This window comes from Nomascus leucogenys, chromosome 10 (assembly GCF_006542625.1).
Source record: "Nomascus leucogenys isolate Asia chromosome 10, Asia_NLE_v1, whole genome shotgun sequence".
In the NCBI taxonomy this organism is placed as follows: Eukaryota; Metazoa; Chordata; class Mammalia; order Primates; family Hylobatidae; genus Nomascus; species Nomascus leucogenys.
The window spans coordinates 64,196,117-64,337,514 of NC_044390.1; the positions used below are offsets into that span (position 1 = coordinate 64,196,117).

At 49.0% G+C, this 141,398-nt stretch overlaps 4 protein-coding genes across 14 annotated transcripts; 1 reads left to right on the forward strand and 3 right to left on the reverse strand.

The window, feature by feature from the left end:
* Positions 1–259: 259 nt before the first annotated feature.
* Positions 260–48,813, reverse strand: VRK3 (VRK serine/threonine kinase 3). Of its 9 annotated transcripts, XM_030821108.1 has the most exons (15): positions 48,568–48,664; positions 43,850–43,912; positions 39,600–39,739; positions 33,000–33,149; positions 31,313–31,591; positions 24,262–24,326; positions 20,964–21,030; positions 18,648–18,732; positions 18,271–18,376; positions 16,316–16,408; positions 13,060–13,192; positions 11,786–11,906; positions 4,419–4,477; positions 2,863–3,035; positions 260–575 (listed from the first exon to the last, which is right to left on the reverse strand). In XM_030821108.1, exons 3-14 carry the CDS (start codon positions 39,736–39,738, stop codon positions 2,887–2,889), a joined length of 1,446 nt encoding a protein of 481 aa, XP_030676968.1. In that variant the 5' UTR covers position 39,739; positions 43,850–43,912; positions 48,568–48,664; the 3' UTR covers positions 260–575; positions 2,863–2,886. The 9 variants fall into 9 exon arrangements, with proteins under 9 accessions (XP_030676968.1, XP_030676969.1, XP_030676967.1 ...); XM_030821109.1 differs by having other exon boundaries at positions 260–3,035; positions 48,647–48,813; XM_030821107.1 differs by having other exon boundaries at positions 260–3,035.
* A 220-nt stretch (positions 48,814–49,033) lies between these two features.
* On the forward strand, positions 49,034–70,318 carry ZNF473 (zinc finger protein 473). Of its 2 annotated transcripts, XM_030821116.1 has the most exons (5): positions 49,034–49,384; positions 52,339–52,538; positions 60,691–60,817; positions 63,260–63,349; positions 66,195–70,318. In XM_030821116.1, the coding sequence occupies exons 2-5, from the start codon at positions 52,530–52,532 to the stop codon at positions 68,582–68,584; spliced, it is 2,616 nt and encodes an 871-aa protein (XP_030676976.1). In that variant the 5' UTR covers positions 49,034–49,384; positions 52,339–52,529; the 3' UTR covers positions 68,585–70,318. The 2 variants fall into 2 exon arrangements, with proteins under 2 accessions (XP_030676976.1, XP_030676977.1); XM_030821117.1 differs by lacking the exons at positions 49,034–49,384; positions 52,339–52,538; positions 60,691–60,817 and having other exon boundaries at positions 61,929–63,349; positions 66,163–70,318.
* A 9,399-nt stretch (positions 70,319–79,717) lies between these two features.
* On the reverse strand, positions 79,718–98,606 carry LOC100588739 (zinc finger protein 883). The gene is made up of 5 exons (XM_030821118.1): positions 98,524–98,606; positions 94,137–94,225; positions 93,222–93,348; positions 87,156–87,257; positions 79,718–82,165 (listed from the first exon to the last, which is right to left on the reverse strand). Exons 2-5 carry the CDS (start codon positions 94,167–94,169, stop codon positions 80,331–80,333), a joined length of 2,097 nt encoding a protein of 698 aa, XP_030676978.1. The 5' UTR covers positions 94,170–94,225; positions 98,524–98,606; the 3' UTR covers positions 79,718–80,330.
* Positions 98,607–103,185: 4,579 nt separating this feature from the next.
* Positions 103,186–114,256, reverse strand: IZUMO2 (IZUMO family member 2). 2 transcript variants are annotated; one of them, XM_003269799.2, is made up of 7 exons: positions 113,941–114,256; positions 113,718–113,792; positions 110,475–110,561; positions 110,211–110,231; positions 109,248–109,328; positions 105,608–105,734; positions 103,186–103,687 (listed from the first exon to the last, which is right to left on the reverse strand). In XM_003269799.2, the coding sequence occupies exons 1-7, from the start codon at positions 114,170–114,172 to the stop codon at positions 103,645–103,647; spliced, it is 666 nt and encodes a 221-aa protein (XP_003269847.2). In that variant the 5' UTR covers positions 114,173–114,256; the 3' UTR covers positions 103,186–103,644. The 2 variants fall into 2 exon arrangements, with proteins under 2 accessions (XP_003269847.2, XP_030676979.1); XM_030821119.1 differs by lacking the exon at positions 103,186–103,687 and adding an exon at positions 104,792–104,843 and having other exon boundaries at positions 113,941–114,172.
* Between the last annotated feature and the right edge of the window lie 27,142 nt (positions 114,257–141,398).

Sequence of the window (141,398 nt, forward strand, 5' to 3'; positions counted from 1 at the left end):
TGCAGCCTCGACCTGCTGGGCTCAGGTAATCCTCCTGCTTCAGCCTCCCAAGTAGCTGGGACTACAGGCATCCACCACCACACCTAGCTGATTTTTGCATTTTTTGTAGAGATGGGTTTCACCCTGTTGCCCAGGCTGGTCTCAAACTTGAGCTTAGGTGATCCTCCTGTCTTGGCCTCTCAAAGTGCTGGGATTACAGGCATGAGCCACCGCACCTGGGCCCCAAAAGAACTTTTGCAGACACACTGGCTCCTCAAGCTCTGGTAAAACAATTTATTACCAAAGCACAGAGGTGTCAAGGGGAGGAGGGGTCCCCCCTGCGGGCCAGCCCAACCCCATCCAGCCTTGCTAGGACACTGGCTTAAGGGCAGGCCACCGAGATGGGGAACTTCACATTCACTGGAGAGAGACTGGGGCCCTCCAGGAGGCTAATCAGGACTGATGAGTATCCTGAAACCAGTGGCAGGAATGCACATTCCAGGGCTTGTTCTAGAAGCTTATCTGTGATTAAACAGCAGGCCTTGAGTCACATTATTTCATTTTTTTTTTCTGTTGCGCACTGCAAATGGAAAGTTCTGGGAGACAATAAAAATGCTGTTAGTGTCTCATTCATCCAACGAATACCCTCTGTGCCTTCACTTGATGCCAGGCACCTTCTAGGTTCTGGGGATGTCATCTTCTAGGTACTGGGGGATGTCATCATGACCATACGGGATGAGGAGCCCCTGCTGGGCTTAGGATGAGGAGGAGGGGGGTGGAGACTACACACTAAACACACGCTTCTCTCCAGATGGGAACAAGAGCTGTGTGGAAAACAGGTGACATGATGAGCAAGTGGGTGGGGAGGCAGTGAGGACGCCTCATGGAGGATGGGGAAGGCCTTGGGTTTTGAGAAGCAGCAGGTGCATAAAACCAGGATGAGGGGAGCTTTCCAGACCTTGGGATGGCGGGTGCAAAGGTTCCAGGGTGGAGTCCAGCTTGGCCTGGTCTAGAATTGGAGGGGCGGGGGTGTGGCTGGCGCATCGTGCACGGGGGAAGAAGGGAGCTCGGCCTCAGGCCAAGGCAAGGAGCTGCTGTGCAGCAGAGGCAAGACGACCTTCAAGGTGCTCAAAGATCACCGGGCTCCTTAAATGTCATCTCCTCGTTATGTTCTCAACCAAGGGGCTGAGCGAGTGGCCTCCAGGGAGCGCGTGGGTGTGAGACGGTGGAGACCTTAGGGGGCTGTCAGGTGTTGGGTTCTAAACGCCCTTTGCCCTGGGTGACAGGAAGGCACTGAGACAGGGCGGCACCGATGACGGCAAGCCTGGGCTCGCTCCATTGATAAACAGGACGAAGCCTCTGCCCTGTGCCATGCCAGAAAAGCAGAGATGACAGAGTCAGACGCGACCCTGCCCTGGAGGAACTGGCTGCCAGCAGGAGACTGTGACAAGTGACCCCGTGGTCAGTCTCACCCGGGACCGAAGGTTTGGAGGAGGCTGCTGAGGGAGCAAGGGTGTCGGGGAGGACCCCGAGCTGTCTGGCCTGGATAACTGGGTGCATGGAGGAGGAGCTGTGTATCGAGCTGGAGAGGTGGGGCAAAGAGTGAGACTGGCACAGGTCATGACTTTACTCTTGGCACCTCTGGTTGAAGCAGAGAGCCTGCTACTCCACCAGAGAAAAAAGAGCCCCCACCCCTCACCACTGGCCCACTCTGCGCAGGTGCTCCGCGAATCTCTTGACACACACGTGTCAGCTCATGCTTCAGCCTCAGATGTAAGGAAAGGTTGTGGGAATGTAGAAGCACTTGTAATCCAAGTGCCAAGAAGAACGTCACTGCACAGGGAGACAGGCCGCCAAAAGCAGACGCTGTTCAAGATGCCCCGTGACCAGGATCTCACAATCGCGGCGCTGCTGACCATTGGGGCCAGGGAATTCTTTGTTGGGGAGTAGAGGTAGGGACCATGCTGCGTGTCGCAGGATGTCAGGCAGCATCCTGGCCTCCACTGTCCCGCATCCTGACAACCAAGTGTCTCCAGACACTGCCAAATGCCCCCAGGTGGTGCCGAGTTAGACAAAGCACTAAGCTTTGGTTCCAGCCAACCCCAATGAGAGAAATGACTACTCCGGGGAGAGAAAAGGAGCCTGGAGAAGCTCCTCTTCAGCACACATCTCTGCACTCTTGCCAAAATTTACTGTGTAGTCTGTCTTCGACCTTGCAAAAATTCCTGCACATTTACACAAAGTGCTGATGGAAGTAAAGCCATCTAGTCAGCACTGTCAAGTTGATACCTCCATCCACAGACAGCGTGCGCCAGCAGCCGGGCTGTGCACACAGGAAGCACTGTTTGTAAAATAAAAATCTGGGAAACTAAGCAAACGCCCAGCTGCTGGCTGTGAGGAGTGTCCGTCATCCACAGGAAGGGGTAGTGTGCACTATGAACAAGACCCGAAGGCATGGAGCAGCTACCTTTTGGGTATGGGGGTGCCAAGGAGGACAGGCCAAAGGAAAGTAGAGACTACAGGTGGCCGAGTGGAAGGACACAGGGAGGCATGGATGCAAGAAGGGACAGAAGATGGCAAGAGACAGACAACGTCTTGATGCTATTTTTGAGGCCCTGAATCCCGTTGTGCCTGAAGCTCCCCCTTAGAATTTTCTAGCAACAACAGCCAATCAACCCCCCTTTTCTTAAAGCCAAGTTGAGCCGGGTTTCTCTTACTTGCCATTCCTGGAGGTTGGGAAGTTCAAGGACCCTGTGGAAAAACCCAGCATCTCCCTGGGAAGCTGGGCCCTGGGATGAACGTGGAACAGCCTCTGGGAAGCGTCTCTTGGAGGCTGGGGCAGGGCTGGGGCGAGGGCAAGGGGTGAGAGGGCTTAAGACTCACAAGCTCTTCCCACTTGGATTCCACCTAGGGCACCACTGGGAGGTCAATGGGGTCATATGGAGACACATGCAGATCCTGCAGCAGAGCTTCTAGGTTGTTTCTCAGCATGGCGTAGGGTGGCTTCTCCTCATACTTGAGGGTCATCACCACCTTCAGGTACTTCTGCAGGGTCTCTGTGGTCAAGACAACCCCCAGTAAGGGAGAGCCTGAGAGGGGTCCCCCAACCCCGATCCTGGGGGTCTGCGCCCAAGAGTGGCGGGGTGGGGGACTGAGGGGCATGAGGGTCTCAGCAAAAGTGCCCATTTTCTTGTTGCCTGGCATTGCCAGAGGACTTCAATTGTTTTTCGGTTTTGGAAAATGTCATACACAGGCACCAGTAGAAGGGCATGAACACCCAGGTACCCATCACTCAGTTTCAACAAGAATCACCTCACAGCCAATCTCGTTTCATCAAGACCCCTCCCCCAGCCTGCAGTGTTTTAAAGCAAATCCCAGCTAGCAATGCAGTCCACCTGCACATAAATATTTAGGATGTATCTTTAAAGAGGGCGGGCCCTGTCTCACCTCCACCTCCAACCTCTGGTTGACCGGCTTAAAATCCTCGAGGCCCAAGGTTCACAGAGGTAGAACTGGAGGGGAGTGTCACTTGGGCAGCTGAGCCATGATCTGAACCCAGGGATTTAAAGTAATTCAAAAATGAGCCTGAGAGAGCCAGAGGGGACAAGCTATCTGTTTCTGTCTGTCCACTTCTGCCTCCAGCTTGAAGAAAAGCATCAAAGCTCTTCAGGAGGGGCACAAAGACAACAGGAACAACAAACACCTCCCACACCCAAACAAGACCGTGCAAATACCCAGCAACAGGGATTGGCGTTACAAGTTATGGTGCGGCCAAACCATGACCATTGTGCAGCTGTCAATAAAAGCTGTGGTGCATCTATAAGGAAGGGCATGAAGGACAGCCCCAGGGTTAAGTGAAAAAAGCAAGAGATAGAATGAGATGTATGTAGGGTGAGCCTATTTTTTGTTCATAAAAATGGCCAGGCATGGTGGCTCTTGCCTGTAATCCCAGCACTTTGAGACGCCTAGGTGGGTAGATCAGTTGAAGCCAGGGGTTCGAGACCAGCCTGGGCAACATGATGAAACCCCGTCTCTACTAAAAATACAGAAAACTAGCCAGGTATGGTGACGCACGCCTGCAATCCCAGCTACTTGGGAGGCTGAGGCACGAGAATCGCTTGAACCTGGGAGGTGGAGATTGCAGTGAGCTGAGATCCTACCACTGCACTCCAGCCTGGGTGAGAGAGCTAGACCCTGTCTAAAAAAAAAAAAAAAAAATTACTCTGTCTTCAAAAAAACGTTGTTTTTGTTTTGCTGTTGTTCAGAGGCACCCGTGAATTTTTTGACAATTTTGTCTTTCTACAATGGGTACATATTACAAATGCAATTTGGAAAACTAAAAAAAATGAAGAGGTGTAAGGAGAAGCCACCCCTAGATGGATATGAGCCACCAGGTCCCGCCCAGGTCCCTGCCTATTCCTGCTCCCTTCAGGACGTACCTGAGGGCCTGATCCAGTGACCGCAGGGTCCCACGAAGGGCCCCGGCTTATCAACAAACCTGAAGGGACAGAAACACATGTGAAAGGTCTTTTAGGTAAAGGAGAGCAACCTTTTAAAACAATGCCTAAGATATATACACAGCCTAAGATATATGTACAGTCCCCTCTGCCATCCAGGGAAGTCATGTTCTCAAAGTTGCTGTGAACACTGAATCAACCAATCCACTACCATTGCTCCCAAGGGAAACAGCACTGGCTTCCTGCAAGCCTCTGGCCACATGATTTTCCCCGATCAATACACCTTGTTTTGGCCAGGCACAGTGGCTCACGCCTGTAATCCCAGCACTTTGGGAGGCAGAGGCAGGTGGATCACGAGGTCAGGAGATCGAGACCATCCTGGCTAACACGGTGAAATCCTGTCCCTACTAAAAATACAAAAAACTAGCTGGGCATGGTGGCAGGCGCCTGTGGTCCCAGCTACTCGGGAGGCTGAGGCAGGAGAATGGTGTGAATCTGGGAGGCGGAGCTTGCAGTGAGCCTAGATCGTGCCACTGCACTCCAGCCTGGGTGACAGAGCAAGACTCCATCTCAAAAACAAAACAAAATAAAACAATACACTTTGTTTTATGTATGTTTCCGTTGAAAGACGTCTTATGTAATAAGTATTGCTGATTCATTAGCATTGAACTCTTTCAATCTGGGATCCTTAAGAAGGAGAGGATCCCTTCGATGATGGGGAAAGATCCCAGATGGAAATAAAGATTTTATTACTTACAGGTCCTGGGGGCACATGGCACACCCAAAGGTGACCTCCCCACCTGCCCCCCCCCACACACAGACATACACACACATGCACACTGGTCAGGGAGCTCGTGGCTGTGAGGGGCCAATGGGCGGTATCCAAACATTTTGAGGGGATTTTAACTGGTGGGTTCAAAGCAAGCAGGCTCAACTTCCAGGAGGTCATGCTGTGCCTGAGAGGGGGTCACTGTGGCATCCGCACAGTTCAGTGGGATGTGGGGGCCAGCAGGGCCGTCAAGTAGGCTGTCTGTGGCTGACCCATAGGGAGGGAGGTGCTCCCCCGGAGGTGGCTGCATAAGGGAGATATCTGGGTCAACCACATGGAGGAACTGGGAGGAGGTGGAAAACTGGAAACCGTGTTGAGGGTGACCAAGCCTTGTTTCTGGCATGACAAAGTCCAACTTACATTCAAATGAATGCCAAGGCAACCTGAAATGATAAGAATTCCCCACAAACTCATGGCCAACAGCACCGTAGCTCATGCCTGAACAAAGCTGATAAAACACACGAATTATTAACCATCTCAGGCTTCAGGACATCAGACAGCACTTCAGCATTATGCTAAGTGGCTGTTTGATTTTTTGTGGAGATGGGGTCTCACTATGTTGCCCAGGCTGGTCTGATCCTCCTGTCTCGGCCTCCCAAAGTGCTGGGATTACAGATGTGAGCCACCACGCCTGGCTGAGGCCATTTTAAATGGCATAATCACTGACAAAAAGCATAAAAACAGGAAAAAAAGTAGCATTAACTAAACAGTGAAAAGGACACCGGCGTATATAGTGTGGGGGCTGAAATAGGGAGGCAGAATGCTGTCTGGCTCCAACCTAGGCTGGGAACATGTGTGTCAGATGATTAAAATTTTTCTCCACACTGTGTCTATTTTTTTTTTTTTTTGAGATGGAGTCTCGCTCTATTACCCAGGCTGGAATGCAGTGGCGCAATCTCGGCTCACTGCAAGCTCCGCCTCCCGGGTTCACGCCATTCTCCTGCCTCAGCCTCTCCGAGTAGCTGGGACTACAGGCGCCCGCCACCACGCCCGGCTAATTTTTTTGTATTTTTAGTAGAGACCGGGTTTCACCGTGGTCTCGATCTCCTGACCTCGTGATCCGCCTGCTTCGGCCTCCCAAAGTGCTGGGACTACAAGCGTGAGCCACCGCGCCCGGCCACACACTGTGTCTATTAAGTGGCCATGAAAGAACAGCAAGAACTGATTTGGGATTACAACTACTTCTAGTGAGTAAGAGAATTCACACATATAGACTCTGAATAATCAGGACTGTATATGTACATACACACACACACATATATGTATAACACACATGCGTGCATGCAGCGCACCCCTCTTTGGCTGTTCAGGAAAAATCCTGATTCGCCCACTGCCTCTGCTCCATCCTCCAGGCCCAGCCCCTCCACTTCTCTGTCTGGCCCATCGGGCCAGCTCCCACCACCTGCCCAGTCACTGTTCTCTGACCCTGCCTTCGCCATCCCCCAGCCCCACCCTCCTGCTTCTCAACTCTCTCTGCCCCATGTCCTCCTCTGCCCCATGGATCTGGGCCCAGCTCAGCCCTCATCCTTTCTCTCTGGACCTCAACTCCTCCCTGGCCTCCTGTGTATCCCCACGTGGCCCCAGAGGTTCTCTTTACACCTGTCCCTGACCCTCCCTGCTCGCAGTCCGCCCTCCCTCCCGTGGCTCCCCAGCACACACTGGCCACCTTCTGGCTCCGTCTCCCCACTCCTTCCTCCCATTGTATGTCCCAGCCACACCAAAGGACTCCTAGTCCCACCAGGCCACACATCCACGCACATCTGCCTCTGCGCGTATCACTCTTGCTGCCTGGGTGGTCTTCCCCACCCTGAGCTCTGGCAGGTGGCTGTTCTCCCTTTGAGATACAGCTCGAGGGCTTGGCCTCCTAGGAAGTCTTCCCCAGACCCCTCCAGGCAGAAGAACTCCGTCCCTCCTGGGCCTGTGCGTAGGTCTGCGGATGTCCCACGGCGGCCATCGACATACATGTGGAGGAAGGCCCGGTTGTGCCATCAACAGGAAATTATACGCTGCACAGCAATGCCAGTACCACTGCCTGCCATGGGCTCTCCCTGACCAGCTGGGCAGCCCTAACAGCGGGTCCAAAGCTGGCTCTTATTTGTGCTTTGCCCAGCAAGAGGCCTTGAATGCCAGAAAGCCTCAGGGACTTAAACTGCCTCTCCTCCTTCTTTTACTCATTCTGTCTGTCGTGAACTATAATGTGCAAAAAATGAGTATCTGTTGAATGAATGGAAAAACGCCATGTATACCAGTAAACCGTCCTAGCGCAGGGCACCTTAGGGTGCCAGGAAACGAGCATGTAGCAACATTGCCCCCTTGTGGTCCCCTTGGTTATTGTCTGGGCTAACAGACGATGGGCTGGGGGTGAGGAGGTGTGTCTGGGGGGGACAGTGTCAACATCGCCAGCTACTCTCCAGAGAGCATTTTTGTGTGCCTGGCCCTCTATGGTCGTGGTCTGGAGCTGGGACTGTGGAATTACTGTTATCCATGCTGCTATCATTGATATGAGATGATTACCATGACCTGTCTTACTCACCCTGCACCATGTCGGCGAGTGCAGACCCTCTCTGGGAACCAGTCGCATTCATCAAAAGTCTCTTTAGGTGGGGGGATGTGAAAAGGGCAATATGACTGCTCTCAGGAGTTAGGAAGTGAAGTGGGGAGAAGACTCAACCCAGGGGAGCCTTGGCGACCGGTTTCCCTGACAAGATCGGAGTGCAGAGGCACCATGGGCTGATTCTAACCTGGGTGTCCAGCACAGCCACTGGCCTTAGGAACCTGGCACTGAATGCATGAGTGGAGAGGGTTCAGAGCTGTGCTGTCCTGTCTGCCTAGGAATCTTGCCTCCCCCTTGCCCACCTGGGAGGCTCTTGTGTTCTCTACAGACCAGGTCAGGCATCTCCCAGGTGAGGGTTTCCAGGAGCCGGTGGCAGGGTCCTGTGCCTCCCCTCTGCTCCCACAGCGCCGGGCTACCTCCACCCTCACCTGAAGCTCCTGCTTCCTGTCCGTGTCTCCTCCCAGCCCTGGAATCCCCGACACTGGGGCTGCGTCTCCCCGACCTCTGTGTCGACACTGAAGCCTGGGTGGGATCAGCATACACTCCTTAGTTGTTCTTCATTCCACTACGATTTTTCTTTCCTTTTTTTTTTTGAGACAGGGTCTCACTCTGTTGCCCAGGCTGGAGTGCAGTGACACAATCACAGCTCACTGCAGCCTCCACCTCCTTGGACTCAAGTGATCCTTCCACCTCAGCCTCCTGAGTAGCTGGGACTACAGGCACGTGCCACCACACCCGGCTACTTTTTTTGTAGAGATGGGGTCTCACCATGTTGCCCAGGCTGGTCTCAAACTCCTGGGCTCAAGCAATCTGCCCACCTAAGCTTTCAAACTGCTGGGATTACAGGCATGAGCCACCACGCCAGATCTGCTCCTATTTCTTGGGCACCCACAATGTGTGCTCTCTGTTGTATCCAGAGAAGAATGTATGTGTGTGTCACAGGAAATTGAGGTCCCCCTACTGCCCTCAGTCTTCCGCGTTGGGACTGTTAGGGAGAGAAGTGAACCCTCCCTCATGGAAGCTGCAGTGTTTGGGGTCTCCTTGTGAGAGCAGCTCAGTCTTGTCCTGAACTAACCCATCAGAGTGTGTGAGGGGGCATTTCACTACCTTCACTCACACAGGGACTCCAGCGGACCGCTCATTCTGTGACTCATCGTTTTCACCTGGTTTCATTTCAAAAGAAACCTTTGTCTCACTACTGTGAGCAGAAAACTCCAGCACCATCTGTTAAAGCTAGAGAGTAAGTGTAAAAATAAGCTCCAAGAAAATGGGGCAATGGACTTGTGGTCTAGTGGGTTCTGAGGCTGGCTTCCCATACAGAGGTTGCCTGCGGAAGTCTGGCGGCTGAAGGCCTGTCTCTCCCTCTTTCTGCAGAGATGTTGGGGCAAATTAGCATCAAACTGTGACATCGTTCTTGCCACTGTTTAAAGCTTCATGGTCCTTCAGGGGGCATTTTACCTGTTACCATCGCTGTGAGACCTGCTCCTGACATTAGACCTACAAGTGTGCTGCAGTCCCACCAGTGGACACCCAGGACCTGGCCTCATGACCCCCATCAGTCTGACCTCTGACACACCGTGTGTTTCACCCTTTAGCTCCTGTCTCCCCCAATAGGATGTGAGCTCCCTGAGGGCAGGGATTTTTGTCTTACTCACTCTTGTATCCCCAGGGCCTAGAACAGAGTCTAGCATATGGCAGGGGTTCAGTATTTGTTGAGTGAAGGTAGGCTGGGTCCAGGCACCACCAGTTCACCTCCACTTGGGAAGCAGCACGTAGGTGACAGGGGCTGTCTCTGGGGTTGAATGGCCTGGGTTTGAGCCCAGGAGCCCCTGCTTAGTAGCTGTGTGGCCTGAGCTGATTACCTAAGCTCTCTGTGCCACAGATCATGAGAGCACGCAGCTCAGAGCAGTTGTGAGGATGCGGGGGAAGCACCAGGGGCAGTGCCTGGCACAGACAAATATATAATAAATGTTAGCTTTGAACACTCCGTGGAAGGAAGCCAAAATGACGACACACATCCCCTCGTCTGAAGGAGGATGAAATTCTGGGCATGGTGCCACTTATGGCAATTAAACACACACCCAAGAACGTCACAGAGTTTTTAAGGACACAGATGCATCTAAACTAACACATTTAGGAGTATTCAGAAGTAGTGAACTAAGTGTGTAGTTAAAGTTAAAAACATAACATTGAGTGAAAGAAGGCAAGAAACAGCGTGAGGTTTAGAGCATAGTACCATTTATACAAATTAAACACACAGCACCACCATATATAGTTTAAGGACACAGACATATCTATAGAAAATTGATTTAGAAGCAGGAGTCAGAAGCAGTGAACTCGGTCCACATGTAGGGATAGGGTTAAAGCTGAAGAGAGCCAGAGACAGATGAGATGCAGAGTGGAACATCACTTACGCAAATCACACACAGCACCACAGCCAGCATGCGATTTTGAGGGTACAAATACATCTAAGTGAACATATCAGCAGAACACACGTTAAATGTGCTTGAGCAGCTGTCCATGGTTGAGAGAAGGAAGTTGGGAGACACGAAGGGAGTAAAACGAGAAAGGCTTCATGTGGGGGAAGGACTGGGAAGGACTTCACGGCACACTAAGGACAGGGAAGTATGAGGGACTTAATGCCATTTACTGGAGGGTTCACCCTCTTCTCACTCTATATGCTTTCTCAGATAATCTCATCCTCTCCTGGGGCTTCAGCTGATGGCTCCGGAGATATTCCCGGGGTCTGAGTCTCCCTTTAGACTTCACTCCTGCATTTCAGATGTAGATGGCCAGCTGCCTCCCAGATGACTTGGGCAACAAGTTCGAGACAGAGTCTTGCTCTGTCGCCCAGGCTGGAATGCAGTGGCGTGAGCTCGGCTCACTGCCACCTCCACCTCCCGGGTTCAAGCAGTTCTCCTGCCTCAGTTGGGATTACAGGTGCCCGCCACGGCATCCGGCTAATTTTTGTTATTTTCAGTAGAGACAGGGTTTTACTATGTTGGCCAGGCTGGTCTCGAACTGCTGACCTCGCGATCCACCCGCCTTGGCCTCCCAAAGTGCTGGGATTAAGGCATGAACCACCGTGCCTGGCCTGAGCAACTGATATTTATGTCTGAAGTGCATGCCTAGCACGCCCGCTAGGATCAGCTGCCCACTGGCCTTGGTGCTGAACCCATACCCCCAGCGCTTCCATTTTGTGCCCCGCTGTCCCTGGTGCTGAACCCACACCCCTAGCACTCCCCTTTTGTGTCCCGCTGCCTGCTGTCCTTGGTGCTGAACACACACCTTAGTGCCTCCCTTCTGTGCCCAGCTGCCTGCTGTCCCTAGTGCTGAACCCATACCCCTAGTGCTCCCTCTGCGTCCAGCTGCTCAATGCCCTTAGTGTTCAATCTCACCCCAGAACTTCCCCATATGTTCGGCTGTCCACTGGCTTTGGTGCTGAATGTTTAAACCAGCACTGGTAAGACCTGGTGGTTTACACGCAGAGGTGAAGGCACTGATCTGGCAGTGTGGACCTTGGATGGGTGGTGCTACCAGTGATGAGGCAGGGCCTGGGCCTATCCTGCTCAGGTTGCCTGCATGTTTGTGATGAATAAGTCATAGTTTCCCACACACAACGAGCATTTTCTACGAGCCAGGCCCTGTGCTAAGTGCTGTGTGTACCTGACTTGCCTGAACTCTTTGCAGTCCCGTAAGGTGGAAGCTAGTAGGAGACCATCTCATGGAGCAGGACACTGAGGCTCGCAGACGTTAACACCCCAAAGTGGTGGGGCCAGAGTCCGAGCCCAGGCGGCATGGCTCCGGAACTCCTGCCTTGCCTGCTGTGTGGACACTGCAGCACATGCCTGTGCGGCTCAGGGGACTTGGGCTCTCTGCTGGATGCCACCTCCCCTTCCCTCCTGCTCCCAGTTGGGCTCTGGGCTTCTGCCCACCTGCAGGGGTTCTGCTGACCCCCAGACTCACTTCTGTTTTTGCTTCATGATGTCCTCAGTGTTGGGAAGGCAGTTTGTCCATGGCAGAAACCCGTAGAGCCACTTCAGCATGCAGTAGCCCAGGCTCTGGAGGTCGCTGCGGCGGGAGGGCCCTGGGGAGGGAAGAGTAGAGGTGGCAGCTCGTCTGGATGCTCCACTCACTGGTGGGTCCACCCCCCTTCCTTCCCCTCTCTGACTCAACCACACACTCACGCACTCAGCCTTCCAGCCATATGGGCTGTCTCCTCCGCTTATTCACTTTCATGAGTAGGCAGAAGCTGACTCAATTCTCTCACTTACTCTCACTCAACCATTCTCTCAGCCCCTTTTACCAGGTCACCCTCATCCACTCCTCTTTCATTCATACACTCATTCAATCAAGCCTCAGCACCTGTGTGCCAGGCCCAGCTCACTTCTGAAAACCCAGACCAGGATCTCGTCGGGTCCCAGCCTGTGACAGCCTAGTGGGGAGACAGCTATAGTGTGGGACTACCTGAGTGACAAAGGACACAGAACACACGGGAGCCCAGAAGGATGGGTACCAAACCCAGCCAAAGTGGGGGAGGGCGGGGGAGACTCTGACGGTTTATTTTTCTTATGCTTCCTGAGCATAAGACAACACTTAATTTAGACAACGCTTTGTGTAAGCACTTGACAAGCACTACTTGTTGTCCGTGCTGGCCTTCCACCACCTGATGCTGGAGGCAGGGGTGCCATCCCTGCCCTGGGGGAGCTCAGTCTCAGTCAGGTGGGAGGATGTGGCAGTCATGTGGACGACCATGATATAAAGGGATGTGAGAAAGAGGGGCTCAAGAAATCTGCCCTGGGCCCTTTTCCCAGTCTCTACACTTTCCCTGGATGATCCCATCCTCTCCCAGGGCTTCGGCAGATAACTTCTGAGATACTGCAGAGCCTCTGCCCAGATTTCCCTCCCACACTCCAGACATGGTGGCCAACCACCTCCTCAACAGCCCCTCCTGGATGACTCCCAGGCAACTCCCATCTTCCAAGTCTACACCAGATCCTGAATCCCAACCTCTGGAACTCAGGCTCCCCAGTGCCCAGCCTCCCACTATCCTTGGTGCTGAACCGCTACCCCACCCACCTCCCCTGCGGTCGGGACGCTGTCTGTGGTTCCAATCCTGTCCTGGTGCCCTTAGTGCCTCTCCTGTCTGGCCACCTGCTGTCTCTGGCTGTGAACTCCTAGAGCTACCCTTGTATAAGAAGCATGTCTCTGTGGTGCCAAACCCGTCCCTGGCCTCGTACCGCATCCTTTGTGCAGGTCCATGCTAATGAACTCAAGGTCCCCCTCGTGAGGGCTCCTGCTGCCTTCCACATAGGCCACGTGTTTGCCACTTGGGCAATAGCGGAAGGCGAAGCCATAGCCTGCCAAAGTCACCTGTGGACACAGGGAAAAGCCATACAGATTGGAGGTTAGGAGAGCAGAAGTCAGAGATTTCCATCATGGGTGCAAGTGAAAACAAACATTCCACCAAAGATGACATTTTTCACTTACAAAATTAAGCCATGCTGATAGTAAAAATAATGTGAAGTAAAAAGAACCCAAACCAGCATCCATATTTCCTCCCAGCCCCTAAAACCTACTGCCCAGAAATAACCACTAGTAACAGTTTCTTATGCATCATTCCAAATGGTTTTTTTTTTCCTTTTTAAATAACCAGGTAAACATATGTGGATGGGGGGGGGGCTCTGGTTTTCCACAGAGGCCTTACACCAGACCTCCTGTTGGGCACCAGCACTTTACACTTTAATAGTGGTTCTGGGCATTAACTCTCGGGCCAGATGGCCTGGGTTCAAATACCAGCTCAGCCCGCTGGTGGCAGTACAACCTCGGGCAAGCTATACCAGTTCTCTCTGCTATGATTTCTCCATTTGTAAAATGATGATGATAATAGTCCCCACCTCAAAGGGTTCTTATGAGGCTTAACTGAGTTTAAAACAAAAGTTAAATGCTTTCTGCCTGATACACAAAGTTAACCAAATCTCCTTTCAAAAATATTTACTTATTTATTATGAGATGGGGTTTCACTTTGTCACCCAGGCTGGAGTGCAGTGGTGTGATCACCGCTCACTGCAGCCTCCTAGGCTCCAGTGATCCTCCCACCTCAGCCTCCCAAGTAGCTGGGACTACAGGCATGCACCACCATGCCCAGATGATTTTTTGTATTTTTTGTAAAGATGGGGTTTTGCCCTGTTGCCCAGGCTGGTCTTGAACCCCTGGGCTCAAGTGATCCTCCTGCCTTGGCCTCCCAAAGCGCTGGGATTACAGGTGTGAGCCACTGTGCCCAGTCCACGTCTTCAATGGCTGCATCTTATTCCACCATATGGATAGTGGACAACTGTTGGTTTTGTCTATATAAGACCTATACACTTCCCCTGCTCCTTGTTTTTCTGTTCAGTTTGTGGTGTTCATTAAAAAAATAAAATTTTTTTTTAAAGTTTTGAGACAGGGTCTCACTCGGTCACACAGGTTGGAGTGCAGTGCCATGATTGTGGCTCACTGCACCCTCAATCTCCCGGGCTCAGGTGATCCTTCTACCTCAGCTTCCCGAGTAGCTGGAACCACATGTGTATGCCACTACACCTGGATAGGTTATTATTTTTTATTTTGTAGAGACGAGGTTTCCTGTGTTTCCCAGGCTGGTCTCGAACTCCTGGGCTCAAGCGATCCTTCCACTTTGGCCTCCCAAAGTGCTGGAATTATAGGCGTGAGCCGATGGGCCTGGCCATGATGGTCATTTTTATGTGGCAACTTGACTGGGCCATGGGGTGCCCAGACATTTGGCCAAACCCAATTCTGGGAGTGTCTATGAGGGTGTTCTGGATGAGATGAACACTGGGGTGTGTAGACTGAGTAAGGCAGATTATTCTCCTTAATGTGGGTGGGTCTCATTCAATCAACTCAAGATGTGAACAGAATAAAAAGCTAAGTAACCAGAAGCTCCTCCTCCCTGACTGCTTGAGCTAGAACATTGGTCTTTTCCTGCCTTTGGACTTGAACTGAAACAACCCCTCTTCTTGGGTCTCAGGCCTGCTGGGCTTTGGACTGGAACTGACATCATTGGCTCTCCTAGGTCTCCAGATTGCAAATTGAAGAATCTCAGGACTGCTTACCTTCCATTATCAATAAGCCAATTCCTTATAATAAATCTCTACACACACACACGCACACACACACACACACACCCTGCCAGTTCTGTTTCTCTGAAGATTCTTAATGCTTAGTTCCAGGATTTTCATCTGGGATTGCCTTTCCTCAGTTCTCAGTCCATGCAGTTCAGGTCTGTTTCTGCCAGGGCTGCTAAGCTTTGGGGATTTAAGCCTAATTTGCTGGTGGCAATTTTGTCACCATGAGGAACAAGTCTGCCTGACAACGAGCAGTGCAGAAGCATGAGGAGTCCAGAGATGGGAGAGCTGGTTTCCCAGTGACAGGGCTTGAGCTCCTGGATCCTGCCATGCCTGAGACAGTGCAGTCCTGGATTGCTCCATTCCGTGGACTAATAAATTGCACACACTCCCTTTTGGTTTTTGGCTTAAGGCATGTAAAGTTGGGTTTCTGTCATTTGTAATTGTAAGAGCAATTAGAAGTTACTTTAAAACACTATTTAATGAGTATCCTGCTTAAGGTGTTTCCCATTTCACTATTACAATCAATGTTGCCAGGAACATCTTGTACATTTATCTTTCAATCCTATGAATATATAGGTAGACACCTTCCTAAGACAGGAAGTTGTGGATCAAAAAACAGGTGCATTTTGGCCAGGTGTGGTGGCTCAGGCCTGTAATCCCAGCACTTTGGGAGGCAAAGGCGGGCAGATCACCTGAGGTCAGGAGTTCCAGGCCAGCCTGACCAACATGGAGAAACTCCATCTCTACTAAAAATACAAAATTAGCCAAGCCTGGTGGCGCATGCCTGTAATCCCAGCTACTAAGGAGGCTGACACAGGAGAATCGCTTGAACCCAGGAGATGGAGGTTGTGGTGAGCCGAGATCGTGCCATTGCACTCCAGCCTGGGCAACAAGAGTGAAACTCCATCTCAAAACAAAAACAAAAATAAAAAACAGGTGCATTTAAGATTCTGACTGTTACTGCCAAACTGCCTTCCAAAAGGGTTTCCCAATTCATGCTTCCAACAGTATATGAAGAATTCCTACTTCCTTATATCCTTATCAGCAATGAATATTATCATCATTCTTAATTTTGTTCAAAGGGTGAAAATAGCATCTTAAGTTACATCTCTATAGTTACTAAGGAGGTTGAATATCTTTTCATATTATTTAGCTAGCCTGTGGATTTCTTTTTTAAGAATTGCTTTTCTTATCCTTTGTCCATTTTCCTACTAAGTTGCTTATCTTTTCTTCTTTATTTGAAGGAGCTCTTTATATACGATGGACAGCAATCTTTTGTCTGTAATAAGCACTGTGAAATAAATAGAGATTTGGAGACAGATGGGAACCTGAGCCCAGAGATCTTCCAGAGTGGGCAGGAGCTGGCTCTTACCTGACTCCGGTCCTCTGGATCCACAAAGATATTTTCAGCTGTCACATTTCCATGAACATACTCATTCTCATGGAGGAACTCCAGGGCATCCAGCTGGGGGAAGAAGCAAGCCAGTGTCTGCATGAGCAGTACGACTAACACAGAGAGGCTCTGGTACAGACCAGGACAAGGAGCCCCACTATTAAGGCCTGGGGTCGTCCGACACTGTGACTGGGGTTAAACCTGACTAAATCCGGGGCAGCATGAGGAGCCCGCTGTGACAGCACATTGAGCATGCCTCTAATCAGGCTCTCAGGGAGCTCACCAGTTGAGCTAAAGCGTGGCTTCCCATCTACTCCTGTATTTCTCTCTTAGCTGATGACAAACTCAGGAGAGGGAAAAGGGGTTAATGTCTCTCTGCAAAAATGACTCAGCACCTGTGGATATCAAAGAGCTCTTCTCACCTGTCCTAGAGAGCAGAAATAAATCTTGTTAAGCAATTTATATCTTGATCTCCAGCTCCAGCTGTCCCTCTGAGCTCCAGACTCTTTTTTTGCTGTGTGTATATATGTATTTTTGAGACAGGGTCTCACTCCTGTTGCCCAGGCTGGAGTGCAGTGGTGCAATCACTGCACACTGTAGCCTTGATTTCCCAAGCTCAGGTGATCCTCCCACCTTAGCCTCACAAGTAGCAGGGACTACAGGTGCGTGCCACCACACCCGGCTAATTTTTTGTATTTTTATTAGAGAGGGCATTTCGCCATGTTGCCCAGGCTGGTCTTGAACTCCTGGGCTCAAGTGATCCACCTGCCTCGTCCTCCCAAAGTGCTGGGATTACCAGCGTGAGCTGCTGTGCCCAGCCAATTCTTCGACTGTGTCTGCTGCCCGAGTGTCAGCTACATTCCGATCATATCCCCAACCCTCTTTGACCCCAGGGCTCAACTGTCCACCAAGTTCTGCTTGTTCTCCTTCTATAGACTCTCCACCCCCAGGGCCTGGGACCCTCCTCAGCCTTGTCCTCTCCCACATGGACCCTCACTCAGATTCTTCTCCCCATTCCAGTCCCTCCCCATATGGCCCCTGAAGGCCTTTCTGTACCCAGAGCTGACCCTGCCCTCCCCTAATCCTAGCACTCTTGTGGCTCTCCAGTGCCCTCAAGACAGATCCCAGCCCCTCAGCCTGCTGTGCGAGGCCCTGTGTGATGTGGTCACCGCTGACCTCTCCAGACCAACTCCATCTCTCCCCACTGCAGTGCCATACTGCAGATACTGAACATAAAGACCTTAGGACTCAGCATGTTGCTCCCTCGGTACGTCCATCCCTCCAGCGATGCAAACTGGGCCCTCTTACTCTCCATCACAGCAGGGGCCGCTTCTACTCAGAGCACTTGTCATAGTTTGTGCAACTGTTTGATTTACTATTGGCCTCTCCCACTAGACTGTGCGCTCCAAGACACAGAAACCATGTTTGTGCTGCTCTCTGCTCTACACCCAGCCCCGGGGACAGCATCTGGCACCCAGCAAGTGCCTGATGAATATTTAATGGGGATGAATGAATGAATTAATGAACAAATGCCATATGCTCTCCCTTCCACACAAGACTTGCCCCAGCTGTATCCATGGCCAGATCATTCTCTCCTCATCTATCCGCAGCCTCTTCCACCCAGCACCTTGCTATTTCCATTCATCCTGAGAGTCTTGGCTTAGAAACACAATCCACCAGGAAGCCTAATCTAAGCCTTCAGTTTGAGGCTGGGGCTCCTTCCTCCAATGCTCATGGCCCCCCCAAGGGCCCTCCACAGGACTGACCACCCATCATCCCGGCTCTAACTGCCTGCCATGGCAGTCAGTGAGCCAACCCCCAGTGTGCAGCGGAGGGAGGTGGGGGCCGGATGTGTCAATGACTAAAGAGCCTGCTAAACTAGGATGTGATGTGCCCTCCCCGATGTAGCAGCTGAGCAACTTGTGGGTACGCACCAGCCGGCAGGCCACCTGCAGCACAGACCTCTCTGACAGCACATGCCTTGGGCTGACATCCAGGGCCGACTGAAGGCTCCTCCCCAGGCTGGGTAACACCAAGAACCTGGAAGACACAAGCACCCCAGGAGGTGGGGGACGAACAGGGGAGAGAGGAGTACCAGCCGCCAAGGATGGACTGTTGTGTGGGCTGCAAGGTCCTGGTCCCAGGTGAGATGAAAGGTTCTGACTGGCTGGGCAGCAAACTAGGTCAAAACTATGAGAAGGCAGGAAGCAAAGACCTGGTCCACAGCTTCGGGGTCCCAGCCATGCCTGGAACCATGACAGGAAGAGGAGGAAAGAGGCTGGTGAGGCAAGCAGTGAGCAGAGCAGCTCACCTGTATTTGTCCTGGTGAACACCGAAACCCATGCAGGTAGGGATGGCCAGTAGCGGGGTTGAGTACAGCTTCTTCCATTTGTTGACTGCAGAAAGCAGGGGCTTGAGGTTAGAACCCACCCAGTCCCAAGCCCATGGCAGTAACAGCTAGTTCTCAGAGCAGAAGCACAGAGTGCCCAGACCGCCTCTAAGTCTCCTCGTTGGAGGTGACAACATTGTGGGTGGGTGATGGTAGGAAGGGGCTGGTGGTGGGGCAGGCATAGGTGGCCCATGAATGTCTGTGATCCAGATCTGCAGGTGATGGGGTGACCATGGTGGCTCTGGGGGAAGCATATACAAGTGTGGAGTGCAGAGATGGGATAATGACAGGGTTACTTCCGAATTCACACATAGAGCTAAGATCAACACGTGTCTAACCTAGCCATGACATCACCAGAATGTGCCTCTGCCTGTCTTCCAGATCTCAGTGCGGTGGACCAGAACCAATGGCGAGCTGATGCTAGGTTAACAGCTGGCTGTCCAGGGAAGGCAGTCCTGATGGGCAGCATTTGCTAATTTCTTTTTTCTTTGAGACGAAGTTTTGCTCTGTTGCCCTGGCTGGAGTACAATGGCACGATCTTGGCTCACTGCCAACTTCTGCCTCCTGGTTTTAAGCGATTCTCCTGCCCCAGCCTCCTGAGTAGCTGGGATTGCAGGCGTCTGCCACCAGGCCCAGCTAATTTATTTTTATTTTTTATTTTTTTTGAGACGGAGTCTTGGTCGGTCACCAAGGCTGCAGTGCAGTAGTGTGATCTCGGCTCACTGCAACCTCCACCTAACGGGTTCAAGCGATTCTCCTGCCTCAGCCTCCCGAGTAGCTGGGATCACAGGCACATGCCACCACACCCAACTAATTTTTGTATTTTTAGTAGAGATGGAGTTTCATCATGTTGGCCAGGATGGTCTCGATCTCCTGGCCTCATGATCCGCCTGCCTTGGCCTCCCAAAGTGCTGGGATTACAGGTGTTAGCCACCACGGCCGGCCTTTTTTTTTTTTTTTTTTTTGTATTTTCAGTAGAGATGGGTTTTGCCATGTTGGCCAGGCTGGTCTCGAACTCCTGACCTCAGGTGATCCACCCACCTCCGCCTCCAAAAGTGTGGGAATTACAGGCATGAGCCACTGCGCCCGACTGCATTTGCTAATTTCTGCAGTGTAAATAAATACTCCTGCTATGGCCAACTCCAAGCTACCAACATGATATGACTGGAGGTGGGGTGGGAGAGATGTACAGGGGAGGCCATCATGCAGCATTCTCACCACACAGAGACAACAGTGCACACAACCTCACTGGCAGAGATCACAGGACATGTAGGAAATAATTAGGAAGTGATGAATTTCTGAAGGTTCATTACCTTTGTTTTGAATATAATTTATTTGTAAAATTATATAACTTACTTATTTTATATATTTTTTGAGACTGAGTCTCACTCTATTACCCAGACTGGAGCACAGTGGCATGATCTCAGCTCACTGCAACCTCCACCTCCCAGGTTCGAGTGATTCTCCTGCCTCAGCCTCCCGCGTAGCTAAGATTACAGGCACACGCCACCATGCCTGGCTAATTTTTGTATTTTTAGTAGAGACGGGGTTTCACCACGTTGGCCAGGCTGTTCTCGAACTCCTGACCTCAGGTGATCCACCCACCTTGGCCTCCCAAAGTGCTAGGATTACAGGCATGAGCCACCACGCCTGGTCTATATAATTTAATCGCTAATACTGGCTGTGTGTTAACAACCAGCTTGCCATCTTCCTGAAAATTTTTCTTTTTTTTTTTTGGAGACAGGGTCTGGCTCTGTTGCCCAGGCTGGAGTGCGGTGGCACAATCACAGCTCACTGCAACCTCTGCCTCCCGGACTCAAGCAATCCTTCCAGCTCAGCCTCTTGAGTAGCTGGGATCACAGGCGCATGCCATTACACCCGGCTAATTTTTGTATTTTCAGTAGAGATAAGGTTTTGCCACATTGCCCAGGCTGGTCTCAAACTCCTGGCCTCAAGTGATCTGCCTGCCTCAGCCTCCCAAAGTGCTGGGAGTATAGGCGTCAACCCACGCCCAACCTGAAAATTTAATACTTGGCTTCCAAGAGCTGGTGTGAGCCAGCCACAACACACACTGAGGCCTGAGGGGTGACAGGAGTCAGGTTATGGGCACAGATGGCAGCAAACCTGGGCCTTTAATCTAAACCCACCCTTCTCATGCCTGCAGGTAGAAGTCAGGTGCTGTGACCAAGTTGGCGCCCCCCTCACTCTCCCCTCCTTGCCCAGTTCCCTGTCAGGTACCTTGCAGAGGCTTGGCAGCCCGCTGGAAGAAGTTCTGCTCATTGAACAAGCGCCCATCCTTGGCATCCTGGTAGGGGACAGGAGGGGCAGAAGGCTGTCACACTGAAGTCTCAGATAAGGGCCCCCAGTCCCCACTGGCAATTTATTACTCCCTCGATGACCAGGTTCCTCATCAAGTCCCCACATCAGAGCCAAATTCCTCAGGTACTGCACACAAACACACATCAGAGACTGCGAGCTACCTCCCAGTATCCAGGTTCCTTTCCTTTCTTTTATGATAAGAGCCACAGTGTTCCCTAGAATGTGGCCTTCAGCTTAAAAACTATGTTTCCCAGTATTCTTTGCAGTGAGGAATGACCACATGACCAAGTTCTGGCCAACGACGATGTGAGCAGAAGAAATGTGGGCAACTTCCAGGTAATGACCTCAAAGGGCTGGGACAGGCTCTACCTTTCCTCTTCTGTTCCAGCTGGCTGCAATGCAGATGTGATGGTGGAAGCTGAAGCAGCCACTACAGCCCAAGAGATGCAGGTTATGTGTTGAAAATGTTGGTGCAAAAGGAGAGAAGGAAACAGGGCCCCCTGTTTATAAAACCATCATATCAGCTCTGGAAAACTGCCCCTGACTTTAAAATGAAAAAGCAATAAAATATCATCTTGCTTAAGCCACTATTAATATTGGGTATTTGTTAAAATAACACTAAATGGCCAGGTGTGGTGGCTCATGCCTGTAATCCCAGCACTTTGGGAGGCCGAGGCAGGTGGATCACTTGAGGTTAGGAGTTCTAGACTAGCCTCGCCAACATGGTGAAACCCTGCCTCTACTAAAAATACAAAAATTAGCCAGGCGTGGTGGTGCGTGCCTGTAATCCCAGCTACTCGGGAGGCTGAGGCAGGACAATTGCTTGAACCTGGGAGGCGGAGGTTGCAGTGAGCCAAGACTGCACCTACAGCCTGGGTGACAGAGCACGATTTTGTTGCAAAAAAAAAAAAAAAAAAAAAGCACCAAATATTTTAATTAAACACAACTCGTGCAGCTGAGTTTTTAAGAGTATAGAGTCTAACAGATCTAGGTTTAAACCCCAGCTCTGCCATTCATTCATTCATTCATTCATTCATTCTTCCTACAAAGCCTCCATTATATGCTGAGTATTATTCTGGGCACTGGGGATATAGCTGTGAACAAAGCAACCTGCATGCTGGGTGCACCTGAGCAAGTAACTGAGTCTCCATTTCCTCATCTGTTAAATACGAACTTGGAAGCCATCTCATAGGCTTGTTGAAAGAATTCAATGACATAGTAAACACATACACAAATGCACACACAAAACCCCAAAGAAAACCAAAAGGCTGGGTGCAGTGGCTCATGCCTATAATCCCAGCACTTTGGGAGGTGAAGGTGGGAGGATCGCTTGAGCCCAGGAGTTCCAGACCAACCTGGGCAACATAGGAAGACCCCATCTCTACCAGAAAAAAAAAAAAAATAGCTGGACGTGGTGGTGCATGCCTGTGGTCCCAGCTACTTGGGAGGCTGAAGTGGAAGGATCACTTGAACCTAGGAGGCCGAGGCTGCAGTGTGTCTTGATTGCACCGCTGCACTCCAGCCTGGGCGACAGAGACCGACCCTGTCTCAAAACAAACAAAAACCCAAAAGACTTAAATGACATAATGCTTGTGACACTCAGCCCAGGGACTGTCACATAATAGGTTCTCAATAAGCAGGTGCTGCTACTGGTCATTAGTGAGCCTGGATCCTTGCCCCAGCTTCTCTTCTTCTTGTCCTTCCTTTTCCCTTTTTGCGTCCTGGAGTCCTCCCCACGATGCTGGCGAAGCCCATAGTGACTGACGCGAGCAATGTGGGCACAGCCATGTAGGCCCTGAGCAATCTCATGTGGGGTATTCATGCCCGTCCCACTCCCCCAAGGGGGTAGCTCCTTCAGGGCAGGAATTGGGTCTGACCCATCTCTGCAGATGTCCCCAGCCCTCAGTTCACAGGAGGCTGCAGGAAAGGCTTGGGGAACGAATGAATAAATGGATGAACACCACCGGGCATTCAGCCCTGACCTTTCGAATGCTTCATAACAGAGCTGCCTTCCCAGTGGATGGGGAGGGTGAATGTCTTCTGGTTGGCCCGGTGCCCTTTGCTCCCCTCCCAGCCTGTCACTCTTCCTGATGGGACTGCGACATGGCATGGCCCCTGCCAGACTGGGAGCTTCTCCAGGGCTGGGCCTGGGGCCAACTCATCATCACTGAGTTTTGAGCCTCAGGAAATGTTGATGAGGTCAGATGCACGAACAGAGAGCAAGGCTGTATTTCTAGGATGGTGAGCATAATTACAGTAGTAATAACAGGAACAGCTCAGGTTGATGGGGTGCATACTGTGCCAGACACACCTGAACCACGCAGAGGAGCATTCAATGGGACACAGTAGCTGCCCCACTGGGAGGATTCAATGAAGCAGTGCTTGTGAAACACAGCCTGGCTCAGGCAATGCTAGGCTCTCAAAGCAGCTGCTATCCACCACTAGTGAGCCTGGCTCCACAGCCTACGCTCTGACCCACTCTCATGGCCTCCATCTAGTGTGGAGGGAGGGCAACCGACCCAGCTGTCCCTGGTTTTCTGGGGTGTGAGACAATTCTCGTAAAAAGAAAATAAGAGTCACCCACAATCCCCGCACCCAGGGATGATGGCGGGGCTACGAACCACGACGATGCCCTTTTGTTAGGCACCTCCTCCGTGTGGAAGGCGTGACTCACCCTCGTGGCCACTCTCCCTTTCTCTGTTTGTTTCCTTTTAGCCCTGACCTCGAGTGCACATGTCCTGTCTGCTGAAACTCATGCTCGGCACCCGATGTGTGATTTCACTGAATCCTCAGCACGGGGACCCCATCTGCTGGGTTCTCTGTTTGACCCCACACCCAGCACGGTGATACACAGTAGGTGCTCGATATGAGTACGCTGCGAGGCCAGTGGTAGGGGGCAGATGGGCCACACCCTGTGGGTATTAGTGGCTCCATTTCACAGATGAGGAAACTGAGCTCTGAGGGGGATGGGCTTGCCCAGGTCACACAGCAGGGAAGCATCAGAGCCAGACTTGGGTGGATCCAACTGTGGGTTTCCAACACCCTGGGATGATAGAGAACTGGGCGCCTGCCCCGCCCATGGTCTTACTACTCCTTGCAGGTGGGGACCCTGGCCCCCGGCCGAGCTCTCCCAGCTGACAGAGGGGCTCAGAAGTCAAGGATGTGTTTGTGAAAGTCCCTCCTCTCCGAGCTGTCCCCCACCTGCAGGGTCACTTACCAGTTTGAGCGAGAACTTTTGCTTCTGGGGTCCTGAGTCACAGGCGAGGGTGGAGGTAGGTGCAGCTGTCGGGGAATAAACAAGGGAGCGAGGTTATAACCACAGGGAAGGTCAGGGTCATCATCCCCAAACTTCCCAGCAATGAGAAGCGGCTCTGGTGCCCTGGTTCCGACAAGGTCAAGCACACTCTTGGCTCTCAAGACCTGCTGCTTCCTAGTTTTAAATAAGCTTCTTCTCCCTCTTTCTCTCTGTCACTATCCAGCCATGCAGGAAGGGCTAATGCAGCAGGCCTGAGATGGCTCTCCTGGCAAGGTCTGGGACCCTGGATTCCCGGAGGGCTCCCAGAATCCCCTAAGTGAGTGGGGCTCACTGAGCCTAAACTGCTTGTGCAATCACTGTGGTTTCTGTGCAACACCTGCTTTCCTCTGGGGAACCTGGGATGCGGACACATGTCAGACAGAGGGGGCCACATGACTGCTCCCCAATAACAGCCCCGGGCACTGAGCCTCTGAGGAGCTTCCTGGTGGACAGTTCCCATGTACTGTCACAGCCTGTGGCTGGGGAATTAGGTGCGTCCTAGGCAGAGTGACTTCATCCAAGGCCACATCCCAGGGTGACCCAGGTCCAATGACTGACTGAGGTGGACATAAAGGCCCAGCCTCTCCTGGCCCAACACAGACCCACGCTGAAGGACCACTTTTGCTCCAGAGCCCTGCAGGGTTGGCTGAGGCCATCACTGGGCTGCATCACAGCCCCACCTCCCGCTCCTTACCCCCTCCCTGGGTTCTCATCCCTGGGGCAGCTCCCCATAAGCACCCTGCATGCTTGTCCCCAGACAGAGCCTGCTCCAGGAGCCCTTACTGTTCATTTACAGACCTCACCACGTCTCTGGCCCTGTGCTAAGTGTGGGCTTCACATGCATCGTCCCATCTGACAGATGAGGAGAGAGGCCAAGAAATGCCAGGATGACCAGGGTTCAAATCCCAGCTCCTCCCTCCGCACGCTGTGTGACTTTGGGCCTCCATTTGCATGTCTATAAGATGGCAGCAATAAGGCCTACCCCGAGACTGGCTGCAAGGACTCAACAGCCTAGCAGGAGTAAGAGCAGCACCAGTGATGTGTGCAGCAGGAGTCTGCATCCCCCTTCACGCACACTGCTCAGTGAACCCACTCAGCCCAGAGCCCAGCACGGAGCCTGGTACATCAGGATTGCTCCGCAGGTGGCAGCCTTAAAATATCCCCATAACACCAGGGCTCCGCAGCCGGGGAGTGGCAGAGCTGGCTCAACCTGGGTCTAGCTAATCCCAAAGCCCATGAGTTGAGCTCTTGTTGCCTGCACACCCTGACTCACGCTGGTGTCCCTCCTTCTTCTGCTCTCATCGTTCCCACCCTCCCTTCATCATCGAGGCTGGTACTAAGACACTGAGCTGAGGGATAGGGGGTGACAAAGTTACCCAGAAGCCGTCTTTGCCCTCAAGAAGCTGCAGCTGGAGCAGGGTTGGGAGCCAGCTCTACACATTCAAGGCCAAGGGTGCTCTGAGCCCAGGGGAAGAGAGGGAGACATATGCAGGAGCCGCATCTCGGGGAAAGAAAGATCCTTTCCAGCTGTGGGGAGAGCACTGGGGGAATCATGCTGGAGCGGGCTGTGACATCATGACCAAGCATCTGCCCCTCTCTGGAACCCAGGCATAGTAACAGTGCCTGTCTCTCAGAGGCACCACGAAGTCAATGACAATGTGTACATGCCCGGTACTCAGAGGCAGGCAGGAAAAGCTGGCAATTTGATACAATTTTATAATCTGCTTTGCAGATTATAAAAAGCTTTTCTCTTTCACTTTTCTAACTGGCCCTGCAGCCAACAGCCTGGAAAGCTAGCTGGGCAGTTTTCATTGTAGAGGGAGCCAAGGGAGGCCAGAAGGGAAAAGGGGCTTGGCCAAGGGCCCCAGGAGAGACAGGCCACAAGCCCAGGGCTCTAGACTCTGTGATCTAGGGTGGCAGATCCAGGTTTCTGCTTGCCAGAAACCTGACACATGGAAAATCTCTACATGTGCCAGATGAAGACCAGGGCGTGGCAGGCAGGCAAGTGAGCGCCTCCCCTTGTCAAAGGTCAGCCGGTCCTGAACTTGGAGCAGGAGCACTGTTCTTTTTTTTTTTTTTTTTTGGAGACGGAGTCTCGCTCTGTCGCCCAGGCTGGAGTGCAGTGGCGCAATCTCGGCTCACTGCAAGCTCCGCCTCCCGGGTTCACGCCATTCTCCTGCCTCAGCCTCTCCGAGTAGCTGGGACTACAGGCGCCCGCCACCACGCCCGGCTAATTTTTTGTATTTTTAGTAGAGACTGGGTTTCACCATGGTCTCGATCTCCTGACCTCGTGATCCGCCCGCCTCGGCCTCCCAAAGTGCTGGGATTACAAGCGTGAGCCACCGCGCCCGGCCATGGAGCATTGTTCTGAGACCCATCCTGACCCTAACACCAGGAAGCATGTACACAGTGCTGGCTGTCCTCCCGGCATCACTCTACTCATTTCACTCTCCTGACTGCAGCCCTGTGAGGGCAGTAGCATTACCATCTCCCCTCTGCAGATGAGGAAACTGAGGCACAGGGTCATGCTGTCATTTGAAAGGTCAAACGACAAGCGGCCAGCAGAGGCAGCCCAGCCCACTGCTGAGCTCCAGGGTGCCCCGTGCCTTCCACCTCCCCAGGCCTTGCTGGGGACCCTGACTGACTTCTCCCTTCCAGCCTCCAAGAAGGAACCAGCAAAGCCAACACCTAAACTTTGTACCCAGTGATTTTGGACTTCTGGCCTCCAGAGCTGTAGAATAAGCATGTGCTGTGTTAAACCACTCACTGTGGTAACTTGTTACAGTGGCCACAGGAAACTAACACAAGTCCCACCTTCCATCCATGAAGGCAGAGGCTGCAGAGGGCAGCATGGGCCTGACCCTGAGCTACAGGCAGCTCTCCCAAGCGCACCACAGTGAGCAGCCACAGGGATTCATGTGACTGATGACGGATGGTGGCTCTCCCATATAGCTCAGGAAGGCCCGGGATATATGACATTATAGTTCAGTACTGGACAGAGAGACAAGAGTTAATAAAGTGCTTAGAGCATAGAGCAGAGAGTGGGATAAAAATGTCCACTGCTCGAATAACCGTAACGATTAAGCTTGCTCTTGTTGTTTTACTGTTATTGCTTTAAACTACGGGACATACAACTCCACCATCTCTTCTCAACTGGTGCAAACTGGCAGAAGAAAAGGGCGATTTGCTCTGGGGCGACGCCACCCGATGGTGGTGTGTCCCCAAATGCAAGCTCCGCATCAGCAGGGCCTTCACCAGCCCCACTCCCCCTGCACTGTGTCTGTGCTGGCACCGCAGCCAGACACATAGTAGGTGCTGCTTAAGGATCCACTGAGCAGCTGGGCGCAGTGCTCACGCCTACAATCCCAGCACTTTGGGAGGCCGAGGCAGGAGGATGGCTTGAGGCCAAGAGTTTGAGACCAGCCTGGCCAACACAGTGAGATCGTCTCTACTTTAAAAAATAAATAAAGGGACTGCTGAAGGAATGGATAGCTCAGGCAGGCTGGGCGCTGGGGTTTGCTATTTTTATCAAACAACCTGAGTCATAAAAGGCAAAACCAAAACCACACTGGCCCAGAGTAGCTCCTTCCTGTGCTTCCACTGTGGGTTTCTGGGGAGGGCAAGCGTGGTTTCTTCTCTCAGGAGCTCCTGGCCCTGTGTGTTTTCCTTTCCTTCTCCCTCTTCCTTCCCTGCCCTCCTGTCCTCTCCCCACCCTGCTCTCTCACCTCAATCTCTTACTCACTGTTGGTTTTCATCCCTCTCCCTTTCTCCTCCCTCTGTGCTCCTCGGCCCCTCATTCCTTCTCATCATGATTCCTTCTCACTCTTTCTCCCTGCCCTCTCCTCCTTTCTCTCCCTTTCTTGGGAGAAGCCAGAGTGCCTGCGTTCAAATCCCAGCTCCACTACTTCCAGGCTGTGTGCCCTTGGGCAAGTAGCTTCCCCTCTCTGTACCCCAGCTGCAGGATGGGGTAATATGGGTGCCTATCTCATGGTGTGGCTGGCAGCATTACGTGGGTAAGACACAGAGAGTTCCCAAAGTATCTGGCATGGGATCCTGCCTGTAATCCCAGCACTTTAGGAGGCTGAGGCGGGAGGATCGCTTGAGCCCAGGAGTTTGGGACCAGCCTAGGCAACACAGCGCAACTGTCTCTATTTAAAAAAATTTAAAAATTAGCCTGGCGTGGTGGCACATGCCTGTAGTCCAAGCTACTCAGGAGGCTGAGAGGGGAGAATCACTTGAGCCTGGGAGGTTGAGGCTGCAGTGAGCCGTGATTGCACAACCGCACTCCAGCCTGGGTGATGGAGCAAGACTCCATCTCTTAAAAATAAAAGTGCCGGCACAGGTGAGTGCTCCCTGGGTGTCAGCCACGGCCCTCTTTCCCTTGCCCCTGCTTGGTCTTGGTCACACTTTTTCCCCTCTCCCTCACCTTTCCTGGCCCTGCCTATCTGTTCCTCTATTATTAACACTGCCTACCTCTGCCTGGGAAGGACCTTGTACAGTTTTCCAAGCGCTTGGCCTCCCTCTCCTATCATCACTTGAGCCAACAGCCCCAGGAGACAGGGGGCAAGGCGTCATCTCACTTTTCCAGTGGAGGACATCAAGGCACAGAGTGCCTGGGCTGTTTGCTGGGGCTCCTTCAGCGTGTCAGAGCCAAGTCAGGACTCAGATTCGGGGCTGTCTGAAACACCAGCTGTCCTGCCCGCCTGCCCCGACTACAAGGCAGGGATGGCCAATGGAAGGCTCAAGATTGCCCACATGCTTGTCTGGCCAGCGGGCACTTCCAATTCAAAGATTTCCTATTGAAACCTAGGTTTCAAGCTCTTCCTGGAAAACCTGGAAGATTCTGGAGCCCAGAGCCTAATAATTCACACCTCTGGGATCCATGTTCCTCATGTATAAAATGGGGATAGGGATAGTACTGACACCCTAAGGCTGTGGTGAGAATTTAGCAATCCTCTGTCCATCAAATAACTTGTAAGCAAATATTCATGGCAGCGTTACTCATAACAGCCCAAAGCGGAAAACAACCCAAACGCCCATCAGCTGCTAAGTGGCTAAGCCATACGGGGTGTTCCCATACCGCGGAATATCACGCAGCCGTAAAAGGAGTGCGGCAGTGATGCACCACGGCACAGATGCACCTTGAGCACACGCTGCTGAGTGAGGGATGCCAGACACAAGAGGCCACACAGCGCAGGACTCCGCTTCTGTGAACACCCAGAAGTGGCAAATCCACGGAGGGAGAAAGGTGGTTAGTGGCTGCCAGTGGATTGGGGGAAGAATGGGAGTGATGGCTCAAAACTACTGGGTTTCTTTTTGGGGTGACAGAAACGTCCTGGAATTAGATAGTGATGATGGTTGCACAACACTGTGAATATCCTGAAGGCCGCTCAGTTGCACCCTTTAAAAGAATGAATTTTCGTGGTGGCTCACGCCTGTAATCCCAGCACTTTGGGAGGCTGAGGTAGGTGGATCACTTGAGGTCAGCAGTTCAAGACCAGCCTGGCCAACATGGTAACACCCTGTCTCTACTAAAAATACAAAAAAAAAAATAAAAAAAATAAAAAAAATTTAGCCGGGTGTGGTGGCACGTGCTTGTAATCTCAGCTACCTGAGAGGCTGAGGCAGGAGAATCACTTGAACCTAGGAGGTGGAGGTTGTAATAAGCCAAGGTCGTGCCACTGCACTCCAGCCTGGGTGACAGAGCAAGACTCCCTCTCAAAAAAATAAAAAATAAATAATAATAATAATAAAAGAATAACTTTTTTTTGAGATGGAGTCTCACTGAATAACTTTTTTTTTTTTTTGAGACGGAGTCTCGCTCTGTCACCCAGGATGGAGTGCAGTGGCGCAACCTCGGCTCACTGCAAGCTCCGCCTCCCTCATTCACGCCATTCTCCTGCCTCAGCCTCCTGAGTACCTGGGACTACAGGTGCCCGCCACCACGCCCAGCTAATTTTTTGTATTTTTAGTAGAGATGGGGTTTCACCGCGTTAGCCAGGATGGTCTCCTCCTCCTGACCTCGTGATCCGCCTGTCTCCGCCTCCCAAAATGCTGGGATTATAGGCGTGAGCCACCGCGCCTGGCCAATAAAAGAATAACTTTTATGTGAGTTTTATCTCAATTAAAAAGCTCCAAAAAGAAAAGAAAGGAAAAGAAAAACCCATGTAAAGTGCTTAGAACAGGACTGGCCTTGCAGAAGCACTCAATATTTATTACAGTTAATACTAATATTACTGCCATAATTATTTTCCTCATTGTAACAGAGTCTGAGCTTTTCAGCCTTGTGCCTCCCTCCTCCCCTTCCATCCCACACCTGGGTGAGTGGATGAGCAAGCCTGGGTGCTCCCTCCTTTGGAGTCTGCATCCACGAGACTCACACCATGGGTGGTGTTGGCCCGTGTGCAGAAACTGAGCCCAGCCCCACCCCCAACCATGATGAAACACCTGGTCTCCTTTCCTCACTCTCAAGGCATCTCAGATCTGTGTGGGAGGCCTAGTTGCTCTCTGCAGAGCCCCCCATTATGTAAGCAATAAACCTCTCACATCCTCTTGGTGTGCGTGTGACATCATCAGTCTCCATGTTTGAACCAAATTTTAGGTAGGGATCCATCCTCTCTTTGCACACTGGCCAGAACAATCAGCCTTAACGTGCAGCCCCTGGGCCTGCACTCCCACATGACAATAGCAGGTGGGGTGAGGAGGGGCACACTTCACACAGGGCACATGCCTTCCAGCTGGCTGCAGTCCCCACCACTCCTAACTGCCTTACTCCAGCCTGCTGCACTCATTCCCACTATTGCCCGGCCCTGCAGGTGGGTAGGCGTAGAGTCCTAGGTCTAAGAGAAAGTTGCCTAGCGACAGGTCTGCAGCTAGGGATGTGGTTTCCATTCCCATTATCAGAAAGGGGTCCCCTCCCACTGTCCTGGTGCTGAGATGACCCAGTCCCTGGCCGCCCATGGACAGAGTGTACCTTCATAGAGAATGCCCTGGTTGTCCCTGGTCTGGAGAGACTTCAGCTTCCACTGTTGCCCACTCTTGTCTGTCAGCACTGTCCCTGTGGGCAAAGCTTCAAGTGAGGTGGTCACTCGGCTCCGCTTCAGTGTCTGAGGGCTCTGCCTGGTCTTCTGAGGGCTCTGCCTGGTCTTCTGAGGGCTGCAGCTGGTCTTCTGAGGGCTGCCCCTAGTCACCTGAGGGCTCTTCCTGGTCTTCTGAGGGCTGCTTTTGGGGGTTGGGGGTCTGCTCCCGGAGCCTGCAGGAGGATGGTAAGAATAAAGCAAAAGCACCATCCAGGAGAGAAAAGTTAGATGGGGAGTGAAACAGCACGCAAAATACTGTTCCTTTATGAATTCGTTCATTCAACAAACATTTCCTGGGAACTTCTGTGAGTCAGGCCTTTGTGTGATGATGTTGGGGCACCAGATAGAAGTCGGACCTGCATACTTCCCTCAGGAGTGCCCAGTTTGGTGGGCAAGTCTGCTCTAGACACAGCTAGTCAGATGCAGGTCTCAGACAGGGCAGTACAGACAGATATTAGGGCCCAAAAGAGAAAGAGATCCTGCCTGGAGAAGTCAGGGTAGGCTTCCTGGAGGAAGGGATGTTAGAGTTGGGTCTTGTTGGATGAGTAGAAGTTTGTCAGGGAAAAAAGGACATTCTAGACATTTTCCCAAAAACATCCTGAAAAAGGACTCAGTCCTGAGATAGAAAAGGGCAAAAAAATTTGTTAGACTGAAGCCCTGCCCTAGAAGGGCTCCTAGCCTGGCAAGAGAATGTGGCGAGTGTGGTGGGAGACAGACTTGGACACAGGAAAAGACATCGCTTACTCTGTTCCTCCCACCCACCATCCCCTAAAGGCAAGTAATGGCAAGAGGCCTCTGGGCCCAGAGGATAACGAGGAGCAAAGGGGACGCCTCACACTGCCACTGTGGCTGTGGCTTCAGATCCAGGGGCTCAGTGAACAGGAGAAGGAACACAGTCCTCAGGCCTCCCATGTCCTGGGCACTGGCTGGGCACAGGGTATATACACAAGTTGTGCTGGGTCCCTACCCACAAAGGGACCCCAGCCCAGAAAGGGAGGCCGAAAGGCACGTGGAGCCTAGAGTGACATGCGCTCCAGTGAAGGCTGCAGCAGGCACGGGGGGGCGCCAAAGAGGCTGGAAAGAGGCTCTGGAGGACAATGAGGAGGTCTGGATGTGAGATTGTGGCACTCAAGAGAAGCTTCCTAGAGACCAGACTGGCTGAGCGGCAGTACACAAGGCCAAGAAGGAAGGTGAGAGTGCCCTGGGCTGAGGGAACAGGCTTAGCAAAGACCAAGGTTAATCCGCAAAAGTGTCTTCTGGGCAAAGACTGTGTTGAGGGCTAAAGCAGGAACCAGGCCACACAGATGCCAGACTGAAGAGCTTGGTCTGAGGGCGCCAGGAACAGTAGGGGTTTGTGTGCAGGGAGGGGCCGGGGCAGCTCTGGGTGCTGAAAAACCCATCTGGGGCCACATAGAGGCAGACTGGAGGGGGAGATGGGAGGCTGGGGAAGGTGCTGGAGTCAGAGTCCAGGCAGGGATGGATGATGTTTGAGCCGGGGCTGTGGCAGTTTTGTCCCAAAGATCATCAGATGACCCAAGTTTGCTCCACTCAGAGTCAGGCCAGATGGACCTTAACTCTTACCTTTGGATCTCTCAGAGGAACTCAGAGTATCTTCAGACTCAGAACTGTCACCATCTGAGAAGAGGGATAATCGGGGAGAGGTGACGGTGCTGGACCATTTCACTTTCTTAGGAGAAGTTTCAAAACTGGAGCTCAGCCCTCTCTTTGAGCCTAAAGAAAGGCAGACAAAATGCAGACTGGAGTTACAAAGGCCCCTTTGCAGGTACCATTGGACTGGGAGCCCTGAGGTTATACTCAGCTATGCTGTTCTCTTTGGTCCTCAACACCAATTCTTGCTTCCTCTATTATGTAAATATCTAAGCAAACTGTTCCTTTTAGTTGTTCTCTCCTTCTTAGGTCTTTGCCTCTCTTGTATCTTCCAGCACCTTGCCACTCTGTGTCCTTTCCACATAATTTCTTTATATGTACGTATATTTGAGATGGAGTCTCACTCTGTTGCCCAGGCTGGAGTGCAGTGGTGCGATCTTGGCTCACTGCAACCTCTGCCTCCTGGGTTCAAGCAATTCTCCTGCCTCAGCCTCCCAAGTAGCTGGGATTACAGGCATGCACCAACATGCCTGTAATGTTGCTAATTTTTATACTTTTAGCAGAGACGGGGTTTCACCATGTTGGCCAGAATGGTCTTGAACTCCTGACCTCAAGTGATCCGCCAGCCTCAGCCTTCCAAAGTGCTGGGATTACAGGCATGAGCCACCATGCCCGGCCTCTTCCATGTAACTTCTTAAAATCTATCTTCCAGTTAACTAATTCTCCCAGCTATGTCTAGTCTGCTGTTTAAACCACCCACTGAGTTTCTGATTACAATGATTATAATATATATATATACACACACACACACACACATACAACGATTGTGTGTATATATATATACACATACATATATATACATATATAGACACACACATATACATATATACACATACAATCATTAGAGTTTTTATTTGGTTCCTTCTCTTATTTGCCTGTGCAACTTTAACCTATTCCTTCGTTATACTTTCAATTTGTTATTTCATTTATTTAAACGTATTAAGCATGCTTTGTAAACATTCTCATCTATTAATTCTAAGGTCTGTGGTCTTGGCAGGTCTGATTCTGTAGTTTGTTGTTTTTGCTGACTCTCAGGCTAGCTTATTTCCTGGTGTCTTTGTAAATCAACAGAGACTGGTACTCATGATCCTTGGACGTTGACCTGTGGTAATTCCCTGAGGTTTGTCTTTAAAGGATGTTTTCCAAGAGAAGATTTGTTTATATCAGGCAGGGAGTGGTACCCACATCTCACCACTTTAAGTTAAATGTTCAGCTTGCATTTTGGGGGACCACACAGATCAGTGTGAATTCTGGCCCCAAACTGGTGAGAATGTGAATTCTTGGTTAGGAACTCTCAAAGAAGGCTGGGCGTGGTGGCTCATGCCTGTAATCCCAGCACTTTGGGAGGCCAGGGCGGGTGGATCGCCTGAGGTCAGGAGTTTGAGGCCAGCCTGTCCAACATGGTGAAACCCTGTCTCTACTAAAAATATAAAAATTAGGTGGGTATGGTGGCAGGTGCCTGTAAACCCAGCTACTCGAGAAGCTGAGGAAGGAGAATTGCTTGAACACGGGAGGTGGAGGTTGCAGTGAGCCAAGATTACACCACTGCACTCTAGCCTGGATGACAGAGCGAGACTATGTCTCAAAAAAAACAAAAAAACAAAAACAAACAAACAAAAAAACAAAAACAAAAGGGGAATTCTCAAAGAAGACATTCCTCCTTTATTTATCCACCACCAAGGCTGACAAATGTCTCCACCAATTTTCTCTGTGGAACAATTACTTTTGCTGTAGTTCACCCACTGAGGAGCCCCAGATTTAAGAGGAGGTTTCCAACTGCAACTCCTGTACTGCTAAGGCCCTAAGCTTTGTCTCCTGCACCCCAATAAAACACAGGCTCAAGGCCATCAGCAAACAGCCTCAGGACAAATAACACCTATGTAACACTTGCTTAGCCCTGTGGTCTCTGTTTTCCTGCTGTTTCTCATCTCCATGGACTCCCTTTACTTTCCTACCACTTAGCTCTATATTTTAAAAGGACATTTTAATGTTTTATTCCACATATTTGGGCACACTGAACTACAAAGAGTTTTTATTATCATCTGGTCTGCCATATTGCTAAAAACAAATGTCCTTTCTTTTTAGTTGACACTGACTAACTCAGCCAGCATGGTTGGTCCCTGGGCTACTGGAATGGCCTCCTAACTGGTTTCCATGTCTCGAATCCATTTTCCACACCAAGAAGCCACAGAAATCTTTCCAAAATGCAAAGCCTATTGTGTTGCCTACTTGGTAGAAGCTCTTCCGCAGCTCTCCACGTCACCAACAGTTAAAACCAAACTCCTTCCTGTGGCCCTGCCTGTCTTCCCCCAGGCGGAAATGTTCCTTACTCCTCCAGTGTGCCTGGCTCCCCTCACCTCACATCTGCTCCCCATACCATGTCCCAGCGCCTGGAACATATGTGCCAACTCCTACCTTGCTCATTCCTTTTTTTTTTTTTTTTTTTTGGAGACGGAGTTTTGCTCTTGTTGCCCAGGCTGGAGTGCAATGGCGCAATCTCGGCTCACTGCAACCTCCACCTCCCGGGTTCAAGCAATTCTCCTGCCTCAGCCTCCCGAGTAGCTGGGATTACAGGCGCCCGCCACCACACCTGGCTAATTTTGTATTTTTAGTAGAGACAGGGTTTCTCCATGTTGGTTAGGCTGGTCTCAAACTCCTGACCTCAGGTGATCAGGCTGCCTCAGCCTCACAAAGTGCTGGGAATACAGGCGTGAGCCACTGTGCCCGGCCCATTCTTCTTCATCCCTAGCTCAGCTCAAACTTTACCCACTTAGGGAGGTTTTCCCTGATTCCCCAAAAAACATGTTCCCTTATATGTGTTCCAGGGTCCATTCAGTTCCCCTCTGTTATCGTGCAACCTGCTGATAATCATTTATTCAATGTCTGTTGCCTTACTGAGCTGTAAAAACTCTGAGAGACCAGAAACCAGGGCTGTCTCATTTCTTACTATAATCCTCGGGACAAATACAGCACCTCAGCACATGGTAGGTTACCCATACATATTTGCCATCTGATGACTGAGGGAGTGAATAATGAACTGGGCTCTAGGTTAGCATTAGGAAAAGCAGGGGTTGGGTTAAGAACTGACTCTGGCCTGGCGCGGTGGCTCATGCCTATAATCCCAACACTTTGGGAGGCCAGGAGTTTAAGACCAGCCTGGCCAACATGGGGAAAGCCAGTCTCTAATAAAAATACAAAAATTAGCCAGGTGTGGTGGTGTGCGGCTGTAATACCAGCTACTAGGGAGGCTGAGGCAGGAGAATTCCTTGAACCTAGGAGGCAGAGGTTGCAGTGAGCCGAGATGGCGCCACTGCACTCCAGCCTGGGCGACAGAGCGAGACTCCGTCTCAAAAAAACAAAGACCGGGAGTGGTGGCTCACGCCTATAATCCCAGCACTTTGGGAGGCCGAGGCGGGCAGATCACGAGGTCAGAAGATCAAGACCACCCTGGCTAACACGGTGAAACCCCGTCTCTACTAAAAATACAAAAAAAATAGCCGGGCGTGGTGGTGGGTGCCTGTAGTCCCAGCTACTCGGGAGGCTGAGGCAGCAGAATGGAGAGAACCTGGGAGGTGGAGCTTGCAGTGAGCCGAGATGGCGCCACTGCACTCCAACCTGGGCGACAGAGCGAGACTCCGTCTCAAAAACAAAACAAAACAAACAAAACACTCTGACTCTCAAGTTGGGCCAAGGCAAACGCTGTTCACATTTGCCTGGAACTGTGGAGATGAAGTCAACTTGAGACCTCAAGGCAGTAGGCATGGGAACAAAAGCCATATGCTAAGGATGGCTCAGTGCAAAGACAGAGGAGCCTGGGTGCCTTAGGTCATCATGGGGACACCATCCCAATACTCACTGTCCCCTTTTTTTTAGTAAGAAAAATATTGCTCTACATACTTACCAGTGAAAGAAAAGAAAAATAAACCTAATCATTTGTTTAAACCCTTGTCATAGCGTTTTCTGTTATCTGCAGCTAAACACACTCCCAAATGATAAAATGAATGTCACTCAACTCCCCGCCATGTAAGCTGACTGCCTTCTGCACAACTGTCCGATGGATAAACCTTCTCTGATTTACCAATATAGTATCTGGGCTTGGGCCTTCCAGTGAGCAAGACCTACTACTGCTATTTAATTAATTCATTCAACCAGTCAGTAAGATTTCTCAGCACCCAATACCATGCCAGGCACAGACCCAGGTGCTGTGCAAACAGCAGGTTACAAAACCACAATCAACACAGGTTACAGAAACACAAAAAGTTTCTGTCCTTGTGGAGCTTACAGAAGAAGCAATATAAGCAAAATAATGTATTTAATAGGGTTGAGACAAGTACCAAAAAGAAATACACAGCAAGGAAGGGGGACAGGATCATTGCATAGAGGGAAGATGCAACTTTAATTAGTAGTGGCAGGGAAAGTGTCTCTGAGAAAGTAACAATTGAATAAATACCTGAAGGCATGGCTGGGCGCAGTGGCTCATGACTGTAATCCCAACACTTTGGGGGGCTGAGGCAGGTAGATTACTTGAGGCCAGGAGTTCAAGACCAGCCTGGCCAACGTGGTGAAACCCCATCTCTACTGAAAATATAAAAATCAGCTGGGCGTGGTGGTACATACTTGTAATCCCAACTACTCGGGAGACTGAGGCACAAGAATCACTTGAACTCAGGAGGCGGAGGTTGCAGTGAGCTGAGATTGTGGCCACTGCACTCCAGCCTGGGTGACAGAGTAAGACTCCATTTAAAAAAAAACAAGGCTGGCCATGGTGGCTCATGTCTGTAATCTCAGCACTTTGGGAGGCCGAGGCGGGTGGATCATTTGAGGTCAGGAATTTGAGACCAGCCGGCCAACATGGTGAAACCCTGTCTCTACTAAAAATACAAAAATTAACTGGGCGTGGTGCCAGGCACCTATAATCCCAGCTACTTGGGAGGCTGAGGCAGGATAATTGCTTGAACCTGGGAGACGGAGGTTGCAGTGAGCCGAGATGTTGCCAAGATCACGCCACTGCACCCCAGCCTGGGCGACAGAGCAAGACTCAGTCTCAAAAACAAAAACAACAAAAAACAAAACCTGAAGGCAGTGAAAGAGTGGGGCACGCAGGCCCATAAGGGAAGAGGCGTCCAGGAGCGAGCGGCAAGCGCACAGGCTGAGGCCCAGTCGTGCTGAGGTGTGGAGGGGCAGCCAGGAGGCCAGTGTGGCTGGAAGAGCAGAGGCAACAGCAGGAGGGTCGGGAGGTGGGGTCTGAGGGGAAATGGGGACCTGGTCCCGTCGCCTCATGTGGGAAAGTATCAGCAGAGGAATGATGGGCTCTGACTGTATTCACAGGATCTCTCTGGCGGCTGCGTGAAGACAACTGCAGGGACAAGAGAGGGGAGCAGAGGGCAAGAAGGCTTCTGCATAAGAGAGGTGAGGACCAGGGATGTGGGAGGTGCGGAGAAGGAAGTGGGCTGATACTGCACTGATTGTAAAGAGGGAGCCAACAAGATTTGCTGAAGGGGTGGGTGTGTCACAGGTTGCGAGACAAAGAGAACTCAAGGATGATACCCAGGGTCCAGCCTGGGAAACTGGATGAATGGAGTGCTATTCATGGCAATGGGGAAGTCTATGGCAGCGCAGGCGGCAGGAACACCAGGAGCTCAGGTGAAGGCATGTTCAGACTGAGATGTGACCAGGACATCCAACACAGGCTGAGCATCCCAAATCCAGAAATCTGAAATGCAAAATGCTCCAAAATCTGAAACTTTGAGTGCCAACAGGATGCTCAAGGGAAATTTCACTGGACTACTGTGAATTTCAGATTTTTTTTTTTTTTTGACATCGAGTCTTACTCTGTTGCCCAGGCTGCAGTGCAGTGGCGCAATCTCAGCTCACTGCGACCTCCGCCTCCTGGGTTCAAGCAATTCTCCTGCCTCAGACTCCCAAGTAGGTGGGATTACAGGCATGTGCCACTATGCCCAGCTAATTTTTGTATTTTTAGTAGACATGGGATTTCAGGATGTTGGCCAGGCTGGTCTTGAACTCCTGACCTCAAGTGCTCTGCCTGCCTCAGCCTCCCAAAGTGCTAGGGTTACAGGCATGAGCCACTGTGCCCAGCCAGATTTCAGATTTTTCAATCAGGATGCTCAACCAGTAAGTATAATGCAAATATTCCAAAATCTGAAAAAATCCAAAATCAGAACACTTCTGGTCCTCATCATTTCGGATAAGGGATACTCAACCTGCAGGTGCCAAGATGGCAGGCTGCACATATATCTCCTCCAAGCAGGGGAGTCCAGGCTGGCTGGAGATAGAAATGAAGGAGTTGTTAACATGGAGACAGTGTTCAAAGCCATGAGGCCAGTAAGAGGCCAAGGGACTGAGGGTAGACAGAGGGGTCCAGTCCTGAGACCTGGGCTTCTCCAGTGTCAGGACAGGGTCAGACAGGCTGCAAAGGCATCCTCCCTCCGCAGACACACATGTGCATGCACCTCATCCCCACTGCAGAAATAGGCTCAATGCTCTGGTTCTTACCTTGGAAGGATGACACATGTGGATTGACTAAGGTCTGGGACCCTACATGCTCCTCTATAGGCAAAGAATTTCCACAGTAGGGGCAGAATTTGAATGCCGCTTGGATACTTTTGCCACAGTCTGGACAGAAGGAGATCATGCTACAAAACAGAATGAACAAACACGAAGTGAAACGGGCCAGCTGAAGGTCAGTGGAAGTATTGTTGGAGAACTGCTCTTAATCACAGGGTGAGTGGCAGGAGGCACAACCAGGGTCTTCAACTATGTTTGTGATGTTCACTTCTTAAAACATGCAATTGGAATGGGAGTGACAGTCAATGTTCTCCAAGTATCGATATGCTCCCCTATACTTCCCAGGTTCCCTTGCAACAAGGTAGAGGCCACATGACTAATTCTGGCCAACGGGGTGTGAGTAGAGTCATCTCATGGCCGAGGCAGTTAGGAGTCAGAATACCTCCTCTGCCTTCCCCTCCACCTGCAGGGATGGCCCTGGAGGCCATGGCTCCCAACTGACATAGCAACAAGATGAAGGAGGGCTGCCTGGTCCACACTGGAACCTCATGATCAACAAATACACTTCTGCTGTATTGAGCCACCAAGGTTTCAGGGTTTATTTGTCACGGCAGCACAGCCTATTCTATCCTGACTGATTTAGTAGAATGATGAGTGTTCACTAAATCACCCTCTATGCTTTGCATCTCTCTGAGCTAATTCCTGATACTTTTTAAAAGTCCAAATTACATACTGAGCCTATAACAAATGAGGATATAGAAGAGTTTTAAGCCAGTTAAGTGAAGAAGGGAAATTAACAAGGATGAAGTACAATAGGCAGTTTGTATTGCCCTTCATTATGGCAGTGCTATTTGTAATGAGCATCTAACAAAGAGCAGCAATAGGCCGGGCGCAGTGGCTCAAGCCTGTAATCCCAGCACTTTGGGAGGCCATCACAGGCAGATCACCTGAGGTCGGGAGTTTGAGACCAGTCTGTCCAACATGGTGAAACTCTGTCTGTACTAAAAATACAAAAAAAATTAGCCAGGTGTGGTGGCGTGCACCTGTAATCCCAGCTAGGTGTGGTGGCGTGCACCTGTAATCCCAGCTACTCAGGAGGCTGAGGCAGGAAAGTCACTTGAACCTGGGAGGTGGAGGTTGCAGTGAACCAAGATCATGCCATTGCACTCCAGCCTGGACAACAAGAGTGAAAACTCCGTCTCAACCAAACAAAACAAACAGCAGCAACAAAAAAGGGCCATTTATTTGTTCTTATAGTCTCAGGCTTAGTGTACATTAGCAATTAAAAGTGAAACTATTGGCCGGGTACGGTGGCTCATGCTTGTAATCCCAGCACTTTGGAAGGTCGAGGTGGACGGATCACCTGAGGTCAGGAGTCCAAGACCAGCCTGACCAACAAGGAGAAACCCTGTCTCTACTAAAAATACAAAATCAGCCAGGCGTGGTGGTACATGCCTGTAATCCTAGCTACTTGGGAGGCTGAGGCAGGAGAATCACTTGAACCCGGGAGGCGGAGGTTGCGGTGAGCCGAGATCTCGCCATCGCACTCCAGCCTGTGTAACGAGAGTGAAACTCTGCCTCAAAAAAAAAAAAAAAAAGTGAAACTATTGAAATAGAAGTTAATATAAACATGTGCTTGTGATTTAATTTCACCTTGAAAGAGAATATTCATTTTTAAATTATTTTAGAGATAGGGTCTCACTCTGTCACCAGGGAGGAATGCAGTGGCATAATCATGGCTTACTGCAGCCTCAAACTCCTGGGCTCAAGCACTCTTCCCAGGTAGCTGGAACTATAGGTGTGTGCCACCACAATTGACTAATTTTTAAAGTTTTTTTTGTAGAGACGGGGTCTCACTATGTTGCCCAGACTGGTCTGGAACTCCTGGCCTCCAGCAATCCTCCGGCCTCAGCCTCCCAAAGTGCTGGGATTACAGGCATGAGCTACTATCCTGGCTGCAAGAGACCATTCTGATCAAACCCTTTTTTTTTATTCACTGCAAAGGCTGGCTTCTGTTGCAAATGCAAACAGTGGAGTCCTTAAAATCACAGGTTTGGCCCCAAGCTGCCAGATTTCAATCCCAGATGTGCTACATGCTGGACAAGCTACTTAACCTCTCTGTGTCACAGTCCACCCCACTGTAAAATGGGGCTTCTCCCAGCTCCTATCTTATAGAATGGTCGATGAGGTCTGAATGAATACATTTATATGAGGTGCTGAGAACAGGGCCTGGCCCATAGAAAGCCTTTTATGTTAGTGCTTGCTGTGACCATATCATGCCTTGTACCCAAGTTACTATATTCCAGTCATTAATATTTCTATTCTTCCCTTTCTTCTTTGATAGGAAGTTCTGAGCTCCTCAGGCCTGTCTATTTCCTCTAGGTACTGACTTTTGAAATTCTAGAGCTTGTCAACCACAGGCCATCCCATTAGCTGGTGAAAGAAATGTCAGCCACATGAGGAGAGAAGGGGTCCTGGATTCCTCTTCCTTAGGCTGCTGAAGAGCAGAAACACTTTATGGCATAAATCTGCTCTTCTGTTTTTTCAAACAAAGGAGTCATGTAAGACATCTGGACTGCAAAGGCTGTCGGTCAAGTATCTTTTACTCTCTAGAAAGCCAGTCATTTTGACTGGTTGTCTAACTTAGTGATTTGTTGTCCTGCTAATAATATGTAAAAGAACATCTCTCTCTTCTCAAAGGCATAAATACTGGTGAGCATTTTTGTTAAGCTAGAGGTCTCACTGCCTCTTCCCTCTCCGCCAGGCAAACCTGGGTGTTGACACTGGCGTCACAAGACCAAACTGCCTAGATTTACCCAATAAATATATACACCTACTATGTACCCAGGTAAATTAAAAATTAAAAAAAATTTTTTTTTTTTTGAGATGGAGTCCCGCTCTGTCACCCAGGCTGGGGTGCAGTCACGCAAGCTCGGCTCACTGCAACCTCCGCCTCTTGGGTTCAAGCGATTCTCCTACCTCAGTCTCCTGAATAGCTGGGATTACAGGCGTGAGCCACCATGCCTGGCTAATTAAAAAAATATATATATTTTTAAACTGCATAGAGGCTGATGCTTGGAGAGTTGTATTAGTGAGAAATAATGTGCGATTGTGTTAAACCACTAAGATTTAGAAGTTGCTTGCTACTGAAGCCTAGCCTAGCCAGACTCTATACTTCTTTTTTATTTTTTAGCAACAGGGTCCCACCCTGTCACTCAGGCTGGAGTGCAATGGCATGATCATGGCTCACTGCAGCCTCAAGCTCTTGGGCTCAAGCCATCCTCTCACCTCAGTCTCCCAAGTATCTGGGACTACAGGCATGTACCACCATGCCTGGCTTTTTTATTTTTTTTTTTTTACTTTTTGTAGAGACGGGGTCTTGCTATGTTGCCCTGGTCTCGAACTCCTGAGCTCAAGCAATCTTCTTGCCTTGGCCTCCCAAAGCGCTGGGATTACAGGTGTGGCCACCATGCCCAGTCTAGATTTCTCATGTGAACAAAGGGGTTGTTTAGAAATCTGTGATAGTTTTATTTATCTATTTTGAAACAGAGTTTCACCCTGTCACCCAGGCTGAAGTGCAGTGGCAAGATCTTGGCTCACTGCAACCTCTGTCTCCTAGGTTCAAGCGATTTTCCTGTCAGTGTCCCATGTAGCTGGGTATGCACTACAGGTATGCACTACTACACCCAGCTAATTTTTTTTTTTTTTTTTGAGATGGAGTTTTGCTCTTATTGCCCAGGCTGGAGTGCAGTGGTGCGATCTCAGCTCGCTTCAACCTCTGCCTCCCAGGTTCAAGCAATTCTCCTACCTCAGCATCCTGAGTAGCTGGGACCACAGGTAGGCACCACCACACCTAGCTAATTTTTATATTTTTAGTAGAGATAGGGTTTCACCATGTTGGCCAGGCTGGTCTCGAACTCCTGACCTCAAGTGATCCATCTGCCTCAGCCTCCCAAAATGCTGGAATTATAGGCATGAGCCTCCACACCTGGCAGAAATCTGTGATGGTTTTACATGGCTTCACGTTAAGTAGAATTTTCCTAGATGCTGGCTGCCCTCCAATAAAGATGCCTCCAGGATGCAGCAAGTGCCTAACCAGGTGAGCCCTGCCATACCCACGACAACGTTCCTTCTGGGAGTAAAGCCGGCTGGCAGCAACCCAGAGGAGACAAGCAGGAGCCAGCTGCTGGTGGGAAAAAGGAAAAAGGCCTTGAGAGGCTGTGCCCAAGGGATAATACCTTTATGAGGTCATGGTCTGGCCCTTGGATTTACTGGGCTGGAAACTCCATCTTGACAGCAACCTGTAAGTGAACAAAAGTGGAGAGGCTGACTCATGCTTTCACATAGAAATGAAAGATAATGGCTAATGTTTACTGAGCACGGGCCATGTCACCAGCATGTGCCAAATCCATTCATTCATTCATTCACTCTATAATTATTCACCGAGTTTCCTGTTTATGCCAGCCACAGGGGAAACAGCAGCAAAGGAAACAACACAGCCCCTGCCTTCAGGATGCTCACGTTCTGGTGGGGGAAGAGAAACTAACAAACAAATGAGCAAGGAACTGCTGAACAGGTCACATGGAGAAAGTTCTATGGAGGACAATAAAGTACTACAGAAGAAAACAGGATGCCACAGAGGTTGGTGGGTCACTATTCACACACGGTGGCCAAGGAAGGCCTCGCCCAGAGGGAGGCATCTGAGCAGAGACCCAGAAGAAACCAGGGAGCGAGCCATCAATATCTGGGAAGGAGTCCTCCAGGCAGACAGCTTTCTATGCATTATCCTGTTTAGTTTATACAACAGCCCAGGACGCAGGTTCCAGAATTATCACCACTTCATTGGAGAGTGTGGCATTTGTATTTTCCAAAGCAGGTCACGTGAATATTTCTGGTCCTGGGTGCTCTTTGGAACCTCGTAACCCCTCCTCCCAGGAGTCAGGGTCTCTGTTCCTCCCGCTTTGGATCTGGGCAGAGCTGTGACTGCTCCTACCAAGAGGACCGGCAGCAGTAAGGCCATGAGACTTCCCAGGCTGGGTCATAAAAAACAACTTGCACCTGGCTGGCTCACTCAGGATGCTCACCCATGGAAGCCAGTTTCCACGGCATGAGGCAGCCTAAAGTAGCCCAGGCAGAGAAACCAGATGGAGGGGCTCAGGTGGAGAGGAGCTGAGGCCCCTGGCCAACAGCCAGCATCAGCTGCCGGGTGAGTGGGCAAGTCCTCAGACCACTTAAACCCCAGCCTTCAAGTCTTCCTGCTAAGGCACAGGCACTGGGGAGCAGAAACAGGCCACCCTACTGTGCTCACTCTGAATTCCTGGCCCATAAGATCCATGGGCACAAGAAATGGCTGTTCTACACCAGTGAATTATGGGACAATTTGTTCTCTAGACATAGTAACCTGAACAGGGAGTTCCTGCTGCACAGAGAGGTCAAGTCAGTCACTCAAGACGGTTTTCATTTCATGACAGTTCAGTATGTGCAGACCACTGTACTAAGTTCTCGGCAGGTATTATCTACAGAACCTTCCCAATCACCCTTTTCAAGGTAAGAATGATTTCCCCTTTGGGGAGATGAGAAGCAGAGGCTCAGAGAGAAAATGATCTGCCCAGGGCCACACAGCTCTTAAGCGGCAAGCCAGACACATGATTTTGTTTAATCTTTCCCTCCACTCTGTAAGGTAGGGATGATCATCCCATCTTTGAAACCTACAAAATGATGCTCAAAGGGTGACAATTCTCCTTCCCTCAGACCTGACTCCACTCACCTAGAAAACAGTGGGGACGCAGCTGAAATCCAGAACCCAAAAGCCCATGTTCTTCACCTGGTGCCGATTTATACAACGAAAATGCAAAACCGGACTGGGTTCTCAGGGCAGCAGGTCAGAACATTCTTGTAGATTTAAATCTGGAAGCTGATGTTGGGTGTGGAACCAGGGCAAGAGAGTCTTTTAACCATGTGCCACCCCCGGTTCTGACACCGTCACCAGCCTGGTCTAGGCCACCATCTCTCCCTTGTGCTACTGCAGCAGCCTCCTAACTAGACTTTTGGTTTCTACGCTTGTCCCTACAATCTATTTTCAACCCAGTAGCTAGAGGGATCCGTTTAAAATCTAAGTCAGACCCTGTCCCTGTCCCTGCCCTGGCCCACATGGTGGGTCGGACACAGTGGCTCACGCCTGTGATCCCAGCACTTTGGGAGGCCGAGGTGGGCGGATCATGTGAGGTCAAGAGTTCCAGACCAGCCTGGACAACATAGTGAAACCCCGTCTCTACTAAAAAAGTACAAAAAAAAAAAAAAAAAATCAGCCGGGCGTGGTGGTGGGCGCCTGTAATCCCAGCTACTTGGGAGGCTGAGGCACAAGAGTCACTTGAACCTGGGAGGCAGAGGTTGCAATGAGCCAAGATTGCACTGCTGCACTCCAGCCTGGGTGACAGAGCGAGACTCAGTCCTATAAATAAATAAATAAAATGTAAGTCAGACCCTGTCCCTCCTCTACTCAAAACTGTATGGTGGATTTCATTTTAGACAGAATAAATGCCAAAATTCCTACCATGACCCAGGAGCCCCTGTATGATCTGCCACTTCCCTGTTCCCTCTCTGACCTCTCCCACCATCTCCCTTTGCTCACGCTGAGTCAGCCACGCCGGCTTCGGTGCTTTTCCCCAATCGTGACAAGGACGTTTCTTCCCCAAGCCCTTTGCACCTGCTCTCCCATCTGCCTGGAACGCTGTCCCCCCAAGAGTGCACACAGTTCACTTCCTCATCACATTCTTTAGCTCTCAGTTCAAATGTTCAAATGTCACCTTCTCAGAGACCTTCTTGGACACAATTTTACTGTGTTTTTTCTTTTCTTTTTTTTGAGATGGAGTTTCGCTCTTTTCACCCAGGCTGGAGTGCAATGGCACAATCTCGGCTTACTGCAACCTCTGCCTCCCGAGTTCAAGTGATTCTCCTGCCTCAGCCTCCCATGTAGCTGGGATTACAGGTGCGTGTCACCACACCTGGCTAATTTTATATTTTTAGTAGAGATGGGGTTTCACCATGTTGGCCAGGCTGGTCTTGAACTCCTGACCTCAGGTGATACCCCTCAGACTCCCAAAGTCCTGGGAGCCACTGTGCCTGGCCCTGGACACCATTTTACTAATAGCATGTTTTATCCTCCTTACCTTGCTTTATTTTTCTTTACAGTGCTTGTCACTACCTGACATACTCTGACTTACTAGAATGTAAGCTTCATGATGGCGGGGACTTTTCCCTGCCTTGTTTGCCACAGTATGCCCAGAGCCTCAAACAGGCCTGGCACAGAGCAAACGCTGGGTCTACGTTTGCTGAGTGAATAAATCATTGTCTCCTTTGCAAAAGAAAACGTGCCAAGAAGGCGGGTGGGGGGGTGTCCCCAGCTGTGTCAGCACACATTCATCGCTCACACAAGTCTAGACATCCAGCCAGAGACTCAAAGCTCAGGGCCGGAATTATCTAGCTGGATGGTCCTTAAAAAAGACCTGCCACTTAGAAGCAGATCAGTACAGGGGTTAAGAGGATAAACTTGGGACATAATCTGCCTGGGTTTGGATCTTGCTTTTGCCATGTATTGCACGATGGTGGGCAAAAAAAAAAAAAAAAAAATTTTTTCCCTTTGGGACAGAGTTTTGCTACGTTACCCAGGTTGGAGTGCAGTGGCACGATCTCAGCTCACTTGCAACCTCCGCTTCCTGGGTTCAAGCGATTCTCCCTGCCTCAGCCTCCCAAGTAGCTGGGATTACAGGCGCATGCCACCATGCCCAGCTAATTTTTTTATTTTTAGTAGAGACGGGGTTTCACCATGTTGGCCAGGCTGGTCTTGAACTCCTGACCCCAGGTGATCCGCCTGCCTCGGTCTCCTAAAGTGCTGGGACCACAGGCTGGAGCCACTGTGCCCAGCCAAATTTTTTGGATTTTAGAACTTATTACATATTACAACACCGGCGAGATCCAGGGGCAACTCTCCATAAGCAAGTATATGATTTGCACAACAAAATCTTAAAAAATTCTAAATAGTCACACATCAGTTCAGAGTGGGTATTGCGAGCAAACAAGTTCAAAGCCAGGTGAGGTTGGCCTACCAAGTAAGTTGCAAAACAGAGAAAAAGACCTTTCAGTTTTTACAACGTTTTGGATTTTAAAGTTATAGATAAGGGATTGTAGACCTGTAAATACTCTTTAACATTTCTTTTTTAGTGTCTGGCATCCCCAACCACCCTGAGAATGTGAATTAGCTGGGCAGGATTTTTGTTTTAGACACTGCTATAATAACCTGGGCTTGAACAGTGCCTATTAGACTAGCACCGTTCAAGTCCAGGTTATAGTAGTGTAATATCGGTTGCACGGAGCCTTCCATATAGTAAACGCTCAATAAAAGTGGACGTGCTGAAGTCACCTATGCAATGGCCAGGTCAGGACTTGAAACCCTAAGACTCCAACCCTCAGGCCAGTCTTTATCTTAATTTATTTGACTTATTCAACAAATGTTTACGGAACAGCTGCTATGTGTCAACTACTGTATAGGGTTCCCCCTAGAAAGTTCAGGAAACAGCACAGCAAAAAAGCTAAAAGTCAGACCCCGCCCCAGCGCAGGTGGGCCGATTGCCTAGGCGACAGAGCCTCCCTTCCGCCGCACCTCCATCGAAACCACGGGATGACTTAGACGCCAAGTTTCACAGAGGAGGAGCTGTCAAACTTCCCACAAGTTCCGCCCATCTCCGCCTTAGCCATGCCCAACACGGAACCCAAGGTGGCTTGGGAAGCTCAAGAGGAGGCCAGTGAACCCCGCGACCCGGAGCCGCTCTCATTCCAAACCCCGACCGCAGGGGCCTCCGCCTCCCAAAAGGGGTCGTGCTGACGTCACGGACACCCCGGCCGAGCTGCGGCTAGGGGGTCGGGGGACGTCCCCTCGTTCCGCCTCGCTTCCCCTCACCTCTGTACTTGGGGACTGGGGTGGGATTCTGGGCTTCTGCAGCCTGACCTTCGGATCCTCCGCAGTTACCTGGACTCACCTTCTCAGTTGCGCTGCGCGCGCATCCTGAGTCTGAGGCGCCCGCGCAAGCGCCGCTGACTTCCCGACGGCCCCGGGGCTTCGCCTACTGGGAACTCCGTTTCCCAGATACCTCCGCGGCAGGCCCGCCCTCTGATTCCAGACGCAATGGGGATTATTCCCTCATCGCTCATCCCCCTCCCCTCCCTTCTAGCCTCTTTGGAACGCCTTCTGATTCTACTGCGCATGTGTCAGTGTGAAACCAATCGGAATGCACTGTGAGGCATCTCTTCACCAATCAGGTCATATTACCACTTCTCCCTCCTCAACTCCGCCCCTTATTTCCGCGCGTTTTCTCAGAAAGCCCGTCTCAACGCGTTTCCATGGCAACCTACCGCTTGATCTTCGGAAAAAGGGAAGACTCCTAGTCTTCTAGTAAAGGCAAGAAGCTAATTAGATGATTCTTTAACAAGGTAAAAATCTGGACTACAAACCCTGATGCCGCCTGGTCCTGATTCTGTTTCTACTCTACTCTGAGTGCTAAAGCTGAAAAAGCGGGAGGAGATGGGAAGGCGAACGAAGTCGCCCGCACAGCCCTCTGGGAAATAGAGTCCTGGAGCTGGCGCGGAGGATCCTGGGTGTAGCCGCTCAGAGAAGCTTCTCGCGCACAGGAAGTCGCTGCGAGGAGGCGCGTGTACGGGGAGTTGAATCTCCCGGTCCCTCGAGGTTGGGGTTGCGTCCGGCCGACTGCAATCCCGAGGTACGGAGACGCTGGGGCTGAGGGACTTACGGGCTCGGTCCTTCCTGAGAGGTGACGGAATGCAAGTGGGGGCGACTTCGGCAAAGGGTGCGTCGCCTTGGGCGGCGGTTGTCAGGGTGAAGGTGTGAAACGTCTTTCACAGTCTGTTATGAAAACCGCTCAAGGTCTGGGCGATTTTGAAAAACGCTCAAGGTCTTTCAGCCCGATAATTGTTTGGCTTAAGTCACTCTGGGCTGCATGACCTTGGGCTCCACCTCTGGGCCCTCGTTTCTTTCCTCCCAGAGCTGAGAGTATATGAGATGTGGGCAGAATGTGATTTGGTAACTGCAGACAGGGATCTCAAGCTCAGCTGTCTGTGAGGGCCAGGCAGATAACATACAGGAAAGAAGAGAACTGCTCCAGGTGAGGCTGCGGGGCCTTGGGGAGCACGTGCCTCTCTGTCGTCCAGGTTGGAGTACAGTGACACAATAATAGCTCACTGCAGCCTTGAACTCCTGGGCTCAAGCGATCCTCCTACTTCAGCCTCCCAAACGATCCTCCTACCTCAGCCTCCCAAGTAGTTGGGACTACTGGCACGCGCCGCCACAACTTGCTTATTTTTAATTTTTTTTTTTTTTTTTTTTTTTAGAAACAAGGTCTTGTTACGTTGCCCAGGCTGGTCTGGAACCCCTTTCACCCTCCCAAAGTGCTGGGATTATAAGCATCCCCCACTTGCCTAGCACTGGTCGGGGAGTTTTAAATGGGCTCCAGTGAACTAACTTCGTGGGATGTAGACCCAATGTTGCCAAATCCTAGGATGTTTCAGAAGTTGGAAACATAATTTTTAGGTGCAATTTCCCAATTTTCAAGTTTGAGACTAGTGAGCCATGCTTGAATTTTCTTTCAAAACATGCTGTCTGCCAACAAACATTATGGGCCAAATATCTGTCAACCGAGTTATACTCATAGGTTGAGGCTTAACCTCTGACATGTAGAAAAACTCATTGTTCAGTAGAATTAGCATTTATTGTAGGTCTACTATATTCCCATATTTGTAGTCTCAAAAATCTGGAAAACTCAGAAGAACAAATATTTTTTTCATAAATTTAGTGTCTGTGCCTTACCTGAACTACTACAGGGTATTTTTTTAAATATAACTTTAAATTATTCTACCTAGAATGAATGATGATACCTTTCTCTAGAAATGGTAAAGTGTTCAATTATGAAATGCAACCTGATCCACACTGCGCTGGGACTTTGTTTTGTTTTGTTTTTGTTTTTGTTTTTGAGACGGAGTCTCGCTCTGTCACCCAGACTGGAGTGCAGTGGCGTGATCTCGGCTCACTGCAAGCTCCACCTCTCGGGTTTACACCATTCTCTCACCTCAGCCTCCCGAGTAACTGGGACTGCAGGCACCCACCACCACGCCTGGCTAATTTTGTTGTTGTATTTTTAGTAGAGACGGGGTTTCACTGTGTTAGCCAGGATGATCTCGATCTCCTGACCTCGCGATCCGCCTGCCTTGGCCTCCCAAAGTGCTGGGATTACAGGCGTGAGCCGCTGCGGCCGGCCCTGCACTGGGACTTTAATGAAATATGCCATATATATGCCATATCACCTTTTTAAAATAAAAGTTGAATTTCAAAGCACATCTGGCCTTGGAGTTTGAAGAATTTGTGGGCCTGTGTCATTGTTAAGTGATCCGTGCTGCCTTGTGATATGAAATGCTTTCAGCACTCCGCAGATATGTGCTACTTGGTCCACGCAATGGATACAAATGGGTAAAAATGTCTGTGGTACAGTTTTGCATATTATGGGTCATGAAAATAACTAGGTGGGCAGTGACTATGATTTTTTTTTTTAATGAAGTAGAATAAAAGAGACTAGAATAGAAAACATCCCAGTACATCTTACATTGCAGGGTAAGTATTGCTTCGTGAAGCTTTTGTTTAGTTACACTGTGTGTTTGAGTAGTCATGATACTTTTTTTCTTTTTTGAGATGGAGTCCCACTGTGTTGCCCAGGCTGGAGTGCAGTGGCACCATCTCAGTTCACTGCAGCCTCCGCCTCCTGGGTTCAAGTGATTCTTTACCTCAGCCTTTCGAGTAGCTGGGATCACAGGCACGCGCCACCAAGCCCAGCTAATTTTTGTATTCTTAGTACAGACGGGGTTTCAGCATATTGGCCAGGCTGGGCTTGAACTCCTGACCTCAAGTAATCTGCCCACCTCGGCCTCCCAAAGTACTGAGATTACAGGCGTGAGCCACTGTGCCTGGCCTATACTACATATTGGTGTTGTTACTGTGGGTCATGGTTAAAACAAAAGTTGAAATATTTCTGTTGTAGAGATAGCGGCCAGGTGCAGTGGCTCACAACTGTAATCTCAGCACTTTGGGTGGCCCACGAGGGCGGCTTACTTGAGGTCAGGAGTTTGAGAACAACCTGGGCAACAAGTGAGATCCTGTCCCTACAAAAAGTGAAAAAGATTAGCCGGATGTGGTGGCATATGCTTGTAGTCCCAGTTACTTGAGAGGCTGAGGTTGGAGGATTGCCTAAGCCCAGTAGTACTCCAGCCTGGCAACAGAGCAAGACCTTGTCTCAAAAAAAAAAGTAAGAGTTTCGGAGGCCAATTTACCTGAACTCAAATTCCAGAGATGATAATCAGAAATCCCAGAAGCATTGTTCCATTGGTTCTTTAGACACCTTCGTTCTGTCAACAACTGTAGGTGCTTTTACACCTACTGTTAAAGCACCTACTGTGTACTAGGCACCATGCTGGTGCTAAGACAGCAGTGAGCAACACAGAAGCTCCCACTGTGGCCGTAGACTTTCATCACCAAATCTCCGAAACATGTGTTGACTGACTGTGTTAGGGGCTGACAATGGTGGCGGAGCTGTTCTGTAGGTTCTGAAGCACAGCGGAAATGTGGGGCTGGGGTGGCTTCAGTAAATACAGTTGTTGTTGTCCCCTGCAGGGAGACTCACATTGGGACTTGTCCTCCTCCTCCTGGACATTTTGGGGGCTCGTCAGCATGGACAGCGAGTCAGCCATGGGCGGAAGGGAGGCTTTCTCACAGCTCCCTTGTGCTTCCCACAGCCCTGCCAGCCGGGAACACGGAGGGGAAGGAGGAGGAGCTTAAAAGAGGCTACTGAACCCCAGTTGGCCATGGCTGAGGTGAGTTGAAGGTCGCTCTGTCTTAATCGGTCACACCCAAAGGCAGAAAAGTTGGCCTTCCTTTGTGGCCGAGGTGAGTCGAAGGTCGCTCTGTGTTGATTGGTCACCCCCATGGCAGGAAAGCTGACCTTCCTTTGTTTTGGCCTCCCTGTCCCATGGTGGCTCCCAGGCGATCTTTGTTAAAGGAAAGCTCGCATGCTGTTCTTTTCTGCTTGTACTCTTCTGGGAACGCCTATTGCTTATAGGATAAATTCCAGGTTTTTCAGCCTTCCTGTGTGTTCTGGGTTCTACCCTCTTTGCACCATCTTCTGTCATTTCTCTAGATAACCAATACTCCCTTTGGCCTAGTAGTAAAAGTTGATTCTGTACTTTCCAGCAGCTTCCCTGCCTTTGCTCAGGTTGGGCCCTCTACTGGAATTCCCTGCCCCTTTTCCATCTGGTAATGTCTCACACAGCTTTTAAGACCCGGCTTAGTTCCTCCACCCTTCCCTAGGCAGTCAGCACTTTCCCGCTCTAGCCTTCCATAGCACCCCCTGCTGCCTCCGCTGTAGCACAGATCCTCCTAGATATGGATGTTCCTGCCCGTATCTTTCAGCCCCACCAGACGAGATGCTCCTTGGGGACAGGAACTGATGAGGAGTCATCTCTGGGTCCCCAGGGCCCAGCACAGGCCAGGCACACAGGAAGCCTCATGAGGTGTTAGTTGAATGAATGAATGAATCAATGAATGATGCATGAAACCATCTCTCTATCTGGTAAACATCTGTTCATCCTTAGTGATCCAGCTTGAATGACCTCCCCTCCAGGAAGCTTTCCCTGACCTCAAGGCAATGGCCTCCCTCTCTCCCCTGGCCCACACAGCCCCCGATACCTCCCTGTGCCACAGTCCTACCTCCCTCATGTCTCTCCATCAGACCATGAGCTCCATGAGGCCAGGAAACAGGTCTGACACACGTCCATGTCCCCAGTGCCCACAATGTGGTCTAGCACACAGGGTAAATGATTGCCAAATATGTGCTTTGACCTTGTCACTTTCCTGTGGCTCCCCAGTGCCTCAAGGATCAAGTCTGCCCCTGTCTTCCCACCTCCTCCATCACTGTGACTAGGGGCCTTGTCCAGCACAGTCTGGGAGTGTGAGGAAAGGAAGCCCCTCAAAGGTCCTGTTTGATCTGGCTCCTGCTTGGCTGGTACTCTTGACAGGATATAGACAGCAACAGTTTCTGTTATAAGTATCAGAAATTGACTTACGCAGTCAGGAGACTATTAATTATATAACCAAAAGTCCAGAGGTAGGGCTTTCATGATCTGCAAGTGTGATTGGGACTCAGTTTATTGTCCCCATCTTGAACCTCACTTAGTATGGGTTCCATCCTTTGTGAGCTCCTTCCCTTGTCCCAAAACAGCTATCAGGACCATGTGCTGTTTTGCCTCATTCAACAAGTATTTACTCTGGGCCTGCCATGTGTGGGCTTTGTTCTAAGTCTGGACTAGGGAAACGGTTTAGGTGGTTCCTGCCCTCATGAAGCTTACATTATTGTGGGTGACAGCGTATGAGCTTGCTAGGGCTGCTGTAACAAAGTGCCACACACTGGGTGGCTGAAAACAACAGAAATTGTTGGTCTCGCAGTCTTGGAGGCCAGAAGTCTGAGATCAGGGTGTTGGCAGGGCTGGATCCTTCTGAGGCTGTGAGCCAGGCCTCTTCCCTGTCTTCTGGCAGATGGTGGCCAGCTTTGGTGTTCCTTGGCCCGGAGAGGCATCACCTCAATCTCTGCCTTCATCTTCACAGGACGTTCTCCCCGTATCTTCACATTGTCTTCCCTCAGCCTGTGTTCGTCTTTGTGTCCCCATTTCTCCTTTTTATAACAACTTCAGTCGTGTTGGATTAGGACCCACCCTGATGACCTCATCTCAGGTTGATCACCTCTGTAAAGACCCCATTTCCGAATAAGGGCAAATTCTGAGGTACTGGTGGTTATAACTTCATTGTATCTTTTTGGAGGGTTACAGTTCAACCCATACCACACAGTAAAATGCATTAAGTAAATCACATAGAATGCAGGCAGTATTAAGGATTATGGAAGAAAGGGGTAGGGAGGCCCCGGGTAGATTTGCTGTTTTATACAGAGGGGTGGGAGAAGGCCTTATGGAGAAGAGGCATTTCAGTAGAGACCTGAGGGACACAATCTTGGCTCTAAGATGGGGGCTGGCAGGTGTATTCAGAGAGCTGCAAGGAAGCCGGTGTGGCTGGAGCAGAGTGGATGAGCAGGAAAGGGGGAGAAGGTGAGCCCTGAGTGGTAGCTGGGGCCAGATCTTTAGGGCCCTGGAGATCACTGTATGGTCTCTGTCTTTAAATATGGTGAATCCAGAGGCCATTGGAGGGTTTGGAGCAGAGGAGGGACAGGATTTGCTGTAAGCGGAAACAGGATCCCCCTGGCTCGTCCACCCAATTCCTGCTTAGCATCACCATTGGGACGACTGTTTCAGGGTCTTACTGCTGCTGTAACAAATAATACAAACTTGGGGGCTTAAAAACAACACAAATTTATTCTTTTACAGTTCTTCAGATCTGAATCCCAAAATGATCTTACGGGGCTCAAACCAAGGTGTTAGCAGGGTGCGTTCCTTCTGGAATCCCTAGGGAAGAATTCAGTCCTTGCCTCTCCCAGTTTCTGGAGGCTGCTTATATTCATCAGCTCCTGGCTGATGAATATCTCTAATCTCTGCTTCTGTCATGGCATCACCTCGTTTCTCCTGTGATTCCTTGTCTCCCTCTTATTAGATCCTTGTGATGACATTTAGGACCAACCCAGATAATCTAGGATAATCTCCCCTTTTCCAGATTCTTAATCACAGCTGCAAAGTCCCTTTCGCCATGTAAGATAACATTCATGGGTTCTGGGAATTAAGACAGGGACATCTTTGTGTATGGGGTAGGGGCATTATTCGGCCATGACAATCTACAGGATATCTCAAACTTTACATGTCACAAACCAAACTCAGACTCTGCCCTGAAAGCTGCTTCTGCGTCTCAGTAAGTGGCAACTTTGTCCTTCCAGCTGCTCAGGCTAAAAACGTAGAGCCATCCCAGGGTCTTCTGTCTTTCACACCCTCCATGTTATTCGTCAGGAAATCTTGTCAGCACCGTTATCTGAATATCTGGAATCTCAACACTTCTCACCCCCTCCATTTCTGCCACCATTTCTCACCTGGATTATCAAACTGGCCTTTTTCCGTGACTCCCTGCTTCTGCCCTTCCCACCTTCTGTCTTTTCCCACGAAGCAGCAAGAGGAGGATGCTGTTTAGTATATGTGTAATTTTTAAAATATTTTTTATTGTAAAATCACAGGTGCAGAAATGCACACACATCAAATGCATGACTTAATGAAGGTGAACGCCACCTAGATCAAGAGTGAGAATTTTTTTTGCCATCCACCCCAGAAGTCCTTCGTGGACTCTGTCATAGCCCTCTCGCATCCCCAATAAGTAACCTGATTTTTATGATTACCACTTGCTTTATTAGCCAAATACACAATCCCTTGCCCCTTCTTGTTTTTTAATGTCTCCTGTGTCTCTTAATCTTTGGATTCCTCCTTCACCCCTTTCTGTTCTCAACTGTTAGTTAGAGAACAGTTAGTCCTTTGAAGAGCTGGCATGGTTCGATCTGTAGAATTCCTCAGTCTATTTTCTCTGGTTCCATCCTTGTGGTGCAGTTCAGTTTATTCCCAGTTGGCAGCTAGGTCCAGAGGCTTGATTAGACTCATGGTTAATCCTTTTACCAAGAATCTCTTGTCCTCCCTGTTTGTGATCCTGGCAGATATTGATGCTTCCTGCCTTATTACCTGTTGATTCATCAGGGCTTGCAAAATGGTGCTGTCATTTCTTTTCATTTATTAGTTGGAATACTTTACAAGACATCCTTCGGCTGGGCATGGTGGCTCACGCCTGTAATCCCAGAACTTTGGAAGGCTGAGGTGGGCAAATTGCTTGAGCTCAGGAGTTCAAGATCAGCCTGGGCAACGTGGTGAAACCCCATCTTTACAAAAAATTTAAAAATTAGCAGGCCGGGCGCGGTGGCTCACGCTTGTAATCCCAGCACTTTGGGAGGCCGAGGCAGGCGGATCACGAGGTCAGGAGATCGAGACCACGGTGAAACCCCGTCTCTACTAAAAATACAAAAAATTAGCTGGGCGTGGTGGCGGGCGCCTGTAGTCCCAGCTACTCGGAGGCTGAGGTGGGAGAATGGCGTGAACCCGGGAGGAGGAGCTTGCAGTGAGCCGAGATTGCGCCACTGCACTCCAGCCTGGGCGACAGAGCAAGACTCCGTCTCAAAAAAAAAAAAAAAAAAAAAATTAGCCAGGTGTGGTGGTGTGCACCTGTAGTCCCAGCTACTCAGGAGGCTGAAGTGAGAGTATCACAGGAGCCCAAGAAGGTTGAGGCTACAGTGAGCTGTGATAGTACCACTGCACTCCAGCCTGGGTGACATGAGACCCTGTCTCAAAAAAAAAAAACATTATCTACTATTTGTCTAGTCGACGGTAGAGTTCATATAGGACAGGTAGGGTAAATGCTTGACTCTTCTTTTATTTGCTAGTTTTCACTATAAGGAATTGGTTTCCTTCTGTCATGTCATCCTTCAAAGGTGACCAGTTCTTTTGTACAGGAACTGGCTGCCCCCTTTTTTCCTGTACCTAGCACAGGGGCTGGCTCATAGGAGGTGCTTAGTCATCATTGGACAGATAAGTAGACAACAAGCACCACTTATTCAGCAGCTTCTTAGTGAGTTGGGTCTCTGCTGAGCCCTGTGTAGGCATCAGCTCACTTCATCCTATAGCAGCCTTATTTTAGAGAAGAGGCAGTGTGAGCATTAGAGAGGTGGACTAACAAGGTCCCACAGTTAATAGATAGTAGAACTAGAATTTGAACTGGGACCTGTCTGACTCTAAAGCTGAGCCTCTAACAGGTCAGCCTCCTGGGGATTGCATAGCAGATTAGAGCTCGTGCCACCCCACCACCTACTCACTGTGTGCTGTGGTTGGAATGTTTGTCCCCTTTGAAACTCTTTTTTTTTTTTTTGAGAGGGAGACTCTGTTGTCCAGGCTGGAGTGCAGTGGTGTGATCTTGGCTCATGGAACCTGCATCTCCTGGGCTCAAGTGATCCTCTTACTTCAGCCTCCCGAGTAGCTGGGACTACAGGCGTGCGCTACCACGCCCAGCTAATTTTTGTGTGTTTTTGGTAGAGATGGGGGTTTTACCACGTTGCCCAGGCTCATCTCGAACTCCTGAGCTCAAGCAATCTGCCTGCCTCAGCCTCCCAAAGTGCTGGAATTACAGGCGTGAGCCACCATGCCCCACCAATCGAAACTCCTTGAAATTTAATCCCTAATATGTAGCTGTATTAAGAGGTAGGACTTTTTTTTTTTTTTTTTTTTTTTTTGAGATGGAGTCTCACTCAGTCGCCCAGGCTGAAGTGCAGTGGCGCGATCTCGGCTCACTGCAAGCTCCGCTTCCCAGGTTCACGCCATTCTCCTACCTCAGCCTCCTGAGTAGCTGGGACTACAGGCGCCCACCACCACACCTGGCTAATTTTTTTTTTTTTTTTTTTTTTTGGATTTTTAGTAGAGGCAGGGTTTCACTGTGTTAGCCAGGATGGTGTCGATCTCCTGACCTCGTGATCTGCCTGCCTCGGCCTCCCAAAGTGCTGGGATTACAGGTGTGAGCCACCGTGCCCGGCCAAGGTGGGGACTTTAAGAGATGATTGGGTCATGAAGGCTCTGCCTGTGTGAATGAATTCATTTATTCATGGAATAATGGGTTATCATGAGAGTGGGTCTGTTGTAAAAGCCAGCTTGACATTGCTTCAGTTCCCTCACCATGTTATGCCTTGTGCCATCTTAGGGCTCTGCAGAGTCTCCACCAGCAAGAGGACCCTCACCAGAGGCAGTCTGTTGGCCTTGGACTTCCCAGCCTTGAGAACTATAGGAAACAAATTTCTTTTCTTTATAAATTACCCAGTTATAGCAACAGAAGATGGACTAATATACTGTGTAACTTGGAGAAAGTTACTGTTTGGGCCTTGATTTTGTTTTCTATAAATTGGGGATAATCCTGCCTCAAAGAGGAGTTGGGCAGTTCAGTGACTCACTGCACCTGAAGCATTAAACCATTGCCGGCATGCAGAAAGCTCTTTGCCAAAGAAGGGCTTTTGCAGTCAGATGCCTGGAGGGTTGGGCTGGGCAGTGTAAGCCAGGGTGGAATTGCCCCTTTGTCGAGCTCTTCCTGTGTGCTAAGTACTGTGCAGTCACCTCCCAGCAATATTTCAGTTGCTTCTTGTAGCAGCCCTGATGAGATGGGACTCGTTGGTCCCATTTCACTAGGGGAGCAGGAAGTGGGGTCACAAGAGACAGCAGCTTACTTGCCAATAGTCACTCATAAAGTGAAGGTAGTAGGGCCATACCTCAAACCCAAACTAAAGAGAGGTGGTTTTCATTCTTAAAATGTGCCTGTGTGCACACATGCACATGTGTGCCTGTGCCCACATTGATGGAGATTTGGAAGAGACATACCAGTCATGGTTTCACCTAGAGATGGGGTGTGTGGGGGCAGGCTTTCACGTTTTATTGTTGGTACTTCTCAAGTATTTGAATTTTTATCCTAAATATCCATTAACTGGCCAGGTACAGTGGCTCATGCCGGTAATCCCAACACTTTGGGAGGCAGGGGCGGGAGGATCACTTGAGGCCAAGAGTTCAAGACCAGCCTGGGCAACATGGCAAGACTCCTACTCTACCAAAAAAAAAAAAAAATTAGCCGAGTCTGGTGGCACAGGCCTGTAGTCCTAGCTACTTGGAGGCTGAGGCAGGAGGATTGCTTGAGCCCAGGAGGTGGAGGCTATGATCGTGGCACTGCACTCCAGCCTGGGCAACAGAGTGAGACCCTCTCTATCTCTCTCACTCACTCCCTGTCTCTCTCTCTCTATATATATAATATATATGTGATATATATAATTTATAAATTACCAGATTTATAAATTACCATAACTTACAAACGACAGAAGGAAAGTAATTCCTTATAGTGAAAACTGGCAAATAAAAGGAGAGTCAAGCATTTACCCTACCTGTCCTATACGAACTCTACCGCTGACTAGCCAAATAGTAGAAATTTTTTTTTTTTTTTTTCGAGACAGGGTCTCACTGTTACCCAGGCTGGAGTGCAGTGGTGCGATCACAGCTCACTGTAGCCTCCACCTCCTTGGGCTCCTGTGATACTCTCACGTCAGCCTCCTGAGTAGCTGGGACTACAGGTGCATATATAAATTATATAAATATACATAATTATAAAATAAAATTTTATATAATATATACATGTATACATACACACACATAAATAATAATAAACACTTATTAACTAGGAAAGTTTTAAAATGAAAGATGGCATCACTAAAAGTTGGACAACCAGATAGGAGCCTTAGGTAATCATGGGGCCTAAAGCGGACCTGGTACCACCTGTGAGTGGGTCTTTCCCCCAGAAGCTATACTGACTCCAGTATAGATATAGATTTAAATATAGATGTAGATTTAAAAACCTCAGAGCCACATCAGTTACACACAGGGTATGGGCCCCCTGGATTCTGATTGAGACAAGCTAGCTATAAAGACACACCACTGAGAAGTCAGACTAATCTGTATACAGATTTTGAATGTGGTCTAGGTGTTCAGTGATTGAGGAGTTACTGTTCATACTGAAGTATTCACAGGTGAAATCAGATGACCCCTGGGTGATGGGTTCATGGGTGTTAATTATATACATCTCTCTACTTGTATGTATGTTTGAAAATTTACAAAATAAGTCTTGAATGAACACTTAAAAGCAAAAGCGTGAAATAGATTTTTAGGATCAGGCAGACCTGGGTTCGGTCCCACCTGTGTTAACTTCGGTTGACCTCCTGTCCCCTGGTCAAGGTCAAGGTCCTTTTCTTTGCCTACAAAATACAGGGGTTTCCAATCTCTTGGGTCTCAAGATTCTTGTGAGGCTGAGGATGGGATGGTTTTTGCCCAAGGCCTGGCAGATTGAGGGCTGGGAGTGCCCTGAGTGAGCTGTTGGGCTCCTCCCTGACCCCAGCCTCTGAGTGACCAATAGTGTGTTGTGTTTCAGGAATTTGTGACCCTCAGGGATGTCGGCTTGGACTTCCCCTTGGAAGACTGGGAGCAGCTCGGGCTGGAACAGGGGGACATGTTCTGGGACACAGCGTTGGACAATTGCCAGGACCTCTTCCTGCTGGGTGAGTGTTGCCTGTCCCCAGGGGCCTACTCACTGCTCTGCTTGGTGATCACCCATGCTTTCCACCACCCACAGGGTGAAATCCTGGCTCCTGGGCTCCTCAGAATCAGCATGACCTAGCCCAGCAGTTCTCAGCTGGCCAAGGAGACATTAGCAATGTGTGGAGACATTTTTGATTGTTACTCCTTGGGCCAGCAGCGTGCTGCTAGCATCTAGCTGGTAGAACCAAGGGAGGCCGCCACACATCCTACAGTGCACAGGACAGCCCCACAACCAAGGATTGGCCCACGCCAGTGTCAGTAGTGCTAAGCCTGGGAAGCCCTGCTCTGGCCCCTATCTGCCTCCCCAGCCTCGTCTTCACCACTTTCCTACTTGTAGTCAGTCATTCTTCAAGCTGATACTTCAGGGTCTTCCAGTTGTCCTCCCCTCTGCCTAAGCAGCTCTCAGGGCTTACCTTTTTAAAGTTTAACCTGGGACCCTGTTAGAACTCCATACCTCCTCTCCTACTTATCTTGTCTGTCGCTCCTTCATGTTCTAACTACCATTGTATCATCCAGAGTGGGAGCTGTGTGAGGACAGGGCATGTCCCCAGTGTTTGGAACAAACAGTACCTGCTCTAGGGCCCAGCAGACAGCTCTAAATTGATGAATGATTGAGTAGCAGCTCTTAGGACTTGCTTCTTCAATCCTCCAGTCACCCCATGAGGAAGTTGGGTTGTCCCTCTTTTGCCGATTGGTCTGAAACTGAGGTTAAAAGAGTGGCAGTCACCTACCCAGCTGTGTCAGTGTCCCCAGGAGCACCCACAGATTCAGTGATTGACTAGGATTCCCAGGACTCATCCTGTAGTCAGACTCATGGCTATGACTTACTACAGTAAAAAGATTCAGAGCACAGTCAGCAAAGGGAGGAGGTACATGGGGCAAAGTCCAAGGAAGCCAGGCACAAGCTTCCAGAATTCTCTCTCAGGGGAGTCACATGGGACATGCTTAATTCCCCCAGCAATATTGTAGAATGTGATATCGCTTGTGAAATGCTGTCCACCAGGGAAGCTCATCAGAGACTCAGTGCCAGGGTTTTTACTGGGGGCTGGTCACGTGGGCCCCTCTGCCTGGCACATTCCAAAATTCCAGATCCCCAGAAGGAAAGCAGGTGTAAGCCACTGTGTTTGCACAGTTTCGATCCAGGGAGCGTGTCTCTTCAGTTCTGGAGACAACGGGGTACCCCCCTGAAATCCAGCCTTGCCAGCAGGCTTTTCCCAGGAGAGTAGCCAGCCTGCTGTGTCGCCCTCTTCTGCACACCAGTGTCACACAGTGAGACAGCAGCAGGGCCCAGACTCCAGCTAAGGTCTGTGCAGCTCCAAGGCCACATCACCCCAGCTGCCCATCAGTGTCACCTGATTAACTCATTTTCCCTCTCTGTTGCCTCAGTTCTTTCTTTTTGAAGAACCAGAAAAATAATTTACTCCAAAAGATGAAAGAAGTAAAAGATAACACACTGTGGAAACTATCATTTGATAGAATCTCATCACATTGGGGCAGACTTTCTCCAGACTGGCCAATGTGCTAAGAAGCATCTAATGGGAGGTCCTACCTCAGTGTCTTTTTGAATTTTTAAACTACAGCCCACAGTAAGAAGTGTGTTTACCTCGACTGCCCCTTCACCCATTTGTGTGTATGTATGAGTAGTGTATCCGTGTCCTATTGCTGCTGTTACACATACCACAAACATAGCGACTTCCACCAGCACACTTTTATTATGTTACAGTCCTGGAGGCCAGGAGTTCCAAATGTATGTGGCTGGGCTGGAGGCAAGGTGTTGGCAGGGCCACCATGTTCCTTCTGGAGGCTCCAGCACACAGATAGTCTTTCCTGGCCCGTTGCCAGCTTCTGGAGGTCACCTGTATTGCTTGACTCATGGCTTCTCAGTCTTCAAAGACAGCAGTGGCGTTTTCTCCACTGTGGCCTGTATCCCTCCTGGATGATGACTCTGTTCCCTTCCTTGGGGAAGCTTGTGGAGGGGTAGGGTTCAGGGCTGCTTGGGCTCTGGGACCCTGACATCTGCTGTCCCTGGCCCATGGAGGCCTCAGGCAATGTGTGGCCCATTGGTCAGTGAATGAATCATGAATGGCTAAGGAAGTACGTGCCTCTCCACCTGGCAGATCCTGCCCGTTAAAGAGCTGTCACAAGTCCTTTGTGTCCTCAGCCCCAGCTGTCACAGCTTTGATCACCCTGGATTGTGATTGTTTGGCTCCCTCTCCATTTCTGGACTGGGAACCCTACAGGACAGGCATCCCCAGAGTCGCCCAGTGCAGCACCTGGCCCACACACAGGAGCTGTGTGCAGGATAAAGCATAGAAAAGTCAGGAGAGCCAGGAGGTTCTCACTGAGTGTCTGGATGGTCCTCCATGTCCTGGTTGGATGACAATGCTGTTCTCTCCCTGCAGACCCCCCAAGACCCAACCTGACCTCCCACGCAGATGGCGGTGAAGATCTGGAGCCTCTGGCAGGAGGAAGCCCAGAAGCAACAGGCCCTGGTGAGTGGATGGAGAGGGGCCCCTTGTGTACCTTCTGTCTTCCAGACTTCCATCCTGAGGCTGCAGCCAGCTCTCCCACAGGTCTACCCAGACATTACAATGCTCAGCTTCAGGACTTCACTCTGCCTCTCTCTGGCTTCCATCCCCTCGTCCTGGGAGCTGGGGGGATCAGGACATTTTTATAGACCCTCACTCTGGTGTCTCTCTACCTTGCCCTTCAGCACAGGGTTATCCTGGTGCCTCTCCACAGCTCCTCCTCTTTCCTTCCAGACTCAACAAGGGTACGCCCTCCACTCTCTCATTTGGTCTCTCTACTTTCCTGCCTTGTGCTCCCTGAGTGTGTTGACCCTCATTCTACTTCTTTTACCTCCTTTCCTTCAGGCCCATTTTTCCTTCCTATCCCTGGGGCATAGCAGATGGCCACATCAGGGAGTAACTTAAGCCCAGGCCTGAATGCTGCCAAGAGCATCTGCCCTGCCATCTCCCAAGTCGGGGTTCCTCCAGGTGGATCAGGTTAGGTGGTGAGGATTCCTGGGGTATTACCCATGGTAGAGACGTCCCCAGCATGAGAAGCAGGGCCCTGAACCAGAGACCACAGGAGTCTCAGGCTGTACCCTACCCAGTCAGTCTGCAGCTCCCTTCTTGGCTCACCATGCTCAGGCTCCTGTACATGAGGCCTCTGCAGCCTCTTCAGCACATCAGTGTCCCTCATAGGTGACTAACTCATGCACAGGCTCTCACAACCTCTGCTTTCTGTTTCTGTCACCTCAGCATATTGGCTGTTTCCAAGCATAGGTAGCCATGCCTTTACTAACAAATATACCTCCATATCCTCTAGTAGTGACACTTGAGTTGCATAGTTAACCACATAGCGTCTTTCCCCTTTAACGGCATGCCTCTCTTGGAAGCAGGGCTTAGCTGATTCACCCTGTATTCCCAGCTCCTGACATCATGCTTGGCACATAAGGGGTGCTTATTACATGTCTGTCGGTGCATTTGAGGCAGAGGGAACAACATGAGCACAGGTGTGGTGAGGAGAGTGAGCTGGATATCTGTGGCAGAGATGAGCAGAGGCAAAGGTGACAATTCAGAACAAGATGCGGTTTCAGAAGGCTTTCATTTGCAAGTTTTACTTCCAGGCAGAGAGACTTTAAGCAGTCTCATAGATACTCAGATGGTGAGCCAAGAACTGCAGAAGGGACAGGCTGGAAAAGGTATGATGATGGAGGAGAGGAGAGATGGGGAGACTGGAGGCATACAGCAGAGCAGTGACATTCATGTTTTGTGAAGGATCCCAGAGAGCATAAGTACAGCTTGGTAGTTAAGAATATGGGGGCCAGGCGTGGTGGCTCATACCTGTAATCCCAGCACTTTGGGAGGGCGAGGCAGGCCAGTCACTTGAGGTCAGGAGTTTGAGACCAGCCTGGCCAACATGCTGAAACTCCGTCTCTACTAAAAATACAAAAATCAGCTGGGCGTGGTGGAGGGCACCTGCAGTCCCAGCTACTCAGGAGGCTGAGGCAGGAGAATCACTTGAACCCAGGAGGCAGAGGTTGCATTGAGCTGAGATCACGCAGCACTTCAGCCTGCGCAACAGGGCAAGACTCAGTCTCCAAAAAAAAAAAAAAAAAAAAAAAACATATATATGGGGTCAGAGGGTTCAAATCCTCACTCTGCTGCTCACTTAGCTATAAGAAAGCAGAAACGTGCCTACCTTACAGGAGGTTGTCGGGTGTAACAGAGTGCCTGAGGCACTCCTGCCTGTGAGCAAGCATGCCATGAATGGGAATTACTCTGTCCTGTGAATCTTTCCCATGGCCGCCTCTGTGGCAGTGGATGGATGAGCAGTGGAAGGTCCCCATTAAAGAGCTTACCTTCTGGTGAGGGTCAGGGGTCAGACCCTTTCATAACCTGTTACGGTAGAGGATGGTAAGTGCTCAGCTGGTTTTCAGAGAATACAGGGCAGGGGACTTAAAGCAGAATGGGGATGGAGTTGTCAGGGAAGCCTTTCGGAGGAGGGTGATACTCAAGCTGGGTATTAAAAGACTTAGAGGAGTTAGTCCAGGAAGTGCCATCCAGCATGAGGAACCATTAAAGGCACAGGAGAAAGTCTGGTGGATTTAGGGAACCGCAAGAGTTCTGTGAGGTCAGCACAAAGAACACTGGGCTAATACACTCATTTCTCTTCTCCAGGCAGGAAGCCATGGAAGGGTTTAATCACAGTGATATAGTCAGATCCATTTATTACAAAGCCCTTTAGGGCTAGTATGGAAGACTAGAGAGAGAGAGAGAGAGACAGACAGAAACAGGAGACCAATGAGCAGCCTGGGGTCAGATGCCGAGTCAGTGATAGGAGAGGAAGGGAGTTGAGACATTTCGATAAAGACCAAATGAAAATAGTGCCAAGTTGAGGGAGAGGTAGGGAGGAGGTTGACTCCTAGGATTCTAGCATGGAGAACAGGATGGATGGTGGAGTGGGGGAGAGTGGGGTGTTGTCTGGGATAGAGGATGTAGGATATGAGGAGGAAGATTGTGGTGACAGTGCAGGATAGAGTGGAGAGTAGAAGCAGGTGAGTCCAGGTGACTTTTTAGGGAACTTGGTCAGTCACTTAGGTGTGAAGGTAATGGTAGACTCTCCCTCCTCATTGAACCCTATGGTTTCCCAACTCCCTTCTTGACCCTCCTGGGAATGGGCTCTGTCTGTTTTCTGTGATGCCAGTTCCACATGGGTCACCCCTTTGGGTCCCTTGATGGATAGGCTGGACTCAAGATCTATCACTCTTACTTGCCGTTGTCTGTGTTCTCACCCTTAGTGAACAGGAGACATTTGCACTTGCTGTTTCAGATGTGACTGAGACCAAGAACTCTCCTCCGATGGAGAATTTCTTGGAAGAAGGATTCTCCCAGGAGATTATAGAGATGTTATCCAAGGATGGCTTCTGGAACTCCAATTTCGGAGAAGCCTGTGTAGAGGACACCTGGTTAGATAGTTTGCTAGGCGATCCGGAAAGTCTTCTGAGGTCTGATGTTGCCACCGACGGGCAAAGTCCCACGGAATGCAAGAGTCATGAATTAAAGAGAGGCCTCAGTCCCGTTTCCACCGTTTCCACGGGAGAAGATTCTATGGTGCATAGTGTTTCTGAACAGACCCTCACACCAGCTGAGTCTAAGGAATATAGGGGTGAGTTTGGCTCCTACTTGGACCACAGCCAGCAGGATTCTGTTCAGGAAGGGGAGAAACCATATCAATGTAGTGAGTGTGGGAAAAGCTTCAGTGGGAGTTACCATCTTACCCAGCACTGGATCACTCATACCAGAGAGAAACCCACTGTCCGTCAAGAGTGTGAGCAAGGTCTTGACCAGAATGCTTCCCTTTCTGTGTATCCGAAAACTCACATGGGCTACAAATTCTATGTGTGTAATGAATATGGGACAACTTTTAGTCAGAGTACATACCTGTGGCATCAGAAAACTCACACTGGAGAAAAACCGTGTAAGAGTCAAGACAGTGACCACCCACCCAGTCATGACACACAGCCTGGTGAGCATCAGAAAACTCACCCAGATCGTAAGTCCTACAACTGTAACGAATGCGGCAAGGCTTTCACCCAGATCTTCCACCTTACTCGGCACCAGAAGACCCACACTCGGAAACGCTATGAATGTTCCAAGTGCCAGGCGATCTTCAACTTGAGAAAACACCTCATCCAACATCAGAAAACTCACACTGCAAAAACTACCTCTGAGTGTCAGGAGTGTGGGAAGATTTTTAGGCAGAGTTCGCTGCTCATTGAACACCAGACTCTTCATACTGGAGAGGAGCCTTATAAGTGTAACGAACGTGGGAAATCCTTCAGCCATAACTCTACCCTAAAGATCCATCAGAGGATTCACAGTGGAGAGAAGCCTTACAAATGCAGTGAGTGTGGAAAGGCCTTCCGCCGGCACACTCACCTTAATGAACATCGGCGAATTCATACAGGCTACAGACCCCACAAATGTCAGGAATGCGTCAGGAGTTTCAGCCGGCCCTCACATCTGATGCGACATCAGGCCAGTCACACCTCAGAAAAGCCCTATAGCTGTGCTGAATGCAAGGAGACTTTCAGCGATAACAATCACCTTGTGCAACACCAGAAAATGCACACTGTCAAAACCCCATATGAATGTCAGGAGTGCGGAGAATGCTTCATTTGCAGCTCAACCCTGAAGTGCCACCAGAGTGTTCACACCAGAGAAAAACAAGGATTTGTTGTGAGTGGGAAGATCTTGGATCAGAACCCAGAACAGAAAGAGAGGTGCTTTAAGTGTAACAAATGTGAGAAAACCTTCAGCTGCAGCAAATACCTAACTCAGCACGAGAGGATTCACACCAGGGGGGTGAAGCCCTTTGAGTGTGACCAGTGTGGGAAAGCCTTTGGCCAAAGTACTCGGCTCATTCACCATCAAAGAATCCACTCTAGAGTGAGGCTGTATAAATGGGGTGAGCAAGGGAAAGCCATCAGCAGTGCCTCCCTTATCAAACTTCAGTCCTCCCACACAAAGGAGCACCCTTTTAAATGTAACGAATGCGGAAAGACCTTCAGCCAAAGTGCACACCTCTCAAAACATCAGTTAATTCACGCTGGAGAGAATCCCTTTAAATGTAGTAAGTGTGACAGAGTCTTCACCCAGAGAAACTACCTTGTTCAGCATGAGCGAACTCATGCCAGAAAGAAGCCGTTGGTGTGTAACGAATGCGGGAAAACGTTCCGTCAGAGCTCATGCCTTTCTAAGCATCAGAGAATTCACTCAGGTGAGAAGCCCTATGTATGTGACTACTGCGGGAAGGCCTTCGGCCTGAATGCTGAGCTTGTCCGCCACCAGAGAATTCACACTGGAGAAAAGCCTTATGTTTGTCAGGAATGCGGGAAAGCCTTCACCCAGAGCTCATGCCTTTCTGTTCACCGGAGAGTTCACACTGGGGAGAAGCCCTACAGATGTGGTGAATGTGGGAAAGCCTTTGCCCAGAAAGCAAATCTAACACAGCACCAGATAATTCACACGGGGGAGAAGCCTTACTCCTGTAATGTATGTGGCAAAGCTTTTGGCCTCAGTGCCCATCTCAACCAGCACCTGAGAGTTCACATCCAGGAGACACTTTATCAGTGTCAACGTTGCCAGAAAGCCTTTCGTTGCCACTCAAGCCTCACCCGCCATCAGCGTGTACACAACAAGCAGCAATACTGCCTGTAGCCATTGGGTGGCAGCAGAGTCCCAGAATATGAGACCGTCACTCTGATGTCGAAAGTTGGAAACGATCCCATTGCAAGTTTCTCTCCAAATAAACACATCTAAGGATTGATTAGAAAGTTTGTGCGCATGTTTTTCATTATAACAATGAAAACACAAAAATGGAGACGCTGTACAACGTCAGGATTCAGAGGTAGGCTCTGGAGCTGGTCTACCTTGAGTTAAATCCCACCTCTGCCATCTACTTACTACCTAAGTGACCTTGGGAAAGTCAGAAAAATCTCTCAGGGCCTCGGTGTCCTTATCTGTAAAATGGCCATCACCTACCTCAGAGGGCTTTTCTGAGCATTAAATAAATAAATGTGAAGCACTTAGAACTGATGGCCAGCACGTGAGGGCTCACCAAGTGTAAGCCACAGATACACATCAGCTATAGCACAAATATACTTGTGTTACAAGAAAGGAATTAGTAATCTCTGTGTTTACTGTAGTTAATATTCTTATAATATATCGCTTTTAAGTTTTCCTTTTTTAAAGTTTTTCTCCAGCACTTTACTCTTCTTAAGTGCCTGGCCTTTTTTGTCCCTTTATCTCTCTTTCCTGGTTTTTTTCTTAATCCCCAGAAAGCCAAAAAGAACATGTAAACTCCTAACCTCAACTAGCTACAACCTTCCACTCCTAACCTCCCAAGCCTCTCACTCAAAGAGGACTCCCTATATCCCACAAACACATGCTCCCTCTTCCCATGACCTTCCTCCATTTAACAGTGTTGGTTATGCAATAAGACACCCAATTTTTCATGGGCGTTGACACCAAAACACAGCTGGATTCCATCAGGAAAGCTGCATTAATCAAGGTGTTAACCGCATATGAAGCACAACCCATATGGAAGACATGCTTGGGGGTCAAACCTGTGGTGTGTGGAAGTGACCGCTGGGATGTCATCATTCACCATTTATCCAGGATGGCCGCTCACCAGGCAGTTTGCTAGGCTCGGGGGTGGGTAGTATCAATACACTATGCACTACTGCTCTGAAGCTTCTGGAATCAGAAAGAAATGAATGAATCCATTTTCATAGATGACTGCTGTTAGTTGACAAGTGACATCTTAAAAATGCCACATTCCCGCATGTCACAGGAAGTTCTGGGATCACCAAGGATTGTTGGAGAGTCCAGTGAGATGGAACCACACAACCAGTTCCCTCCTGACAGTGTCTTGTCAGCTCTGGGCATTTGTGCCCTACCACTAAGTGGCTCAGTCACACATTTGCTGAAACAGTAGTCTTATGAAAAGCACTGGACACATACTTTGAATACCTTTTATATTTTAGGTGCTGAAAATGGTGAGGGGGTGAGTGCTCTACACCCTTGAGCTTTTCAACTCTTGCACCTGGACTTCAGCTGGTTAAGTTTGTTAAACTTAGTTGAAACTGGGAACCTGTTGGCTAACCATCGGGCCCTTATACTGTTTTTCAAATGGCTGCAACATTTAACTTCTCGCACATGGTTCCCGTCCTCTGGAGCTCTGTCTTGTCTGGGAGATGGGCATGTTGTATACCAAAAGAGTGTACAAAGTGTTGCAGGGCTGGAACACAATGGGGACTCTGGAAAACTGGCAGCCGTTGGGGGTGGGGGACAGTCTGTAAATCAGTCACCTGTGTTGCTGCAGGCCAGGGTAGAAACGCCCTCCATGTGTGCATATTTGTTGGTTCTCTGATTAAAGTTTTGAGTCTAAAAGCATTGGTTCCTTCTCTCAGCCTGCTGCCATGCAGCCACGCATCAGTCCCTGCCTGCCAGGCCTCACGTCTTTGTGGGGGAGGGCTTCTGGTGGCGATCATTGCCCAGTAAGAAGGAGCAGCTCAGTCTGTTTTCCCACTGTCTGGGTGGGGCATGCACCACTGAGGAGGCACACAAGTTCAGCTGGTCCTCAGATGCATCGTCAAACAACACTTTTCAGTCTTTGTGTGGGCCTAAGTAACCAAGGAGAGAGCACAGGCAGCCTGCAGTTCACTCTTCACAGACAGGTCAGGCCCCAGGCTTGGGGAGTGTTTCTAATTAGCATCCATTAATACATATAACTTTGCTTAGTACTTTAATTTTTGTCTCCACCTTTTTCCTTTAGTGACAAATGACGAGAGATACTAGTTTCCTGCTCATGGTAGTAATAGAAAGTTTTTTTCTTTTTTTATAAAGTGAGCTGATAGGGCTGAGTGTGGTGGTTCATTCCTGTAATCCCAGCACTTTGGGAGGCCTAGGTGGGAAGATTACTTGAGCCCAGGAGTTCCAGACCAGCCTGAACAACATGATGAAACCCTGTTGCCAGGTGCGGTGGCTCACGCTTGTAATCCCAGCACTTTGGGAGGCCGAGGCGGGCGGATCACGAGGTCAGGAGATCGAGACCACGGTGAAACCCCGTCTCTACTAAAAATACAAAAAAAATTAGCCGGGCGTGGTGGCGGGCGCCTGTAGTCCCAGCTACTCGGGAGGCTGAGGCAGGAGAGTGCTGTGAACCCGGGAGGCAGAGCTTGCAGTGAGCTGAGACTGCGCCACTGCACTCCAGCCTGGGCGACAGAGCAAGACTCCGTCTCAAAAAAAAAAAAAACCCTGTCACTACAGAAGAAATATGCAAATTAGCTGGGTGGTGGCCACTGATCACTTAAAAATGATTAGAATGGCAAATTTTATGTATGTTTTTACCACAATTTAAAAAGATTTAAAGTTTAAATAAATTTAGATAAATTTAAAACATTTTAAAGTTTGTGTGGTAGGCTGGGTGTGGTGGCTTATGCCTGTAATCCCAGCACTTTGGGAGGCTGAGGTGGGCGGATTGCTTGAACTCAGGAGTTTGAGACCAGCCTGGGCAGCATGGTGAAACCCTGTGTCTACAAAAAATACAAACAGCCGGGTGTGGTGGCACACGCCTGCAGTCAAGCTACTAGGGAGCCTGAAGTGGGGGAATCGCGAGCCTGAGAGGTTGAGGCTACAGTAGGCTGTGATCACACCACTGCACTCCAGCTTGGGTGACAGAACAAGACCCTGTCTCTGAATAAAGGAAAAAAATGTGATTGGAAAAAGAAATGAGCTACAGGAGCCTAAACCAAGCAAGGCTAAGATGGCAGAACCCAACACCTCGGAGGCTGATGCTAAGACAAGCTCAAACGAGGTCAAGGTATAAAGCAGCAGCAAAGTCTTCTAGGGCCAAGGTCTCCCCCAACATTTCAGAGGTGGGGACCCCTTGTCGGAACTGATAACTCCAGCTAAATTCCAGCTTGGCCTCTGGAAGGGCTGGAGACTAAGGTCAGTCAGGGTGACCAGCCCTGTCAACATAACCAACCTCATAACCCTGGGCACCACGGCGTGGATGGGCTTCTCTGGCAACACTTTGTGTGTTTCCACACGTCATTGTTGAGTGCATTAAGTGCTCTCCATATGACTCTACTGGCAGAGGACACCTGGAAGCTCACGCTTGGTCTCTCCTAGACTCCATCCTATGCACCTTTTCCCATTGCTGGTTTTAATCTCTATTCTTTAGCTGTAATAAATGCAATCAAGTATAACAGCTTTGCTGAGTTTTATGAGCCCTTCTAATGAATTACTGAACCTAAGGGTCCACTGCCCTCTCTGAGCCTCAGTTTCTCCAGTGGACTCAAGAATGATACTCGGTTTAAGGATTCTCAAAACGGGCAACAGCCGGTTCTGCCCACGCCGGCCTCCTGGGCTCAATTGTCTAATAACCACCTCCCTTTCCCCCGCCTACTCCAGCCAATCCTTGCGCTGACTCGGCTCCTGGCCACGCCCTATCCCCGCCTCCGCTGCCTTTAAACCCGTCCCTACCCCTGCAGCCTCATAGGCTGCCGCCAGATTCTGGAGCCCGTCTATTCCTCTCGGTGGCCTAAATCCCCGACGGCTCGGGGCCACTCTTCAGGCCAAAATGGGCCCAAAATGGGGAGGGCAAATGATGAATGTCACCAGACAGCCGGGCCCTCAAGGACCTGGCAACTGGGGGCTTGGACCTCGGGTCGCCCTCCCACGCGAAACCTGCTCCTCACCAGCATCCCGACGTTGGTGGCGACGCTGCCCCGGCCCCACGGATGCTTCCGCGCCTGTCAGACTCCCTGATGAACTACCCTTCCCAGAGTCCCGCGGGAGCTCGCTCTCCTTAGGGCGACGGTCCTCTGATGGCAGATGCGGGAGAAACCCTGGCGTCAGGCGGCCCTCGCGTGGGGCACACAAAGTCGTGGCCTAGTCTGGCTTCAGTATGCGGGGTGGAGAAGGCGATCCACGCAGCTGCGTCTATTTCCTATGGATCAATCGCAGAATACGTTCTGTAAGCCCCGCCCCCACTGCGTGCCGGCGGCTTTTGTCTCCACGGTAACCGTCAGCTCTGGAAACGCCTGTCTGTCTCCATGGCAACTGTCTACGCCGCAGGCTGGAGCCGCCCATTACCGGAGCCTTTAAGCAGTATGGGTGCTGGACAAACAGCGTGATCGGGTCGTAAAACTTGGTGGAAAACGAATATTAGAGCACAAGGAAGGAAAAACCGGGCTGGGCGGGACTGAAATAGTTGATGTGAGGGAAGATTTCTCAAAGGAGGGAGACTATTTTTTTGTTGTTTGTTTTTTACTTTTATTTTTTCAAGACAAGGTCTCGCTCTGTTGCCCAAGCTTGAGCACAGTGGCACGATCTCGGCTTACTGCAACCTCTGCCTTCCGAATTCAAGCGATTCTCTTGCCTCAGCCTCCCGAGTGGCTGGGATTACAGGCGCCTGCCACCACGCCTGGATAATCTTTTGTATTTTTAGTAGTGGGAGAAACGGGAAAGCTCTTCTTCAAAGATTATAAAAAGTCACAATTTCTTACTATCAGATTGCTATCCACTATTATATATTCCAACTCAGCTGTCTTAGCTTGTTCCTGCATGCCTGGACAGAACTAGACAAGCCCCAGCCCACAGTGCATAGTTAAGGAAGCATCCTTAACTAGTCCTGGGCAACTTCCTTTTCTTTCTTTGTTCTCTTCCCCTTACCCAATTAAAAAAGTTTTAAACTAATAGCCAATCGGGTAAAGTGTAAAACGTGAGGTCCTATTCCAGCCAATGGAACCTGGACATAACAGTAGGGTAGACGTGTCATCAGCTTATAAATAACTCCGTCTCCTTTGTTCGGTGGGGTCTCGTGGTTGGACAGCTATTGAGTAGCATCCTTTCTGCAGAAAGTAAAGCTTGCCTTGCTGAGAGATCATTTGTTCTCGCTTTTTTTTTTTCTTTGACACCAAAAACTTCATTTCCAACAGTAGAGATGGGGTTTCACCATGTTGCCCAGGCTGGTTGCCAACTCCTGACCTCAAGTGATCCACCCGCCTTGGTCTCCCAAAGTGCTAGGATTACAGGCGTAAGCGACTGCTCCTGGCCGAGGTGGCAGTCTTCGAATAAGGCTTTGAGGGATGAGCAGGAGGTCGCCAGGAAGAGAAGGGAAAATATACTATACCTAGAGATCTGGCCAAAATTAAAATCTTAACGAGGGTGTGGAGAAACTGCCATTCTCCTACCCTGCTGGTAGGGAGAGAAATGTCTTCAGCCTTTGAGGAAGTAAAGCAGTCAGTCAGTGGGTGACTGTTTGCTGAGAACCTACTGTATACTGGGCAGTGCTACAGATGCTAGGGATACAGCAGGGAAAGACATACAGGGGGCAGGCAGTAAACACGAGACATATGATTGGAAATTATAAGTGCTGTGAAGTAGGCCGGGTGTGGTAGCTCACACCTGTAATCCCAGCACTTTGGAAGGCCGAGGCGGGTGCATCACTTGAGGCCAAGAGTTCAAGACCAGCCTGGCCAACAATGGTGAAACCCCATCTCTACTAAAAAGACAAAAATTAGCCAGGGTGGTGGCGGGCACCTGTAATCCCAGTTACTCAGGAGGCTGAGGCAGGGGAATCACTTGAACCTGGGAGGCAGAGGTTGTAACTGAGCCGAGATCACACCACTGCACTCCAGCCTGGGCCACAGAATGAGACTCTGTCTCAAAAAAAAAAGTGCTGTGAAGTAAACAGGCAGGGGCTGACTGAGATGGGAATGAAGGAGGGACTGTGGGATCAAGAAACATAATTCTTTGAGAACATAATGTGACATAATAAAAATAATATCAACCTCAAGAGAAATGTAGAGGAATACTATGAATTGCAGCTGGAATCTGCCCTAAATGTACATTTCTTCTTCCTGGTGTTTGTGACAATTTGAGTTGGGGTTTTCTTTTAGTCACAGCTGAAGGCATCCTGATGTGCTAGCATAAACAAGATGAGTGTCTTGCTTTTGATGCTTTTAGCTAGTAAATTATCAAGCCAGTAAATTATCATTCTCGTTTGAGCTGTGTGAGAGGTGGTCAAGTTCAGCATTTGAAGGAAGAGTTGAAAGATTCACTGAATGGGAGAGAGGGATAGGAAGAACATGGCTTCTTTCTGTTTAGGTTTCTAAGGTGATAGGAGATAAGCCTGGAGCTGCTGGTGGCCACCTTGCCACCGTGGGGGGAGAACCTGCCAGAAAATGAAACTAACCAAAAAGGAAGCTGAGCAAAGAGGAGTGACCAGATTACTGACATGTCTCTTAAGCACCTGGATCTATCTGTTCCTGAAGGCAAAACTGTTCAATTACATAGGCTAATAAATTTCCTTTCTTCCTTAAGCAAGCAGAATACTCTTGGCTGGAAATAAATCTCTACCTTATTTAAAAATCCAGATTGGATCAAAGTTTTAATTGTGAAAAAAATCATGAAAGTACTAGAATAAAATATAGCAGAACTTTTTTTTTCATAATCTTAGGGGTGAGGAAGGCCTTTGTTAGCATGATAGTAGATCCAAGAACTATAAAGGAAAATACGGATAGATTTAAATATCTAAAAATTTAAAAACTCTATAACAAACATAAACAAAATTGAAGAGAAACTGGGAGAAAATATTAGTCACTTATATACCAAAGTGTTAATATGCATAATATATAAGGACTTGCCATTATAAATCAATACAAAAAGGCTTCCCAATTAAAAATGGGCAAAATACACAAATAGGCAATTCAGAGAATACAAATAAATGCATAAAAAGATAATCTCACAACCAAGAGGACATTTTTACCTATCAGAGTAAAATTGCTTTAAAAAATGACTAATACTGCCAGGCGCGGTGGCTCATGCCCGTAATTCCAGCACTTTGGGAAGCTGAGATGGGCAGATCACCTGAGGTCAGGAGTTCAAGACCAGCCTCAACATGGAGAAACCCCGTCTCTACTAAAAAATACAAAATTAGCCAGGTGTGGTGGTGCAGGCCTGTAATCCCAGCTACTCGGGAGGCTGAGGCAGGAGAATTGTTTGAACCTGGGAGGCGGAGGTTGCGGTGAGCTGAGATCACGCCATTGCACTCCATCCTGGGCAACAAAAGCAAAACTCCATCTCAAAAAAAAAAAAAAAAATGACTAATACCAAGTATTTGAGAAGGAAATAAAGGAACAGAGAAATAGGCACTCATATACACTTCCAGGAGTTGTGAAAATTGTTTCATCCCTTTTGGAGGACTATTTAGCAATAACTATGAAAAATTTAAATGTAGGTGTTCTGTGATCCCACAAGTATACTTGTGGGAATTCATTCTGTACATATGTCAAATAATAAATAGCCAATGATGGAAAAGAAAATGAAAGCAACTTAAATATCCATTAATAGGGATTGGTTAAACAAATTAAAGAAACCCTAGCATGAAATATTATGCAGCTGTGAAAAATGAAGATACCTATGTATGTATATATTTTTGTGTAATATGTACAATATGTATATATTTTGCATTATCATGGGAAAGTATCCACGTTATATCAAGTGAGAAAAGTAACTTCTTAAAATTATGTTTGCATGTGGTTATGCCATATATACCATACATATGTGAATATATATACATATAAAATCAGTTTCATAAAAACAGAAAGGGAGATTTCTTATTTATAGAAAAAGTGTGAAATCTTTGGAATGAAGTTTTTTTTTTGAGATGGATTTTGCTCTTGTTGCCCAGGCTGGAGTGCAATGGCGCAATCTCAGCTCACTGCTGAGAACCCTCTGTCTCCCAGGTTCAAGCGATTCTCCTACCTCAGCCTCCCAAGTAGCTGAGATTACAGATATGCGCCACCACACCCAGCTAATTTTTTATTTTTATTTTTAGTAGCAACAGAGTTTCACCATGTTAATCAGGCTGGTCTCAAACTCCTGACCTCAGGTGATCCACATGCCTCAGCCTCCCAAAGTGCTGGGATTACAGGTGTAAGCCACCACACTCGGCCTGGAACAAAGATTTACAGGGCACTAAAGATTTCTTCATTTTTGTACCATCTGAATTATTCACAATGAATAATTACAATATTCACAATGAATATTACTTCAATCATGAAAGAAGCCACAAAAGATGAGGAGAAATACCTGGGCAATGACTTTAAAATATGATAATAGCACAGAAGAAGGCTAGTGAGACACAGCCCCATATATTGAAAGAAGTTCCAGCTGATACAGAACTCTAGCAACCCATTGGCAACATACTCGAGGTCACAGAAATCCTCTCCCTATGACCCCATGACCTCACTGCCAGGATTTCACCTGGGAAATGGTTAGGCACTCATCCCTTCCATAAAAGGAATGTTCCATACTATATATATATGAAAGTCTAAAGCAGCCAGGTGTGGTGGCTCACGCCTGTAATCCCAGCACTTTGGGAGGCCGAGGCGGGCAGATCACGAGGTCAGGAGATCGAGACCATCCTGGTTAACACGGTGAAACCCCGTCTCTACTAAAAATACAAATATTAGCCAGGCGTGGTGGTGGGCGTCTGTAGTCCCAGCTACTCAGGAGGCTGAGGCAGGAGAATGGTGTGAACCCGGGAGGCGGAGGTTGCAGTGAGCCGAGATCGCACCACTGCACTCCAGCCTGGGTGACAGTGAAACTCCTTCTCAAAAAAAAAAAAAAAAAGCCAAAAGCTAGAAACAACCAAAATGTCCAACAAGGGACTGGATAATATGTTGGCTGAATATACATAAGCAATGTGAAACTGCAAAACATCAGGTTGTTAAAGGTGACTTAATGATATGTTAAATAGCTGACACTCATTGCTATAAAAATGTAGTGCATCCATGGTCCACGTGCCCAGCCATGGCAGGTAGGTTAAGTTCAGCCCTTTGGAAAGCAATATGGCAACTTGTGTGAGTAATAAGGAAAATGGCTGGAACCTTGGTTCCCATCAATGCCATTGTGGGAATTTTACTCTGAGGAATAATCACCCCACAAGGAGAGAGGAAGTGAGCACAGACATGTTCATTATAACATTATTTGTAACTGGGATAACTGGTGAACAACCCATGTCAGTCAAAGCTTAAAGAAGAATCTAAATGGAGAATGGATTTTTAAATTACACCTTCTCAATGGCATATCATTATCCTTAATAACGATAAAAGTGTATGGAGACAATGACAATGCTCATGGCATAATGACGGCAAAAATGGTCTCTGCATTGTGATTACAATGAAATAAACTTATATTTGTTTAAAAGATTTGAAAGGAAATATAAAAAATAAAAACAATATGACTTCTAAGGATGGCCAAATTGTCAGCAATGGCTTTTATTTCTTCGACCCAAAATTTCTGACAACTAAACCTATGGATATGGGATATAGATTAAAAAAAACCATAAAGAGGCCGGGCGCAATGGCTCACGCCTGTAATCCCAACACTTTGGGAGGCCAAGGAGGGTGGATCATGCAGGAGTTCAAGACCAGCCTGGCCAGGATGGTGAAACCCCATCTCTACTAAAGCTACAAAAATTAGCCAGGTGTGATGGCAGGTGCCTATAATCCCAGCTATTTGGGAGGCTGAGGCAAGAGAATCACTTGAACCTGGGTGGCAGAGGTTGCAGTGAGCCGAGATCACACCACTGCACTCCAGCCTGGGCGACAGAGTGAGACTCCGTCTCAAAAAACAAAAAACAAAAAAACATAAAGAAACACACCCAAGAATGACTGGCGAGTCTCTCTGAGCTGCAGAATTACAGGGAATTTATCTTTTATTTCATACTTCTTTACACTTTCCAAATTATCCTTTATGATGAGCATATGGTATTTCACTAAAATTTTTTCTGTTATAAAAATATATGGCTGGGCACGGTGGCTCATGCCTGTAAATCCCAGCACTTTGGGAGATCAAGCTGGGCGGATTACGAGGTCAGGAGTTCAAGACCAGCTTGGCCAATATGGTGAAACCCCATCTCTACTAAAAATACGAAAATTAGCTGGGCATGGTGGCACACACCTGTAGTCCCATGTACTCGGGAGGCTGAGGCAGAAGAATTGCTTGAACCTGGGAAGCAGAGGTTGCAGTGAGTCAAGATCTCGCCATTGCATTCCAGCCTGGGCGACAGCGAGATTCCGTCTCAAAAAAAAAAAAAAAAAAAATATATATATATATATATATATATATATATATATATATATAATTATTAAATGAAAAATAATACTATGTTTTAAAAATATGATTAAAAGTCTCCCCTTGGGAGGCGGGGCTTGCAGTGAGCCAAGATCGTGCCACTGCACTCCAGCCTGGGCAACAGATCAAGACTCTGTCTCAAAAAAATAATAATAAAATAAAAAATCTCCCCTTGGACATGAATAAACAGTGACGCTTAAGAACATGATGCTTAATAGAACAATCACTTTGTAGACCGGGCACGGGAGCTCACACCTGTAATCCCAACACTTTGGGAGGCTGACGGAGGAGGATCACATGAGGCTAGGTGTTTGAGACCAGCCTGGCCAACATGGTGTAACCCCACGTCTTCTAAAAATGACAAAAATTAGCTGGGAGTGGTGGCAGGTGCCTGTAATCCCAGCTTCTTGGGAGGCTATGTAGGAGAATCACTTGAACCCAGGTGGTAGAGGTTGCAGTGAGATGAGATCATGCCACTGCACTCCAGCCTGGTAACACAGCAATATTCTGTCTCAAAAATAAATAAATAAATAAATAAATAAAAGAACAGAAAAATAGCTTTGTAAAGCATAGATCCCGGAAACATAATAAACAGAAACAATAGGACATTAAAAATGTCTATAAATATGTGAAACGTTTATATTTATATTCATATTTATATGAAACATATTTATTGTTTAAGCCAACTGCAGATTCTGATATTTGTAGCTTAAAGTTTTAAAGGAAACCAAAAATGTTACTTTAAAGGGTTAATCTTTACAGCGGTCTTCCCCCCTTGAATATTCAGGCTCCAGTTTAAGGAAGGATGAAACAGTTTAAGAAGCTTGGAGAGAGCTGTTCTTGGTGAAGGTCCCAGATGAAATGGCATCCCTTTGGACCACCCTCTAACTATACCACAATCTAGGGACATGGCAGGGTGGAGGAAATATGCAAGGGAAGCCCCCAGAATGATCAGAACCTGTCCCAGCTAGTGAAAACCTGTGCCACCTTCCCTCTAGGGAACAAAGGAACAAACCATCTCAACATATGGTGCCAGCATCCTTCTCTGGGGAGTTCTTAGTGTTGATGAAGAGCAGATTGCTGAAGGGCCGTTTATGCACCTGGATCCATCTGTTCCTGAAGGCAAAATTGTTCCTAGGGTTCCTAGTGTTGATGAAGGTGGGATGGAACCTAACAGCAGGACAGCCAGCTCATTACACACTCAGATTGTCTAATCAGCATGAGTTCTCTGATGATCAGCAAGCTGTGTGCCTCAAGCAAAGGCTTCCTCAAAATCATCACAGATGTAGGCATCCTGGCCAGTGTGAAGCCTCCGGTGTTCAGTCAGGTGCGAACTCCAGCTGAAACCCTCTCCACACTCCTCACATGCGTAGCGTTTGCTGCCAGTGTGGACCTTCTGATGTTGGAGAAGGTGTGAGATCTGGGTATAGGTTCTCCCACAGTTGCTACACTTGTAAGGTTTCTCTCCAGTGTGAATCCTTTGGTGTTGGATTAAGTGGATGCTCTGGTTGAAGGCCTTCCCACATTCCTTGCAGGCGTAGGGCTTCTCGCTGGTGTGAATCCTCTGATGTTGAGTGAGGGATGAGTTGTGACTGAAGGTTTTCCCACACTCCTTACACTTATAGGGCTTCTCACCAGTGTGGATCTTCTGGTGCTCAATGAGGTGCGTGCTCCGGCTGAAGGCTTTCCCACACTCGCTGCACTCATAGGGCCTCTCTCCAGTGTGAATCCTCTGGTGTTGAATGAGGTGGGAGATCTGGGTATAGGCTTTCCCACACACTTTACATTCGTAGGGTTTCTCTCCTGTGTGAATCCTCTGGTGGCGTGTGAGGGAGGAGTTCTGGCTGAAGGTTTTCCCACACTCGGTACATTTGTAGGGCTTCTCACCGGTGTGGATGGTCTGGTGCTGGGTAAAGGATGAGGTGTGGCTGAAAGCCTTCCCACATTCATTGCATACGTAGGGCTTTTCCCCCACATGAGTGCTCTGGTGCCTCATGAGGTGGGAAATCTGTGTGTAAGCCTTCCCGCACTCGTGACACGCATAGGGCTTCTCGCCAGTGTGAATTCGCTGATGCTGAGTCAGGGACGAGCTGTGGCTGAAGGCTTTGCCACAATCAGTGCACTCATAGGGTTTTTCTCCAGTGTGGACTCGCTGGTGCTGAGTCAGGGATGAGCTGTGGCTGAACGTTTTCCCACACTCGTTACATTTGTAGGGTTTCTCCCCAGTGTGGACGGTCTGGTGTTGGGTCAGGGAGGAGGTGTGACAGAAGGCCTTGCCGCACTCTCCACATTGGTAGGGCTTCTCCCCTGTGTGGATTTTCTGGTGGCGGGTGAGGTGGGAGACCTGCGAGTAGAACTTCCCACACTGGCCGCATTTGTAGGGCTTCTCCCCGGTGTGGCACCGCTGGTGTTTGATGAGGGATGAGCTCTGTGTGAAGGCCTTCCCGCAGTCCTTGCATGTGTAGGGCTTCTCTCCAGTGTGAATCCTCTGATGCTCGGTAAGCGAAGAGCTTTGAGTGAAGGTCTTGCCACATGTGTGGCAGGCATAGGGCTTCTCGCCTATGTGGATGATGTGGTGCTGAATGAAATATGAGCTGTTGCTGAATGCCTTCCCACAGTCATGGCACTTGTAGGGCTTCTCCCCGCTGTGAATTCGCTGATGGAGAATATAGTCCGAATGGTAAATGAAGGCTTTCCCACATTCCGTGCAGTTAAATGGTTTCTTCTCCACGAACGTCCTTTGGCGTTTCAAGCTCTTCCAGGGCCTGCCCCACTTCCGGGGCCTGTCTCCAAGGGGCACTCGTTGCTTCCGGATGAGGGTAGAGGCCTGCTGGAGGCTTCTCCCAAGCTCGTTACACCCAAGGCCTCTCTCCCCTGAGGTGTCTCCCTTGGGAGTAGCAAATAAACACCTCAAATGCCTCTCCTGCTTTCTTGCATCCTCCAATGGATAGTGACATGCCAAGGGTTTCCCCACCTGGGCATCTCCAAGCATAGCCCTTAAAGGTCCCTCTACTGGGGAAGCTGAATCTTCAGAAATGCTCTTTTTTCGAGGTGTCTCTCGAATAGTCACAGAGCTTGTCTCCAAGTCTGAAAGAAATGGAAAATACCAATACCATCTGTCCCAGGACAAAGCAAGCTGATTACTTGGAAGTGGCAGTGTAAACCTAAAAAAAAAAGTTTTCAAACTTGATGTTGCTATTTTGTTTCTTTTTTCTTTTCTTTCTTTTTTTTTTTCTTTTTTTTTTGTGAGACAGAGTCTTGTTCTGTTGCCCTGGCTGGAGTGCAGTGGCGCCATCTCCACCTCCTGGGTTCAAGCAATTCTCCTGCCTCAGCCTCCTGAGTTGCTGGGACCACAGGCGCCCACCACCACGCCTGGCTAATTTCTTTTTATTTTTAGTAGAGATGGGGTTTCACCATATTGGCCAAGCTGGTCTCAAACTCCTGACCTCCTGATCCACCTGCCTTGGCCTCCCAAAGTGCTGGGATTACAGGCATGAGCCACCACGCCCGGCCGATGTTGCTATTTTGAAAGGCATGGTGTACGTAGATAGATTCATGTTCTGACATGGAAGGATAGCCTCAATACACTAAAAATGAAGACAACCAAGTTGTAAACAGTTTATGTACACAGAGTTGAGTAGCTATGCTATAGAGTACATTTTTTTTACAAATCAATAAGAAAAATGATAGAAAAAATCTAAGAAAATAGAGAGGCGAGAATATGAGTAGACGATTCATGGAAGAAAAATAAGAGGCTGATAAATACATGTATAGATGCTGAACATCAGCAATAGTTAAAAAAATCGAATCACCAGGACGCTACTTTACCCATTTTAGATTGGAAAATATTAAAGATATCCAGTGTTGCCAAGGGAGCATGGCACAGACTTCTCACACTATGTTTGTGGGAATGTGCAAGGGAAGAGTGAACAGAAGGTCCATCTCAGTTTTTTTTTTGTTTTTGTTTTGTTTTGTTTTGTGTTGTTTTGAGACAGAGTCTTGCTCTGTCACCCAGGCTGGAGTGCAATGGCACGATCTCAGCTTACTGCAACCTCCATAACCCAGGTTCAAGCCATTCTCCTGCCTCAGCCTCCCAGGTAGCTGGGAGTACAGGCATGTGCCACCACGCCTGGCTAAATTTTTTTTTTTTTGTATTTTTAGTAGAGATGGGGTTTCACTATGTTAGCCAGGATGGTCTTGATCTCTTGACCTCACGATCCGCCCACCTCAGTCTCCCAAAGTGCTGGGATTACAGGTGTGAGCTACCACACCCGGCCACAACTCAATATTTTTAAAAACTCAATTAAAAAAGGGCAAAGTTCTCAATAGTCATTTCTTTAAAGATACACAAATGGCCAATAAGTACACGAAAAGATACTCAACATCATTAGACATCAAGGAAAATAAAATGAAAATCATGAGATTCCACTTCACACTCACTAGTTATATAATAAAAAAGACATAATAACAAGCGTTGGTGACGATGTGGAGAAATCAGAGCCCTCACACACTGCTGGTGGGAACGTAACATGGTACGGCCGCTTTGGAAAATAGCCTGGCAGTTTCTCAAAAGGTTAAACATAGAATTACCCTGTGATTCAACAATTCCACCCCTAGGTATCTACCCAAAATAAATGAAAACATGCATTCACACAAAAACCTGTGCACGAATGTTCACAGCAGTATGATTCATAATAGCCAAAAAGAAGACATAACTCAAATGTTCACCAACTGATGAATAAACCAATTGTGGCGCATTCATACAACAAAATATATATATATATATATATTTTTGAGATGGAGTCTCGCTCTGTCGCCCAGGCTGGAGTGCAGTGGTGTGACCTCGGTTCACTGAAAGCTCCGCCTCCCGGGTTCAAACCATTCTCCTGCCTCAGCCTCTAGAGTAACTGGGACTACAGGCGCCCGCCACCACGCCTGGCTAATTTTTTTTGTATTTTTAGTAGAGATGGGGTTTCACTGTGTTAGCCAGGATGGTCTTGATCTCCTGACCTCGTGATCCGCCCGCCTCAGCCTCCCAAAGTGCTGGGATTACAGGCGTGAGCCACCGCGCCAAGCCCATACAACAAAATATTATTCAGCCATAAACAGGAATGAAGCTCTCATACATACTGCAATGTGAATGACTCTTAGAAATATTATGCTAGGCTGGGCGTGGTGGCTCATGCCTGTAATCCCAGCACTTTGGGAGGCTGAGGTAGGCGGATCACTTGAGGTCAGCAGTTCGAGACCAGCCTGGCCACCATGGTGAAATTCTGCCTTTACTAAAAATACAAAAATTAGCCAGGTGTGGTGGCAGGCACTCATAATCCCAGCTACTCGGGAGGCTGAGGCAGGAGAATCACTTGAACCCGGGAGGCACAGGTTGCAGTGAGCCCAGATAGTGCCACTGCACCCCAGCCTAGGCAACAGAGTGAGACTCTGTCCCAAAAAAAAAAAAAAAAAAAATATATATATATATATATATATATATATAAAAAGGAAAGAACATACTTGAAGGAACTCCATTGAAATGTCAAAAGTTGGGCCGGGTGCGGTGGCTCACGCCTGTAATCCCAGCACTTTGGGAGGCCAAGTAGGGCGGATCATGAGGTCAGGAGATCGAGACCATCCTGGCTAACACAGTGAAACCCCATCTCTATTAAAAATACAAAAAATTAGCTGGGCGTGGTGGCAGGTGCCTGTAGTCCCAGCTACTCGGGAGGCTGAGGCAGGAGAATGGCATGAACCCGGGAGGTGGAGCTTGCAGTGAGCCGAGTTCGTGCCACCGCACTCCAGCCTGGGCGACAGAGCGAGACTCCGGCTCAAAAAAAAAAAAATAAATAAATAAAATAAAATAAATAAAAATAAAAATAAAATGAATAAAAAGAAATGATGAGCAGAAAGCAAAACCATTTGGAATTTGTGGAGGAAATGGATTTTTTTTGGAGCTAGTGGGTTTGTTCATGGAATGTCCATTAATTACATATGTGCCAACCACGGTGCTGTGAGTGGGTGACCTTTTGCTAAACAAGATATCTGGTTCTTGTCCTCAAAGAGGAGGGAGGGGCAGGCTTGTATTCAGACTTTTGGACATATCTTACTTATCTCTTTACCTTCCCTGTCTTTGAACAACCACTGCTCCCCTTTTCCTATAGTCTCGGTGGGGCTGTCACGTATCTCCCCACCCCCCACCTCAGCAATGGGCATTGGACTTCAGACTGGCCAATCATAATACTCCATTCCTTGGGCCATAATAATTGGTTCATCATCCAAAGGGACTCAGTCAGAGACTTCCCTGAGATGAATATATGGGGTTATTAGGCAGAATATAAGTTTGAGACTGTGGGTAGCCATGTTGATTGCTACTTGGAGAGGCCTGTAGACAGAACGAAGCTAGAAACAGACAGAATCAACACATGTGTAAAGGGAAGGAGGGGGAAGGGGGGGTTGTGGAGAGAGAGAGAGAGAACAAGTACCATTTAAGGCCTTAGATTCATTTAAGGCCAATACCATTTAAGGCCTTAGATTCATCTATGCCGAAAGTCTTGCACTGCAATACTTCCTAGTTATATGGGTCAAAAAAAATCTAATTTTTCTTAAGCTATTTTGATTCTTTACATGCGAGAGTCCTGACATATCAGATAATAACAATTATTATTATTGCAATAAAGAACATTCATTAAATGCTTACTACATGCCAGATACTGTTCTGAGCTTGTTCTGTGTATTAAGTAATTTAATCATCCAAACATTTCAATGAGGTGGGTACTATTAGTCTCCCTATTTAATAGGTAAGGACGGCCAGGCAGGGTGGCTCACGCCTGTAATCCCAGCACTTTGGGAGGCTGAGGCGGGTGGATCATGAGGTCAGGAGTTCGAGACCAGCCTGGCCAACATGGTGAAACCCTGTCTCTACTAAAAATACAAAAAAAATTAGCCAGGCACGGTGGTGGGCACCTATAATCCCAGCTACTTGGGAGGCTGAGACAGGAGAATCACTTGAACTCGAGAGGCGGAGGTTGCAGTGAGTTTAGGTCACACCACTGTACTCTAGCCTGGGCGACAAAGCAAGACTCCATCTCAGAAAAAAAAAAGGTAAGGAAATGGAGGCACCAGTAGGTTAAGTCACTTGCCCACAGTCATGCAGTGGGAGAAAGGGGATTTGAACTCAGAGTCTGTACTCTTAAGTACAACATGCACAAGTGCAGTAATAGCACCTCGAGCAAGGAGCTGTGAAAGCGCTGAGAAGCGATGGCCTAGCTGTCATGGAAGGCCACCTGGAGGAGGTGACCTGTAAGCTTCATCTTGAAACACGTGAAGGTGTTTGCCAGGCAGAAAAAGCAGGGAAGGGTGTCCCAGACAGAAGGAACAGCATGTGTGAATGCCCAAAGGTGGCAACACACGTTCAGGTTCAGGTACGGACAGGTGCTTCAGTGAGGTCAGGGCATGGGTACAATCAGGAGTGGATGGTGAAGATGAGGCCAGAGAAAGCACAGGCTGAGTTACACAGGGCACTGAGTGCCAGGCTGAGGGGCTGGGACTTCATCTTGGGGGTACTGGGGAAGCAGGGGAGGATGTGAGCAGAGGAAGGAGGGGGTTAGCTCTCAGTATGGAAGGATCCCCTGGGGTGGTGTAAACTGGAGGGGTAAGCCTGGGGGCCAGGAGGCTGAGGTGAAGGTCTAGGGGAGAGAAGCTGAGGCCTGGCCAGGGGCAGGAGGGACAAGCTGGGGAATGCTGGGCTGTGACGGGACAAGGGGAGGGGGGGTGAGAATTATAACGACTCTGTGCCAAGCTCTGGGCTCTGCTCTGTATCTGTTAATTCATTTATTCCTCCCAATCCTAGACACTCATGTCACCTCCTTTTCACAGATGAAAAAATCAAAGCACAGAGAGGCTAAGTGACTTGCCCAAGGCCACACAGCCAGGAAGCAATCAGCTGGGATTTGAACCCACACAACCCGACTCCAGAGCCCACGATGATCATCCGTGTGTTCCACTGCCTCACCCGAGTGAACCTCACTGACCATGAGAGATGGGGTAGGAAGAGGGCTCACACCTGCTGGATATCCTCACCCACCTGGACAGGTAACTCGCCGGGCCTCTCTCTCCTCCTGCCTCGGCTCTTCCCCTCGCTCCAGACGGGAGATCACGTCGGGCTTGGACCCAGGCAGCCCTGCCCCTGGGGAAAGATACAAGAGTTGGCTGTGGGTGCCAGAATCACAGGGAGGTCTGCAGGGAAGGTGCACGCATTGAGCACCTAATGATTAGAAGTACAATTGGCCAACGCAAGACTTATTTGTTGAGTGCTTAGCACACTGCAGAGAGGCTGAGCTCTGACAAAGCTGTTTAAGGCTCCGGGTCTGTGCTGTTCGAGTTAACTGCACTGTGACAGTGTAAAAAACACTGTCTTCTGTGTTTTGAAGACTTACTAAAGAAAAAAACAGTAAAATCTCTCAATCATTTGTTAATCAATTATTATTTCAGTGTGTCAAGATGATACGATTTTAGATAGCTTGAGGTGAATAAAATGTATTATTAAAATTAATTTCATTTGTTTCTTCTTATTTTTTTTTAACGTGACCACCAAAAAATGTAAAATTACCTAAGTGGGTTGCATCTTATTTCTGATGGACAACTCTGTTTTAGATTCATTGATGCCCAAAGCTTCCATCTTAAGACTTCTAAATACTTAAGTTAAAACATTCACTTTTTTTTTTTTTTGAGACAGGGTCTTGCTCTGTTGCCCAGGCTGGAGTGCAGTGGCACAATCATGGCTCACTGCAGCCTCGACCTCCTGGGCTCAAGTGATCCTCCCACCTCAGCCTCCTGAGTAGCTGGGACTACAGGCATGCACCACCATGCCTGGCTAATTTTCAAATTTTTTGTAGAGATGAGGTCTCACTATGTTACCCAGGCTGATCTTGAATTCCTGGGCTCAAGTGATACACCCACCCTGAATGTTTCCTTTATTCTTTTTTAGATGGAGTTTCACTCTTGTTGCCCAGGCTGGAGTGCAATGGTGTGGTCTCGGCTCACTGCAACCTCCGTCTCCTGGGTTGAAGCAATTCTCCTGCCTCAGCCTTCCAAGTAGCTGGGATTACAGGTGCCCGCCACCATGCTTGGCTAATTTTTTGTATTTTTAGTAGAAACGGGTTTCACCATGTTGGCCAGGCTGGTCTCGAACTCCTGACCTCAGGTGATCCACCCGCCTTGGCCTGTCAAAGTGCTGGGATTGCAGGCATGAGCCACTGCACCCAGCCTGAACGTTTTCATTTTGATGAAATTGTCTTGAATCACTGTAGACAAACATACCATCCCTGATTAAAACATGAGATAATTACAACAATAGTTAGGGTGATACTAAAAAGTAAATGTCTATTAAGCACAGACTACGTGCCAGACATGTTTCTAAGCTGGTTAAATGTATTAGCTCATTTTCACCCTTCAGGCAGGAAACCGAGGCACAGTCTAGTGTTGTGTGAGCAGGAATGGAAGAAACACACAACACTGCACAGGAAGTCACAGAGGGTGGATAAATCAAAGGAAACTTCCTGGAGGAGGCGAGCCAAGAGGTGACTAGACTAGGGGTGAGGAGGAGATGAATTTTGGCTCAACAAATATGCCCGGCCAGGTGCGGTGGCTCACGCCTGTAATCCCGGCACTTTGGGAGGCCGAGGCGGGTGGATCACGAGGTCAGGAGATCGAGACCATCCTGGCTAACACGGTGAAACCCCGTCTCTACTAAAAATACAAAAAATTAGCCGGGTGTGTTGGCGGGCGCCTGTAGTCCCAGCTACTTGGGAGGCTGAGGCAGGAGAATGGCGTGAACCCAGGAGGCGGAGCTTGCAGTGAGCCGAGATCGCGCCACTGCACTCCAGCCTGGGGGACAGAGCAAGACTCTGTCTCAAAAAAAAAAAAAAAAAAAAAGACCAGCCTGGCCAACATGGTGAAACCCTATCTCTACTAAAAATACAAAAATTATCTGGGTGTGGTGGTGCATGCCTGTAATTCCAGCTACTCAGAAGGCTGAGGCAGGAAAATCGCTTGAACCTGGGAGGCGGAGGTTGCAGTCAGCCGAGATCGTGCTACTACTCCAGCCTGGGAGACAGAGTGAGACTCCGTCTCAAAAACAAACATAAAAAAAAACAAAAAAAGTCAGTGTCCTGGCCTGGCCTGGTCCCTGGGTGGGCAGGGGTCTGTCTCTGAGATGGGAGACCTGAAGGAGGAGTGAGTTTGGGCACGGTGACATGACCTGCTCAGGGGAGACAGGGAGTGTGGGGTCCTCAGCCTTCCCCACGGTAATGTTCTGGAGGCCACGAGCTGCACAAGGTTGAAACTCATGGGACACATTGAAGGGTCACCATCGTGGATGTGTGGAAGAGGGTGAACACAGCCGACCTGAGATGCTCCCTTTGGAAAGGCCTGCTGGCCAGGTAGGCCCTAGGCTGAGGTCCAGCAACCTGGACTTTAGGAGGGTTCCCAGAATTTCCTAATTGATGTGGGGCTCACTAGAGCCTCAGTTGCTTGTGGTTTTAGTTTTTATTTTAATTTTATTTTTATTTTTTATTTTTTTTGAGACAGAGTCTTGCTGTCGCCCAGGCTGGAGTGCAGTGGCGCGATCTCGGCTCACTGCAGGCTCCGCCCCCCAGGGTTGACACCATTCTCCTGCCTCAGCCTCCCGAGTAGCTGGGACTACAGGCGCCCGCCACCTCGCCCAGCTAATTTTTTGTATTTTTAGTAGAGACGGGGTTTCACTGTGTTAGCCAGGATGGTCTCGATCTCCTGACCTCATGATCCACCTGCCTCGGCCTCCCAAAGTGCTGGGATTACAGGCGTGAGCCACCGCGCCCGGCCTTAATTTTTATTTTAATTTTTTTTAGAGATGGGGGTCTCACTATGTTGCCCAGGCTGGCCTTGTAATCCTGGGCTCAGGTGATCCTCCTCTCTTGGCCTCCCAAACTGCTGGGATTACAGGCGTGAGCCACTGTGCCTAGCCCTAAACTGTTTGTGCAAACACCATGGTTTACATTGAACACCTGCTTTTTTCCCAGGAGTCTAAAATTTGGGTACATTTTAGAAGAGGGGGCTGTGTGACCAACCCCCAGGAAAAACCCTGAGCACAGCCAGGCACGATGGCTCATGCCTGTAATCCCAGCTCGTAGGGAGGAAGGGGCTGGAGGATGGCTTAAGCCCAGGAGTTTAAGACCTGCCTGGGCAATATAGGGAGATCCTGTTAAAAAGAAAAAATGCTGAGTACTGAGTCTCTGGTGAGCTTCTCTGGTGACAGCATTTCACACGTGTTGTCACATCTTGTTGCTGGCAGAATTAAACTCATCCTATGTGGCTCCACTGGGAGAAGGTTCTGGAAGCTTGCGTTTCGTTTCTCCTGGATGTCGCCCCGGGTGCCCTTCCCCTTTGCCAGCTGTGCTGTCTCCTTTCTCTGTAATAAACCATCACTGAGCGTTTAACTAAGGGCTGAGTCCCTGGCATCCGCTAACGATCACTCACCTGTGGTGGTCCTGGGGACCCTGATGGAGAAGTTTAGGCCACGTTTTTAATGAGACCACTTTTTTTTTTTTTTTTTTTTTTTTTTTGAGACAGGGTCTCACTCTGTTGCCCAGGCTGGAGTGCAATGGCGTGATCTTGGCTCACCGCAATCTCTGCCTCCCAAGTTCAAGTGATTCTCCTGCCTCAGCCTCCTGAGTAGCTAGGATTACAGGCGCCCGCCACCATGCTCAGCTAATGTTTGTATTTTTAGTAGAGACGGGGTTTCACCGTGTTGTCCAGGCTAGTCTCAAACTCCTGACCTCAAATGATCCGGCCACCTCAGTCTCTCAAAGTGCTGGGATTACAGGCGTGAGCCACTGCACCAGGCCTAACCCACATTTTTGATGAGTTTGTCCAGAGAAAGTGTGTGAGTGAGGAGGGCTGAGGATGGAGACATCGCATCACCACTACCACTTACAGGGGAATGTACAGATGGAGAACGAGAGGTCTAGGAAGGAGGGAACTGAAACCAGCAAGGGGGCTGTGCTGAGGTGCAGGGGTGAGATGAGGCCTGGGCAGGGCAGGGGCTGTGGGGACAGTAAGGAGGGGGTAGGAGGGGCAGGGCTGTGGCCTGAGGGGTCCCCCGGACAAGGGGAAGTAGGGGATGTTATAAGCAGAATTGCTGGCATCCCCCTAAAATGCTTAAGTTGAAACCTAGTCCCCAGGTGATGGTGTTAGCAGCTGGGGCCTTTTGGAAGCCATTAGGTCATGGGGGTGGAGCTCTCGTGGCAGGGGTTATTGCCCTTACAAAAGACACCCCAGAGAGCTCTCTTGCTCCTCCCGCCGTGAGGCTGTAGAGAGCAGCCTCTGGTGTGGTGGCTCATGCCCGTAAATCCTAGCACTTTCAGAGGCCAAGGTGGGCGGATCACTGAGGTCAGGAGTTCAAGACCAGCCTGGCCAACACGGTGAAAGCCCATCTCAGCTAAAAAATACCAAAAAATTTAGCTGGGCGTGGTGGTGGGTGCCTATAATCCCAGCTACTTGGGGAGGCTGAGGCAGGAGAATCGCTTGAACCTGGGAGGTGGAGGTTGCAGTGAGCCAAGATTGCGCCACTGCACTCCAGCCTGGGTGACAGAGTGAGACTCTATCTCAATAAAAAAAAAGAAAGAAAAAAAAGAGAGAGGTCACCGTCTATGAACCAGGAAGCACCCTCACCAGACACCGAGTCTGCCGTCGCCTTCATCTTTGACTTCCCAGCCTCCAAAACTCTGACATAAATTTTTTTTTTTTTTTTTTTTTGAGATGGAGTCTCACTCTGTCGCCCAGGCTGGAGTGCAGTGGTGCGATCTCGGTTCACTGCAAGCTCTGCCTCCCGGGTTCACGCCATTCTCCTGCCTCAGCCTCACGAGTAGCTGGGACTACAGGCGCCCGCCACCATGCCCGGCTAATTTTTTGTATTTTTAGTAGAGACGGGGTTTCACCGTGTTAGCCAGGATGGTCTTGATCTCCTGACCTTGTGATCCACCCGCCTTGGCCTCCCAAAGTGCTGGGATTACAGGCGTGAGCCACCGCACCCGGCCAACTCTGACATAAATTTCTGCTGTTAGAAGCTACCCAGTTTACAGCATTTTGTTAGAGCAGCTCAAACTAAGCAAGATAGGGCCGAGGATGGTGCCCGGGGGTCTGGTCTGGAGACCTGGGGGGATGTGGGGCCAACCAGAGGTGGGGACCTGGAGGAAGAGAAGCAGGACAGTGGGTGAACTGAGCTCAGTGGGTGAACTGAGCTCAGCGTGGGGTGGATGTGAGGGGCAGGAGGTGGGGAGGGCTATGCCTGGGGGCAGGAAGGTGGGCAAGTGCAGGATCTCGGAGACACGCTAGTGGACAGCGTTTATATGCTCCGGGGAGAAGATGCCGAGGTCAGATTGGGACCTGTTGATTGGGAACATGTCCGGGAGGCACTTGGAGCCTGAGATTCTGGATTGGGCATTCCAGTGAGGAGCCTGAAGTCTGGGGACAGGGAGGTCACCATGTGTGGAAGGGAAAGCGTTAGAAGAAGCTGGGTGACCGGGCACGGTGGCTGATGCCTATAATCCCAGCACTTTGGGAGTCCAAGGTGGGCGGATCACCTGAGGTCAGGAGTTCCAGACCAGCCTGGCCAACACAGTGAACCGTCTCTACTAAAAATGCAAAAATTAGCCAGCCTGGTGGTGTGTGCCTGTAATCCCAGCTACTCGGGAGGCTAAGACAGGAGAATTGCTTGAAACCAGGAGGTGGAGATTGCAGTGAGCTGAGATTGTGCCACTGCCCTCCAGCCTGGGTGACCGAGTGAGACTCCATCTCAAAAAAAAAAAAAAAAGGAAGAAGCAGCTGGGGACACAGCCTGAAGAGTGTGTGGGACCCACATTTTACAGGACAGGCCAAGGGACTCGGGCCCTCCTGGCTGCTGGGACTCCAAGATCGGCCGGCAGAAAGAGAGGAAGAGAGAGGCCAGGCGTGAGGGACCAGTGAGGGGAGCACAGAGGCCCCCAGATGGCAGGGGATGGACATGAATGAGAAGAGGGTGCCAGGGGGCATCAGAGAGAGCACTGGGGGCATCAGAGAGGGTGCCAGGGGGCATCAGGCCTCCCCCGGGGGAGGGCAAGGGGAGGGGCCTCACCCAGGGAGAGAAGATTCCGGTAGTTCTCCAGCATCACGTCTCGGTACAGCTCCCTCTGGCCAGGCTCCAGCCAGCCCCACTCCTCCAGGGTGAAGTCCACGGCCACATCCTTGAAGGTCACTGATTCCTGCAAGGGCCAATTTCACTCTGTGGAGGGGCACGTCCTTCTGGAACTCGGGGGCAGAAGTGTCAGGGGTCAAGAGCCCACAACAGCCCCCTGGGCTGGAACATTCTGATTGTGCAGAATTGGGATGCCTGAATCCAACTGGCCTATGGGAACCTATCTAAGGCAGAAACTCGTCCATAGGCACCTTGGTAGATAGTAGAACAAGGAGCCCTTTCACATGACTCTTCACTGCCATGTGTTGGGAAGTCATTGTAATATACCAATTAATTTAGTATACGATAGTTTACCAAACTGCCTGCAAACAGCCACCAATGTATGAGGTATAAAGTGAGAGTTCTGTCCGGGATGAGGCACCCTTGTGCAGTGCATAACCTGCAGAGCTCTAAGTGACAGCCCTAAGAAATACTTAAAGAAAAAACTGTCAAGCTGTTGTGTGCAGGAGATATTCACAAGTCCCATTCCATCCCAGACCCCATCCCTGATCCTGACCCCCATTCCTGACTCCAGGGATGAGGCTCAGGGGTGAAGCAGAACCATCCACTGCCCACTCTGCCTGGTAACCGAAAGGCTGCAGTGTTACATGAAAAATGTTTAGACTGTGTGATGCGGTCCCAGCTCAGAGCATGCTGCCTCTGCCCCCTGCCCCTCAGCACTGCCCGGCTCCCCTCTCCTCATACCCCCTTTCCCAATATTGGAAGACTCAGGAGACCTTGAGATCATGCACAGGGATGAAGAGGGCCCACTCGAGTCCACACAGTCATCCTGGGGAAGAGGAAGCCCAGACTCACCTGGCCCTCGGCCATCAGGGTCCCGTTGGCCATTGCTGGGTCCTGGGCATGTGCCTCTGGGAGAAGGGTCCACGCCAGGGCCTGAAGAGCTGGAGGAGGAGACCACAGCAGAAAAAGGGTCATTTGTGACCCTGACAGACAGATGCTTTCCCCAAGACTCCTGGTCACAGAAGGGGCCATGGTCCCTTAAGAGTCAAAGCAAAGTCCCAGGACAGGCCACCTGAGGCCCCCATTCCATACCAGTGACAACAGCCAGCAACCATGAGGCTGTCTCACCTCCCCGATACAACAGCTCTCGGACATGGGAGCTATGGTTATCCCTAGATGAGGATATTGAGGCACAAGAGGTCAAGACTTGCTCAAGTTCATGGAGACAAAAAGTTTCAGAGAAGTCTAGCCACAGGGTCACCCCTATCTTTTTTCTTATCTTTTTTTTTTTTAGATAGAGTCCCGCTCAGTGTCCCAGGCTGGCTGGAGTGCAGTGGCGCCATCTCGGCTCACTGCAACCTCCGCCTCCCAGGATCAAGCAATTCTCTTGCCTCAGCTTCCTGAATAGCTGGGATTACAAGCACCCGCCACCATGCCTGGCTAATGTTTACATTTTTAGTAGAGATGGGGGTTTCACCATGTTGGCAAGGCTGGTCTCAAACTCCTGACCTCAGGTGATCCACCCACCTCGGGCTCCGAAATTGCTGGGATTTTAGGCCTGAGCCACTGCGCCTGGGCCAGGGGTTCTTATTTATTTGTATAATTTATTATTTTTTAATAATACAGACAGGGTCTCTCTATGTTGCCCAGGCTGGTCGTGTACTCCTGGGCTCAAGCAATCCTCCCACCTCGGACTCCCAAAGTGCTGGGATTACAGGCATGAGCCACCACACCCAGCCTTGGCAAAGATTCTTAAAACTTTATTCCATAAACTGGGACTTCCTGCCTGATGGGGTAGATAGGCTGTATAACAGCCCCCAAAGATATCCCTGGAACCTACGAATCTTATCTTATATGGAAAAGAGACTTTGCAGAAGGGATTAAGTGAAGGATCTTTAGATGGGGGGAATTATCCTGGATTATCTGGGCGGGCCCTAAATGCCTTCACAAGTGTCCTTATAAGAGGGGGCAGAGGAGGGTCTGACACAGGACAGAAGAAGGCCATGTGCCAGAAGCAGAGAGCAGCAGAGGCTGAGAGAGAGGACACTACACTGCTGGCTTTGACGACAGAGGAAAGGGCTACAAGCCAAGGAAAGCAGGCCCCTGGAAACTGGCAACGAGGCAGCGAAACAGATGCGTCCCTGGAGCCTCTGCATGGAGCATGACGGTGCTGACCCCTTGATCCCTTTGAATCCCGCTTCCAACTTCTGGCCTCCAGGATTGTAATATAATAAAATTGTGTCATTTTAAGTGTTTGGCAATTTGTTACAGCGCCATGGGAAACTAATACAGTCCACAAAATGAAAAGATGCAGCGCCTCACACACATTTTCCAGGCGAGGAGCCACACACATCCCCGGCTACACAGAACATATACACCTGAATGCTGAAACTAGTGCATGAGGTGGTTTTTTTTTTTTTTTTTTTTTTTTTTTTTTTTTTTTTTTTTTTTGAGACGGAGTCTCTATCTGTTGCCCAGGCTGGAGTGCAATGGCACGAGCTCGGCTCACTGCAAGCTCCACCTCCCAGGTTCATGCCATTCTCCTGCCTCAGCCTCCTGAGTAGCTGGGACTACAGGCACCTGCCATCACTTCTGGCTATTTTTTTTTTTCTTTTTTAGTAGAGACAGGGTTTCACCATGTTAGCCAGGATGGTCTCAATCTCCTGACCTCATGATTCACCCGCTTCAGCCTCCCAAAGTGCTGGGATTACAGGTGTGAGCCACCACACCCGGCCTAGTGCACGAGGTTTTGATGAGAAAATGAGGACGAGAGTCTTAACTTTGTCCCCATGAATCACTTGTTAATTACAAAAAGAACAGGGTAACTTTTTTTTTTTTTTTTTTTGAGACGGAGTCTCGCTCTGTCACCCAGGCTGGAGTGCAGTGGCGAGATCTCGGCTCACTGCAAGCTCTGCCTCCTGGGTTCATGCCATTCTCCTGCCTCAGCCTCTCCGAGTAGCTGGGACTACAGGTGCCTACCACCACGCCCGGCTAATTTTTTGTATTTTTAGTAGAGACAGGGTTTCACCATGGTCTCGATCTCCTGACCTCGTGATCCGCCCGCCTCGGCCTCCCAAAGTGCTGGGATTACAAGCATGAGCCACCATGCCCGGCAGAACAGGGTAACTTTTTTATCTTATTTAAATAGTTAATTTAATAATTTGGAGACAGAGTTTTGCTCTTGTTGCCCAGGCTGGAGTGCAGTGACTCAATCTCAGCTCACTGCAACCTCTGCCTCCTGGGTTCACGCAATTCTCCTGCCTCAGCCTCCCGAGTAGCTGGGATTACAGGTGTGTGCCACCACACCAGGCTAATTTTTTGTATTTTTAGTAGAGACGGGGTTTTACCATGTTGGCCAGACTGGTCTCGAACTCCTGACCTCAGGTGATCCACCCGCCTCAGCCTCCCAAAGTGCTGGGATTACAGGCATGAGCCAACACACCTGGCCTTATTTTATTTTTGAGACAGTCTCGCTCTGTCACCTAGGCTGGAGTGCAGTGAGGCAATCTTGGTTCACTGAAACTTCCACCTCCCGGGTTTCAAGTGATTCTCAGGCCTCAGCTTCCTGAGTAGCTGGGGTTAAAGGAGCCCGCCACCACACCCAGCTAATTTTTGTATTATTATTATTATTATTATTTGAGATGGAGTCTCGCTCTGCCGCCTAGGCTGGAGTACAGTGGCGCGATCTCAGCTCACTGCAACCTCCACCTCCCAGCTTCAAGCGATTCTCCTGCCTCAGCCTCCCAAGTAGCTGGGATTACAGGTGTGTGCCACCACACCAGGCTAATTTTTTTGTATTTTTAGTAGAGATGGGGTTTCACCATGTTGGCCAGGCTGGTCTCGAACTCCTAACCTCGGGTTATCCCCTCCCCCCATCGGCCTCCCAAAGTGCTGGGATTACAGGTGTGAGCCACCGCGCCCAGACCAGGGAAACTTTAGAGAGGAGAAACTTGGCAGATGCCACCTTACCTATGCGAGTGAGGCTGATGTGGTGTGTGGTGGGACAAGTGGAGCCCAGGGTCCCCAGTCTGATGAGGAGACAGCATCACTCCTAGGGCATCCCTGCCAAAAGCGTGTGACCTAAATCTAACTATGAAGAAGCACCAGACAAACCCAGACTGAGGGACATGCAAGTACATGGTCTGTAATCTTTGGAACTTCCAAAAGAAGACTGAAAACCGGTTCCAGACTGAAGGAGATCCAACGATGCGTGCAATGTGTGACCTAGGATTTCCTTTGGCCATTGAGGACATTATTGGAGCCAGCTGTAATCCCAGCACTTTGGGAGGCTGAGGTGGGAGGATCGCTTGAGCCCAAGAGTTTGAGACCAGCCCGGGCAACATAGTGAGACCCCCGTTTCTACAAAAAAAATTTAAAAAAATTAGCCGGGCGTGGTGGCGTGTTCTTGTAATCCCGACTACTCAGAAGACTGAAGTGGGAGGAGCTCTTGAGCCCAGGAGGTCGAGGCTGCAGTGAGCTATGATTGTGCCACTGCACTCCAGCCTGGGTGACAGAGCAAGACTCTGTCTCCAAAAAAAGAAAAAGAAAAAAAAACCAAAAAGACATTATTGGAAGAATCATCAAAAATTTGAATAAAGTCTATAGATTAGCTATTAGTATTACATCAATATTAATTTCCTTATTGTGATCGTGGAGCTATCGTTATGTAAGGAAAATGACCTTGTCTTTGGAAAACACAGAGATTCGCTAGAAGGGCTGGGGAGTGGGAGGGCGCAGAGACCGAGAGCGGGCGACAGAGACCCACAGAGAGCGGGGACAGGACCTGAGGCGGCGAGGGTAAGGGGAAGATCAGAGAGAGATGGGAGACCCAGAGAGGGAAGAACAGATGCTCAGGATAAGGGGAGCCGAGACCGAGTCTGTGCCCGTGCAGTGCTACTCCTCGGGTTCTGGGGTCAGAATCTGGGTTGCAGCTCTACCAGCCTGAGAGGAATCGCGGAGTCTCCCCGAGTCGCAGTTTCTTCAACTGCAAAGTGAGGAAAGGTAGGTTCCCCTTCCTAGGGATCGCAGCAGTCCCACGCTCAGCCGGACTCGTGGCAAACAGCAGGCGCCCAATTCCTGCGCGCTGAGCGGTTTGAGCCGCGCTGATACTAGGTGGGACTCAGGGAATGACAAGAGGGGGCGGGGCGTCACCCACATCGCCCTCCCCACTCCCACCCAGACCCAACTCGGGCCCGCCCCCGGAGCTTCTGCTAGCCTGTCTGGCCCGGCCTGCACCCACCTGCTCCGGTCGGGTCCGCGAGGTCCGTACGTCCAGGCGGATTCCTCTGGACAGCCAGGCCTTCCCTTCCTCCGCCCGGTCCCGGAACGCGCCTGCGCGGTCCCTGTCTCGGAACTGTAAGTCCCGGTTCTTTAAACGCGGCATCACGGCTGGACTACATTTCCCAGAAACCATTGAGGCTCATGCTTCTCCCGGCCTAAGGGCTCTGACTGCCGGGGAATGCTGGGAAATGGAGTCCGGGAGCAGGATGCGGGGCGGGAGTAAGACTGTATTTAGATACATACACAACAGCTTTTGGAGGAAAACTGGTATTCGGGACATGCCTGACTGTACTGGCACGCGAATATCCCTGTTTTAGGCAGAGGCGATGCCATAGTCCATTTAATCCAAATTTCTAATACCATGGCTGAAGTCTTCAGGACAGATAAAAGTTGGCCCTGTGTAAACTGATAGTGAATTGAACCACTGTTACTCAATTTCCCTGGGCATCTGCCTTCCTGTTTGCCTCAGTTTCACCCATTACTTCTTAAAGGGCAGTGTGGTAAAGGCAATGGAGCCTATTCTGGGAGCTGGGAGATGTGTGTTCAGGAGTGCAAGGATGGTTTGATATTACGACATTACGCAATTTATCTTTTGACCTTTCTGAATATATCAATATGCAACCATATCTATAGATACACTAAAAAGACTTTTAATAACATTCAGTAACCCTAGATGCTGAGAAAGCTTACAAAAAAAATTCCGTAACCAGTCATTTCTAGATAAGCTTAATAAATTAAGCATATATTCATATTGAACAACAATAGCAACAATGTTAAAGAATTACTGGCTTCTTATTGTGTTTATGTATGTCCATATAATCAAAACCTCATATCAGGCTTAATCGTAAAACACTAAAAGAATTGTCAGGCTGGGTGCAGTGGTTCACACCTGAAATCCCAGCACTTTGAAATCCCAGCACTTTGGGATTTCAAAGAGGGAAGCTAAAGAGGGAGGATCACTTGCACTCAGAAGTTTGAGACCAGCCTGGGCAACATAGCGAGACCCCCATCTCTACAGAAAATATAAAAGTTAGCCAAGCATAGTGGTGAGCACCTGGAGACCCAGCTACTCAGGAGGCTGAGGTAGGAGGATCAATTGAGCCCAGGAGGGCAAGGCTGCAGTGAGCTGTGATGGTGCCAGCCTGGGCAAGAGAGCAAGACCCTGTCTCAAAAAAAAAGTGTAAACCATATATGTGCTCATGAGCAAAAGCTGGATGGCTCATTGCCAGAATGATATAATAATAGGTGTTACTTACTGACAACACGTTGTGAGCTTTACTAGTTGACTGAGCTGGCACCACCCCCCTATGGAGAAGGCATTGCTCTCCCTATTTTACAGACAAGGACACTGAGATAGAGGATTTATGTCATCCCTCCAAGCTCCCAGACCTAGTTGAGGACAGAGACAGGACTTGAATCCAGGTCCAGCCCATATTTGCAACCACTTCATTTTACTGCTGCCAAATTTTCTCCTTTTTCCTTGTGTCCTGATAACCAAATGCTCCAAGCACAGGTTGTACTGTCAGCTGAGGCTCTAGAGTCAGGGTGGCATGGAGCAGAGCCTCAGCTAATCTATAATAGGCATGTCACACTGTGGAGACAAAGGTGACTCCATCTCGGATGGTAATCCACCATGTTGACTTCTGATTAATCCCAGTCCTGGGAATTCCTTCTGATTTCTACTTTACTTACTGTCCCTAGTGTAAGAACATGTCAACCTTGATGGTGTCACAGAAATTATAGGCAATGACACAAACAGCATTCTTGCCCCTTCTGGAGGGTTAATTGTCTTAACCCTTAATTGTCTTGCTAAAGCAAGTATTCCCCTTCCCTATGTTAGATAAACCTTAGGATTAGGGAGTAACTGTGTGGAGATAGACCTGTCTTGCTGCTACCGAAGACCATGCTTCCCTTTGTAAATTCCCCAAATAAATCACCCCTTACCAACGAACTGTGTTTGTCTCCCTCTTTTTTGGTTTATTGGCTCCTTCCACATTTGGGGGTTATTTTGCATAAAGTCCTTATATGGAACACATGTGAACAAGGAGTAAGTCTTCATTGCTATAAGCCATGAAGGAGGTTGAGGGGGTGTTTGTTACTGAAGCATAACTACTTATCCTGGCTGATACAACTGTCTCCAAAGGTTTTGATGAAGCTGAAATTTGATATTAAATACAAGTTATTATCAGAGCTTTGCAAGTCATTAACCCCTCTGTGCCTCAGTTTCCTCATTGTACATGGGGCGATAATAAGTACCTACTTTATCAGGTTATGAGATTTGAATAGGTAGATAGAAGTAAAGCCATTAGAACAGTATGTGACAGATAGAAAACACAATATAAGTGTTTGCTATTATTAAAAAAAAAAAGTATTTGCATTAGGCCAGGCACAGTGGCTCATGCCTGTAATCTCAGCACTTTGGGAGGCCAAGGCAGGTGGATCACTTGAGGTCAGGAGTTCAAAACCAGCCTGGCCAATATGGTGAAACCCTGTCTCTACTAAAAATACAAAAAAATTAGCCGGATTGGGTGGCTGGGGCCTGTAATCTCAGCTACTCGGGAGGCTGAGGCAGGAGAATCGCTTGACCCGGGAGGCCGAGGTTGTAGTGAGCCAAGATCGCACTACTGCACTCCAGCCTGGGCAACAGACTGAGACTCCGTCTCAAAAAATAAAAAATAAAAAACGTGTTAATAGTTCCCGCCTGTGACTTCTATTTTTTACTTGTTTATTTTTTGAGATGGAGTCTCACTCTGTTGCCAGGCTGGAGTGCAGTGACACCATCTCGGCTCACTACAACCTCTGCCTCCCGAGTTCAAGCGATTTTCCTGCCTCAGCCGCCCAAGTAGCTGAGACTACAGGCGTGCGCCACCATGCCCAGCTAATTTTTGTATTTTTAGTAGAGACGGGGTTTCACCGTGTTGGCCAGGATGGTCTCGATCTCTTGACTTTGTGATCCGCCTGCCTCGGCCTCCCAAAGTGCTAGGATTACAGGTGTGAGCCACAGCGCCCGGCCCCAACTGTTACTTTCTATTTGCTCTTCCTTCTACCTTTTCCCCACTACTGCTTTCGGAAAACACCTACTTTTCTTGCGAGAACAAGTTCTGACAGCCTCTCCTGCAGTAAACTTTCTCTGATTTCCACCGAGCTGAGCCAGAGCTGGCAATTCGCTCTCTTGGGTTCCCACAGGAACATCCCAGTATCTTATAGGGCTATCTGCTAACCGCTGTGTTGTAATTCTTTGTAACTGTCTGTCTCTCTCCCTCCAGTCTCATCACACTATAATTTATGTATGACTTAATTATCTGTTTATTCTGCACTTCTCCCAGGAAATTTCCATGAAGTTGAGGAAGTGTCTGGACCTGCAGCATTAAGACGTTAAAACAAACACACCCCGGCCGGTTGCGGTGGCTCACTTCTGTAATCCCAGAACTTTGGGAGGCCGAGGCGGACTGACCACGAGGTCAACAGATCGAGACCATCCTGGCCAACATGGTGAAACCCCGTCTCTACTAAAAAAACAAAAATTAGCTGGGTGTGGTGGTGCGCACCTGTAGTCCTAGCTACTTGGGAAGCTGAGGCAGGAGAATCGCTTGAACTCGTGAGGTAGAGGTTGCAGCGAGCCGAGATCACACTACTGCACTTCAGCCTGGGTGACAGAGCGAGACTCCGTCTCGAAAAAACAAACAAACAAAAAAAACACAAAAACTAAACCCGTAACACTGCTCACTACTGGCCAAGCAAAAAGCATTTTGGGACCACTAGTTTGCGACCCTCAAAGTTGAGTTTTTCCCAGGTGCTGCAGTCCGGCTACCAGCTTCAGAGATGAGCGTGAAGTGAAGCATCTCTGACGCATCTGCTGTAGCCACGTCCCCGGCCAGCGCACAGGTGACGGTGACGTAGCGCGCACCAGGAGGAGAGTCGCCATGGCAACTAGCGTTCCGTCTCCCGGCCACTTCCGCAGGAAACTGGAGCCGGCTCCCAGCGGAGGCGCGGAGTAAAAAGAGGAGGGAGAAAAAGAAGAGGGAGCAGTTCTCAGATACAGAGAGGTCCAGACGTTAGAGCCTGGTTCCCGCGGACTTTCAGAGCGGAGTAAGTAAGCGCCAATGCCGCGTAGGACAGTCCGCCTGCGCAGGCTGAGGCCGTAAACTACCATTCCCAGAGTCCTTCCGGTTGCAGCCAGATCAATTTCAGAGGTTGGCGCCAGTGCTCCATCTTCAAAACTGCTCACTCAAGGCGCACCGTACTGCGCATGTGCCTGGCAAAAATGGTATCTTGGCAACGGATGGGGCTAGACCAAAGAAGTCAAGGTTTCGACCAATCAGAAGTCGCGCTCGGCCGGGCGCGGTAGCTCACGCCTGTAATCCCAGCACTTTGAGAGGCTGAGGCGGACGGATCACTTGAGGTCAGGAGTTCGAGACCAGCCTGGCCAACATGGTGAAACCCCGTCTCTACTAAAAATACAAAAATTAGCTGGGCATGGTGGCGCACGCCTGTAATCCCAGCTACTAAGGAGGCTGAGGCAGGAGAATCGCTTGAAACCGGGAGGCAGAGATTGCAGTGAGCTGAGATCATGGCACTGTACTCCAACCTGGGCGACAGAGCAGGACTCCGTCTCAAAAAAAAAAAAAAAAAAAAGAAAAAGAGAAAGAAAAGAAAGAAAATGTATTCGACTCTAGTATTCAGGTGCACAGAGGGTGAAGAATTGTAGTTCAGATAGAGAAGAAAACCTGTACATTCCACATTGACCACTGCTCTTCCTGTAACCATCCTCGAGGGTTGCACTGAGTCATGTCCTTTCGGTTCCCTCCCAGAGGATAAGTGGTTGTTGCTTCAAACCCTTACAATATGCTGTCCATCCCTTTTGAAAGTCCAAGTCACTTCTACCTTGAATTAGGATAATGGGTGTCTACAGATGAGTGGGATCTGGTCCCAGCCTTTGAGGAGCACCCAGTCAGGTAGAGAAACAGAGCTGGACACCAACTAGGGGGAGGGTCCCCAGGAAACGGACAGAGACATTGATGGATTTGTCACCAATTTTATTAAATTTATTTTCCTTTCTCCTTACCCCCAAACCACTGTCCTACTGCAGCAGGAGTTTTCGGTTTTGTCTGTATGTACAAGCCCTGGTCAGAGAGAAAAAGCCTGTAGATTAGAATGAGAATTTCAGGCTCTTCCAGATCAAGGGACCCGTAACTTCCCTCCCCATAACTTTACTCCAATCTTTGGCCTCATTTGGCTCATCCAGTGACATCATGGGTATCTGGGCAGATTTTCAGGGTTCTCTGCCAATTGGAGTTGGTGAGGAGAGAGGAAAGAAGAGTTGGGACCGGGGTGATGGTAAAATGTGGGAACAGAAAGAGTCCAAAAAGACAAGAGGAGACACAGGCAGAAACGGAGAGAGATAAGGTAGAGACAGGGTATAGTGGAAGCAGGTATAGTGGGTTACACTGTGTCCCCCACCCCAAAGATATATCCAAGTCCCAACTCCTAGGATCTGGGAATGTGACCTTAATTGGAAACACGGTCTTTGCAGATGTAATTAAGTTAAGGTGACATGAGATTTAGGATGGGCCCTACATCTAAAGACAGGTGTCCTTAGAAGAGAAAGGAGAGGGAGATTTGAGATGGACACATAGGAAACAAAACCATGTGAAGACAGAGGCAGGGATTAGAAGGGAGCTAAGGAATGCCAGCAGCCACCAGCAGCTAGGACACAGGCATGGGGTGGATTCACTCTCAGAGGCTCCGGAAGGAACCAACTTTGCCAACCCCTTGATTTCAGACTTCTGCTTTCAGAACCCAGAGACTACATTTCTTTTGCTTTAAGTCACCCAATTTGTGGTGATGTTACAGCAGCAATAGGATATGAATACACAGGGAGACAGAGAAATGAGGAGAGAGAGTTGGAAGAGAGGCTGAGCAAGTTCACAGTGAGAGCTAGCCTGCACAGGAGCACTCCCCATGCGTTAAGTGTTATTAAGAGCGTTCACTGGCCGGGCGCAGTGGCTCATGACTGTAATCCCAGCACTTTGGGAGGACGAAACGGGTGGATAACCTGAGGTCAGGAGTTTGAGACCAGCCTGGCCAACATGGCGAAACCCCATCTCTACTGGAAAATACAACAATTAGCCAGGCTTGGTGGTGGGCACCTGTAGTCCCAGCTACTCAGGAGGCTGAGGCAGAAGAATCGCTTGAACCTGGGAGGCGGCGGTTGCAGTGAGCCAAGGTCACAAGATCGCGCCACTGCACTCCAGCTTGGGCCACAGAGCGAGACTCCGTCTCAAGAAAAAAAAAAAGAGCGTTCACTGACTCAGTGATCACCACACCCCCCAGTGGGAGGTGATGGCATTACTCCCTTTTTGCATATGAAGAAACTGAGGCGTTAGGGAAAAGAGATTTAACTGGGCACTTGGAAGAGGCAGAGAGAGAGAGAAATTGAGACGGAGAGGGGAAGAGTGGGGCTGGAGAAGGGGCTGGGGTGGGGGCACAAGCAGAAAGAGGCAGCAAGATAAGCTTAGAGGGGGAGAGGAAGGTGAGGGCCACTTGCTCCCTAGGCACCGGGCCTGGGGTCCATGCAAATGTTTTCACTGTAATATCTTTAAAAGCCAGGAGAAGATAAATGAATATAACAACAGTAATTATGATGATGCATAGAACATAATGAAGCCAACTTGGATGATATTTGTCTTTCTACCAATGCATCCACAAAATATAACTTTTAGCGTTTTTTTTTTTTTAAATGTAAGAAGAGGCCCACAAAGGCAAAAGTGCTGAGGACCCGGGAAAGTTGTAATGTGGCCCAGAGGTGGAGAAAAAGGAAAATGAGAAAGACAGACAGAAATACAGATGAGAGAAAGGTACGGGGGCAGGGGGCGGGAGGGAGAAGAGGGAGGAGAGAGACAGAGAGAGAAAAAGAGAGACAGAGACTAAAGTGACTGAAGAGGAGACTCCCAAAGTACACAGTGACCTATCCAGGGAGTCGCCATTTTTGAGGGGCCCAGTGGGTTCCACGGGGGACTGAGGAGGGGGCAAGGATGACTCACGAGGCCACAATGACCATGAAGACAAAGACAGCCAGAGACACAGAAATGAGGATGCCCAACAGCGCCTGGTTCCTCGTGTATTTGCTGTCCATCTGATATTTCAGGGCCACGCGGGGTTGCCGGTCGACTGGGGTGAGTAGGGAAACAGCTCTGACCTCCAAGTCGCCACACCTCCTTAGCCTCATACCCACCCCACCTGTTCATTGAGCAGCCTGGGCAGGGGTGGGGGTGGGGCGCTCTCTCTTCTTCCTGCTTGTTCCCTGCCCTCTCCTGGGGTCTGACTCTCCATTTATCCATTCCTCTAATGCTCTGTCTCAGGCACCATTGTAGGCATTTGGGATATAGCCGGGAAGCAAACTGGCAAACTGGCCTCATGGAGTTGACAGTCCACCTCGCATATCACAGTTATCACAGTTACAGTGAGGAGCTAGTTCTAAAAGCATTTCATTTGATGGGATGGGGTGGGGTGAGGAGGACTTGGGAAGTCTGACTCAAAACCAAAAGATACAGATACAGTGGTCAGGCATGGTGAGCTCACGCCTATAATCCCAGTACTTTGGGAGGCTGAGGCAGGGGGATCACTTGAGCCCAGGAGTTCAAGTGAGCATGGGCTGTGAGATCCTATCTCTACAAAAAAGAAAAAATTAGCTAGGTATGGTGGCACGAGCCTGTAGTCCTAGCAACTCGGGAGGCTGAGGTGGAAGGATTGCTTGAGCACAGGAGGTTGAGGCTGCAGTGAGCCGTGACTGTGCCACTACACCCCAGCCTGGGAGATGGAGCAAGACCCTGTCTCAGAAAACAAAACAAAACAAAAACAAAAACAAAACAAAAACCAGAGACACCATGCACATGAGAGGGAGGTGCAAAATGCGAACAGTTTCACAAGATGAAAGTCTTAGTTGCTACATCTTAGCTGAAGGTGGCCTTGGGAGTTGCTTTCTGCATCTTCCACTTGCCTCCCACCACCAACTCTTTCCTTCTATCAGCAAAGCCTCTTGGCTTGACCTTCAAACTGTAGGCAGAATCCAATCCACCTCCATGGCTACCAAGCGGGTCCAACCCCAGCCCACTGCTTCTCTTAGGGGGCTCCCTTGACTCCTCCTCTCACAGTTCCTCACATGGCCTCCAGGAGGCGCTGTTAAAACCTAAGTAGGCTCCCTCTGCTCAGTGTCTTCCTGCTACTCCACGGCCCCCCATCTCAGAATAAAAGCTTAAGTTCTCACCATGCTCTCGCAAGCCCTGCACCATCTGGTTCCCACGCGACCCGGCCATTGTTCTAGCCAACCTACTATTCTCTTTCATTCACTCGGCTCTGGCCACACTGGCCTTCTCCTTATTGTTTAATCATGTTGGATCTTTGCATGTGCTGTTCCCTCTGTCATTGACACTGTTCCCGTTGCTCGCTTACTTCTTTCAGCTTTCAAAAGTCACCTCTTTAGAGGGGCCCTACATCCGTATTTTCTAAAGTAGCAGCCTCCCCCAGGCACTATCTACCAAACCATTCTATTTTCATTAGAACACCACTGCCATCTGGATCAAGCCTGTTTATTTGTTCATGCAATTACCATCTAACCCAGTGGTTCTCAATTAGGGATAATTTTGTCACTCAGGGGACATTTGGAAATGTCTGGGGACATTTCTGATTGTCATAATGGGGAGGGAGATGCTACCGGCATCTGGTGGATCGAAGCTAGGGATGCCGCTAAACATCCCACAATAACCAGGACAGCCTCCCTAACAAAGAATGATCCAGCTCCAAATTTTAACAGTGCTGAGGTTGAGAAACCCTAGTCTAACCTCTGGCCCCATTAAAATGTGGGCTCCATGAGGGCAGGAACTACATCTGTCTCCCATTCCACTGTTTCTCAGTTTGGGTATCGTAGGGTGCTCAAAATATTTGTTGTCACCAAATACCAGCCAAAGGAAGCAAATAGGCAAATCCAAAAGTGGGACACTCTATAGGACACACTCCCTTCTTTTTCAATGCTAATGTCATGGAGGGGAAAAAAAAAAACTGATAAGAGAAACTGTTCCAGGCCGGGTGCAGTGACTCACACCTGTAATCCCAGCACTTTGGGAGGTCGAGGTGGGCAAATCATTTGAGCCCAGGAGTTCGAGACCAGCCTGGCCAACATGGCAAGACCCAGTCTAAAAAAAAAAAAAAAAACCGTTCTAGATTTTAAAAAGAAGAGAAAAACCTAACAATTGAATGATATAAGAAGTCCTTTCATTGGACCCTGGTTTGAACAAATCAACTGTGAAAAATATTCTGGGGACAATTAGGGAAGTTGACAGTGCGACCTGGAATTATTTGACATTGAGGAATCATTGCTAGGTTTGGTGGGTGTGGGAACGACATTGTGGCTACTTAGGAAAATGTCATTATTTTTAGTGGTACATGCTATGTATGGGGCACGGTGTCTGTGATTTCTTTTAAGATACTATGGCAAAGAATAAAGTAGGTGAAATAAATATGGAAGAATGTTAATTGTTAACATAATTTGATAGCAAGTGCTACTTTGAGATTATGATCAGAGAGGCCTGTCTGAGGAATTGACCTTTGACACCCAAATAAAGTGAAGGAGTGATTGGAACAGTGTGACAGAGAGAGGGAACAGCATGTGAAAAGATCCAGCATGACTATTCAACCTGGATAGATATATGTGGATTCATTATACCTTTTTATTTTTTGGAGATGGAGTCTCGCACTGTTACCCAAGCTGAAGTGCAATGGTGTGATCTTGGCTCACTGTAGCCTCCACCTCCTAGATTCAAGCGATTCTCCTGCCTCAACCTCCTGAATAGCTGGGATTACAGGTGCCCGCTACCACGCCAGGGTAATTTTTTGTATTGAGTAGAGACGGGGTTTCACTATGTTGGCCAGGCTGGTCTCGAACTCCTGACCTTGTGATCTGCCTGCCTCGGCCTCCCAAAGTGCTGGGATTACAGGCGTGAGCCACTGCGTGTCCAGCCTCATTGTACTATTCTTTCTGCTATGAGAATATGTTTTTTAGGCTGGGCATGGCGGCTCACGCCTGTAATCCCAGAACTTTGGGAGGCCGAGTGGATCACCTGAGGTCAGGAGTTGGAGACCAGCCTGGCCAACATGGTGAAACCACATCTCTACTAAAAATACAAAAATTAGCCGCGTATGGTGGTGCACACTTGTAGTCCCAGCTACTTGGGAGGCTGAGGCAGGAGAATCACTTGAACCTGGGAGGGGGAGGTTGCAGTGAGCCAAGATCGTGCCATTGCACTCCAGCCTGGGCGAGACTCCATCTCAAAAAAAAAAAAAAAAAGCATGTATGTTTTTTAGATTTGTGAATGAATGAATGACTGAATTCAGCACATCCTTCCAAATTCCCCAGGTACAGCAATGGCTAAGAATAAAATCTTTTTCTAGCACCTGCCATTCTGGTGCTAGGGGCGTTCTAAAGTTCCAGGGAGTCTTTCCATTTAACAGATGGAGGAAAGTGAATTTCAGAATACAGAAGCAACTTCTGGGCCACACTCTAAGCAAATGGTTAGGGCAGGATTCGAGGCTGCATGTGGGAGCCTCGAAACCCATATCTAGTGGGTCGTGGCTGTCTTAATCTCTTGCACGCCTGTCCCATGTCTTCCCCCACCCCCAGAAGCTTACCAAAGCAGTACTTTTTGTGGGTACACTTGGGACTGATCCTCTGGCAATGTAAACAGTCCAACACCTCTTCTTTTAGCAAGCCTAGGCAAGGGGAAAGGGAGAAGTAAGACAAGGGCAGATATCAGAGGACCAGCAAGGGTGGGAAGGAAGAAGGAGAAAGAGGAGATGGGATCCCTTGGCTTCTCCTAAATTTCATAGGTCCCACTGCCCAGCAGAGGAACTGAGCAAAATGCACTGACAATTCACATAAAAAATAATTGTTATATAATCATTGAAGAATTAAATTCAGTTGCAGTCATCAACATTCTGTTTGTGGACATTTAATTAAACATTTGTTAATTCTGAGTTTGCACTTTTCTTTTTCTAATTTGGAGCCTCCTTTGCAGACACTGGTGAGATGTCTCCTCTTTGGGCGCACTGCCTCCTCCTTTACTGGTGCATACAGGAGGACTACATTTCCCAGGGTGCCTTTCAGTAAATTGTGACCATGTGACCTAGTCCTGGCCAATGGAAAGTGAGCAGGATCATGTGTGCCCCTTCCAGGCTTGGCTATAAAACTCTGTGGGATTGCTATTGCTTTTCCGTTTGAAGCATGCTTAGAAGCTACCACGTGTGTATAGCCTGGATCCTTGAGTCACCAACCTGGACTGCCACTCAACTGTCAATGAAATTTGGGTGAAAGTAAAATAAACCTTTGTTGTGTTAAACCACTGAGATGTGAGGGTTTATTTGTTAATACAACATAGCCTACCTTACGATGACTTACATACCTTCAAAATGTTGTTTTGCAGATAGTCATTATTTTCATAAATCTTTAAAAAGCAAATCTCCCTAGATACCATGGCTTTGGGGTAAGGGAACTGCCAAATGGAGTAAGGAGTGGTAACCGGGTTTGATTTGGGGAGACAGGGTGAAGGGGGTTAGGAGGGCAGAGAAGGGAGAGATAGACGATCCAGAACTCACGGCAAAGTTTGGGGTTGCAGGCTGCAAGAGAAAATTGCTGAGGTGAATTAAATTGGGATGGCAACTTGATAATTTAATTGGAAAGGGATCAGGAGAGCAGGTAAGGGGTGAGGCTGGGAAAGGAGAGAAGGGAAGACTGGGGAGAGATGAAGAAGGCTGAGTTATAGGGGAGGTGAAGAAGGAGTTTGGGAGAAAAAGTGGTAAAAGGGGATCAAGAGATCAAGGGAGAAGGGGAGAGGGGATTGGTGGAGAGATATGCTGCACCTTTTAATTCATATGAAATTAAAACTTTCTTGAGTTCCTTGATCACATTCGCCCTGAGGGTCACCAGCTCCTCCAGCAGAGGCTCATCTGAGGAGAGAAAGAGATCTCTGTGGGGTGGGAGGCACACAGAAAGCCCACCCCACTACCTGCAGCTTCCAGGAGAAGAGATGAGGAAGGTCCTCTTCATTTATAAGGGGTAACCAAGACCAGGATTACTAAGGGTCCCCTGGGCAAATCTATGGCCGGGGAGATCCTGCATCTATATTCTGATTCACTGTGGGGCCTAGGGAAAGCCACCCTTCCTTGGCCTCACTTTCCTCATCTGGAAGTGGATTTGATCTCTCTTCTCCTTTTCTTTTTCTTTCTTGTAGAGACGGAGTCTCACTCTGCTGCCCAGGCTGGAGTGCAGTGGTGTGATCTCGGCTCACTGCAACCTCGGCCTCCCAAGTTCAAGCAATTCTCCTGCCTCAGCCTCCCAAATAGCTGGGATTACAGGCATGCACCACCACGCCTGGCTAACTTTTTGTATTTTTAGTAGAGACGGGGTTTCGCCATGTTGGCCATGCTGGTTTCAAAGTCCTGACCTCAGGTGATCCTCCCACCTTGGCCTCCCAAAGTGCTGGGATTACAGGTGTGAGCCACCGCACCCAACCTCTTCTTTTTTGTGTCTACACTCACTCCTTCATGATTTCAATCCATATGGCTTTATATATTATCTAGACTTGCACTGTCCAGTGTGGTAGCCACCAGCCACACATGGCTACTGAACACTTGAAATGGGCTAGTCTGAATTGAGATGTGCTGTAGGTATAAAATGTACACTGGATTTTAAAGACATTATGCAAAAAACCTGTAAAATATATTGCTAATTCCTATGTGGATTGCATGTTGAAATGGTGATATTTTATATATTGGGTTAACTAAAATATATTATCAAAATTAATTTCACCTGTTTCTATTTACCTTTTTAAAAATGTGGCTACTAGATTTTTTTTTTTTTTTGACACGGAGTTTTGCCTTGTCGCCCAGGCTGGAGTGCAATGGCGTGATCTCTGTTCACTGCAACCTCTGCCTCTGGGTTCAAGTGATTCTCCTGCCTCAGCCTGAGTAGCTAGGATTACAGGTGCCCGCCACCACACCTGGCTAATTTTTGTATTTTTAGTAGAGACAGGGTTTTACCATGTTGGCCAGGCTAGTCTTGAATTCCTGACCTCAGGCGATCCACCTGTCTCGGCATCCCAAAGTGCTGGGATTACAGGCATGAGCCACCGTGCCCGGCTGCTATTAGAAAATTTAAAATTGCATATGTGACTCCTATTTGTGGCTGACATTCTATTTCTATTGGATGGTGCTGTTCTATACACAGATGCCCCCCACATTTCTATTACTGGCCCGGAGGGCTCACTGAAGGTGGGATTCATATACCCAACTATCTGGTCAAGATCTCCAATTGGATGCTAAGAGGCATCTCAAACCCACTAAGTCCAAAACTGAACCCTTGTTATTCTCCTCCAGACCTACTCCCAACCTCCCAGTCTACTCCATCTTAGTAAATAGATGTGTCACGATTCTAATTGCTCAATTCAAAATCCTTGGTGCTATCTTTGACGCCTTTTTCTTTTTCTTTTTCTTTTTTTTTGAGACGGAGTTTTGCTCTTGTTGCCCAGGCTGGAGTGCAATGGCGCGATCTCAGCTCACCACAACCTCCGCCTCCTGGGTTCAAGCAATTCTCCTGCCCAGCCCCCTGAGCAGCTGGGATTACAGACATGCGCCACCATAGCTGGCTAATTTTGTATTTTTAGTAGAGACGGGGTTTCTGCATGTTGGTCAGGCTGGTCTCGAACTCCTGACCTCAGGTGATCCATCGTCCTCAGCCTCCCAAAGTGCTGGGATTACAGGCATGAGCCACCGCGCCTGGCTGACGCCTTTCTTTTTTTTATATCCCAGTGCAATTCGTCAGCATGACTGGCAACAAATCCTGTTTGTTCAATATTCAAAACACCCATTCCCTCCCCTTAACTCTAAGATCTCATCTTCCACAGGGACAATGTCGCCCTCTCACTTCACTCTGGCCTTCTTGGATGTTCTGTGAATATGCCAAACATAGTCCCATCTCAGGGATTCCACCAGCTGTTCTTTCTGCCTGTACCCTTCTACCCCTAGACCCCCTCATGGCTGCTTCCCTCTCACCTTCAGGTCTTTTCTCACATGCCCCTTTTTAAGGGACATCTTTTTTGGATGCCCTACTTTAAGCTGCAATCCCCACCCCTACTCACAGCACTTGCTATTCTGTGGTCCCTGCTTTATTTTTTTCCTCCTTAGCATCTCCCTCCATTTGACATATTTTATTGGGCAATAAAGGATTAACTGAGCAGGCCTGGGTTGTCCCAACCCTGCACATCCCCTGCCCCCGCCCAAAAAAAAAATTTGGCTCTTGCCTGGCTCACGGAAGGTAACCTCTATTTCCTTGGAATATCCTGCTTGTTAAGAGTATCTTGGTTTGGCCAGGCATGGTGGCTTATGCCTATAATCCCAGCACTTTGGGAGACCGAGGCGGGCAGATCACTTGAGGTCAGAGTTTGAGAACAGCCTGTCCAACATGGTGAAACCCCGTCTCTACTAAAAATACAAACTAGCTGGGCATGGTGGTGGGCGCCTGTAATCCCAGCTACTTGGGAGGCTGAGGCAGGAAAATTGCTTGAACCCAGCAGGCGGAAGCTCCAGTGAGCAGAGATCGTGGCACTGCACTCCAGCCTGGGTGACAGGGCAAGACCGTCTCAAAAAAAAAAAAAAAAAAGTAAATAAAAGTATCTTGGTTTATGACCAGGTGCAGTGGCTCACACCTGTAATCCCAGCACTTTGGGAGGCTGAGACAGGAGGATTTATTGAGGCCAGGAGTTTGAGACCAGCCTGGGCAATATAATGAGACCCCGTCTCTACAAAAAGTTAAAAAATAAAAAATTTGCCAGGTGTGGTGGCACACACCTGTGATTCCAGCTACTTGGGAGGCTGAGGCGGCAGGATCGCTGGAGCCCTGGAGGTCGAGGCTGCAGTGAGCTGTGATGGTGCCACTGCACTCCAGCCGGAGCGACAGTGAGGCTCTGCCTCTTAAAAAAAAAAAAAAAAAAAAAAAAAAAGGCTACATTACATGCGTGTGGCTCTTATTTTTATATTCAAGGGAGGTGGGGCAGACTGGTGGAAAGGAGAGGAGTGCTGGAGAAGGCGTTCCCTCGTCTCTCCTACCTTTCAGAGAGTTACCCATTAAGTGCTGCGTTTGGTTCTTGACAAAGGACGCCACAAGGTCCAGTTGATTTGTCTCTGGGGGAGAAGGGAGAGGACACTCCAGTGGGCCCCCCGGAGAGCCAAGTGACCTCGCCGCCTCCAGGCCTGGCCCCGACCCCTCTTGTGGGCGTGGTCTCCGGCATCCCTCGCCCAGCCCCGCTGCCCAACTTCTCCCAGCACGCACCCACTTTCCCCACAAACACGTTCAGCGCGTAGTCCCGGAAGAAAGGCCCCTCCATGCCCATGAGCACGGCTCCGGCGCGGGCCTGCAGCTGCTCCAACTGGAAGCGACTGGGGATAAGGGCGGAGCGCAGGTGACTCAGGGCCTCCAGCACCAAGGGGTCGCACTGCAGGCAGCCCCAGCCTCCGGGGGCGCCCAGGCCCGAGAGCAGCAGAAGGGTCAAGGCCAGAGGCATGGCGGGGCCTTTGTGACGTCACAGAGAGAGCCCAGCCTGCCCCGCCTCCCAGGCTAGGGCGCGGTCAAGAGGCCCAGGGAGCATTAGGGTGTTACAGGCACGTGTTAGCTGAGCACCTGCTATGTGCCCGGCATGGTTCTGGAACCTAGAGAGAGAGTCAAGAAAAAACAGCCTCTGCTCTAACCCTCTTGGAACTTACTAATTCCTCTTAAATTTATTCATTCGACACATATTGTTTTATTTTATTTATTTATTTATTTTTTCCTGAGACGGAGTCTCACTCTGTCACCCAGGCTGGAGTGCAGTGGTGTGATCTCGGTTAACTGCAACCTCTGCCTCCCAGATTCAAGCGATTATCCTGCCTCAGCCTCCCAAGTAGCTGGGACTACAGGCGCTCGCCACCACCTCTGGCTAATTTTTTATTTTTGGTAGAGACAGGGTTTCATCATGTTGGCCAGGCTGGTCTCAAGCTCCTGACCTCAGGTGATCCGCTCGCCTCGGCCTCCCAAAGTGCTGGGATTATAGGTGTGAGCCACCACGTCCGGCCCACATATTGTTTTTTTTTGTTTGTTTTGAGACAGAGTCTTGTTCTGTCACCCAGGCTGGAGTGCAGTGGTGCGATCCCGGGTCATGGCAAGCTCTACCTCCCAGGTTCAACCTATTTTTGTGCCTCAGCCTACTGAGTAGCTGGGGTTACTGTGCCACCACACCCAGATAATCTTGTGTGTGTATATATATATATATATATATGTATAGAGAGAGAGAGAGAGAGAGAGAGAGATAGAGATGGAGTCTCACTCTGTGTCACAGGCTGGAGCTCAGTGGTGCGATCTCAGCTGACTGCAACCTTTGCCTCCCAGGTTCAAGAGATTCTCCTACCTCAGCCTCGTGTGTAGCTGGGATTACAGGCATGCGCCAACACACCCAGCTGATTTTTGTATTTTTAGTAGAAATGGGGTTTCACCCTGCTGGTCAGGTTGGTCTGGAACTCCTGACCTCAAGTGATTCACCCGCCTCAGCCTCCCAAAGTGCTGGGATTACAGGCCACCGCGTTCAACCTTACATGCAACACATATTTATTTATTGAACACCTACTATGTGCCAGGTGCTGTTCAAGGCCCCCAGAGCTAGAGCTGAGAAAAACAAAAGGTTCTTGTGCTTGTGGTACTTAAATTAATTAACTCAACAAATATTTATTGAGCACCTACTATGTGCCAGGCGCCAGAGATAGACTGACATAAGACGAACACAATCTGTGCTCATAGAGTTCAGGTTACCAGGGGTGGGAGCAAGTGGCAGGAAGAGAAACGTAAAACCTGGTACACAGATGGGTAGCTGAAATAATGACAAACTGCATTACCTGCTGGGAAGCAAATACACAGTGCGATACAGTTAAGAGAGTTCCTTGAGGCCAGGAGGTGGGGGTCTGGTTCCCTGCTGTAGTCCAGCGCCTAGCATGTACTAGGTGTTCAACAGATATTTAGCAAATCAATGAATCCACAAGGGAGGGTATGCTGAGGGAAGGGCACTTTGTTTTTCCCTGCAATTTTCATCTTGAAAGTTTTAAAATCTGGAGAACAGTTGCAAGAATGGCCCAATAAACACTCAGATATGACTTCACATTTTGCATTCGCTGTATCTCTCTATATATGTAGATGAATTTAATGTCAATTTAATCATAGAGATTCAACTAAAAGACATTATAATAGTATACAGAAATATAGCAAATGTCAAAATAATATATTAATATATAGTTAAATATCAATTCAGAGAGATTACATTAATTAAGACTAAATATTACTACGTGGAGGGAGAGAGGAGGAGAGAGACAGAGTAGGAGAGGGCAGTTGTCTTATTAATAGTTTAGGTGCTATAACAAAACACCATAGACTGGGTGGCTCAAAAACAACAGAATTTATTTCTTGCCGTTCTGGAGGCTGGAAATCCAAGATCAGAGCGCCGGCAAGGTCGGGTTCTGGTGGAGCTCTCTTCTTGTATCCTCACATGGCAGAAAGAGGGTGAAAGGACTCTCTGGGTTCCCTTTTTTATTTTTTAATTTTTGAGATGGAGTCTTGCTCTTGTCATCCAGGCTGGAGTGCAATGGCACAATCTCGGTTCACTGCAACCTCCACTTCCCAGGTTCAAGCGATTCTCCTGCTTCAGCCCCCTGAGTAGCTGGGACTACAGGCGTGTGCCACCACGCCCGGCTAATATTTGAAATTTTCGCCATGTTGGCCAGGCTGGTCTCGAACTCCCGACCTCAAGTGATCTGCACCCCCTTCGGCCTCACAAAGTGCTGGGATTACCAAGTGTGAGATCAGGCCACAAGGAGGTGCTCACACCCAAGTGAAATTCTCTCCGCTCCCGGACTGAGAGTCAGGGCCTTGCTGCCCATGCCTAGCTTTCTTAGGATCATCCAGTTGTCTACCTAATGCTGTGGGGGCCATCATTTGAAAAATGAACCTGAGATATTAACGTGTGCATCCTTTTCCTCACCCCCTATTACCATCTGCCTTTCAGGCAGGGAGTCAAGGGGCTGTTGTTTGACCTAAGAAGGGGTGGCCAGAATGGGATGGGAAGGCCGCTCATTCCTCAGCTTCAAGCCCCAAACCCTCAGGCCCGGGTGTGAGGCAGGAAGGCCTGGGATGCAGAACCGGTTTTGTTTATCGGGTTCGGCCATGCTAATTTGGTAACACATAAGTTAAATGAACTATCATCAGATTTCACACCCCAGCAAAAGTGGCTGGGAAAGTTCCCACACTCGCCCTCCAGGCGCACAGATGTCCATCACCGTGTTGTTGACGGCACTGGGAGGCAAAGGAAAGCTGGATGTCCTCACTGGGGAGGTGGGTCGCCGGTGTACAGGACCCTGCAAGCAGCTAGAAGAACAGACGAGCCTGTCCACACCATGCCATGAATGGATCCAAGTGAAAACAGCAAAGAGCAAAACAAAGCAAGCAAACAGACAAAAAACCCACAGTGAAACCTACAACTCAATACCATTGACGTAATTTTTTTTTTTTTTTTTTTTTCTGGAGACAAGGTTCTCCCTCTGTCGCTCAGGCTGGAGTGCAGTGGCACGATCTCAGCTCACTGCAGCCTCAACCTCCTGGGCTCAAGTGATCATCCTGCCTCAGGCTCCCACATAGAATAGAAAAAAAAATAGCCGGGTGTGGTGGCGTGCGCCTGTAGTCCTAGCTACTTGGGAGACTTAAGTGGGAGGATTGCTCAAACCTGGGAAATCGAGGCTGAAGCGAGCCATGCCTCGCGACTGCACTCCAGCCTGGGGCAGAGAGCAAGACCCTGTTTCAAAAAATGAAAAGGAAAAGAAAAGGATGATATGTTTGTTCATCTGTTTATTTTGAGACAGAGTTTTGCTCTGTCGCCCAGGCTGGAGTGCAGTGGCACGATCTCAACTCACTGTAATCTCTGCCTTCTGGGTTCAAGCGATTCTCCTGCCTCAGCCTCCTGAGTAGCTGGCACCACAGGTGTGTGCCATCACACCTGGCTAATTTTTGTAATTTTGTATTTTTTTTTTTTTTTTTGAGACAGGTCTCACTCTGTTGCCCAGGCTGGAGTGCAATGGCATGGTCTCGGCTCACTGCAACCTCTGCCTCCCGGGTTCAAGTGATTCTCTTGCCTCAGCCTCCTGAGTAGCTGGGACTACAGGCACACGCCACCACACACAGCTAATTTTGTATTTTTAGTGGAGATGGGGTTTAACTATGTTGGCTAGGCTGGTCTTGAACTCCTGACCTCGTGATCCACCCACCTCGGCCTCCCAAAGTGCTGGGATTATAGGCATGAGCCACCGCTCCCGGCCAATTTTTATATTTTTAGTAGACACGGGTTTCACCATGTTGGCCAGGCTGTTCTCAAACTCCTGGCTTCAAGTGATCTGCCACCTTGCCTCTCAAAGTGCTGGGATTACAGTTGTGAGCCACCACGCCCAGCTGAAAAGGACTATATGTTTTATGCTCATCTGAGTTTGTGACTGTACAAAGTTGTGCCTGCTGCTCTAATATTTCCAGAGGGTTTGGGGGGCTTTGTGAACCTCATGAAGTAATGTACATACACGTGTGTGTATTGCCAGAGTGAAGGCATGCCTTATCTCATTTCGTCCACTCGAAATTTGGCTGATGTGGATTCGGAGGCAGAGCAGGGACAGTCTACTCATGTGAGGTCACGCAGGTAGAGACAGAGACAGATGTGGGGCTAGGCAGGCAGCCAGAGGTCCCCAGGCTGCAAAGCCCTGCTGAGTGACACTAATGGCCTGATTTGGCGTTGGTGTGCAGCAGGCGGAAAAGAATGTCTGGGAAATGGTTAGAGGGATTTGGCTTCAAGCCCAGCGGAGGGGGGGAATTAGAGGAGGTGGTTCCAGCGTAGGGGGGTGGGGTGAGGGGTGTTTTCTCACCATCCACTTCCCATGTCCAGCCCCCTCCCTAGTACACGTTGTGTGGCTACAAAAATGGTGACCTGTTCTCATGCACAGCTGTGGGAGGGCAGATAGGGACAGCCACGTTGGAAAACTGTCAGGCTCTATGCAGGCTGGCCATGTGCACATCCCTTCCTCCACATGCACGCACAGGAAATGGGGCACACATCCGCCAGGGGACACAGACACGAATCCCCTTGGCAGCATCCTTTGTAAGGAGCTCAAGGTGGAGACAGCCCAAATATTCGTCAACGGGAAGACTCGCTAGATAAACCCACTGTGGCGTGTTCCTCGGATGGAAACCTGCACGGCAGTGGGATGATGGTCTAGCTGCCCACAAACGTCCCTGGGGCATCATTCAGACGTGATGTTGAGCAAAAGCAGAAACCAAGGACGACGTGATCTGCAATTCCTTTTCTTTTTTCTTTTTTCTTTTTTTTTGACAGAGTCTCGCTCTGTCGCCCAGGCTGGAGTGCAGTGGCGCGATCTCGGCTCACTGCAAGTGATCCGCCTCCCGGGTTCAAGCGATTCTTCCGCCTCAGCCTCCCCAGTAGCTGGGACTACAGGTGCCCACCACCACGCCCAGCTAATTTTTTGTATTTTTAGTAGAGACGGGGTTTCACTGTGTTAGCCAGGATGGTCTCGATCTCCTGACCTCGTGATCTGCTCGCCTCAGCCTCCCAAAGTGCTGGGATTACAGGCGTGAGCCACCGCGCCCGGCCAATCTGCAATTCCATCGATGGAAAGTTCAGAACAGGCAAAGGCACGGGATGGAGCCACAGCTGCATGCTCACCTGACCTGTGGTCTCTGCAAGGACAGTGATGATGGGAAAGTGAGGAGAGAGGTTTTCTCTGCAGGGACAAGGGGGCTCCGACTGGGCTGCCTTCTGAGGGGTCTTGAGTTTCTGTTTCATTTTGTAGGACAGGGTTTCATTTTATGTTCATTGATGAAACTGCTTTTTATGGTTTTTGTGTTTTTTGTTTTTTTTTTTTGAGATGGGGTCTCACTATGTTGCCCAGGCTGGAGTGCATGATCTCGGCTCACTGCAACCTCCACCTCCCGGGTTCAAGTGATTCTCCTGCCTCAGCCTCCTGAGTAGCTGGGATTACAGGCATGTGCCACCACACCTGGCTAATTTTTGTATTTTTAGTAGAGACGAGGTTTTACCATGTTGGCCAGCATGGTCTCGATGTCTTGATCTCGTGATCCGCCCGCCTCGGCCTCCCAAAGTGCTGGGATTACAGGTGTGAGCCACCATGCCTGGCCTACAGCCTCCTTTTTTAAGGCTGAATAATATTCCATTGTATGGATGGGCCACACTGCGTGCATTCATTCATCGGTCGATAGATACGTGGGTTCTGCATTCTTTTCTGGATGTGTGTTATATTTCACACACACAAAAACTTTAAAATAACATGCTTTGTTATTTGCATGGCCTGGGATTGACTGGCACCCCAAGGCAGAGGCGGGGCCCATGACCTGCCCTGTGGGGCACTTCTCACCTAGTTCAGTGACTCTCACACCCACGGGTGGGACACGGTCACACCCACGGGTGGGGCACGGTCACACCCACACTTCCTCTCCCTCCATCACCAGCACCAAGGGGTGACATGGGCTCTGCTCACACACTGGTCCTGGAGGCTGCCCCTCAGGCCAGAGTCCCCACACCCTCCCGAGGCCCAGGGGTTCTCTGTACGCTGCTTGTCTCCATCACCTGCTCTCTGGACGGAAAACTGGGGTGTGAGGTGACCACAGGCTGTCTGCCCCCAGCCAATCCTAACTGTCCCTCTTGTTCCTCAAACTCTATCACTCGCTCTGTTTTCTCTTATGCCTCCGTCTCTGCCTCTTTCTCTCTCTCTCTCTCGGTCTCTGTCTCCTCCCCGGGTGTCTGTCTCTCTCTCTCTCTCTGGGTCTCTGTACCCCTCTCTCTGGGTCTCTGTCCCCTCCCCCCTCTGGGTCTCTATTCCCCTGTCTCTCTCTGGGTCTCTGTCCCCTCCCCCCTGTGGGTCTCTTCCCCTGTCTCTCTCTGGGTCTCTGTCCCCCTCTCTTTGGGTCTCTGTACCACTTCTCTCTGGGTCTCTGTCCTCCCAGTCTCTCTGAGTCTCTTTTTTTCCCTCTCTTTCTCTCTGTCCCTCTCTCTCAGGGTCTCTGTCCCCATCTCTCTGGGTGTTTGTCCCCTTCCTCTCTGGGTCTCTGTCCCCCTTTCTCTGGGTCTCTGTCCCCCCAACCCTCTGGGTCTCTGTCCCTCTCTCTATCCCTCTCTCTCTGGGTCTCTGTCTCCCTCTCTCTCTCTGAGTCTCTGTCCCCCTCTCTCTGGTTCTCTGTCCCCCTCTCTCTGGGTCTCTATCCCCTGTCTCCTATCTCTGCCCCTCTCCCTGTGTCTCAGTGCTTTGTCTCCTTTTTCCTGTCTTGCTCCTGCCTCCCTCCCTCTCTCTGTCCTTCCCTCCCTTCATTCCTTCCTTCCTTCCCTCCCTCCCTCTCTCCCTCCCTTCTTTCCCTCCTTCCCTCCCTTCCTTCTCTCCTCCCTTCCTTCCTTTCCTGTTGCCTGCCTGCTTTTCAAACTCTGAGAGCCCCATATTCTGTGTGACATTGGGCAGGAGGCTTCCTCTCTTTGTCCCTCAGTTTCCTCACTGCACCATGGCACTCACTGGGCTGACATGAAACTGAAGGGAATCACTGTGTGTTCTGGACACCTTGTATTTAGCAGATGCTGAACCAAACCCACGGCCCACATGGGTTGAGAGTGTGGACTCTGTGCCAGGCCACATGCCAAGGCCTAGCACCTTCTTTCATCCTCACGGTGTGCTGTAAGGGAAGCAACGGCATTGTCCCTGTCTACAGATGAGGATGATGAGGTTGTACAACTTGCCCCAAATCGGACAGTGAGTAGGAGGCAGGGCGAGAACTTGAACTGGGGCTGCCCGGCCTCAGAGCCTGTGCTCTAACCCTACGCTGTGAGGGTTTCATATTGGCTGTTATGTGTATCGGTAAATCGGGATTTCCCAACCTCAGCGCTACTGACGTTTGGGGCTGGATGATCCGTCCTTGTAGGTCCCGACCTGTGCACGGCATAGAATGTGGGCGGCATCTCTGGCCTTTACTCACTAAATGCCAGCAGCACCCTCACTCCCAGCTGTGACAACCATAGATGTCCGTAGATAATGCCAAAAGTCCCCCATCTGTGAATCACTGTATTCAACACAGTGTGCAGGATCAAGAATACACGGTCCTGGCCGGGCGCGGTGGCTCACGCCTGTAATCCCAGCACTTTGGGAGGCCGAGGTGGGCAGATCACGAGGTCAGGAGATCGAGACCATCCTGGCTAACAAGGTGAAACCCCGTCTCTACTAAAAATACAAAAAAAAAAAAAAAAAAAATAGCCAGGTATGGTGGCGGGCGCCTGTAGTCCCAGCTACTCGGGAGGCTGAGGCAGGAGAATGGCGTGAACCGGGGATCGTGCCACTGTACTCCAGCCTGGGGGACAGAGTGAGACTCCATCTCAAAAAAAAAAAAAAAAAAAAAAAAAAAAAATACATAGGCCAGTGAGGACTTAACCAAAATAAAAAAATCTGAAGTCCTTTGGGCTTCAGAAAACACCATCCAGAAAGTGAATGGACAACTATATAATATAAAAATATATTTACAACCAGGCGCTCACGCCTGTAATCCCAGCACTTTAGGAGGCCGAGGCGGGTGGATCATTTGAGGTCAGGGGTTCGGGAACAGCCTGGCCAACATGGTGAAACACTGTCTTTACTAAAAATACAAAAATTAGCTGGGTGTGGTGGCGCATGCCTGTTATCTCGGCTACTTGGGAGGCTGAGGCAGGAGAATTGCTTGAACCCAGGAGGCGGAGGTTGCAGTGAGACGAGATTGCACCATTGCACTCCAGCCTGGGTGACAAAGCAAGACTCTGTCTCAACAAGAAGAAAAATTAAAAAAAAAAAAAAAAGAGAAGAGAAAATGCTCTGGAATTAGATAGTGGGGATAGTTGCGCAACCATATGAATATACTAAAACCCACCAAATTGCACATGTTAAAATGGTGAATTTTATGGCATGTGAATTATATTTTTTAAAAAAATTTAAAAGGTAGTTGTTTTTTTTTTTTAAAGAGTGTGGGCTGTAGCGTCAGGATCCCAGCTTTGTCCCTCACGAACTGTGTGACCTGCGCATATCCCCCCGTACCTCAGTGTCCTCGTCCGTAAAATGAAGACAACATTAGCATCTCTACAATAGTTTCGCTGTGAGGGGCAAATGGGATGATGAATTTAAAGTCCTTGTACACAGACATCGTTCCGTAAATGTGAGCTGGGAGCACAGAGGTATGGCCTGTGAGATACCTGAGAATTCTGTTGAGAACTCAGCTCACATCCTCTCTCCCACTAGTCCCTGGCCCCAACCTGCCCCCAGCCCCCCTCCCAGCCAGGAAAGTTTTGTACTGTATGCATGCACTACTTTGGACCAAAATCTAGGGCCTTTTTTTTCTTTTCTTTTTTTTTTTGAGACAGAGTCTGGCTCTGTCACCCAGGCTGGAGTCCAGTGGTATGATCTCAGCTCACTGGAATCTCTGTCTCCCAGGTTCAGACGATTCTCCCACCTCAGCCTCCCAAGTAGCTGGGACTATAGGCATGTGGCACCATGCCCGGCTAATTTTCCGTATTTTTAGTAGAAATGGGGTTTTACCACATTGGCCAGGCTGGTCTCAAACTTCTGACCTCAAGTGATCCACCCACCTTGGCCTTCTAAAGTGCTGGGATTACGGGTGTGAGCCACTGTGGCCGGCCTCTAGAGCTTTAATTTTTTTTTTTTTTTTTTTAGAGATGGGGTCTCACTATGTTGCCCAGGCTGGTCTTGAACTCATGGCCTCAAGCAATCCTCCCACCTTGGCCTCCCAAAGTGCTAGGATTACAGGCTTGAGCCACTGTGCCTGGCCAGGGCTTATTTTATGGCACAACACTGCATAGGAAAGAAAAATCTTAAAGATTGTAAGGCATCATGCAATTATGAAAAGCTAATTATTTTCTATACCAAAGGTTATAATCTCAACCTAAAAAAACCCCAGTCATGCAACATGCACTAAATATTTGACATAATGAGTGTCTAGATGTGCTTTTGAGTTGTAGAGCTGTTTGACTGTTAAAAGTACATTCAGCCTGGTGGCTCACGCCTGTAATCCCAGCACTTTGGGAGGCTGAGGTGGGTAGATCTTGAATCTAGGAATTTGAGACAAGCCTGGGCAACACAGGGAGACCCTGTTTCTACCAAAAAAAAAAAAAAGAAAAAGAAAAAAAAAAGCTGGATGTGGTGGCTCACAGCTGTGTTCCCAGCTACTTGGGATGCTGAGGTGGGAGAATCCCTTGGGCCTGGGAGGTCAAGGCTGTGGTGAGCCATGATCACACCACTGCACTCCAGCCTGGGTGACTGGGTGAGACCCTAACTCAAAAAAGAAGAAAAGAGAAAAGGAAAAAAGGGAGGAAGGAAGGAAGGAAAGAAGGAAGGAAGGAAGGAAGGAAGGAAGGAAGGAAGGAAGGAAGGAAGGAAGGATGGGAGGGAGGGAGGGAGGAAGGGAGGGAGGGAAAAAAATCCAGCCTCAGGGGCATTTCCAAGGAAAATGCTGTCCTGGTCACAGGACACTGCTCCACCCATGGCTGAGGCAATTGTCCCTCCCTCACAGATCTTATCAGACTGCAGGACGGTATCGGTTTCTCTTTCCCTTGAGGACTCAGCCCTCCCCACCTCAGACAGCGACTGCTGTAGGCCGGAGCCTTATCTGAGCTCCTTAGGCCTCCAGAACCCACCCCTGTTTCTAGGCACACGGTAGACATGCTTTTTTCATGTGCACATTCATTCATAGACACAGCACATGCATCACCTCTATGCCAGGCACAGTTCTAGACATGGGGGCTACACCAGCGACCAGCTCAGACTCAAACCCCTGGAGCTATGTTCTAATAAAATAAGCACATGAAATATATAGTATATTTCATGGTCTTCGGCACTAAGGGGAAATAAATAAAGCAGGTAGGGAGGGTGGGAGGAGGTGGCAGGAGGTGCTGCCGATTTCCAGGGTTCTGCAAAGGAGAGGAGAGCTCACCGAGAAGGTGATATTCAGGTAAAGTCCAGAGGGAAATGAGGAGCAAATCATGAGGTCATCCCAGGGAAGAGCCTTCTAGGCAGAGGAAACAGCAAATGCAAAGGCCCTGGGGTGAGAACGTGCCTGGCGTTTTTTTTTTTTTTGAGACAGAGTCTTACTCTGTCGCCCAGGCTAGAGGGCAGTGGTGCAATCTTGGCTCACTGCAACCTGTGCCTCCTGGATTCAGGCGATTCTCCTGCCTCAGCCTCCCGAGTAGCTGGAATTACAGGCATGGCCACCATACCCGAATAATTTTTGTATTTTTAGTAGAGACGGGGTTTTGCCATGTTGGCCAGGCTGGTCTTGAACTGCTGACCTGGGGTGATCCACCCACCTTAGCCTCCCAAAATGCTGGGATTACAGGTGGGAGGATTGCTTGAGCCCAGGAGTTCCAGACCAGCCTGGGCCACATAGAGAGATCCCATCTTCACAAAAAATACAAAAATTAGCCAGGGCCGGTGGTGCATGCCTGCAGTCCCAGTTACTCGGGAGGCCAAGGTGGGAGGATTGCTTGAGGCTGAAAGTTCGAGTGTAGCACCTGTTCTGTGCATGCACTTTGTGTCCTTCTGACACAGGACCTTTGCACATACTGTCTCTTCTGCCTGGACCACCTTACTCTCCCATTCTACCTAATGACCCCTACTCATCTTTCAACTTAAAGCTCAATGAGGACACCTTCTAAGGGAAGACCTTGGGATGGTCTTGACAAGGTCAAATCCCTCTGTTAGATGTTCTCAGAACACTATGCATTTTTCCACAGTAGCCCTCAGCAGGGAGGGGAGTTTACATTTGTGGGTGTGACTGCCTGATTAATGATGGTCTTCCCCACCTGAACGTAAGCTCCACGTGGACATGAACTTGCTCCCTGCTGTGTCCCCAGCCCCTCGAACAATACCTGGTACACAGTAGGGGCTCAATAAATATTTGTCGGATGAATGAGTGAATGTATGAATGAGAAAAATAACAAGAATGCAGGCTAACAACTAATGAGCTCAGACAGGAAGGGATAAATACAACCACGTTGCAAAGGAAGAATGGGTAGGAGCCGGATTTGGAGAGAAAATAATAATAATAACCTGGCTGGGGCCGGGCGCGGTGGCTCACGCCTGTAATCCCAGCACTTTGGGAGGCCAAGGTGGGCGGATCACAAGGTCAGGAGATTGAGACCATCCTGACTAACATGGTGAAACTCTGTCTCTACTAAAAACACAAAAAATTAGCCGGGCGTTGTGGCGGGCGCCTGTAGTCCCAGCCACTCGGGAGGCTGAGGCAGGAGAATGGCTCAAACCCGGGAGGCAGAGCTTGCAGTGAGCCAAGATCATGCCACTGCACTCCAGCCTGGGCAACAGAGCGAGACTCTGTCTCAAAGAAATAAATAGATAAATAATAATAATAATAATAATAATAACCTGGCTGGGTGCAGTGGCTCACACCTGTATTCTCAGCACTTTGGGAGGCCAAGGCGGGCAGATCATTTGAGGTCAGGAGTTCGAGACCAGCCTGGTCAACATGGCAAAACCCTGTCTCTCCTAAAAATACAAAAATTAGCCAGGCGTGGGTGGCACATGCCTGTAATCCCAGCTACTCAGGAGGCTGAGCCAGGAGAATCACTTGAACCCAAGAGGCGGAGGTTGCAGTGAGCCGAGATCATGCCACTGTACTCCAGCCTGGGTGACAGAGAGAGACCCTGTCTGAAATAATAATAATAATAATAATAAATAACCTTGGCAGAGAGAGGGAAATCCAGCCGAGATGGTGGAGGCTTACCCCAAACCTAAAAAGTCACCAGTCTTAGGAATGTTTGAGTTTGAAGGTTGAGTTTGCAGCTGGTCACCACATGTGGCTCCGAAGCACCTGAAATGTGGTTGGTCTGAGTTGAGATGGGATTCGAGATTTCAAAGGACTTAGTATAAAAAAAAAGAATGTCAAATATCTCCTCATAATTTATTACAGTGACCACATGTTAAAATGATAATGATTTACGTATATTGTATTAAGTTAAAATATATTATTAAAATAAATGTCACCTGGTTTTTTTCTTTTTTTTATTTTTGAGACAGGGTCTCACTCTGTCACTCATACTAGAGTGCAGTGGTGCGATCATAGCTCATTGCATCCTCTAACTCCTGGGTTCAAATGATCCTCTCACATCAGCCTCCAGAACAGCTTGGAGTATAGGTGCGTGATCCCAGTGCCCAGCTAATTAGAAATTAATATTTTTTTATAGATGGGCTCTTGCTATGCTGCTCAGGCTGGTCTCAAACTCCTGGCTTCAAGTGATCCTCCCACCTTGGCCTCCTAACGTCACGCTGGGTTTGTAGTTGTTCGGGGTGATGATATTACCTTGCAAGCCCTGGCTACTTCATTATGTCATCCGTGTCAACACTTCTCAAACTTTAATGCACACATGGATCTCCTGGAGGTGTTGATCAAATGCGGATTCTGATGTATGAGGTTTAGAGTGGGGCGTAACGTTCTAAATGTTTTCCAAGCTTCCAGGAGTCGATGATGCTTCTGTTACCAGAAAAAGGGGTCTTGATCCAGGCCCCAAAAGAGGGTCTTTAAATCTCTTGCAGGAAGGAATTCAAGGACAGTCACAGAGTGCAGTGACAAGAAAGATTTTATTGAAGGCTACTTTATTGCAGAGGAGGGCATCCTCGGAAAGCAAGCAGAAGAATGCATCGTCCTTGTTTTAAGTTTTTCTTATATAGGGGTCTTGTCTATGTAAAGACTAAACTAGGCCTGGTGGCCCATGCCTGTAATCCCAGCACTTTGGGAGGCAGAGGGGGTGGATCACCTGATGTCAGGAGTTCGAGACCAGCCTGGCCAACATGGCGAAACCCTGTCTCAACTAAAAATAAAAAAAATAAAAAAATAAAAAAATTAGCTGGGTGTGGTGGCACGTGCCTGTAATCCCAGCTACTCAGGAGGCTGAGGCAGGAGAATTGCTTGAACCCAGGAGGCGGAGGTTGCAGTGAACCAAGATGACGCCATTGCACTCCAGCCTGGGCGACAGAGCAAGACTCCATCTCAAAGAAAAAAAAAAAAGACTAAACTAAACTGTGCTTGCGTGCAAGGAATGTGCGTGACTGGCAAGAAATGTGCCTTGTCAGTCCCAAGATGGAGCAGAACTGAAAATGGGGTTCTTCTGGCTCTCTGGGCTCCTGTTTCCCTAATGCTTCTGGTCCATAGATCACATCTCAGGAGTAAGGCTCTAGGGTGGGGTTTCTCAGCCTTGGCGCTGTTGACATTTGGGGCCATACGATTCTTTGTTGTTGGGGGCTGTCCTATGTGTTGAAGGATGTTGAGCAGCATCTTTGGCCTCCACTTTTGTTTTGTTTTTTTGTTGTTGTTGTTTTTGAGACAAGAGTCTTGCTCTGTCGCCCAGGCTGGAGTGCAGTGGCATGATCTCAGTTTACTGTAACCTCTGTCTCCTGGGTTCGAGCGATTCTCATGCTTCCGCCTCCCCAGTAGCTAGGATTACAGGCATGCACCACCAAACCCGGCTAATTTTTTTGTATTTTTAGTAGAGACGGGGTTTCACCATGTTACTCAAGCTAATCTCGATCTCCTGACCTCAGGTAATCCGCCCACCTTGGCCTCCCAAAGTGCTGGGATTACAGGTGTGAACCAATGCATCCAGTCTTGGCCCTTTTAGATGTCAGGGGACCTCCCTACCAGCCAGGAAAATCAATCAAAACTGTCTCCAGACATTGCAACGTCCCCTGAGGGACACTATTTCTCCTGTTTGAGAATCACTGATCCGATATGATCATACCTATAGCGGTCAGAATGAAATGTGTTGCGTTGCAGGAACAAACCAACCCCAAATCTCAGAGACATGAAACAGCAGAGGTATGCTTCTTACTCATGCGAATGCCCACCACAGCCCGCTCAGGACTCTACCTCCACATCCTCAGAGTTCTGACTATTGAACCCAGGCTAACAAATCAGCCATTCATGGGACATTGCTGCCAATTACTAAGGCTGAGAAGCCAACGTGCCTAAATCCTCCCGTGCCAATGAAATGACACGTATTCCTGGTCTTATTTCATTGGCTCAAGCAAGTCACATGACAGGAAGTACAATCTTATGTGCTCAGAAGAGCGAACAGCAAAATATCTGTGAACAGTCTACTGCAATGTACCAACATTTGCATGTAAGTATTCACACTATCTGCCGGACGTGGTGGCTCACGCCTGTAATCCCAGCACTTTGGGAGGCCGAGGCCGGTGGACCATTTGAGGCCAGGAATTTGAAACCAGCTTGGCCAACATGGTGAAACTCCATCTCTTCTAAAAATAGAAAAAAAAGTTTAGCCGGGTGTGGTGCAGAGGCCTGTAACCCCAGCTACTTGGGAGGCTGAGGCAGGAGAATCGCTTGAACCTGGGAGACGGAGGTTGCAGTGAGCCGAGATCATGCCATTGCAGTCTAGCCTGGGCGACAAGAACGAAACTCTGTCTCAAAGAAAAAAAAATTCATATTATCTTATTAAAGTTATTTTACTTTATTTCTCCTTTATCTTACAGTTATTTGATTTTTTTTTTTTTTTGAGACAGAGTCTCGCTCTGTCCCCCAGGCTGGAGTGTAGTGGCGCGATCTCGGCTCACTGCAACCTCCGCCTCCCGGGTTAAAGCAATTCTCCTGCCTCAGCCTCCCGAGTAGCTGGGACCACAGGCGCCCACCACCACGCCTGGCTAATTTTTTTTTTTTTTTTTTTTTTTTTTTTAGTAGAGACGGGGTTTTACATGTTAGCCAGGATGGTCTCTATCTCTTGACCTCATGATCCGTCCGCCTCGGCCTCCCAAAGTGCTGGGATTACAGGCGTGAGCCACTGCGCCTGGCCTATTTCTCCTTTATCTTAAAGTTATTTGATTTTTTAAAGTTATGTGTGTAAATAGTTTAGATTACCCATGGATTTTATTCCAGCAGAGTACAGAGGAAAAATAGAACATTTGTAATAAAAGAGGGACCTTGGCATACCCAACCACGATGCACATGTGTGTTCACCAAAATCCACGTACTAAAACACGGATTGGCTAACTACGGGGGCTAAATTCAGTCTACAGCCTGTTCTTTTATGAGCCAGAGCTAAGAATGGTTTTTGTTTTTAAAGGGTTGTAGGCCCGGCGCGGTGGCTCGCGCCTCTAATCCCAGCACTTTGGGAGGCCGAGGCAGGCAGATCACGAAGTCAGGGGTTTGAGACCAGCCTGGTCAACATGGTGAAACCCCGTCTCTACTAAAAATAGGAAAAGTAGTGGGGCATGGTGGTGGGCACCTGTAATCCCAGCTACTTGGAAGGCTGAGGTAGAACTGCTTGAAACCGGAAGGCAGAGGTTGCAGTGAGCCGAGATTGCGCCACTGCACTCCAACCTGGGCAAAAGAGCGAAACTCCATCTCAAAAAAAAAAAAAAAGGGTTGTTTAAAAAAAAAAAAAAGTATATGTGATAAAGATCTTTTTTTTTTTTTTTTTTGAGATGGAGTCTCGCTCTGTCGTCGCCCCAGCTGGAGTGCAGTGGCACGATCACAATCTCAGCTCACTGCAATCTCCGCCTCCTGGGTTCATGCCATTCTCCTGCCTCAACCTCCCCAGCAGCTGGGACTACAGGCGCCCACCACCATGCCTGGCTAATTTTTTGTATTTTTAGTAGAGACGGGGTTTCACCATGTTAGCGATCTCCTGACCTTGTGATCCGCTTGCCTCAGCCTCCCAAAGTGCTGGGATTACAGGCTAGAGCCACCGTGCCCAGCCTGTGACAAAGATCTTATATGATTCCCTAAGTTAAAAATATTTCCTCTCTGGGCCAGGCATGGTGGCTCACACCTGTAATCTCAGCACTTTGGGAGGCCGAGGTGGGTGGATCACCTGAGGTCAGGAGTTCGAGACCAGCCTGGCCAGCATGGTGATACCTCATCTCTACTAAAAATGCAAAAATTAGCCCGGTGTGGTGGCGCACCCCTGTAATCCCAGCTACTCAGGAGGCTGATGTGGGAGAATTGCTTGAATCTGGGAGGTGGAGGCTGCAGTGAGCCGAGATCGCACCACTGCACTCCGGACTGAGTGACGAGTGAGACCCCGTCTCAAAATAAAATAAAATAAAAAATAAAATAAAATAAAATAGTATTTCCTCTCTGGCTCTTTTTAGAAAAAGTTTCACAACTCCATAAAAGACTGTTCGAAACCCTATTGTAATAACCCCAAACTGGAAACTGCACAAACATCCATCCGTCCACCATTGAATGGATAAATAGATTGTGTTATATTTGTACAGTGGGATGCCATCTAGGAGGGGTTGACAAACTTTTTCTGTTAAGGACCAGATAGTAAATATTTTCAGTTTTCTGGGCCATGTGGTCTCTGCAGCAGCCATTGCCAGGCTTACACAGCTATAGACCACAGTGAATGAATGGGCATGGCTTTGTTCCAATAAAACTTTATTTACACAAACAGGCAACGGTCTAGAGCTGACTCCAGGTTGTAGTTTTCCAGCCTGTGCCATTCAGCAGTGAGAGTCAGCAATCAACATAGAACCTATGTTAAGTGGAGGAAGACAGACTCAAAGGAGCACAGACTGTACTGTTCCATTTATATAAAGTTCAAGAACAGGAAGAAGTAATCTATGGTGTTAGAAGTCAGAATAGTGGTGACCCTTGGGAGAAGAGGAGGGACAACAGGGCTTGGGGATGTTCTGATTTTAAAATCCAGGTGCTGGCTTCATGGGCTTGTTCACTTTGTGATAATTTGTTGAGCTGTACATTCACAATGTTTGCACCATTTTTGTGTGCATGTTATTCTAAATAAAGCTGGGCAAGGGTGTTGCCTGTGAGAGTCTGATACCTGGCACAGCAGCTGTGCAGCAGAAACCCCCAGCTTCTCACCGGAATTGGGATCTGACAGCTTCTCAGCCTCACAGCTGTTGGAGCTTCTCAGATCCACTGATTTAGTGAATTTGACACGGCGGAAAAATTCTCAGGTTCTTTCAAGAACCACGCCTCAGTGACTCTCCTCTTTCTTGATCTCACCACTTTCAAACCAGGAAATGAGCAGATAAAAAAAAACCAAAAACAACAATAAACCAGTTTAAATACCTCTGAGACACCAAGGGAAATGTCCTAAACGCCAGGCAATGAAGTCCGTGTTCTTTACTCCTGGGAAAGTGTCGCTAATTCATCTCCTTCATGCTGTGACTCATGCATCTCTGGTGAAGAGAGTCCTTCCCAGACCACCTGATCTAAGGAAGCAGCCCCTCACCCCAGCGTTTCCCGGCAGTCTTCTCTGCTTTCTGTTTTGCCTTCATGAGTGTGAGAAATTGAATTGTGTCTCCCCCTAAAAAAGAATTGTTGACATCCTAACCCCCAATACCTCAGAATGTGACCATATTTAGAAACAGGGTCATTGCAGATGTAATTAGTCAAGATGAGGTCATCCTGGAGCAGAGTGAACCTTTAAACCAATTTGACTGGTGTGCTTATAAAATTAATGCCATGTGGGCTGGGTGCAGTGCCTCATGCCTGTAATCCCACACTTTGGGAGGCCAAGGTGGGCAGATCACTTGAGGTAAGGAGTTCGACACCAGCCTGGCCAACACGGTGAAAGCCTATCTCTACTAAAAATACAAAAATTAGCCAGGTGTGGTGGCACATACCTGTAGTCCCATCTACTCGGGAGGCTGAGGCTAGGACAGAGGACTGGGACAGATTTTCCCTCGTGGACTTCAGCAGGAACCAGCTCAGGCAACACTGCAAATTTCTGGCCTCTGGAATTGTGAGACAATAAATTTCTACCATTTAAGCCACACAGTTTGTGGTGCTTAGTTATGGATAATACAGATGGGTAAAATTCAGATATGGGGGAAGGGGAGGATGGGCGTTCAAGGTGAAGGGAACAGCCTGGGCAAAGGTTAGGAACCAGGACACCACTAGTCTTCCACAGAGAAGGATGCACAGTTTAGTGTCACAGGGTTGTGGTATGCATTACTATAGGATGCTGCATCTCAAGGACAGTTGACCCATGCCCACTGTCCCCTTCTCAGTTCCAGACGTGTGTCTCTGACAGGGTCTGGCCAGGCAAACGAAAATCACCTTAGGTCTTTCAACAGGAGGTAATTTAATATAGGGGATTGATCACACAGAGGGTGGAAGCACTAAAGAGTTACATGCTGCACAGGGAGGCTTTCTAGAGAGTCTGTAGGTAGAGCACAGCTCTATCTGTCTATCTTTTTTAATTTTTATTTTTGAGACAGAGTTTCACTCTTGTTGCCCAGGCTGGAGTGCAGTGGCACTTTCTCAGCTCACTGCAACCTCTGCCTCCCGGGTTCAAGCAATTCTCCTGCTTCAGCCTCCTGAGTAGCTGGGATTACAGGTGCCCGCCACCACGCCTGGCTAATTTTTGTATTTTTAGTAGAGACAGGATTTTGACATGTTGGCCAGGCTGGTCTTGAACTCCTGACCTTAGATGATCTCCCCCCCTTGGCCTCCCAAAGTGCTGGGATTACAGGCGTGAGCCACTGTGCCAGCCTAACTATCTATCTATCTATCTATCATCTATCTATCTGTCTACCTATCTATCTATCTATTTACCTTTTCAGAGACAAGGTCTCACTCTGTCACCCAGGCTGGAGTGCAGTGGCTCGATCACAGTTCACTGCAGCCTCAAACTCCTGGGCCCAAGTGATTCTCCCACTTCAGCCTCCTGAGTAGCTGGACCACAGGTGCATGTCACTACGCCTGGTTAATTTTAATTTTTTTTAAATAGAGATGGGGGTCTTGCTATGTTGCCCAGGCCGGTCTTGAACTCCTAGCCTCAAGCAATTCTCCTGCGTTGGCCTCCCAAAGTGCTGGGATTCCAGGCATGAGCCACCGTGCAATCCATACAATCTGGATTTTACCAAGTCCTAGAGGTGGTCTTCAGCTTTGCTCAAGTTTAAGCAGCTCCAGCTTTGCTGCTTAAAATGTGGTCTGTGAAGTAGCAGCATCAGCATCACCTGGAATTTATTAAAAATACAGAACCTCCACCCCACCCTGGACCTGCTGAATCAGAATCTTAAGATCCCTCACAACATTAACTGTGGGAGGGATGCTGCGTCCTTGATGCATGACATCAAGAGGTCTCTGATGTCAGCAGGTCCCACAACGGGTGATACTAACGAACTTTGATCCCATGCTTAAGATGCTGTCTACCCAGTTTCTCCTGGGTGAAGTTACTCTTTCTCACACAGAGCTCATTTGATGGCTTTTACCGACGCACATTTTTAGAGCATATGAGACTGTGAGAATCCCTGATCTGGAGAGTATTGCTCAATAACCATAGGTGTAATGACCCGTGTTTGTAATAACAGCCCTGAGTCAAGGAAAGAGCTGATTAATGATGGCACCTGTGGGAGGTAATTTAGCTTAATGGGTAAGAGTACAGACTTGGAGGCACCAAATTAGGGAAGCAGGTAGCCAAAGCGCAGAGGTTTAAAACTTCTATCTTCACCGTACTTTTGTTTCCTATTCTCAGCGTTCAGCTCCTTACTATGTTCTGTCTATCCCCTTGTTGCCTTGTTTTGTTGTAATTTTTTTGAGACAGGGTCTCTGTCACCCAGGCTGCAGTGCAGTGGCGTGATCTTGGCTCACTGCAACCCCCGCCTCCTGGGTTCAAGTGATTCTCCTGTCTCAGCCTCCCGAACAGTTGGGATTACAGGCATGTGCCACCAAACCTGGCTAATTTTTGTAGTTTTGTAGTACAGATGGGGTTTCACTGTGTTGGCCAGGCTGGTCTCGAACTCCTGACCTCAGGTGATCCACCTTCCAGGGTCTTTCTCTGTTGCCCACGCTGCAGTGCAGTGGTGCAATCATAGCTCACTGCAGCCTTGAACTCCTGGGCTCACGCGATCCTCCTGCCTCAGCCTCCAGAGTAGTTGGGACTACAGGCATGTACCACCATGCCCGGCTAACTTTTTGATTCTTGGTAGAGACAGGAGTAGAGGCTGGCCTCGAACCCCTGACATCAAATGATCCGCCCGCCTTAGCCACCCAAAGTGCTGGGATTACAGGCATGAGCCACCACGCTCAGCCTTGTTCAGCATTTTTAAAAGCTTCACTGCCTGCCCGGCGTGGTGGCTCACACCTGTAATCCCAGCACTTTGGGAGGCCGAGTGGGGCAGATCATGAGGTCAGGGATTTGAGACCAGCCTGACTAACATGGTGAAACCCCGTCTCTACTAAAAATACAAAAATTAGCCAAGTGTGGTGGCAGGCGCCTGTAGTCCCAGCTACTTGGGAGGCAGAGGCAGGAGAATCGCTTGAACCTGGTGGGGGCAGAGGTTGCAGTGAGCTGAGATCACGCCACTGCACTCTAGCTTGGTGACAGAGTGAGACGCCATCTAAAATAAAAATAAATAAAAATAAAATAAATAAACAAATAAATAAATGCAAGCTTCACCGCCTGACATTATGTCAAACATTTTATTGTTTACTTGTTCATTTTCTCTTCCATGAGAAGTTGAGATCCAGGAGGACAGACACTCTGGCTTGTCCATGGGGGTATTCTCAGTTCACAGCACAGTGCCTAGCACACGGTAGGTGCTTAAAAAATTGTGTTGAATTTTAAAAAATGTAAGCACTGGAATCAGACTCACATGAGTTCAAATCCCAGCTCTGCCCCTTACTTATCTGTCTCTAAGTCTGTTTCTGTGTTGGTGAAATTGAGATAATGGTGCTGAAAGGGTTAAAGAAATATGATGCATGTGAAGTTTTTGCCATACATGGCTTTTTAAAAACTTTTTATTTTGAAATAATTTCAGACTTAACAAAAAAGTTGCAAAAATAATGCAAAGAATTCTCATACAAAATAATGCAAAGAATTCTCACCCTTCACCCAAGCTTCTCCGAAGGTTGAAACTTTTCATAACCACAGTAAAATATTATGAAATAAACATGGTAACATTTCTATGAACTAATCTACGAACTCTTTTCTTTTCTCCCTTCCTTCCTTCCTTCCTTCCTTCCTTCCTTCCTTCCTTCCTTCCTTCCTTCTCCTTCTCCTTCTTCCCCTCCTTCCCTCCCTCCTTCCCTTCTTTCTCTCTTTCTCTCCTTCTTTCCCTCCCTCCTCCTCCCCTCCCCCCCTCCCTCCCCTCCCTCCCCTCCCCCTCCCTCCCTCCTCCTCCCCCTCCCTCCCTCCCTCCCTCCCTTCCTTCCTTCCTTCCTTCCTTCCTTCCTTCCTTCCTTCCTTCCTTCCTTCCTTCCTTCCGAGTCTCACTCTGTTGCCCAGGCTGGAGTGTGGTGGCACAGTCACAGCTCACTGCAGGCTTGACCTCCTGGGCTCAAGCAATCCTTGAACCAGGACCTGGGTCACCTACTGATTTCTTTTTGTTACAGGCGTGCGCCACCATGTCTGGGTAATATTTTTTTTTAATTTTGTAGAGATAGGGGTCTCTTGGCTGGGCGTGGTGGCTTGCGCCTGTAATCCCAGCACTTTGGGAAGCCGAGGCAGGCAGATCGCCTGAGGTCTGGAGTTCGAGACCAGCCTGACCGACATGGTGAAACCCCTTCTGTACTAAAAATACAAAAATTAGCCGGGCATGGTGGCGGACACCTGTAATCCCAGCTACTTGGGAGGCTGAGGCAGGAGAATCGCTTGAACCCGGGAGGTGGAGGTTGCAGTGAGCCGAGATTGTGCCACTGCACTCCAGCCTCTGTCTCAAAAAAAAAAAACAAACAAAAAAAGAGATGAAGGTCTCCCTATGTTGCCCAAGCTCGTCTCGAACCCCTAGGCTCAAGCGATTCTCCTGCCTCAGCTTCCTAAGTACTGGGATTATAAGCATGAGACACTGTGCCCAGCCAAACCTTTTTTTCACATTTCACTGTATTCCCACTCATGCCCTTTTTCTGATCCAGGATCCCATCCAGGATCCCACACAACATTTAGTTGTCATGTCTCCTCAGTCCCCTCCAATCTGTGACAGCTCATCTTTCATTGACTTTCATGACCTGAGACTTCTACGAAAGTCTTCAAGAGAAAGGTCCTGGTCGTTTAGTTTGTAGAATATCTCTTGGTTTGGGTTTGTCGATTTTGTTTTTCATAGTTAGATTCAGGTTGAGCACTTTGGGCAGAGACACTGTGGGAGGGATGCTGGGTCCTATTTGGTGCATGACATCACCAAATGGATGTTAGAAACTGATGTGGAAGGTCCCATCACTAGTGATCTTACCTTTGATCACCTGCTTAAGGTGCTGTCTTCTTCAATTCTCCTCTGTAAACGTATGATTTCTGACACAGAGTTCATTTGATATTACCTATTATTAACCGTTTTTTATCCCAATATACATTTACCGAGCACTTATTATGTGCTAGGCCCTGTCCAAGATGTGGCAACCATTTTCCCCTCCTGGAGCTTACACTCTTACAGGGAAGACTGATGGGTAGTCAGAAACTCACAAAAGAGAGAAACCAGTGGGTGACCCAGGTCTCATACAGTGCTGCAGGAGACTGGAGGAGAGTGTGAAGGGATATTTGAGTTGGGTGTTGAAGGATGAGTAGGAGTTCACCAGGGAGGGAGAGTAAAGGAGTTGTGCTTGTGCAGAGATGAAAGACAGCATTTCCATTGCCAGACTGAAGGGCTGGAGTATGGTCGTAGAAGCCTGAGGAGCCATGGGAGGGCTGCGAGCCAAGGATAAGTAGGATCGGTTCTAGGTGTAGAAAGATCCTCTGGGGCTATGTAGGGGGCAGGGTGGACAGAACAACCTACAGGCCTGGGAGGAGGCTCGGAAAGAATGAGGCTTGAATGGAAGTGGTCACCCTGAGGATGGAGAAGATGACTTGGGGCAGAGACAGGGGTAGGAGGCCCATGTGTGAGGGGTGGGCAAGGAGGAGAGAGGCAGTGAGGGTGATGGGATGATGCCCCCCATATCTAACCTGGACACTTACAGATATAGAGAAGCTATTATTGACCAAGAGGGGGAAATTCAAGTATTAGAACAGGTTTGGCAGGGAAGATAATGAGCCCTGTTTTAGCATAAGTGGATGACACATTTCAGAGAGATTTCCCTCCGAGATGGCTGGCCCCCGAGAGGTGTGTGGAACTTAACGAGTTAATCCCTCTGCTGTCTGGGAAAACAAGGGGCTTAGCATGAATGTCTTTCTCTCCTGCTCCTCCTACTTCTCTGGAAATAAACGTAAGTCAGATAATGTATTCAAGAAAGTACTTGGAACTTGGTAAATGCTTATTAGATGGCAGTTGTATTTTTAAAAAATGTAATGCGTGCTTACAAAGTGCCAGACAATTATTATTTTTATGGTTGGATGTCTTTTTCTCGTTGTCTCTTATTTCTTCCTCTTCTCAGCCCCTGTGGGAAGGCAGTTGTCTAGCATAATAATACATCTGTGCAATCCTGCGAAAGGTCATCACTGCAGGAGACAGATCGATTTCCCTGTAGACTTGTAGAACTTCCCGTGATGCTTGAAATGTGGAATGTCTGTGCTGCCAACAGGGTAGATACCAACCTATACCAACCTATGTGGCTGTTGATCACTGGAGATGTGGCTAGTGGGACTGAGGAACTGAATTTTTTTTTCTGTATTTTTTTTTTTTTTTCAGAGACAGAATCTTGCTCTGTCACCTAAGCTGGAGTGCAGCGGCTCGATCATAGCTCACTGCAGCCTCAACCTCCTGGGCTCAAGCAATCCTCTCTCCTCGGCCTCCTGAGTAGCTGGGGCTACAGGTCCACACCACCATGCCTGGCTCATTTTTAAATTTTTGGTAGACACGAGATCTCACTATGTTGCCCAGATGGTCTCAAACTCCTGGAATCAAGTGATCCTCCCAACTTGGCCTCCTAAAGTGGTGGGATTACAGGCATGAGCCACAGCGCCTGGCTTTGAAGATTTTAATCTTATTTAATTTTTTTTTTTTTTTTTTTTTTGAGACGGAGTCTTGCTCTGTCCCCCAGGCTGGAGTGCAGTGGCGCTATCTCGGCTCACTGCAAGCTCTGCCTCCCGGGTTCACGCCATTCTCCTGCCTCAGCCTCCCGAGTAGCTGGGACTACAGGCGCCCGCCAACACACACGGCTAATTTTTTGTATTTTTAGTAGAGACGGGGTTTCACCGTGTTAGCCAGGATGGTCTCGATCTCCTGACCTCATGATCCGCCCGCCTCGGCCTCCCAAAGTGCTGTGATTACAGGCTTGAGCCACCGCGCCCGGCAATCTTATTTAATTTTAATTCATTTACATTTAAACCACCTCATGCGACTAGCAGTTACCACATGGGACAATGCAATTCTACAGCTGAGCCTGCTCCCTAGGAAGCATAAAAATTTACCCCATTGCCAGGCGTGGTGGCTTATGCTTGTAATCCCAGCTACTCGGGAGGCTGAGCCAGGAGAATCACTTGAACCCAGGGGGCAGAGGTTGCGGTGAGCTGAGATCGGGGTCATTGCACTCCAGCCTGGGTGACAGAGCAAGACTCCATCTCAAAAGGAAAATAATAATAATTAATTTTTAATAATTTATATATAAAAAACCTAGTGGTAATTTGTTACTGCAGCCATAGGTAGCTAATACAGCCACCTTGGAGTGAAGGCTGGCACTTTTTAAAAGTAAACCTGGGCTGGGCATGGTGGCTCACTCCTGTAATCCCAGAACTTCGGGAGGCCGAGGTCAGTGGGTCATTTGAGGTCAGGAGTTTGAGACCAGCCTGACCAACATAATGAAACCCCGTTTCTACTAAAAATACAAAAAAATTAGCCGGGTGTGTTGGTGCACGCCTGTAATCCCAGCTACTCGGGAGGCTGAGGTAGGAGAATCGCTTGAACATGGGAGGCAGAGGTTGCAGTGAGCCAAGATTGCGCTACTGCACTCCAGCCTGGGTGACAGAGTGACTCTGTCTGGGGAAAAAAAAAAAAAAGTAAACCTGATGCAGGGCAGGCTCTTGGCTTCTACCAGGAGGGAATTCAAGAGGGAGCGGGTGGTGGAAGAAAATAGCTTTACTGAGGCGGTGGCAGACTTACAGCTCTGTGACCACAGGCGGTTCAACAAGCAGCATGCTGGGTGGGAACAGTAGCTCAGGGCAGGGCTGCAGTCATACTTATACCTACGTTTAATAATATGCTAATTAAGGGGGCGGGTTATTCAGAATTAGCTGGAGAATGAGCTGGTAACTTCTGGGTGTTGCCATGGCAATGGTAAACTGTCATGGCGCTGGTGGGCATGTCTCCTGGAGAGGTGCTTTCAGTGCCTCTTCCTGGCTTTGGCCAGTCTTTAATCTGGTCTGGAGTCAAGTCTTGCCTTCCTCCTACCTCAATCCTGTACCTCCTATACGACCAGGAAATTCCACTCTTAGGTATTTACCCCAAGAAAAATGAAAACATATATCCACAAAAAGACTCATGCAAGATAGTGATCTAGCTTTATTCACAATAACCCCAAACTCAAAATATCCCAGCTATCCATCAACCTGAGAATGGACGAGCAAGCTGGCACATCCATATGATGGAATACTAGACAGCAATTAAAAAAGACAAATGACTTGCCGGGCATGGTGACTCACGCCTGTAATCCCAGCACTTTGGGAGGCCGAGGCGGTCGGATCACCTGAGCTCAGGAGTTTGAGACCAGCCTGGCCAATATGGCGAAACCCTGTCTCTACTAAAAATACAAAAATCAGCTGCTCATGGTGGCACATGCCTGTAATCCCAGTTACTCCGGAGGCTGAGGCAGGAGAATCGCTTGAACCCGGGAAGCGGAGGTTGCAGTGAGCCAAGGTCATGCCGCTGCACTCCAGCCTGGGCGACAGAAAAAGACTCCATCTCAAAAATACAAAAATTAGCCGGGCGTGGTGGCGGGCGCCTGTAATCCCAGCTACTTGGGAGGCTGAGGCAGGAGAATTGCTTGAACCCGGGAGGTGGAGGTTGTGGTGAGCCGAGACTGTGCCACTGCACTCCAGCCTGGGCAACAAGAGCGAAACCTCGTCTCAAAAAAAAAAAAAAAAAAAAGTAATAAATAAAAATAAAGAGACAAACGACTGATTCATATAACAACATGGATGAATATCAAAAGCTTTATGTGCAGTGAAAGAAACACAAAAGATGATCTACTATAGGATTCTATTTATAAAAAGCTCTAGAACAGACAAAACTAATCTGTGGTGATAAAAATCAGAACATTAGTTGCCTGGGGGTGGGTGGAGGTGCGAGTTGGCTGAGGAGTGTCAGGTAACTTTCTAGGACATGGAAATGTTCTATTTTTTTCTAGTTGGGTGTATACATTTGTCAAAACTCATTGAATGGTATACTTAGGAATTGTACATTTAACTGTCTGTAAATTTTACCTAAAAAAAAGGAACCGTAAACAAATATTGAAATTGAGTTAATGATGTGTGCAATGAAGTGTTTATGGCTGAAGCCCACTGACGTCGGCAGATTATTCTAATGAATTAGGATAAACTGCAGTTTCTCAACTCCAGCACTATTGACATTTGAGGCCAGAGAATTATTTGTTGTGGGAGGCTGTCCTGTGCATTGTAGGATGTGGTTGACATCCTGGCCTCTACCCACTAAATGCCAGCAGCACTCCCACACACACAGGTTGACAGTAATGTTTCCAGACATTGCCAATGTCCTTAGGGGGACAAATTTGTCCTTGGTTTAGAACTGCTGAAATAGAAGGATGAATGG

What these genes read in the sequence shown, in the direction of transcription:
- VRK3 (XM_012509908.2), bottom strand. Translation starts at nt 39,738, where the DNA reads ATGATCTCCTTCTGTCCAGACTGTGGCAAAAGTATCCAAGCGGCATTC. An exon ending in CCAGGGCATTCTCTATGAAG is followed by an intron (nt 24,327 to 31,312) that starts GTACACTCTGTC and finishes ATTCCCCGACAG; the next exon opens with CTGCACCTACCTCCACCCTC. An exon ending in GGACCTGCACAAAGGATGCG is followed by an intron (nt 11,907 to 13,059) that starts GTACGAGGCCAG and finishes TTCCCTCCCCAG; the next exon opens with GGCCCTCCCGCCGCAGCGAC.
- ZNF473 (XM_030821116.1), top strand. An exon ending in CCAGGACCTCTTCCTGCTGG is followed by an intron (nt 60,818 to 63,259) that starts GTGAGTGTTGCC and finishes CTCTCCCTGCAG; the next exon opens with ACCCCCCAAGACCCAACCTG. An exon ending in CCCAGAAGCAACAGGCCCTG is followed by an intron (nt 63,350 to 66,194) that starts GTGAGTGGATGG and finishes TTGCTGTTTCAG; the next exon opens with ATGTGACTGAGACCAAGAAC.
- LOC100588739 (XM_030821118.1), bottom strand. Translation starts at nt 94,169, where the DNA reads ATGGCCAACGGGACCCTGATGGCCGAGGGCCAG. An exon ending in CCCTGATGGCCGAGGGCCAG is followed by an intron (nt 93,349 to 94,136) that starts GTGAGTCTGGGC and finishes TGGCCCTTGCAG; the next exon opens with GAATCAGTGACCTTCAAGGA. An exon ending in CCGGAATCTTCTCTCCCTGG is followed by an intron (nt 87,258 to 93,221) that starts GTGAGGCCCCTC and finishes ATCTTTCCCCAG; the next exon opens with GGGCAGGGCTGCCTGGGTCC.
- IZUMO2 (XM_030821119.1), bottom strand. Translation starts at nt 114,172, where the DNA reads ATGCCTCTGGCCTTGACCCTTCTGCTGCTCTCGGGCCTGGGCGCCCCC. An exon ending in CGTGTTTGTGGGGAAAGTGG is followed by an intron (nt 113,793 to 113,940) that starts GTGCGTGCTGGG and finishes CTTCTCCCCCAG; the next exon opens with AGACAAATCAACTGGACCTT. An exon ending in CTGCAACCCCAAACTTTGCC is followed by an intron (nt 109,329 to 110,210) that starts GTGAGTTCTGGA and finishes CCCCTTGCCTAG; the next exon opens with GCTTGCTAAAAGAAGAGGTG.